This window comes from Phascolarctos cinereus, unplaced genomic scaffold, assembly GCF_003287225.1.
Source record: "Phascolarctos cinereus isolate Bilbo 61053 unplaced genomic scaffold, phaCin_HiC Scaffold_726;HRSCAF=1367, whole genome shotgun sequence".
NCBI classification, from domain to species: Eukaryota; Metazoa; Chordata; class Mammalia; order Diprotodontia; family Phascolarctidae; genus Phascolarctos; species Phascolarctos cinereus.
The window spans coordinates 388,369,563-388,513,741 of NW_027556098.1; the positions used below are offsets into that span (position 1 = coordinate 388,369,563).

A 144,179-nucleotide genomic window follows, 5' to 3' on the forward strand; every position below is an offset into this window, starting at 1 on the left:
GTCCCATTATCCCTATCACAGCCACAATTCTGGGTGTATTCCAAGGCTTTATCCTTGGCCTCCCTTCTCTGTGTACTCTCTTGGTGACCTTATCAGTTCCTATAGTTTTAATTATCATTTTTGTGTGATCGGGGTCTCATGCCTGACCATTTGCATAAAACTCTCCACACTGGTGGAGAGAATGATTACTCATTACTCATTACTGCCTTTGTGAGAGTCAGGGTTGGTGAGAGTTTGGGAAAAGCTCTGGTTTTTCCAGCTTCCTGAGAGTACACATGTGGTTCTCTTCAGAGAAATGACCCTCTTAGGAGAAAAAGACTTTGGGAACTCCACCATGTAAAGGAACTGTCACCTTGGGCATATACCTTTCCAACTTGCTTCACTGAGACTTCAGGGAGAGCTCATTTACTCTGTATATTTCTGGCATATTCTATGGTCATTTCTCTGAATTCTGTTTGCTTGGATAAATGGTATTCCTTTTTGTCATAGTCTCTGCATCACTGGCATTTGATGAGAAAGGTATCAAGCCTTTAGAGCCTGAGGTACTCCTTTCCCATTAAAGGACAGTGACCAGTAGCTTGAACCTGAAAATGATTTCCCCTAGACTAACTACATTGTCTCCCTTAGCATTTTCATTCATTCCTATGGTTTCAACCACTTCCTCCTTTATATAAATCCCAAACGTATCTCTAGTTCTGACTTCTCTTCTGAGGTTTAGAACCATATCCACAACTGCCGATAGGATATTTCCATTTAATGTATCCTATGCAATTCAATCCCAACCTGTCAAGTTTATTATCATTCCCTTTAAATCCCCTTCTCATTTCCCTATTTCTGCCTCTAAAGTGGCAGTCATTATTGGGGTTATCTTTAACTCCTGTCACATTCTCACCTCCCATACTTATCTAGTTGCCACATCTTTTCAACCCATCTGCACAACTTCTCTCAGGGTTGTTCCCACTTTTCTTTCCCCACTACAACAATACTAATACAGGCCCTCATTGGCACCTATATATTCCATTGTATTAGCCTCCTGAGAGGTCTTCTCACATTCCCTTTTTTCACCAATCCTCTTCCAATATACCCTTCATATTTCTGGCCAGATAGTTTCCTTGCAGACTCAACTCAATGGCCACCTTGTACAGAAGACTTTCTTGATCCTCAAATCCTAATCCTGATCTCCACTAGGATTCCTAGGTGCTAGTGCCTTCTCCTCAAAATCACCTTCCATCTATGGGGTGTGTGTGTGTGTGTGTGTGTGTGTGTGTGTGGTGTGGTGTGTATATACACCACTTCCTCTTCAGGGAAAAGTGGCCTGAGCCCATCGTGATCTGGTGAAACATCAACTCCTACTGAGAGAGAGAGAGAGAGAGAGAGAGAGAGAGGAGAGAGGGAGGGAGGGAGGGAGGGAGGGAGAGAGAGGGAGAGGGAGAGAGGAAGAGAGAGGGAGAGAGAGAGGAAAGAGAGAAGAGAGAGGGAGAGAGAGAGAGGGAGAGAGAGAAGAGAGAGGGAGAGAGAGAGAGAGAGAAAGAAGAGAGAGGGAGAGAGAGAGAGAGAGAGAGGAGAGAGAGAAGAGAGAGGGAGAGAGAGAGAGGGAGAGAGAGAAGAGAGAGGGAGAGAGAGAGAGAGAGAAAGAAGAGAGAGGGAGAGAGAGAGAGAGAGAGAGAGAGAGAGAGAGAGGGAGGGAGGGAGAGAGAGAGAGAGAGAGAGAGTGAGAGAGCTATAGATCAGAGAAGACATCTATCTACCTACCTCTCTATCTTCCCTGTTCCACTCATATCTTCTCAGTCTTTTCTTTCCACAGCCTTAAATGAGGTTGGCCTCTTCCATGTTCTCTTGAATCTGAAAACCAGAAGTGCCCTAAGCAACCCAGCGCTTAAAGAGTCCTAGAGGAAAGCTCAATGCTTGATGGGTGTCAAAGGGGAATTGGTGGAGAACTGAAGCTCTCTCAACTCTTACCAACTCCACCCCCTCCCTTGGAGGGTAGGCCTTTTATATTCCCCAATGCCAATGCCTTGAGACTAGCCTCACTCAGACTCACCTAAAATATCCCATTCCTCCTTGAGCTCATTGTCCCATGTTGTCCATGACCTTTCCCTCAGAGAGAGGGTACAGGGAGATCAGTCCTGGATTTGTAGTCATGGGACCTGAGTTCAATCTCAGTTCTTCTATTTATGACTTAGCACTTCACTTAGCGATTCTGGGCCTCAGCTTCCTCATCTGTGAGAAGAAACTTTTTGGATTCCAAGGGGAAAGGTACATGTGGAGATAAGCCACATGTCTATCCACTTCATTCCTTCACACCTTCCCGCATAGCTCTGGACAACTGTTCTACCATGGCTTAGTTATATCCTATATATAAAAGACCCTTACATCCTAAATGCTGAAGAACCTCCCACCAAATCATTAAAGAATTTGAATTTGGAATCAATGGGTTTAAGTTAGAATCCAAACTCTGCTACAGAAATATTTTCTATCTACTTATTTATGTACATGTTATTTACCCCAGTTAAAAGTGAGCTCCTCCAGAGCAAGGTGTTTCCTTGCCTTTGTTTCTCCAGTACCAGTACGAAGCCTAACACAAAATAGGTACTTTAATAAATGCTCGTTGCTTGCTTAGCTGGGCGAGCCAGCTGACCTTTCTAGACCTCAGTTCCCTTGCCTGTAAATTCCTCTTCACTTCCAGCTCATTCTCAGTTCTGCTCCATCTGCACATTGGCTACTCAACCCCTGCTTTCCAGACCCTCTCCGTGTTTTGTCTTCCCCTATCAGAATAAAAGCTCCTTCAGAGTAGGGAGGTCTTGTCTTCTTGATTTTGCCTCCCTAGAACTTAGTACACTATCTAGCGCGTAGTAAGTACTTAATACATGCTTTGCCTGTGTTGCTCTGCCTATCTGTCTGTACGTTTATGTATCTATCTAAGACTACAAGGTAGCTTCCAGCTCCAAAACCTATAGTCGTGACCATTGTACCTTGCCTGTCCCAGGACCTAAGTGTGGGCATCCAAGGGAAACAAAGATAGAAATGAGTAACTCATTTCCTTTAATAAGTTTTTATTTGTGCTGGAGTAGATTAGTGGCTAATGTTTGTACATTCAGGGAAGAGTTTTGAGTCATGTTCTTCTGTCTTGTACCCCCACCCCCCAACAGGCCTCAGTTAATCTGTTGAAGGTCAAGGCAGAGGGAGGAACAGTGTGCTGGCTTGCTCCCCTGTGACTTTGGCTCCTTCTGCTGCACAGCAAGATCTGAATGCTTCTCTGTAATTCCTCCACCCCTCTCCTGCAGGGCCCAATAGCTCTCTCCCTGGCCTGTAAATCAGTTCATCAGGGCCTTCTCTAGGATCCAAGAAAAAGACACACCCCATGGTGTTGCTTACTGTCTTTCCCTCCAACCAGGTATTCCAAGAATTCCACCCAAGGAGATCAGGGATGAGGTTTGCCTTTCTCAGTCCCTAGGGACCAACCCTTAAGAAAACAGACAGTGTTATTTGATATTGGTGCTGATATAGCACATTCAGAACTGGCATTCCGAGCCCTGATAAACATTCCAAAAGAAACAATGCCTAGCTCGGCTCTACTGGCAGGGAAACTGAAGCCCCCAAAGGAGCTGTACTGGTGAGAGTGTCTGCCTCCATCTCACAGCTTTGTAAGTATTTTTACCACATGGAAGGTCTGTCTTCCCAACTACAGCATGGGTTTCCTGATTACAGGGACCCTACAGTTTCCTGACTTTTGAAAATCTATACATGGTGGGATTTGTCTGAGTGACCCCACTGCCTATAAACCACCCTCAGATAATTATTCAGCCCATCTATAAACCATTTATTTTATGTAAGTACCATAGAGGCCCTGTGAGGAAGGAAGAAGGGGAGAGAAAATCATCCCTATCCTTCCTTTAAGGAAACTTGGGGAGAGAGGGAGAGGGAGAGACAGAGAAAGAGGGGGGGAGAGAGAGAGAGAGAGAGAGAGAGAGGAGAGAGAGAGAGAGAGAGAGAGAGAGAGAGAGAGAAGAGAAGAGAAGAAGAGAGAGTGTGTATGTGGTATGTGTTTTGGGGTATAATTTAAAAGAACACTAAAAGTTAGGAGACCTGGATTCTAATCTGGACCCTGCCACTAACTAAATGAGCTTATTCAAGGTACTTCTCTCTGGGTCTCATTTTCTTCAGCTGTAAAGTATAAAATGTAAAAAAACAAAAAGGGTGGGGGGCTATATATAGTTGATCTTTAAGGTCCCTTCAAGTAGTGACATTCTACCATCTGTGGGTCAGTTTGACTGGAAGTCATGATCAGAACTGTTCTGTTACAGTTCTGTCTCCATAGGTAATCAAAACACTTTCCTCCTGGTGGTCACGTGGGAGTGGCAGTTAGGGGTTTCCCAGGCCCGCCTATAGAATCACAGATGATCCTTCCCTTCATTTTACAGATGGAATAGGCTGCTTGGAAGGGTCCCCTTCTTCAGGTTTGAAGGTCTTCAAGGACAGGCTGGATCATCCCTCGTCAGGTCTCTTGTAGAGGCTGTTTTTGTAACGTGGTCTAATAGATAGGGCCTGGAATCAGGAAGACGTGGGTTCAGATTCTCTTCTCGAACCCTGGCTCACCACCTATGGGAGCACGACCCACAGTTTAAGAAGCCCTGGCCTGAATCAACTATTAGTTCTGTTCCTCTGTCTGAACCTCAGTGGTCTCTAGGGTCCCTTCTAGCTAGGAGTCTGTGATCTTGTGACTGCCAGGGAGGGACAGGACAAGAGCGCCACTCAGAATTCCTCCCTGAGTCTGTGATCTTATGATCTGAAATTCTGTATCTGATTTGCCCACAGTGACACAGCTCTTTAGTAGAAGAACTGAGAGTAGAATTCAGGACTCTTGAATCCCAGTCATCTAAGTGCCATTTCAATGTTTCCATCAGCATTATTATAGTTCCGGTGCAAGCTCTCATTACCTTTCACCTGGACTATTTGCCTCCTAACTGGTCTCCCCACCTCTCTCTACTCTCTAGTCCTCTACACTCCGTTCTTAAGTATCAGTGGCAATTTAACTTTCCTCCCACATAGATCTGATTGTTTCATTCAAAGAACTTGCCACCAGTAAATTCCAAACTCCTTAGTCTCTCAATTAAGGTCCATCAAAATCAGATCCCTACCTATTGTTCACCTTATCTCCTACAAACTCCCTACCCTTTAGCCAAACTAGGCTGCAGTTCTACAAATATATCCCATAGTTTCCTGTGTCTTAGCTTTTCCTCTTGCCATTCACTACACATTGAATGTCTTGTTCCACCAGTCTACCCACTGGAATCCTACCCTTTTTTCAAGGCCCAGGTAAAATGTAGCCCCCTCCATGCAGCCTTTCTTACTCTCCCCAGCTTTGAGTGAGCTCAAAGCCCTCTGAGCTCCCTTACTGTGTTACATGTACCTCCCTTGTGCGGATAAGCCACTAAGTGGTGCTGGCAGATTGAGCTGCCAGTCATTCCCTACACCAAAGTGAGCACACTGAGACATACCTGAGCACACGAGCCACACTGAGCACACCTCTGCATAGGTGGCACTTCCCTAGCTGCTCACTTCTCCTTCGGTGTCACGGCTTCCCTTTGCTAAGCAAGGCACTCCCCTTCATTTCTTGGGGGCATGACTTCCCTTTCAAATTTAACAGTGCTAAATGTCTCCCTGGTAGAGGGGAAAGAAAATGCCTGGGTTTTGCTCACTTGAAGATTGGAATTATTACCAGCTTACTTTTCCTTTCTTTCTCTCTTTCTTTTTTTTTTAAACATTGTAATTGCTAGGGGCATCTGGGCTTTTTTTTTTAATTCTTTCCCAAGCCTACAAAAGTCCAGTACCACTCACCCTGCTTTACCCTATTGGCTCCATCCCCAAGTAGAGCTGCCCACTCATATGGAACAAGTATTTCATCTCTCTAAAACTGAGTTGGCTCTCTTTCTCTTCCCTTCATTAAAATACATGAGCATTAAATAAAATATGACATGCAGCTTAGAAATGTCTCCTACCCAAAAGGGTTTTACAGTAAATAAATAAAATCTAAATTGAAAGTAACAGATAAAGGACTAAGTAGGGGGGAAAGAAAATGCCTGGGTTTTGTTCATTTGAAGACTTGAAGCTCACTTTTTTAACGTTTTAATTTCTAGGAGTATCTGGGTTGGTTTGTTTTTTTTTTATTCTTTCCCAAGCCTACAAAAGCCCAGTACCAGTCACCCTGCTTTACCCTAATGGCTTCATCCCCAAGTAGAATACACACTCATATAAAACAAGCATTTCATCTCTCTAAAACAGAGTTGGCTCTCTTTCTCTTCTCTTCATTAAAATACATGAGCATTGAATAAAATATGACATGCAGCTTAGAAATTTCTCCTAGTCAACAGGGTTTTATGGTAAAGAAAGTAACAGATAAAGTTTCCACACTTGGCTACAGATAGATGAATAGACAGATAGGTACGTAGATAGATAGCTAGATACATAGTTAAATACCTAAATGATAGTCACATAGATAGATGCATAAATAATAAGTAGATGTTCTATATAAATATTCATAGATGGATTCATCGATAAATACATAGGACATTTATTAATCACTTGATGTGTGCCAGGCCTTGTGCTAAATGCTGGTCAGGTCAAGTCAACAATCACGTATTAAGCACCTACTGTGTGCAATGCCAAGCACAGTACCAAGGATCAGGAATACAAAGAAAGGCAAAAAATTAAAATTTAAAAAAAAAACCTAGTCCCTGCTTTAAAGGAGCTCGATCTAAAGGGAAAAGAAGGAAACAAGCATTTATCAAAGACCAGGCATCATGTTAAGTGCTTCATAAATGTATCTCATTTTATCCTCATAATAACCCTGGAAGATAGATTTATTATTCTCTCTATTTTACAATTTGGGAAATGGAGGCAGACAGAGGTTAATTGACTTGCTCAGGATCATAGCTAAGTGTCTAAAACTGGATTTGAACTGAGGACTTCATCCACAATACTGCCCAACATGCAGATAACTCTCTCTCTCTGTGTGTATGTAGATATATATAGATATAGATATACAGATATATGTATATATACATACATGCATGCACACACATAGATAGATAGATAGATAGATAGATAGATAGATAGATAGATAGATAGATAGATAGATAGATAGATAGATAGATAGATAGTGTATGTGTGTGTGTATGTGAACAAGACATGTATGGGATAAGTTGGAAATAATCAACAAAGGGAAGCCAATAACATGAAGGGGAAATCAGGAAAGGCTTTGTATAGAAGGTGGGATTTTAGCTGGGACTTCATGGAAGTCAGAAGGCAGAGATGAGGAGGGAGGGGCATGGAGGACAACCAAGGAAAAGGCAGAGTAAAGAGAGAAGGTGTCTTGTTGGAATAATAGCAGAGAAGCCAACTGCTGCTGGAGTGCAGAATATGTGGGGATGAATAGGATATAAGAATGCTGGAAAGGTGGCAGGGGCCCAGGTTGTGAAGGGTTTTAAATGCCAAACAGAGGATTTAATTCTAGAGGTAATCAGGAGCCACTCAAGTTGACTGAATAGAACAATGACATGACCTGTGCTTTAGGAAGGTCAATTTGACAGCTGAATGGAGGGTAGACTGGAGTGAGAAGAGACTTGAGGCAGGCAGACCCACCAACAGGCTAATGCAGGGGTCCAGGCATGAAGTGATGAGGGCCAGCATCAGAGTGGCAACAGTGCCACAGCACAGCAGGGAGCACGTTGGAGAGATGTTTCAAAGGGGGAGTCAATAAGGTTTGGCATCAGATTGGATGGGATGGGGCAGAGACAAAGGAGTTGAAGATGACACCTATGTTCTGACTGGGAGGATAGTGGTGCCCTTGACAGAGATGGGAAAGGGGCAGGCAGTGTCACCTTGCTGAGAGGACACAGAGTATTTTGTTAGTTGATTCCCAGCGACTGGGACTGACAAATGTCAACTGAGAGTCAGTGGGACTGCATTTTTGTTGAGAGAGTCGTCCATCTATTGAGTCTATATAAATTAAGTTGGAGAGAGGTCTTGTGATCTCCGTCACACACTTTTTGCCTTTTCCCTTGTACCATCTTTCTGTGTGCAGCAGAAGTGGGGGTGGAGGGGATTTCTCTCTTCTCCTTTCTCCTCCACCAGGAGCAAATTAAAGGTGACTTGCAGCAGAAGCACATAGCAGAGATTAATGTGCTCGTCCAGTCAGCTCAAGAAAGTAGTTCATGAACAATATTCATGTCTGATTGTGTATCCTGGACTTCTTTTTGTAAAAGGGGGTTATTTTGGATTCCCTAGGCAGTGTGATCCTGGAAGCTGGTCTTAAAACCAGAGAAGGGAGATTTTCTGGGCAGCATCAGCTTTGAAAGTTGCCTCTGAGTTCAAGGATTCATTTACTAGCATCCTTGAAAGATGTCCGTGATAGAGTGCTTCTGAGAAGATGAAGAGTATCTCCAAGAGAGAACTGTGCTGTACCTAATTGACTAAAGCTAGATTGGGGATGGTGAGATATAGATCTTATCAGACCTGCCATTTCAGTGAATCTGGGGACTTTTCAGCTCCATAGAGAGGGGGATATTTTTCTAGGAGCAATCCTCATCCCTTAAAGTGTAATTACCTTCCAGGGGTACTCTAATAAGTTATTTGAGTAGATTATGTGTTTCTCTATCTATACATGGGCTCCTTTCAATTACATAAAGGATATCCCATACACGATTCCTGAGTGCCTGAGTAGAATTTGGAGATGGTATCACTTTCCATTCAGAAAAATCTAGACAGGAATGATCCCTAAGCTTTATTTTGGAGATTCTTCTGGTATAAAACTCTGGGGCATAATGAACCAAAGGTAGAAGACCCCCCAGAATTGGACCCCCTCCATGTAAGCTGTGAGTCTTTGAAGGGGAGAAATCATTGGTTATAGCATTATCTTCAGCATCATTAGCACACATGCTCTGAAAGATAGGAAAAAGGAGCTAGAAGGGTATCAGGTAGATATACAAGTCCCTTTTGCCTATCTCCATTTCTCAGCTATTCTTTGTTGAAAAGAAAGGGCCTGGTGGTAGTATTGTCTTGGTCATAGGAGATCCTGCACAAAGGACACTTTGTTTAGTCCATATTACAATTGATCTCTATAAAGAAAGAGATGACAATGTGTTCATTGTATTTTACTTTTTCTTTTTAAAAATTTATTTATTTTTCATTTTCAACATTCACTTTTATAAGATTTTGAGTTCTAAATTTTCCCCCTCCTTCCCCTCCCCCTTCCCCAAGATGGCATGCAATCTAATATAGGCTATACATGTACAATCATATTAAATATATTTCCACATTAGTCATGTTGTAAAGAAGAATCAGAACCAAAGGGGAAAACCACGAAAAAAAAAAGTAAAAGAGAGAAACTAGTATGTTTCAATCTGCATTCAGACTCCATTGTTCTTCCTCTGGATGTGGATAGCATTTTCCATAATGAGTCTTTTGATTTGTCTTAGATCATTGCATTGCTGAGAAAAGCTAAGTCTATCAAAATTGGTCATCGAGCAATGTTGCTGTTACTGTGTACAATGTTCTCCTGATTCTGCTCACTTCACTCAGGATCAATTCATGTAAGTCTTTCCAGGTTTTTCTGAAATCTGCCTGCTCATCATTTCTTATAGCACAATAGTATTCCATTATATTCATATACCACAACTTGTTCAGCCACTGTCCAATTGATGGGCATTCCCTCAATTTCCAATTCTTGGCCACCACAAAAAGAGCTGCTATAATTATCTTTGTATATGTGGGTCCTTCCTCATTTTTATGATCTCTTTGGGATACAGATACAGCAGTGGTATTACTAGATCAAATCTAATACCACTTCTGTGTCTGCATCAAAGAGTATGCAGTTTTATAAGCCCTTTGGGCATAGTTCCAAATTGCTCTCCAAAATAGTTGGATCATTTCACAACTCCACCAGCAATGCATTAGTGTCCAATTTTCCCACATCTTCTCTAACATTTATCATTTTCCTGTTTTGTCATGTTAGCCGATCTGATAGGTGTTATGTGGTACCTCAGAGTTGTTTTAATTTGCATTCCTCTAATCAATCGTGATTTAGAGTAGGAGGATGCCAAACAGGAGGCAACACAGAATGGCATTGCTGAAAAAGTGCTAGATTTGGAGTCAGGTGATCCAAATTTGAATTCTGCCTCAGTCACATGACCATGGACAAATCACTTAACCTTCCTCTTTGGCATCCTCCTACTTTGCCACTGTCCTCCTTCTGATGCATCTTCCCCTTTCTTCCTTATCCCTTGAGAAATCCTGGAACTTTAATGGTAACCTTTGGCTACTTAGAATTGCTCCTTTCCCCATAGCCATACCTGGATCTACTCTCCTTTTCCATGAACAGACATCAAATTATCCCTCTCCTATCAAAACTTTTATTCTGTTGGTGCCACCAAGATCCTTTCAAACTCTCAAACTCTCTGATTTCTGTGATGAGGCAAATCTCATCCTGTTACCCAAAATATTCTCAGGGGGAGCCAAGATAGTGGATTAGAGACAGCAACCCAGCTGAATATTCCTCTCCTCCAAACAACTTCAAAGTAATGCCTCAAATCAGATTTTGGAGCAGCAGAGCCAGCAAAAGTTCAGGCTAAAACATTTTTCTGGCCTAAGAAAGCTTAGAAGGTCAGCAGGAGAGGTCTTCAACACTCAGGTAGATGGCCTATCTGGAGTGCATGCAGCAGCAACAGTAGCTGCAACAGCAGCAGCTTTGGGAGCTCTCAGCCCAGAGACAGTAAGGGGATAAGACAGTTGGCCTGAAAGAGATGACAGGGCATTGCTGGCACTGGGCACAGCTGATGCTAATTGGCAACTCTATTGCTCATACACAGTTTGGGATCACAGTTCCAGGGTGGAGAGTCCTTCTGGTCAGTCACGAGGGAGCAGGGGCCCTAGTTGCAGTTCCAAGGCAGAGAGGAGTGCTACTGCTTGTGACTGCAAGGTAGCAGGGGCCCTTCCTGGGTAAAGACTAGAGCATGGATCAAGAGAGCAGTGACCACACTTCTCCCCAGATCACACCACCCTTAGAAGCACCAAAAACTTGTAGCCCTCCATAACCAGCTCTGAAAATAGCAGCATGAAAAAGCCTGAAGCTTGGGATGGTACCTCCTCACCCCTAGGTAAGCAGAGCCCAACTTTAACATAAAGTTCAAAGTCAAGAAATAGGCTGGGAAAATGAGCAAACAACAACAAAAAAAGAAGAACTTGACCATAAAAAGCTACTACTGTGGCAGGGAAGACCAAGACATAAATTTAGAAGACAATAATGAAAAAAAAAAAGCAGCTACAAGCAAAGCCTCAAAATAAAAATTGCTGATTAGACACAACTCCAACAAGAATTCTTGGAAGAGTCAAAGAAAGAAGTAAGAGTGGTAGAGGAAAAAATATGAAAAGAAATGAGAGTGATGCAAGAAAATTATGAAAAAAAAATTTAACAACTTGGTAAAAGAGGCACAAAAAAAACTGAAGAAAAGAACACCTTAAAAATAGAATTGGCCTAATGGAAAAAAAGGCACAAGAATTCACTGAAGAAAAGAACTCCTTAAAGGCAGGATTGTTCAAATGGAAAAAGAGATACAAAAGCGAACTGAAGAAAATAATTACTTAAAAATTAGAATTGAGCAGATGGATGCTAAAGACTCCATGAGACATCAAGAAACAATAAAACAAAGTCAATAGAATGAAAAACAGAAGAAAATGTGAAATATCTCATCAGAAGAACAACTGACCTGGAAAATAGATCTAGGCAAGATATTAAGAATGATCAGACTGTCAGAAAGCCATGATTTAAAAAAAACAACAACAGCTTAGACATCATGTTTCAAGAAATTGTAAAGAAAAACTGCTCTGTCTTAAATCCAGAAGATAAAACAGAAATTAAAAGGATCCACCAATTATCTCCTGAAAGAGATCCCTAAATGAAAACTCCCAGGAATATTACAGGCAAATTCCAGAGTTCCCAGATCAAAAAGAAAATACTGCAAGCAGCCAGAAAGAAGCCATTCAAATATCGTAGAGTCACAGTCAGGATCACACAAGATTTAGCAGTTTCCACATTAAAGCAGCAGAGGGCTTGGGCTATGGTATTCTTGAAGGCAAAGGAGTGAGGATTACAAGAAAGAATAATCTACCCAGCAAAACTGAGTATAATTCTTCAGGGGGAAATGAATATTTAATGACATAAAGGATGTTCAAACATTCCTGATGAAAAGACCAGAGCTGAGTAGAAAGTTTGCAGTTCAAACAGAAGATTCAAGAGAAGCATAAGAAGGTAAACATGAAAGAAACCATAAAGGAAAACTGTTTATATTCTTACATGGGAAGATAATACATGTAACTCCTAAGAAATTTATCATTATTAGGACAGCTAAAAGGAGTTTATGTAAACTGAGGGCATGGGTGTGAGTCAGTTATATTGGAATAATGTAAAAAAAAAAGGAAAGGCAAGAAAGAGGGATACTCTAGGAGAAGGGGGGGAAGGAGAGGTAGCATGGGGAAATTTTTCTCATATAAAGGCAAGCAAGGAAGAGCTTTTATAGTGGAGGAGGAGATGGGGAGGAGAAGGAAGGTAGCAGGCAATGCTTAAATCTCACTGTCATCAGAATTGGTTCAAAGAAGGAAGAATGTACATAAATACTTAGTTGTGTATAGAAATCTATCTTATCCAACAGGGAAATAGGAGAGGAAGGGGATAAGAGAAAGGAGGGAAGGTCATAAAAGGGAAGACAGATCAGGGAGGCAGTGGTTAGAAGCAAAATAGACTTTTGAGGAGGGACAGGATAAAAAGAGGAGGAGGAGAGAGGAGGAGGAAAGAGGAGGAGGAGGGGAAGAGGAGGAAGAGGAAGAGAAAAATGAGTTGGAGGGAAATGCACAGTGATCTTAGCTGAGAATGTGAATGGGATGAGCTTACCCATAAAATGGAAGTGGACAGCAGAATGAATTGGAAACCAGAATCCAGCAATATGTTGTTTACAAAACACACAGAGTTCAAATAAGGGGTTGGAGTGAATCTATTAAGCTTTGGCTGAAGTAAAAAAAAAAAAGGTAGGGGTAGTAATTATGATCTCAGACAAAGCAAGAGCAAAATAGATCTCATTAAAAGAGGTAATCAAGGAAATTACATTTTGCTAAAAGATATCACAGACAATGAGGTAATATCAAAAAATTTTTATAGCAAGTGCCTCTGATAAAGGCCTTATTTCTCAATTATTAGAGAACGGAGTCAAGTTTATAAAAAAAAAGTCATTCCCCAATTGACAGATGATCAAAGGATATGAACAGATAGTTTTCAGAAGAAGTGAAAGCTGTCTATAGTCATATGAAAAATGCTCTAAATCACTATTAATTAGAGAAAGGCAAATTAGAACAACTTTTTAGTACCACCTCACACCTATCAGAAATGACAAATACTCAAGGGGATGTGGGGGAAAAAGGTAATACTAGTGAACTATTAGTGGAGCAGTGAACTGGTCAAACTATTCTGGAGAACAATTTGGAACTATGCCCAAAGGACTATAAAACTGTGCATACCCTTTAACACAGTAATACCACTAGTAATTCTGCATCCCGGAGATCAAAGGAAAATAAAAAAGATCTATGTATGTACAAAAATATTTATAGCATCTCTTTTTCTGCTGGCAAGGAATTGGAAATTGAGGGAAGGCTCATCAGTTAGAGAATGGCTGGACAAGTGACATTATGATTGTGATGGAGTACTGTTGTTCTATAAGAAATGATGAGGGTGGGGGTGGTTTCAGATAAACATGGCCAGACTTATGAACTGAGGCCAAGTGAAGTGAAAAAAACCAGAAGATCACTGCGCACAGTGACAGTAATGTTGTAATGATGATCAGCTGTGAAAGACTTGGCTATTTTGATCAATACAGTGATCCAAGACAATTCCAAAAGACTCGTGATGAAAAAATGCTGTCCACCTTCAGAGAGAGAACTGATGACCTTTGAGTACAAATTGAAGTATAACGTTCTTACTTTAAAAAATATATATGACTAATAGGAAATATATTTTGCATGGTTTTACATATGTAAAATATCATATTGCTTGCCTTCTCAGTAGATGGGGGAGAAGTGGGATGGCCAACATGCTGGACGACAGAGTCAGGATCCAGAAAGATCTTGACAGACTGGGACACAGTACTAAATCTGTCTAGATAAAATTTAATAAAAATAAATGTAAAGTCTTACACTTGGATTCAAACTGTCAGCTTCATATATGCTTATAATAGATGAGGCACACATGATTAGAAAGAAGTTTGTCTTTAAAAAAAACTTGACATTTTAGTAGACTCAAAACTCAATATGTCAGGAATATTGATATATCGGCCAAAAAAAACTAATTTGATCTCAGATTGCACAAAGAGAGGCGGAGCTTCCAGGAGAAAGGAGGTGAAAGTCTAACTGTTCTCTGTCCTTAGCGGACCACATCTGGAGCACTGCGCTCAATTCTAGGTGCTGCAGTTTGAGAAAGACATTGATAAACTGGAAATTATGGATAGGAGAAGAGCGAAGATGGCGAAGGCCCTTGAGGCTGTGCCTTGTCAGAATCAGGTAAAAGAAGCAAGCATCTTCTACCTTAGTCCAGGCCCTCATCATCTCTCCCCTCCAACAGTCTCCTGACTGGTCTTTCCTTCAAGACATAACTTCAGCACCACCTTCTACATGGACACTTTTTTGATACTGTCACTCCTGGTACTCTCTCTCCTTCCCTCCCTCCCTCCCTCCCTCTCCCAAACTAGCAAAGCATTGCCACTCTGTTGTATCCTCTTTAAAGTCATGCTGTGTCAATCAATAAACATTAAACACCTACTGTGTTCTGGGCACCATGCTAAGCCTCTCCCTCTCTCTCTCTCTCTCTCTCTCTCTCTGTGTATATATATATATATGTATATATATATATATATGTATCTATATCACTGGAACTACGCTTTCACCATTTTGACCTTTTGACCCTTTCCTCAACCTTCATTTTAAGTAAAGTCTATCACACACACACACACACACACACACACACACACACACACACACACACACCTTGTTTGTGTGTAGTCATTCGCATGTTGTCTCTCCCATTAGATTGTAAGTTCCTTGAGGATAGGGGTTGTTTTTGCTTTTCTTGGCATCCCTGGTGCATAGCACAGTATCTGGCACATCATTTATTGTTTTATTTACTGCATTTGTATCCCTAATAATAAACTAGCAAAGTGCCTGACACATAGTAGGTGTTTAATAAATGCTTATTGACTGATGAATGAGTGCCCCCTCTTTGGAGGGCCTTAGGCTGAGGCTGGATGGCCTCTAGTTGCACATGGCATATCATAGTGAGAATTACTTTTTAGATATAGATTGGACCAGACAGCCACTTCCAAATCTAAATGTCTACGTTTCCATGAAATAGTTTGAAGGCTTCATCTTCTTCCCCTTTTTGAAAATTGGGACCCAAAAAATGCCTGACATTTTATGGCACCTCTCCCCAATTCTCCAAAATTTGTCAAGTCTCACCAATGGGACAGATCAGTGATCACATATGTAAGGAAGGAAGTTCCATCCTCACCTCACATGATGGGGTCAAGAAGGCCCAAAATGTAATCAGTAGTCTTTAAAGAGGTGCTGCAGGCACTGTTAATGGAGAATTCTTCTAACCCCACAACCACGTAAGAATGAGTTCTTAATCAGGAGGAGTAGAGGACCTGGGCCCTAGGAGGAAGGCCACTTTCACCACTCAGGATACATCTTGTGACTGACAGAGAGGATAGGGGCCTCTATGCAAAACCAGCCGGCCATTCAGCAATAGAAGATTTCAGGAGCACTTTGGCAGAAGAAACCTGCACTATCGCCCACATCATCAGAGCTACTGAACCAGGAGGAGATGATGCATCCAGCCAGTAGCAGAGACACACATTCTTTTTTTTTTTTTTGGTTAGGCAATGGGGTTAAGTGACTTGCCCAGGGTCACACAGCTAGTAAGTGTTATTATGTGTCTGAGGCCGGATTTGAACTCAGGTCCTCCTGAATCCAGGGCTGGTGCTCTCTCCACTGCGCCACCTAGCTGCCCCTGAGACACACATTCTTAAAGACAGACATAGATACAGAGATGGAGCACCCCAAGGAAGGAAACAGAGAAGAGAGCCATCAGCCACCGATCCTAGGAGCCTGGCTGAGCAGTCCACCCCAGAGAGAGGCTGCATCCAAGAGAAGCTGTATGAGAATTCTATAAAGAGAAAAAGGATCCCAAATCACGAAGTGCCAGGAGCTGTAAGTTACCTTTGCCCTATGTGTAGTGGTGTGCTGGAGCCAACTCCAACCAGCTCACAAGAGCTAAATGTTAAATTATCAGTAGAGAATAATACAAATCAGGGCTTAATTAATGTTGATTGTCTAGACTTAAGAAAGTAATGGTGGAGATGTTAGTAATGCAGATTAAACTTAAAAATGCGTCATGTGTAATTTTTTTTCAGAAATCTGATTGTTAAACATTTACCAGCATACCTGACCTGTGTGCCACACAACCATCATATTCTTTATTTGAGTCTATTCTCTCATGGACACCGTATGTACTTGTGGAAGAGTAAGCCCCAGGTTGGTTGAATGTTTTGTAGCAACTCTTCTTGTTACACCACCTTATTACTTTGCTAAAAGCTAATTATCTACTGGCTGACAGTTGGGTGCACATCCGGGGGGGGGGTTAGGAGCTACAGTAATAGGAATGGCTACCCACAGGGTTACCCCTGGAATCCCAAAAGGTGTCATTGGGCCTCTGAGGGCCCAGGCCTCAAATGAAAGGGCAAGTTGTGAGAGTATCCTGAAGGGGTGTTGCGCTACAACTTATCTAGGGTTGGTGACTTAAATTTATTTATTTTTTTAATTTAAATTTTTTAATTTTTTCCATATGCTTTTGAGTTGAAAATTTTTCTCCCTTTTCCTCCCCCCCACCCTCCCCAAGACAGCACACAATCTGATATAGGCTTTACATTTACATACCCATTAAACATATTTTCACATTAGTGAAGTTGTAAGTAAAAATTAAAACCAATACGAGGAACCATCAGAAAGATGAAACAAAACTCAACAGAAGGTAAAAATAAGTGAGAGCAATTCGACTTCCATAGTTCTTTCTTTGGATGTGAACAGCATTATCCATCCCGAGGCCTCTGGAAATGTCTTAGATCCTCATAATGCTGAGAAGGGTTCAGTTTAACAATCTTAGTCATTGCAAAACGTGGCTGTTATTGTGTACAATGGTGACTTAAATTTGTTGAGAATAGCCGGGTACTCTCTTGGAATCTCCTCCCCCTGGTATTCAGGAGGAAAGGTTTGAGAGCCAGGGAAGCATTTTTTCCCCAGTCTAACCTTCTCTCCCAGTTCAAAACACCCAGTGCCGCTGGGGACAGGGTGGTGAGGTGAGAGGGGGGAGGGGTGGAACCTACACAAGCTCATGACAGTCTCTGTCTTTCCCAGGGCAGGAAGAGAACACTATCTATCTGGAACCATTCTTCCAGGACTCACAGTTAGGTTTCAGACATTTTCACTGATCCTAAGGGGAAAGTCCAAACGTAGGCATTACACTGGCATGCACAAGGTGCTTAATAAATGTTTAATGATTGATTGATTCATCCTGGACAAATCACTTGAATTTTCATTATTCCCAGGTGAGTCTCTAAGCCTATGAACTGTATAGCAAGTCCTAATCTCTTTGGTTCCTCAGCAGGAGTTCCCTACACCATGGAAATTGCATGTCTAGTGTAGGGGTATATATATATTTACATACATGTAGCGTGTGTGTTTCATAGACATGTGCATCCATATGTAGATGTAAAGAACATCCCAAAAGTCTGAATGGGAATACTTTGCATATGCCTACATGTGTCTGTATATCTATCTGCATACTTATAAGCATATATGTATATTTATGCTTACGGTACCTACCTCACAGGGCTATTGTAAAGATAGAATGAAATAAGGTCTCTATAACCTTCTTCAAGCCTTAAAGAACGAGATAAACATCACCCATTATTGTTATTAAGCCAATGCTATGCAGTGTTTTCTTTTAAAATAATAGAAAGAAGAAGTTAAGTTGATTTTCTTTCCTCTGGAGCAGGGGTGCTTAACCTTTTGTGTGCTCTGGACCCCTTAGGCAATGTGTAGTGAAGCCTATGTCACCCTTCTCAGAAGAATGTTTTTAAATGTATAAAATAAAATACAGAGGGTTACAAAGAAAACCAATTATATTGAAATGACAGTTATCAAACATATATATATTATATATATATATATATATATAATATATATATATTGAAATTCATAGGTCCCAGGTTAAGAACTTCCTCAGCATTTCACCTCATTTATTATTTTAAAAACTACCTCTGGAATGTTGACTTATGCTCATTTGAATGAGAAGGGCACACACTGATCCAGAGCTATTTGAATATGGTTCAGCCTGAAGGTAGAAAGGTAGATGATCAGTTTAGTTTCCTCACCCCAGTTCCCACCCCTACCCAGGACCCAAGGTTCTTCCCTGTGTGTTAGCTCCTTGGCACGCCAACCCTCTGCCAATGTCTTTAACCACATTCCTCAGTCTTGGCTTCTTCTGCTTGTTTGCCTGACATTGGATATCCAGAATAAACATGACCCACACCTGCGTCCACTCACACCAAACTGGCCTCCTGTCTCACTCAGGTCTCAGTGTGAATTTATTTTTACTGAAAGAGAATTTAGAAATAGCGGGGAGGGGGGAGGGAAGAGAAGGAGAAAGAAAAGAAGAGAGAGACAGAGACTGCCTAGATGGACCGACCATGACAGAGATCAAGATAGACAATGAGGGATGAAGACATAGAGCAAGAGGTGAAAGAGAAGGAGGAAGGAAAGGAGGAGAGAGACTGAAATGTCCCAGCACTCAAATGAATCTCATCACTGTAACCCATAGGTAGACTGGGCTGGAACAAAGGTGCTGGGGAATAGGAGTAGAGAGACAGAACAGGCAAAGGAATTCAGATGGGAAGTGCTCATTCCATGGAGGGGAGAAAGAAACAAGAGTCACTTTCAGTGGATTTTATTTATTTTACCCTAATAGGTCTGATTTACCTAGGAGGAAAACAGTCCATTTGTCAAGAATTCAGTGTTGGAAAGGAGAAGTGGTGTTTTATGAGTGGTTCTTACAACTCTGCCTTCACAGATGGGCTGATCTGGGGCACCCTGCTACTATTTTGTTCCCCTCTGGCTGAAAGAATTTCCATCCTATTAGGAACACATTCCCCCCGACTCTCTTCCACCCCCAAACCTCACTGTGTTTCCTTTGGCTGGGCTCACCGTGTTATGCTTGCAAGTTCATATATTTCTTACTCTCCAGGGCACCTGCCCCCACGTGGACCCACTGAAGCGTCTGGTCCTCAACTTTCTTGAGCCTTTTTTTCCATTTGCTCAGGGTTTTTTAGTTCAAGCACACTCCTTTCTCCTCCTAACACTGCCTGCCTGTTTCTGTTGGGAGAGGAAATTAGCCAGTTGTCAAATAAAGCTTCAGCATACGTATGTTTGTGGGTAGTGGTTATTTTCAGTCTTGCTAGATGCCAGAATGCTGGCAAGAGAGGGGAGGGTTAGGATTAAGCTACAAGATCCTGAATTTGAGTTTTCATCCTATTCCCACTTATGACACTCTGGGAGTCAGACTCCTTGCATTCAATTCAATTCAACAAAAAATGATTAAGCACCTACTAGGTACACGCTGCTATACAAGTCTTGTAGGACACAGATGAAAATGAAACTGTCTTCAGGGAGAACAAAGGGAAATGGCTACCATCGAGAGCCTCCTTTTGGCCTTGTCTACCTGGCATCAAAACCACTTCAGTGTTTCAATAGATCTGTTCTCTGATCGGTGTGGACACTCCCTCCAGTGACACACTGATGTCCTCTTGTTCCATGCAAGGTGGTTGGGAGAAAGTTGAATCCTATGGACATAAAGGAGTTCTTAGACCTATTAGCATGAATTACATGCCACTGTTTCCTTCTGCTTTGGAGGTGAAATCTTCTTCCTCCTTTAGACTTAACTTCCAGGCTCCGTGGGTTTCACTGTAAGGATGACTAAACTTCTAAAATCAGTCTGTCTCTGTAACATGCACTAAACCCATTAATTATTGTGGCAAGAAGGCAAGAGAACTAAATTTGAAGTCACAAATGTATGTTTTAGCCCCAGCTTCACCACTAACTAGCTGTGTGACCTTGAGCAAGTCATATGATTTAGATCAGGAAGATGATCCAGTGCAATCCTTTCATTTTATAGATGAGGAAACTATGACCCAGATTATTTAAGCAGTTTGCCCAAGGTCATGGAGGGAGTGAATACAGAGGAAGGATTCAAATCTAATCTTCTCTGAATCCACCTGTAAGCATTTACTGGGTGCAAGCCACTACAAGGCTTGTGAGATATAAAAAGAAGTAAACGGTTCTTCTCTTCAAAGGGAACAAGGAGAAATGGGATACTGATTAATGTAAACACAGAAGACCTAGACTTCTTCATCGCGCTGATCAATCAGTTAATCTAGGGGGAAACAAGTCCATCACTTTGGGAGGACAGAAGTGCTTAGATCATTGGAGTAAAGACAGATGGTGCTACACAGGGAATATCTTGGTACTGGCGAAACGAATCGGACAACCCTCTGGATCTGTGTATGACACAGCAGGCCACTTTGGAAGCATCTAGTCCTCACTGAGCATCCTTCAGGAGCATCTCAAGGAGGCAGAACTTTAAAGCTGTAGCACAGAGTGGGAGGGAGAAGAGGAGAGTGAGCCCAGTGTCCTGCACATCCAGTAGGAGACAGTGTACCCTACAAGGAACTGAGAAGTGTGCCAGTGACAAACTAGACATGCCACATACTGGTGGTACTGCCCCTTGGAGCCCAGTAGAGAGCTTCACCGCAATGGACCTCCATAATGACTTCAAGAAGGGAGGACAAGGACTTCCAGCAGCAGGAGCTAGGAGTTTGCCCATTGGCCATATGTGCTGTCTTTTGTGGCTTTTTTGTTTTTTTTGAAGGTCAGGGCCTCAAGCCAGGAGCTAGAAGAAAAATGACTCCTGGGTGCCTCCAATTGCCCTCTGTGGTACCTTTTTTTAAAAAAAGTTCTTTGGAAACTGTAATGTTCTGTGACTCTCAGCCAGGCAACCAGTGTAGATGAGCTTCTCACAGAGTGTCAAGAAATAGGGATAAGGACTGGACCTCTGATTTCATTAGTATAGGGAACTTGATCAATGCAGGCTGGCACCTTTTCTACAGCTTAACCTGGAGCACTGAGGGGATGGATGGGCCACCAGAGATTAACTGCTAATAATTATCTAAGGCAGGACTTGAACCCAGGGCTTCCTGGTTTGGAGGCTGGCTCTCTATTCATGCAAAATATCAAATACTTTAAATAAAGACTTTAAAATACAGGGTTTTTTTTTTAATAATTCCATTCAATTGTAAGAACCTTAAGGGTAGGGTCCATCTTCTGTTCCTTATGTTCCTTCCTCATAGTGATTCAACACACAGTGGGTCCTCAGATACAATCAACTGACTGACAGATTGCAGCCTATTAGGTTTCATGGAATTGCATGATTCCAGAATTGATAAAGACCTCAAAGATGATTTGAGTCCAACCCTTACCCCGAGAGTAGAATCCTCTCTCCAGCAGTCCAGACAAGTGGGCATTAAAGATATGTAGAAATCACTTTGCAAACCACAAAGCATTATGTAAATGTCGATTATTATCTGACATTACATTATCATTAGGAAGGGACCTGCAAGATCATCTAGTCCAATCCACAAGAGTCCTCTCCTTGGTGCCCCCAAGGAGAGTCACGCTTGATGAGGCATAGGGCAGAGCGTTGGCCTCAGGACCAGGGCAGGAATCCCGGCTCTCCCTTCTACTACCTGTGTGACCTTGGGCAAGTCAGCTGCCCTTCTCGGGTCTCAGGGTTTGACTCGATGACCTCTAAGATCCCTTCCGGCTCTGAATCTATGCTTGTTTGCTCCTCTAAATGGGCAGCTAGATGGTGAAGTGGATGGAGGGCCGGCTTTATAGGCAGGAAGATGGGTTCAAATCCTGCCTCAGTCCCTTATCAGCTATGTGACCTGGGGCAATAGCTCTCAGTCTCAGTTTCCCCATCTGTAAATGGAGATAATACCAGTGCCTCCCTCCCCAGATTGCTGTGAATATCAAATGAGATAATGTATGAAGAGTATTCTGCAAATCTTCGCAGCCTATATAAATGCCAGTTATTATCATCTTGAATGCTAAATCATTATTGGGATCTCCCTAATTTTTTCCTTTGTATCCCGCTGAGATCTGCCTCTGTGATTATCCCCTGCTGCTCTGATTTTCCTGCTCAGCACTATATTGTCTCTACTCCTCTTCATCTTTGTCTTTCTCTCTTTATCATCCCCTCCCCTGCTGGGTTAGAGCAACAATCCCCAACCCCTTCCTGTGAGTCGTTGGGGTGTACTGGATAGAGCACTTGCTTCAGAATCAAGAAGACTTGGGTTTAAAATCTGCCTCAGACAGTTACTAGCTGTGTGACTCTGGGCAGTGACTTCACCTCTCTGGGACTCATCTATAAAAATAATACAGGGGATGGGGAGGACTCAGTTACCTTTGGGGTTCCTTCTAGCACTGAGGTTCTGAGAGTCCGTAATTACTTTGTCTTTCAAAATACAACAAGATGAGGTAGTATTTTCCCCTTCCCGCCTCTGCCAAATACAGTGAATCTTCTGTTTCTTTACCTTTAAAAATAACAGTAGGGCCGGGGGCAGAGAGACTCAATGACCTCTAAGGTCTCTTCCAACTCCCAAACTATCGTCCAATGGTGCATCTTACGGTCTCCAGTGTAAAAAGAAGGGAGTACTGAGAGGATGAGTTGGTCAGCTGGGGTAGAGGTAGGGAGGCACAGTCCCCCGTCTAGGTGATTTACTAGGCCTTCAAGACATTTGCTTCCAGTTCATAATCTGCTGGTTGAGGAGCCTTTTATTATGGCAACCCAGCCTGAGGGTGTTCTCAAACCTGCCCTGTGGCTTCTTTTTCAAAGAGAGACGCTACAGTGCTGGACCCAGAGTCAAGAGAGATCTGGGTTTGAATCCTACCTCTGCCACGAACTTGCCGTGTGACCTTGGAGGAAAAAAGCATTCAACCTGTCAGAGTCTCAATTTATCCACAAAATGGGTATGATAATGTTTATAGTACTCACCTCAAAAAGTTGTCATGGAGTTCAAGTGCAACGATGCACAGGGCTGCCACTTCCCAACCCCGCTTTGGTGAGGTTACACGTGTCAAGTGCTTTGTAAACTTTAAAGCATTATGTAAATGTAGCTATTATTATGATTCCCCCAAATATCTGCCCCCACCTGTGGAGTCTTCTAATGAAACTGTGCATTTTGTAGGACTTTGCCTGAGAGGATCTCTAAGCACCTTTAAAATCTTTGAGGGAGACTAAGTTGTGTCTAGGAAAGACTATGGCAAAGGTGTTAGGAGGCAGGGCTGGAAAGTCACCCTCAGGAGAGAGTTTTTAGCATTTTTATTTCTTGGCTTGTGGTGCACAGCCCTGAGAAGCTTGGTGTTTATAATCATTCCCCACTAAGCCAGCCCCTCACTGCTGCTTCTTTGTATCCCTCTAACCTTATGATAGGTAAGGTAGCCTGTGGAAAACACTGGCCTTGCTCTCCATGCCCCTCTGTGTGTCTTGTGCCCGGGCAACCCATGGACCAGAGAATTGTGAGGAGGCCATCATGTCCATGCTCCTGACCCCAGACTTTCAAAGATTAATCATAAGAACTTCTCCCCTTCCTAGAGAATGCTAGAGAAGAGGGCCATCCACACTTTCTTGATAAGCTGGGCCTATTATGACTGTCTCGATTTCTCTGGGCCTCTTACCATTCTTCTTCTTCTTTTTTTTTTTTAACTAAAGTGGTTCCAGCCTCCTCAGATGGCTGGCTTATGGCTGCCAGGTCCTCTCACACCTTTCAATCCAAGTTGCTGGGGAACCTGCTGGTGAAAATTCAGTCATGGAAAAAGATCTCCAGGCTTCAGCTCACCTCTTCCATCAAACCCACAAAGGCTCCTTTCACTTCTCCAGGGGGAAAAACACATATGCCTGTGAGGCCCACTGCCAAGGCCGGGAATGTGAAACTCTAGTGTTCACCCTGGAGTTACATTGCTGCCCCCCGAGGAAGGATCATAGCATCACAGACTTGGAGCTGGGAGGGACCTTGGGGAGTTACTAAGAGAGAGGAGGATGTATAGGATTTGGCTGAGGTGGGAAGGGAAAAATGCTGCCTTGTCTTGCTGTACTCAGAAAGACGGGGTTATTATGATCTTTCAGATTCTAGGACTAGAAGGAATCCTAGAGGTTAGCTAGTCCATCCCAAGTAGTTATCCAGCCTCTACTTGAAGAACTTCAGTGATGGGGAACTCATTACCTCATGAGGCAGGCCGTTCTATTACAATATACTATGATTGTTGCTAATATGAAATAGGCTTTCTTTTAAGCTTTTTTAAGCCTACTGTTAGACCTTTATCATTATTAATTTGTCCAGATCTGAATGGGGAAGTTCCTGTTATGGAACTGCCTCCACTGACACAGATCTGTGGCTCATCTGTAACTTAGAGTCCTAGAAAGTAGCCCAGGGCACTGAGAGGTTAAGTGACTTGCCTATGTCACACAGCTAATGTGTGCCCAAGGCAGGTCTTGTGCCCAGCTCCAAGGGTGCTTCTCCTCTATGTCAGTGGTTCTTATGCCTTTTGATCTCAGGATGCCAACTGGGGATTAAGTAACTTGCCCAGGGTCACACAGCTAGTAAGTGTCTGAGGTCAGATTTGAACTCAGGTTCTCCTGACTCCAGGACTGGTGCTTTATCCATTATGGCACCTACCTGCTCCTGATGCCTTTACATTCTTAAAAATTCCCCAGAAGAGCTTTTGCTTATGTGGGTTAGAGCTATCAATATTTGTTAAATTAAATTTACCATATTAAATTAAAATATCTCAGTATTATTAAGAATATAATTTTGACCTTGGGTACCCCCAGGTCACTGTATCACACTTTGAGAACCACTTCTATATACTATGCTGTCTTTCATGATGATGATGATTTAATAATTACTAGAAATACACAATTAAGGAGGTCAGAAGTGACACAGGACCCCAGTCAAAGCTAACATTTCCTAGCCAAGCACCATGATTCAAGTCTCAGAATCTCATAAACCTGTAGAAGGGCCCAAGGAGATCAGAGGGAGTATTAGAGTATAGTTTTGGTGTCATGGGTATATTTTAGCTCAGAGCTGTTCATTGTGTCTCAGGGTGAAGGAAATCATCCAGTCCTGGAGAGGAGATTAGGAGCTTTGGGTTCAAAAAGGAAAGAGTATGTCCTCAAGCTTATGATCCAAACATTCAGAAGACATTACTAGAGTTGGCATTAAGAGTTAGGGGGGTTCTTCCTGGCATCCACATATTTTTTAATATATTCAAGCTTTTTGACCAAGTTCAGAATTGTATAGTTCTGAGCCAGCTGCATCCCAGACACATTGCCAAGTGTGGTTGTAATTGTGCTCATCTTTTTCAATGGGGTTCAGACAGAAAAGGTCCTGGGACAAGTTGCTACCCTGCTATTATTCTCTTATATTTATGTCCTATTGACTACTGCACAGGTGGATAAAATAACATTGTTTTGCAATTGGTAAAAGTAAGCTCCACGAAAGCCCCCTTGCTACAACTCCAAAACCAGATGAGACAACAGGAAGCCTTGCAGTTCATCTTGTTCCCACATGATTCTGATCACCTCCATTCAGTCTGCATACCTAAAAGCTTTTTGTTCCATTTAGCTTAGAGATGTATTTGTTATGGCCACATCTATTGCTCTTCAGACACTTCCTAGCTGTGTGACCCTGGGCCCTTCACCCCATTTGCCTCAGTTTCCTCCTCTGTAAAATGAGCTGTAGAAGGAAATGACAAAATAGTCTAGCATCTTTGCCAAGAAAACCCCAAATGGGGTCACAAAGCGTCAGATACAACTGAAAAACAATTCAACAAAATTGCTCTTAAAATTTCTACAGATCACTATTAAGTCCAGGTGATTGTAGGCACTGGTTTGGTCTGTGATAATCCTCCAGGTTCAGTGCAATTTATTGATTGAGTCCTCTAGGATATTTGGAGATATGGGGATTTGTCATCAGGTAGCCCATGAAAGATAACAGTCCTCAGATGTGCAGTTCTAGCCACCAGGTTATGTCATGCTAAACATTCAGTAGCTGCTAAATTTTTACAGCCAGCAGTGATGTGGTGCACAATTTCTACCATTTCCATGCATAATCTACATTGATTACTATCTGGATTCCGTAAGGATAAGCCTTCAGTAATTTATGTTGGTGATGACCTGGTGCTGAATTGCCATCCTTAATACCCTCCATTTCCACAAACAAATCCATATGACTCAGTCATTTGCTCCATGCTTCTTTGTCAGTGTGTTGCTGAGTTCACGCAGACGTCACCCATGGAGGGCTCTTTGATTCCAGTCTTGGATCAAAGCCATTTTACAGTCTCCATCTGGAGGAAAACCACTTTCAGTCCCATTTGACAGATTCAGTGGTTTTATCAGCCTTTGCTGATACGCGGTGAAGTGATTTCTGCTTGTTTCAAAAGTGTTGCTGTGGGTTTTATACCTGTTTATCATGTTCTCTAAGAATGCCCGTCAGTCTTTCTCCTCCTTTTGGGTGAGCAAGTGTTCATCTTCACATGGCTGCCTTCAGCAAAGAGCCTTGTATTTCATTAATATCACATGGGTTTTTATTATAGCAGCTTCCACAGGGTCCATTTTATGGTCCTGAAGGTATACATTAGGCATAGTATTATGTAGTTGTCAAATATTTTAAACGTATTTTTCCCATTTGGCTTTGTTTTCAGAATTTCAGCATGTCTCAACATATCCAGCCATAGTTTACACTTTAATAAAAAGAAAAATACAGTAAAGAAGCATAGTCAAGCAAAATGAATCCATATAGTGACCATGTCAAAAAATTTACACATTGTATCCCTCACCTCCATCAAGAAGTGGGTAACATACTTCATCACTGGTCCTCTGGACAAATGGTTGGCAACTGCTCTGATCAAAATTCTGAAGTCTTTAAAAGTTGTTTTTCTTTACACTGTTGCTGTCCTATAACTTATTTTCCTGACTATGCTCACTTCACTCTGTATCTTCAGTTCATATCACAGAGGTTCTTTTCCATCTTCTCTTTTATAATTTCTTACAACACAGTAACACTCCACTTATATTTGTAAACTACAATTTGTTCAGCCCTTCTCTAGCTATTCAAGAGTCAATCTAAGGCACTCCTTTAGATGCTATAGTTCTTTTTTTTATTTTTCCACCATTTTAATTTCCCCTTAAAGATCAGAAAGGTTTTGTTTGTTTGTTTGTTTGTTTGTTTGTTTTTTGGTGCCTATTCCCTCTCCAGTACTATCCTTTCTCTTAACCTTTGTCACTTATTTTGCTGTAGAATTTAGTGTATTTCTACACCAAACTGTTTGCATATGTTTGCATCCAGTCATCCTTTATCTATTTCAGGTAAGAGTATGGTTTATATGATATCCAGTGGGCATCCCCCATACTTTCTTCCATGTATTTATACTCTTCTCATGAATACCAATTAGGAGAACTAGCAAGTTCCACCCCTTCTTCCCCTTTTCTGCCCTAAGGTATTTCTCTTTTTACTCTCCCTTTTCTTTTCACTATTCAGACCTTCAGAAAAGAACCTCTACCTCCTCGGACCTTTATTTCCTATTTAACTTCCTTAATATCCCTTGAAGATAATATGCTTCAGAAAGGGCACTTGTTTCCTCTCCCCCTATTAAAATGTTAGCATCACATCATAATAGCACCTTCCAATTGTTCAAATCAAGTTACCCTTATAGATTTCTCTTTTGTGTTGTTGGTATTTTAAAGTTCCTGCTCAGCTTTGGTCTTTTCATCAGAAATGCTTGAAAATCCTCTATTACATTAAAGGCTCATTTTCCCCCCCTAAAGTATTATATTCAGCTTTTCCAGGGTAAATTATTCTTGGTTGTAAGCCTTTATCTTCTGCCTTTTGAAATACTGTATTCCAAGATCTCTTAATTATAGCAGAAGCATCCAGGTCTTATGTGATTGTGATTGATACTTAAATTGCCACTTTCTGCATACTTGCAATCATGTTTCTCTGATATGGGAGTTCTCAATTTTGGCTATACCATGCCCAGGACTTTTCATCTTACAGTTTCTCTCAGAAGGTGATCAGAGTGTTTTGTTCTTTACTTTGCCCTATGGTTCTGATAGATCTGAACAGTTTTCAATTATGATTTCTTGAACTAGGTGTCCAGAGCAGGAGTGGGGAACCTGCGGCCTCGAGGCCATATGTGGCCCTCTAGGTCCCCAAGTGCAGCCCCTTGACTGAATCCAAACTTGTGAACTTGTGAAGTTGTGTGTGTGTGTGTGTATGCACAACTTCACATATATACACATATATGCATTATACATATATACATGATACATTTCCATTTCTTCTGTTTTTTCAATCTTTTGATTTTCTTCTAATATGTCTCAATGTCTCATGGAGTCATTGATTTTTGTGTGTGTGTGTTCTAGTTTTTAGGGAGCCAATTTCTTGAGCAAAGTTTGCTACTTTTTCTTCTAAGCTACCTATTCTAATTCTTTCTTCAAGAGCTTGGTCTCACTCTTTTCTCCTGAGTTCTTGCACTGAGATTGCCCAAGATTAGGCACCCCTAGCTCTTTGAAATTCTGAATTCTGGATTTTCAGTGCCCTCTATGGAGTCGCATTTCCGAGTGTTGGGGAGGGTCCAAGAGTGTCCAAGTCTGAATGCTGCCAGTTGGCACTCCCTGGGAATTCCAGGGTCCACAAACCTGGTGCTTTCTGAGCACCCTGAGGCTTTATCAGGGGAGTCCCCATTCTCCTTCCTTCTACACAAAGATCTTTTCAGGCTACATGTGTCCCATCTCTGGTGTCTCTATCACTTTAAGTGCTGGGAGACCACGACCGATGGGCTTCTGGCTGAGTTTTTGTGCAGTTCTAGGGTGGAAGAAATAACTGAAGCTCCTCATTGATTTCTTTGACCATTATATAGTCTATTGTGAACTATAGGGTTTTGCTAGGGTGGATATGTGGGAGCTGAGCAGCCTGACTTCAGATAGACATCTTGACAGAAAGTGATCATTTAATGTTTATTCTCAGTGTGTCTTACCTGGAGAAGACCAAGGTATCTGTAGGTATCTCCTTCATCCACTGGTTCAAGACCATTAGTCTCTCCCTTTCCTTGGTATATGTTAATAATTTTGTACTTATTGAACCCTATGACATTTTAGTGTCATTAGAGATTCAATGAGATGAAGATGTTGAGTGTGTTTTCCATTGGAGCTATATAGCTTGATGTTATCCATATACATGAAGTGATTGATAAAATGTTTTATTTTGGCTCCATCTTTAATTTGGAATCCATGCTTAGTTCTAGTTAGGAGAAATGATCATAAATTATTCAAGTCTAGGCAAAATTAGAATGAGCTTTAAGCATATCCCTGAAGAAAGCCACATTTCATATAAATTTCTTGACAACATTGCATCGGTGGCCTAAAGTTTATAGAGAGTTTTGCCTCTGAATCCAGTATTTGTTCTTTGAAAGCTGCATTTGTCCATCATTCTCCCATTACTATTAGACAAGCCTGGTTCCCCTTCCACGTGAAAGCCCTGTGTCCCAAATCTTCTCTTCTGTAGTTACTCCAACTGATCCTCTTACAAGATGGACTCAAGGCCCTTCCCATCCTGGTCAATCCTTCTCTGGATATCCTCCAGTTGGTCAGTGTCCTTCCAAGAACATTGTGCCCAGAAATGAGCTGAGTCTTCTAGATGTGGTCGCCTAGGGGGGCTGCAGTAACTCACATTTAGAGTCAGAGGACCGAGCTTCCTGACCAAGCCCTGCTGCTTCCCACCTGTACAACTGTGGGCAAATCACCCTCTCTGGGTCTCAATTTTCTGTAAAATTTGTAACTCACTCTCTACATGTATGGGGGGAGGGGAGTGGGGGAGGGGAACCTGCTTGAACCCAAAGGTAAAGTGCTCATCTATCTTGATTATCCTCTCTGTGGAGAGGGAGACTTTTAGCAGCAAAGGAAGATCATGGGTAGAAGGTCTCACTGGGGAGTCAGGGATCATGGGACCTTGGGCAACCCAAGATGGGTGAGGAAATAGGAGAATGAGTGTCCCTTCATGAGTTCAGATCATCCAGCCCAGACGAGCTACATCAAAGGGAGCCAGAAGTTACTTCTTCCCTTTCCCAGGGATGTCGTGGCAGCCTCAGACATAAACAGGAGCAAAGAGAGAAAATAAAAGCAGGACAGAGCATATTGACATGGGAATTTCTGTTCAGGTATGGGCAGGACTGGACGACCTAGGAGGGCCCTTCCAACTCGGGGATTCTGCCTGAGAGCTTAGCTCTGTCCTAGTGTGCTGTGTGGCTTTGGGCAAATCTCAGCTTCTTTTTTAGCTTCTCTGAACCACAATTTTGACTTCCGTGAAATGACATGAGGTCAGTCATGTACTACAGTCGAAAGCACTGGCTCTGAGATCACAAGACCTGGGTTCTAATCCTCCCTACTGGTGTTTACCACCTCTGTAACCCGGAGCGTGTCATTGAACTCCCTGAATTGCCTGAAGTTAGACTGGACGCCTCCTGAGGTTCCTTCTAGCTCTGGGGCTGATTTTCCCATGATCTTTCTAGCCTCAGTTTCCTCATGTGCAAAAAGAGAGAGCTGAACTAGATGCTGGGACCTAGCTACCAGGACTGAGGTCCCTTCTAGCTCTGTGATCCTGTGATACCCTAGAACCCTTGTTTATAGGATTACAAATAGCTAGCACATATATGTGTGCATGTGTACATACATATATGTATATATGCACTTGGAACATCATCTCATTTGGTCCTTCCTACAGCCCAAGTAGGTAGATGCTATTATTATGCTGATTGCACAGATGAGGATATTAAGTGACTTGCCCAGGGCCACATAACTAGTACGTATATGAGGCAGGATTTGAACTCAGGTCTTGCTGACTCCGAGTCTAACATGCTATCCACTGTAGCACCTAGCTGTCCCAGAAGCTCTGAAGCCATCTGACACAACCCTCTCATTTTACAGATGAGAAAAATGAGGCCAAAATAATGAACTATCCAAAGTCATACAAGTAATCATTGGCAGAGTCAGGACTTGAACCCAGGTTTTCCTACTCCTGCACCATTAGCAGTGTTCTAGCTGAAGGGGCTTGTTACTATGTAACAATTCTATGTTGCTTCTCCCACTGGACTGAGTTCCTTGGGAGAAAGTGACCTTTTTTTGTTGGCTGTTGCACAGCTCTTGGCACAATGCCGGGCATACAATAGGCACTTAATAAATGCTTATTGACTTGCCTTTGGAGCTGCAGCCTTGTAGTAACCTGCGGTCTCCTCCACACTGGTTTTGCCGGAGCTTTTTTGCTTAGTAATATTGAAGCTTAGCCAGATGGTCACGTTAATAAGTGAGCCATATCTGCAGGCAAGCAGGGTGAAAAGCAGAGTCAGAGCACCTGGACTTTGGAATCAAGCTTCTGCCCTACTTATTATCTGTGAGACCATGGCCAGTCACTTCCTCCTCTGGGTCTCGGTTGCTCTCCTCATTTGTCAAACTATTTGGGCGCAAAGGTCCCATAAAGCCCTGAATCTTAGGGTGCTATGATTCTTCCAGTACTTGGGGAAGTCTGAGCAAGACGGGACCTGACAAGGCACCAGAGGATGTGCAGGGAGGGCAGGAGGGACCCACCTAGTATCAGAAGGCTTCACCCCTAAAGAGCAGTTTCCTGTCCTAACCACTAGGCGGCTTCCTAATATAATGTAATACGGAGGGGCTTGGTATCGTATCTGAAACTGTCTAACCCAAACGTGGCCAGCCCAGCTAGCCCAAGGAGCTCATAGGTGGGAGGGCCCAGCCCTGCAACTTCCATAGGGTTTGCCAAGCAAAGGGGCCTGCTTTCCTCAGGGATCTAGTGGGGCTGAATGCCCAGTGCTGCATCCTCACTGGTAACTATGAAATCTAGTTCTTCTAGACCAAGGATCTGAGTAGCTCTCTATCATCACCACCCCTCAAAGCACATACCCCACTCTCCTTCCCCTCTATTCTTCTCTTTTCCCTTTACCCCTGCCTATACCATAAGCCTATCCAATACCCTTGAAAAGCAGGAGACAGACACCTTTCCAAGTCCCAGCTTCCTTTTGGAATAGAACCATGGGGGTGTTTGCTCCTCATAAGGTTTAAAGCTGGAAGAGACCTTAGACTCTTCCATTCAGAATCAGTACTGGAAGAGATCGCAGAATTCATACCTGCCATAGAATTGGCTATGCAACATACCTACCTTGTAGACTTTTCTTGGAGACTTGAAGTGGGAGGAAGGGGGACCCAGGACCCCTCCACCAGCAGCTCATTCCACTTCAGGATAGCTCTCATTATTAGACATTTTTCCTTACCTTAAACCTCAAGTCCAGCCAACCTACTCATTTTACCTACCAGGAATGTGAGACCTAAAGAATGTAAGTGACTTGCCCAAGGCCATCCAGGCTGCTAAGAAGCAATGCTGAGATTCCACTGGAAGGGCAGAGAAGTGGAAAGAGTGCTGGATTTGGAGCCAAAAGAGCAGAGTTCAGATTGCAGACACTTGCTGCTGCTATGACCTTGGCCAGTCAGCTAACCTCTCTGGGCCTTGGGTTCTTCATCTGTAAAATGAGCAGGGTTGGGCTAGATGACATGTAAGGTCCCTCTTAGCCCTATGCCTCAGATCTCTGATTTGAGGTCCAGGATTCTTTCTATTATGCTAGACTGCCACCTACCTCTAACACAGGGGTTCAAAACCTGGATTTTAAAAAAAAGTAATAAGTTCTTGAACTTATGTATTTTTAAAAAGAATTTTGGATAATTATTTCAACATAATTGGTTTCCTTTGTAATCTTATGTTTTATTTAATGCATTTAAAAAAAAATGTCTGAGAAAAGCTCCATGACCCAAAAAAGATTGAAAACCCCTTTTGGGTGTAAAGCCCCTTAAAGAATCGTGGGATCTTTGCAGAGAATACAGGGGGTCTTGAGTTGGGAGACCTTGATTCGAATCCTGGAACTGATAGAGGATGTGTGATCAGAGGCAAGTCATTGAGCTTTTCTGGAGACTGGGGCTTCCCCACGTGCTGATTCAGATGCTGATACTCCACCACACTGCATTTTGGAAAAGACCACGCTATGGAACTAAGTTATGACACTATTATTATAATACTGTAAATGACGTTAGAGTGATCACACCATTCTCTCCCCAGCGCCAATCCCCGTTGCTTACAGAAGACCCTTCAAAGAGTGGCCCATGGAAGCAGTCTCATTGACAGCTTTTACTAAGGCTCTTTAAGTGAGTCACCTCCCTAGACTTCCTCCTGGAGGAAACGCTAACTAGAGCCCTCCCCCAGGCAAGAAGAAACTTTATTTGGGGGTGGTGAGAGAGCATAGGGAGTGTGCATCACGCTGGTTCCGGCCGCAGAAAGAGATCTGAACAGAGGAAACCAGACTAGTGTAGAACAAGGGACATTTTTTTAAATGTACTAGCATTTGTTATTAAGGTTCTATTGCAGTGATTAAAGGAGCCCATTGGGGGTACAGATAAGGAATATGTGCCCCAATAAACTCGATGGGGGGGTGAGAGAACTGGGATCTGGAGCCCTGGGGCAGGGTCCCAGGGTCCCAGGATTTTGAGCTGAAACGGACCTTAGAGGTCCAACCCCTTCTGTAAAACAGAAAGGGGTATTGAGGTTCAGAGAGAAGTAACTTGCCCAAGTAGCAGAGCTGGGCTTAGTTCTTACTCCAAATTCAGCTCTTTCCACCACTTGATACCGTTCTTGAAACTGCCGCAAGAGACTATATAGTTCAGTTGAGGAGGAAAGTCGGCAGCACGAAAGAGCTGGGTCAGACCTATGGAAGAACATGCCCAAGGTGAATTGCAGACGTGGCGAAATTCTACGGTTTTCTGGAGGGTTTTGAGGTTGTGCAAGCTAGTCCCAGGTCTGAAGGAGGCGGCTCCCCGACCTCTGTGGACCTCCAAGTTTCCCTCCCAGCCCTAAATCTATAAGTCCTCTGGCTAGACGACCTGGGATAAACACTGTGGGCAGATGGTTAGAACGAAGTGCCTCCAAGTAACCCCAGTCTCCTGCTCCACACTTGAGGTGGAGTATCTTTCTGGGTGCGTAACCTTTCGCCCCAGCTTGGGTAATGCCTCCCCAGGACTGGAAGAAGGTCTTAGGGAGGGAGAGAGAGGAGTTGGCCCCAGCTCTCGGTTAACAGCGTGCTCGAGTTACAGAGGCGAGTCCAAATGGGCATGCACATACTGCAAGTCCCAGCTTGCAAACGCAACGCCCCGGAGAGTGAGAGTGAGTGTGTGCGTGTACGTGTGAGTGTAGGTGCGCGCGCGCGCGGGTGCACAGGGGCGCGCGCCCCGAGATAGCGCGGGCCAAGCTGGTGGGGGGGAGGGGGAGGGGAGACCACAGTCAGCCACTCACAGAAACAGTAGTGAAATCTCCCGAACACTTTAACTGTCAATCAGACTTAATGGGGTATAAAAAAAAAAACCCTCCATCTGTGCTGCCGGGGAAGGAGGCAATGGAGAGACTGCCTACGAGGCAAGGCTGACAGGGGGTGCATCTTGTTCGCCCTCGGAACCCGAGGACTTCAAGTTGGGGGCGGAAAAAAGAGAGACAGCAATAAATGCTCCAGGAAGAGAGAGAGAGCGGGGCGAGGGAGGGAGGCTGAATCGAGCGGCAACTGCCCCTTTGCTAGGCTAGCCCCCGGGAGCCAGAGAGAGAGCGAGGGGGAGTGAGCAACGCACGTAGAGAAACTGACACCGGGACCCCCCCCACTTCTCCTGCAAAGTGCTGGCAGTCAGATCTCATTTAAGCAATTTCCTGCGCGTAAGAATAGCAATGATTCGGAAGGCGTTCGCCGGCTGAAATTGGCTGAAACCTCAGCCACTTCCCCCCCCCACCTTCCCTTTGGGGGGGGCTGGATTTTGCTTTTTGTTTGTTTGGGTTGTTTTTTTTTAAGTCCTGTACTTTGAGACTTGCGAGGCTGTGGCTGCGTGCGCGTTTGTGGTTGGTGCTCCCCCCCTTTCCTTCCTAAACTCCCCATATCTGTCAGCCAGTAAACATTACCTGAGAAATCCCCAACGGAAACGACAGCTGAGGCAAGAAGCTTCTTGCCTTCAACGTTTCCACCTCCCGCTCCCCTCCCCCCACCCCCCTCCTGCTGTCCCAACTTTCTGAAGTGCCTTTTCCCTACCTAAGCAGGAGTCATCTCTTTGCCCCCCACACCCGCTACTTTGCATTTTTAGAGGGGACCAGGTGATCTCTTTCTCACCCTCCCCACACACACACGTCGCCCCCACCCGACTTATTTACTATTTGCTTCTCTTTTTGGTTCTGGGTTGCGAGTGTGTAGTTTTGCACAGGGGGTATCTTCCCCCTCCCCCCCCATCAACGCCTCCCCCCTCCTCGGAGGATGGTTTGGAAATGGCTGGGCGCGCTGCTGGTGTTCCCGCTGCAGCTGATCTATTTGGTGGTGAAAGCGGCCGTGTGTCTGGTGCTGCCCGCCAAGCTACGGGACCTGTCCCGGGAGAGCGTCCTCATCACCGGCGGGGGAAGAGGCATCGGGCGCCACCTCGCTCGGGAGTTTGCTGAACGCGGAGCGAGAAAGGTGAGCGCGGGCCGGCGGGGCCGCCGAGACGGGTTAGGGGCTGGGCTGTGGAGGCGGGGGTGAGGATCGAGAGTACTGGAGAATTTTAGGGTAGAGGATGGGGAACTGAAGGGGGAGAGAGAGGATATCGCACCTGCTACTAGAGCTAGTCTCCCTCTCTGTCCTGTGTTTTGGGGGAGTAATCAGCTCTCCGCGCTCCCCCGAAAATAAGAATGCTGACCTAGTCAATTTCACCTTGTAAATTTCCCCTGGGATTGGAACTGTCTGGCAGGTCCTGAGCTGTCTGTTCACTTCTGTGGCCTTGAGTGAGTAGCTCCCCCACCTCGAAACCTCCTAGGATTCAATCCTCTCCCACATTCCCCCCCACACACCCAGGTATTCTTTCCCTGGTCCCTCTCCCCCACCCCACCCCCTTCTTTTTTCCCCTTTGCTGCAGCTGGGGTGATTATTGTAGGGCGTGTGCGTGGTTAAGCGTCTAAGAAGCTTCTCACAAGTTGGCACTTTTCAATTTTCCTTGGCGGCTCCATTCCAAGCCCCAACCTGAGAGCCAGGAGATGTGAAATCTCCGATGAAGGCGGGGGAGGCTGTGTGGCAACTGTGGGCGCCTTCTGCTCTGTTCTCCTGGATGGTCTGGGCACCCAGCCATGTCCAGGGAGGTCAGGGCAACTGGGAATCCAGCAATAGGGGTGGGGGGTGGGGGAGATTTCAGTCAGCCTTTGTTCTGTCTTTTAAAATATATATATACACACACACACACACACACACACACACACACACACACACACACAAAATTAGAATTCAGTTCTCCTGCCCAAATAAGTGGGGAGGTAACTATGTGGAAAGAAGGGCCAAGAAGTAGGAATCTTCATTCTCTGTCTCCCTGCTGTTGGTGGGATCCCTGTTGTTGGTGGGCTGTGCCCTCTTCCTGGGTTTGTTGGGGGTTTTTTGGGGGGGGGAGTGACTCACCCAGTGAGAAGAGCAGTCTGAAGAATCCTATTTGAACCATGTGAACTGGAGGAACAAAAACATGGATTTAGTTTGGAACTTAAAGTGTTGGGGGGGGCCAACAAAGTCAACTGACATGACATGGTGCTGCATACCTTGGGGATTAAGTAAATATGTACTGTATAAAACCAAACCTGCATGTAATTTCAGGTTGCTTTTGTTTTGTTAAACACTGCAGTGAGATTTACAATTCCTTAGAGGTTGCTTGGGACCAGGAACTGAACTTTGGAGCCCAAATGATCAGGGAAAGAGCAGATCATTTGTTCATTAACTCTTCACTGGCCTGCCCCATTGGTCACAGTGTCTGGCCCCTGGTGGGCTTTCCATGACTCCTGCTCTCCTTGCTTCCCGCCTCTGCTTGGGTGGTTTGGGCAGCTGCTTTGCCTTACCCTTGGATGTGGGATAAAGGGGGGGGGTGGAAAGAAGTGATGGCCTGGAGTGTTTTTAACCCCTGGTTGAACAACATTGAACATCCAGAAGCATAGGCTGTTCTCAGCAGCTTGATATCCTTGGAAAGATACCTTCATTTTAAAGATCCCCAAATGCTTTGCACACAGGAGTCCCTGGCCTGGGTAGAGCTAAGCGGAGGAGAGGCAGGCTTAGGGATGGAAGTGTGCAGCCTACCTACACTATAGATCCAGAGAATTGTCCATAGCTGTCATTTTCTTACTTGTCAGCATCCCTGGAGAGACTTTCTTCTGAATCATCCAGCTGGCACAAGGGCTGGATCTCTTTAACAATCTCCTGCCTAATTGGTTGCAGTGGGCACAGGGAGAACCCTTTGAGTCAGCCTGGAAAAACTCGACTGATGGTAAACCAATCCCATGTAACATTGAATTGAGGGGACCAGAAAGATAAGACAAGGAAGCTCGCTCAATCTCTGTGATTCTTTCAGCAACTCCCCACCCACCCCCCATTCCTGAGCCCCCACCAAGACTAGGATGGATCCCATCTCAGAGTCATTAAAAATGGACCTTGCACAGATCTTTTTGAGTTCAGGGGAGCTGTGGGAATCAGTAACAATAATAGCAACTAAAGCCACAATAATAATATAACAGCACCCCATATTTGTAAAGCACTTTTCATAAATTACTTCAACAGACTGCCTCTGGATCACATTGCCTTATTGGCTACTGTTGTTTAGTCCTATAAAAGAAGAAACAAGGGTCCTCTCCCATTACTTGTTAGAGAGAGCTGGGTCTAAACTAAGGCTAATTGTGGTGGCTTTCCTCCTACTCCCATAACAGAAAAATTTTGAAGAGTTACCAACTTTCCCCAAGTCAATCTCCAGGCCATTCCACTTCTGGCCGGTATCATAGGTTACCTCCTGACCACATCTCCCATTAGTATTTTAGGGCCCTGTGAGTTCAAGAGGAAGAAGTGTGCTCTAGGAGTTCAGAAGGACTGTGAGAATAGTTAACTGTGCAGGGTGGGGATGCCTATTTGAAAGAGAGGCATCTTCTCATTCAGGGCTGAAGCAAGTATGTGGTTTGGGATAATCTTACAAAAGAGCTCTTCTGCAGCCCCTAAGTAGCCCTGCAGTTTACTTTAGGTAGGAGGCGATGTTTAACCACAGATTACAAATGAGAATCCTCTTTTGATTGGGCACATTGAGATTTGGGGGGAGTAGATACTATGTCAGCAGAAGAGAGCCCACCTAGTCCAGATCCAGGAAGTAATAGGAATGATGCCAACTGTATGCATGAAGCAAAGTTGGGAGTGGCTGATGGTGGCTGACATCTGGGAGATGTCTCCTCCCCTCCCTTATCTAAGAACGGTAATGATTATGGTCATAATGTTATGAATGTATATAGGGCTTTAAGGCTTGCAAAGGGCTTATATCCATTATCTCATTAGAGGTTCCTTTTTAAAAGAACCCAATTGGCTATCAAGGCCATTTGGATGCCTCCTGCCAGTGGGATTGATGTGCCAGAAGCCACAGGGTCCTGATTCCAAAGGCTGTGGACAGGTGTTATTCCAAAATATGTATCTGAGTATTAAGAAAATGAGGAAAAGAGGGGGGGCAGCTAGGTGGTGCAGTGGATAGAGCACCGGCCCGGAAGTCAGGAGGACTTGAGTTCAAAATCCGGCCTCAGACCAAACACTTGACACCTACTTAGTTGAGCAAGTCAACCCCAATTGCCTAAAAAAAAAAAATGAGGAAATGAATTTAAATGTTTTTTAACCAGGAAGAGATTGCTTCTTTCCTGTCAAGTATAATGGAATGAGATCTCTCCCTCCTGAAATGGCTCGAGGGTCTTGCCTGTATCTCTCCTTATACTTCTTACACTCTCCCTTGTATTCGTTGCTTGTATGCTTGCCTCTCTCCTCGTTTGATTATAAACTCCTTGAGGGCAGAGTCTATGCTTCTCCTGCCTCCCTCCCCCATCTTGTTTTTTTCTTTTCAGTGCTTTTCCCAGAGTAAAAGTTAGCTGTTACATCAAACTGGATGACGAAGGCAGGGGTGAAGAGTGGTTAGGTCATCCAAATTAAATCTAGTTGGCTTTCCCTCCTTGGGACAAGCACTTAATAAGCACTCCCATTCTGGACCAAGGAATCGAGCTTTCCAAATGACCTTTCCATCCATCAGTGTTCTTTGGGGTTGACATGACCTTAGCACGAGTCACTCAGAAAAGAGGAAGATGTACTGTTTGTTTGGGAAATCCAGGAGACCGGATGGAAGTATTTGCCATAACCAGTCAAACCTTGGGGCCAGCATTGGGTAAGCAGTTTGAGCAATCCAAGGTGACAACATTTGATACTTGGTCATCATTTCAAACCCTGGGAGAAGGTAGGGGACACATTGAATTCTGGTCCCAATACTTTTGATCACTGGGGCTAGCTATCAATTAGTGGGCATACATCCAGGGTCAGAAATGCATTCCATGAGGGTGATATGATAACTGCGGTCGAGTCACGTTTGTGCAATTGATAACATTTTATTTATAGAGTGAGATGTTACAGTACTGTTTTCTGGTCATTCTCTACAGAACTGGCCCTTTAAAGAGATTTATCAATTCCATTCCCTCTTCATTCAACAAACATCTGTTAGGTTGATACAGGGTATAGGGCATGGCATTGAGGAAGCCTTGGTGCCTCTTTAAATTATTTTGAATTACTTTGTACATACTTTGTATTTATTTGTCTGAGCACAGTTCCCCAGCTGGATGAATGGTTGAATATAAACTCTTTGATGGGAAGGATGTATCACTTTTCTTAGTGTTCCTAGTACCCAGCACAGGGCCTTCCATGTGGATATTTGTTAAAGCCAATCAGGATAGAGAGGAAGAAAAGGATACAAAGATACACTATATTAAGATGGAGTCCTTGATGAAACACGTGCATGAATAAATAATAACAGACATAAATTTGAGAGTTACAAAACAAAGTTAAGGGTCTGTGTTTGCCATCTTCATTATCCTGTCATCTGGTCATCCACAGCAGTGAGTTTTCCTGGACACACTGAATTGCCATTGAGTGGATCAGCACAAAAACTTGACATCTCAGGTGTGAATTTTAGGATGAGATCATCTAATCCAACCGTAAAACTGAGACTGACAACTCAAATGACTTGCCCAAGGCCACAGCTAGTATCAGAGATGAGATTTGAATCCCGGTACTCTGAAACCAGAGTCAATGTGCCCTTTCCACTATACTGTGCCGGTGCTAGTGACCTACATTCCTTTATTGATCCTCAAATGGCCTGTCCTCCTCTCCATCCCCTGTCTAATTTGGGGGTGGTTGTACCACCATGAATAGTGTCTTTGGTCAACAACGGGGAAGTTTTTTATTTGTTGTGATGTCCTGGCAGGACATATAGATGTTGGAAATATAAAACTAGAACTCGAGAGTAAAATAAATTGGCAAGATACGTGCTGTAGAGGTGATGATGGAAGCCGTGGAAACAGATAAGCTCACCAAGGGAGAGACTGTCAAAACAGAAGGCTAGATGAGAGAACCTTGGGGTACATACATGTTGCAGGAACAGGAAGTGGAGCCAGCCAAGGAGTCAGAGAAGACGCACCCAGAAAGATTCAAATAAGTGAACTGTCACAGAAGGAAGCCACAGGGGACGAGAGGACCGGGGAGGAAGACTCGGCCCGTGTCATCTAGTCAGGTGGCCCGGAGAGGTCAAAAAGAATGAGGACAGGAAAAAAATTAGCATTGCTAAATACTGGATTTAGAGCTTTTTAGTGACTTTGGGGGCCTTGTTTGCCTTGATAAATATTGGATTTGCTTGCTAAATATTGCTAAAATAAAGAGGCCATTTGAGACTAGGGAAAGAGCTGTTTGAATAGAGGCATGGAGGGAGGGGTAGAAGACAGATTATAAGGGTCTGACTAGTCAGTGGTAGTGATGGAGCAGAGCAGATGTAGACTAGACTGCCTTTCTGGCAGTCAGGTAGTGAAAAAGGAGGTTAGAAATCTGTCAGTGTTCAAAATGAAAGAAATTACTTTGACAGGGGCAGTTTCTTTACGCTCCTGTATAAATAAGGAACAGAAGGGGCAGCTAGGTGGCGCAGTGGGTAAAGCACCAGCCCTGAAGTTAGGAGGACCTGAGTTCAAATCTGATCTTAGACCAAACACTTGACACTTATTAGCTGTGTGACCCTCGGCAAGTCACTTAACCCCTATTGCCTAAAAAAATAAGCAAATAAATAAATAAGGAACAGAGTCCAGTACTCAGGTCTGTAGCTTAGAACCTTTAACAGTGCCACATTTGAGCAAAGCTGATAAAAAATGGAGATTAGCTAAGTATTTTTGTTTTTGACAGAGGCACCAAGAGAGATTTTCCAGGAAAGCATGAATGTCCCTATGATATTCCATGCCCAAGTCTTGGTACATATGTCCTCTACCCCTGCCTCTTAGAATCCTTAACTTCCTGCAAAGCATAGCTCATTTGGATACCTCCTCTATGAAGCCTTTCCTGATCCTCCCTGTTGTTAGCAGTCTACACACACACACACACACACACACACACACACACACACACACACTTTTTTTTTTACTTGGTATGTATTTTAAATTTTTTGTTTGCTTCCAACAGAATAAAATCTCCTTGGGGGCAGAGATGACTTCATTTTTGCCCTTGTATCCCTGGCACCTACCCTAACACAGTGCCCTGCACACATCAGTTGCTTAAATAATGTTTGCTGAATGAGTGAAAGAATGTAACATCAAAATGTTAAGACTGGCCCCAGTTAATTTCTAAAAATTCTCTAATGATACATTATAAATCTGACCACCTAGAGTTACTTAAGACTAGTTTTGAATCTATTCCTATTGTCAATCTAAAATCTTCACTGAAGACTTGTATTTTACTTAAATTTGCTTATTGTGTAAAGAATTTCTTAAAAAATTATTTCTTTTGAAACTGTCCAACTTCCTTATCTGAGCTTCAGTTTGGTGACTAAGCTCATTCTAGCCAGGCCTTTTGTGTTTGGCTTTTATCTTTCTAGTCTTTATAGATATAACCCTCATTCAGAAGCCCTCCTATCCTGTGGGATCAATATCCTGTGGGATCAATTTAACTGTCCTTCCCTAAGTCTCCCCTACCATTTTTTTAGCTCATTATATCTTGAAGTGATTAACATAGAGTGATTAACTTAGAGAAACAGAATCCAAAATATATATGTATGTATATGTATATATGTATGTGTGTGTGTGTGTGTGTGTGTGTGTGTGTGTGTATGTATCAGTGACTAGTCTATGTGGGAACTCCCCCTACCCATCTGTAATTTTGTATTTAAAGTATTACCCAAGGCTTAGAAAGATTGGGTGACTTGCCCAAGGTGCCAAGCTAATAAGTATAAGTGATTAGATTTGATGCCAAATCTTCCTGAGGCCAAGTCCAAGACTCAAGCCACCATGTTCCACTCTGAATTTTAGCTACATGAACACAGATGGGGGCTATCCAACAAAGGGGTGCTGTTGCCACTCTTGATTCAGAATCTTGTAGCCTTTTTCAGCTACAAAGGGTAAGGGACCTTGGACATCATATCATATAACCCAGTAAAGTCTGGAAAGTGTGGTAGACTCAGAGACTCTATTGAAATAGGGTTTACCAAAATGCCAGCTGACATGGACTGGAAAGTGTAGCAAAACACTTTCATTGAAGTTGTGAAGTGCTGTCACCAGGATTCTTCAAGCAGAGGCTGAACGATGACCATGATAGAGGGAGAGGTGCTCCTGATGTTATTATCCCCATGTTATAAATGAGGAACCTGAGGCTCAGACAGATTACGTAATCTAGTCCCAGTCACAAAGCAAGTTAAGCATCAGCATGAAATTTGAACACAACTCCCAGGACTGTGTCAATTACCCCATGTTGCCTCAGGCAGATATAAGCATTTGTTAGGGGATTCTTTTCAGTTCAGAAACAGATTGGACTAAAACTCCAAAGTCCTTCATAACTCTGAGATCCTCTCATTCCTAAAGATCTATAGTGGATATAGGCAAACAGGCACCAACGTATCCGGTGCAGCCTAGTGGATGGAATACTGGATCTAAAGTTGAAAAATCTAGGTTTAAGTGCCAGCTCTGAGAGTTCCCTTGCTGAATAACCTTGGGTAAGTCCTTCCTAAGCCTCAATTCCCCTCTCTGTAAAATGGGAATCAGAGTACTAACTCTAATGCCTATTGAATTGAATTGACTTAAGCTGGCAAGTAGTTGATGACTGTGACTTTCCCAATTCCCAGGACCAGGCAGGAACAAGGAGAGGAGTCTGAGAGACTTGGTATATCTCTATGTTTTTAAAAAAAAATAAAACAAAACAACTTTTTCCTCCCCCAGCCTGACATCACTGGCTTGTACTTGCATCTAGACAATTATGTCACCCCTTTTTGTCTGTGTTATTCAAGGGGAAGACGTGTGCGTGCGTGTGTGTGTGTGTGTGTGTGTGTGTGTGTGTGTGTGTGTGTATATCACATCTCCACTTCTCTGCTCTGCTTCAGCTCTAACCAGTGAATTCAGGGCCAGAGAAGGAAGAGGGGCCCAGAAAATATGAATACAAGAGTATGACAAGGACCAGGAGGGACAGGGGAGCAAGGATGGTCCGCCAATGGTGTGAAAATCCATCCCCAGTAAAATGAAGTAACCTCAAGTCACTGGGACTGGCTATTTTTACTTCTTCCCTGGCAGAGATACAAAGCAGACTTCCACCCCTGGGTCCTGGGACTTCCATTTTGTAGAACCTCAGCTCTGGAAGGGACCTCAGAGAGCCCTTTTGTCTTGATGACGTAGCTAATGAGAAACCCCTTTCCACCATCCCCAGCGAGTGTTTGCCTTCAGGTGAAACGCTCCTGTGGTGAGGGGCTCACCCCTCCTGAGACAGCCAGGTCACTGCCTTGAGACATCAGTGGTTCCATGATCTCAGGGATAGGGCTCACAATGCAACCTCTACCTACCCATCATATGTGACTTTTGTCCATGTCCATGAGGCCTCCACAGAGGCCTTCCTCTGTGTTTGGCATAGGTGCCCATGGAGAGCACATAGGCTGTCCCACACATATTCCTTGTATCACTGTGTGTTGAGGCAGCCCTCTTTTCTGCATAGACATCTTTCTAATGGCTCCCCTCCCACTCAGTAGCATACCCTCCCCATATATCAGCTCTGGAGACACTTGCCAGAATTACTGGATATTAAAAACAGCATGGGAGGGAGGATGAGGCTTTGGAGTTGGAGTCAAGAAGACCTGTGTTCAAAACCTACCTTGGACACATTCCAACTGTGCCTCCTTGGGCAATTCACTGAAGTTCTCTGAGCCTCAGTTCCTCATTTGTGAAATGAGGGGACTCTGTGTCCTCTAAAGTCCTGTCTGGCTCCAAATCTATGATCCTCTGGCCTTGAAAACCTGATCATCTGACTGCCCCATTTTATAGAAGGGGACACTGAGACTCAGCAAGGATACGCAATTTTCCCATAGTAACCCAGCTAATTAAATCTTCTGGCTCCCAATCCTGCTGTCTTTCCAGAGTGCAGTGTCCCAGCAGCAGACAGTCCCCAGATGGATTCTGTAGGCCAAAAGCACATGGAACACAAAGCACATAGAATGAACTGGCAGAGACTAACAACTATTGGTCTGAGTCCCAGGAGACTTCTCCTTGCCCAACATCCCCAGAAAAGCTATTTGCAACTCTAGAAGCCCAGAGCCCAGAATGGCTGCTAGTCTAAAGCGTATTGGCCAGTGTACTTTGGGACTCCCTGAAGGAAGAAAAATTCCATCCATTTCCCAGAGCCCCATGGGGGAATTTTAGCTCTTGACCCTTTTCTAGAAACCAGTAGGAGGGGATTGTTTTCAGAACAGCACGCTTTATGAGGCTTGCCATTTCCATCTCCCACTCTAGCCCCAGAACACAATGGAAATGAATGGGCATAGGGGGGCCCTTTCTTCTGTAGGAACTAGCCCTGAAGAGGAGCTTCTTGAGGGAGAGAGCTTGAGAAGCTGAGGGATAGTTATGTCCTGGGAAGAAACTGGGCTTCAGTTTCTAGCAGGAGCTAATCAGTCTCCTACTTATACCAATGACTAGGCAGCCCATTAGCTCACTTGGCCAGATGGAGCCAGCCACAGTTTCATCAGAGCTGAAAAAGATCTTAAGAGATCATCAGGTCCAAACTTTGAATTTAGCCTGTGAGGAAACCGAGCATCGGAAAGGGGAAGAGACTTGTCCAAGGTCACACCAGTAGTAAGTGACAGTCAGGATTCAAACGCAGTTCCTCTGACTCCAAATCCACTCTCTTTCCATTATTCTATGGACAGATTCAAACCCCATAAGAACCAATTAACCAATTACTACAGAATCCTAGAATTTCTGAGTTGGAAGGAGCTTCAGTAGAAGTTCCTTCTAATCTAATTCATATCTGAAAAATGAATATGCTCTCTGATATGTCTGATGAATAGTCATCTGGAGTCTGTGTGAAGATCTCCAGGTATGGAGAATTCACTTGGCTGGGAACCTGTTTTACTTCTTGTCAACATTGTTCAAAAGTTTTTCCTGACATCAAATTGCAGTCGGCCACCTCTTTGCATCTTCTACCCAATAGCTCCACATTCTGCCATTTGGAATCAAACAATATCTAATACCTCTTCCAAGACATGGCCCCGTTCAGGTACTTGATGATAGCTTTCACAAGCCCTGTGAAGTTGTTCTTCTTCCACCTGAACGTCCCTAGTTCCTTCCACTCATGATCCTATGGCCTGGACTCATGATAGTGGTTCCTTTGCCCAGATGCTGTCCAAGTCAGGTCAGTCAGCAAGCATCTATTAAGCACCTACTATGTGCTAGGCACTGTACTAATAAGTTCTGGTGATACAGAGAACCCCACTTCTCAGGAAAAGTCCCTGCGTTTAAGGCATTCAGAGCCTGATGGGGTAGACAACACCCAAACAACCAAGTATAAACAAGATGTATGCAATATACTTTGGAGATAAAACTCAGAGAGAAGGCACTAAGACTGTGGAGGACTGGGAAAGGCTTCATGCATAAGGTGTGATTTGAAGAAAGTCAGGGAAGCCTAGAGGTGGAGACGAGGAAGGAGAGCATTCCAGGCCTGAGAGACATTCCCTGTTGGGAGATGGAACAGCAAGGAGGCCGGTGACCCTGGATCACAGAATACACAGAAGGAGACAAAGATACACAAAGCCTGGAAAGGTAGGAAGAGGCCAGGTTGTGAAGGACATGAAAAGCCAAACAGAGGATTTTATATTCAGTCCTGGAGGCAACAGGTAGCCAGTGGAGAGATGGATGACCTCACCAGACTTGCACTTTAAGACGATCAGCTTTGTAGGTGAATGTGGAGGAGGCCAGATTGCTTATCAATGGCTTTGCTAGACTCACCTCAGTATTGCCGGTACTAGGCAGGCTTCTTACAAATGTTTCCCCTTTGGTCATAAGATAATGTGGATAGATTCAGTACAATAGCAGAAAAGGACCTTAAATACCTCTCTGATCAGTAGTGGATCCACAGACTCCTCGTTTTTAAAAAGGTGGCAGATGTTCAGCACAAGGAGTCAGGCCATAAGGACCATGGGGATATTCTCCCAGATCTTCTTTCCTTGAAGGTACCACAGTGTGAAGATACATTAAAAGGGTGTGAAAATCTTTCAGGGACAGAATCCTAGATTTGGAGCTGGAAGGGACCATAGAGGTCATCCAATTCCAACCACCTGTGTTTTACAAGTGAGGAGACTGAGGCCCAGGACAAGAAGGGACTTGCTGGGCCTGACACAGCTGCTCAGTGGCTGAGGCAAGATTCAAACTCAGTCCTTCCTGACTCCAAGGCCAGTGCTCTATCCACTACACCACGCTGCTTCTCAAGGCCGGAAAGGGACCACCTCTTGTTTGAAGCTGGGTAAAAGGAGGAAGAGTGTGTGGAGAGATGTCAAAGAGTTTTGACATGAAGAGAATGGAAGAAGAGAGAGCTCACCTTGCAGAATGGCCACAGTTTTCATCCTATTATTGACACAGATCAAGCAGGCTATTTAAACTTATTGAGACTGAATTTTAACAAAAGGGTAAACCAAGGCAGATCTCTGAGCAAGATGACATTACTGTCATTTATTGATTGACAACCTTATTCTCATCTGGAACACAGTTAGCTTGGGATCACAGCTCTGGAGCTAAAGGGGCCTGAGAGATCATCTAGACCAACCCTTTCATTTTATATCTGAGGAAACTGAGGCCCAGAGAGGTGAAGGGCCTTAGGATCACAGGATCATAGATGCTGATCCTGGAGATCATTCAGCCCAATCCCCTTATTTTACAGATGAGGAAACTGGGACCCAGGGCATAGAAGTGACTGCCTTGGGAAACACTCCCGAGACAGAGTTTGAACCCAAGTCTTCCTGACTGCAAATCCAGCATTTTGTCCACTGTCTCCTTGGATGGAAGAACAGTGGTCAGGAAGCATCTTGGTCCCAAACCTGCCTGAAGGTAAAATTTAGTTATGAGATGGCCCTGTTCACTGGTTGTGGATTTGCCCTCTGTACAAGCTTCCTTCCAGGTTGACATCCACGCCTTTGGAGGAGCTTTCCAAGAGGGAGAGGTGGGGATTGGACAAGATGGCCTTAGAAGGGCCTATTTAGCTCTAAATAATTATTGTTATTATTATAGCTGGTTTTTATATAACACTTTAGGGATTACAAAGCACTTTACCATTGTCTAATTTGATACAACAGCTAGAGGGGAGGGGAGGTAGTCATTCTTATTATCCCCATTTTACATATGTGGAAATTGTGGCAGGCCAGGCCAGGATCACATAGCGAGCAAGTGTCTGACGCCAGATTTTAATTAACCCCTTTGGACTTTTTGAGGTGACTATGTGCACCTGCCATTTGGTTCATGTGGATCTTCTTTCCTTTTGTTAGACCAACCTCTTCTGTAATCTTTACTCCAGGTCCTGCCATAGAAAGGAGACCCCATCCAGGATGAGAATGAAGTGTTAAGATAGAAAAGGTTTGCACATGGCATATGACTGGAAGACTGTATGTGTTAAACATGATGGGAAAAGTATTAATTAAGAGATTTTGATCACTGTTTGCAGCTAATTTAGTCAGTGTGGAGTAGTAGAAAGAGCCTGGCATTTGGAATTGGGAAATCTGGGTTTAAATTCCACCTGTGCTATTTACTAGCTACGTGATCAGGCACTTTACTTCACCCTAGAGCAAAGGTCCCTCCAACCTTTTTTGGTGTGCCTCTAACCTTTGGCAGGCTGGGGAAGTCTATGGGTCTCTTCTCAGAATAATGTTTTTAAATGCAGAAGATTACAAAGGAAACCAGAGCTTAGTAAAAATAAAGGTGTAACTTTTTTTCTCATCCAAGTTTATAGATCTCCTGAAGCCTATCCACTGATGCTTTAGAGGACGTCTGTGGACCCAAGTTATGCATTTCTGACTTCTAAAGCAGGCTGCATGGTATAGTGGAAAGAGTTCTAGACTTGGAGACAGGATATATTAACCAGCTGTGTGATCCCAGGCAAATCACCTAAACCTTCTGAGCCTCAGATTCCTCAGCTGTAAAATGATAGAGTTGAGTTAAAGGCCCTTTTCAGCTCTAAGCCTGTGATCCTGTGCAGAATCGAAAGAGGTTGAAATTATGTTGAGGGATATACTCACTTTTGGAGTTGGAAGGGACCTCAGTAGACATTGAGTCCAGCCTGTACCTATAAAGAAGGTTGGAGAAGAACTTTGATTCGCCTGGATTTTAGAAATGGGCTCCACTTAAATCCTTATTACTCCTTGACTTACCAGTGGAGGGATGGTAGGAAGTAAAATGTTCTTCCATTCTTTTGGTGTGAAATGAACATGGGAGTATCTTTCCAATGTGACATGTATTATAAAAGGAGCCTTAGATATCTTGGCATCCAGCATACAGAATCCTTTTCTAGTTCAGTCATTTCAGTTGTGTCCAACTCTTTGTGACCCCATTTGGGGTTTTCTTGGCAAAGATACTGGAGTGGTTTGCCATTCCCTCTTCCTCTCTGAAGCAAACAGGGTAGGCAAACTGAGCAGACTTAAGTGCTCAGGATAACACAGCTAGTAAATATCAGGCCAAATTTGAACTTGTGTCTTCCTGATTCCAGGCCTGGCACTCTATGCACTATGGCACCATCGAGCTGCCTACTGCACCCCAAGTTAAAAGGACTCTTTGTTGTTTCCCAACAAAAGGGCCCTTACAGATCATAGCATCCAACCCATAACTTTTGTGGGAATCCCCTCCACAGCATGCCTGTCTAGTGGTCAGTCCTAAAGGTTTTTCTTAAAGACCTCTAATCATTGCTTCCTAAGGCAGCCCACTCCACTTTGGGACACTTAACTGTTAAGAACTGCTCCCTTATGATGAGCCTCACTCTGCTTCTCCTGCTGCTGCCCCTGCTCCTGGTTCCATCCAAGAGCTAAGGAGAATAAGTAAATCTACTCTCATGTGATAGCTCTTCAGATACCGGAAGACAGCTTTCTTGTCCCAAGGGGGTTGGGGATAGGAAAGAAGGCTGATCCAATGGGGAATGAAAGCCCAAAGACTCACCACAGTGGATGATGGACCTCCAAGATTTACTCTTTACTCTCCAGTTCTTGTGGCTGGCTCCTGGAGCTTTGATATTGTATATTTCCAATTAGTCTCCCTGTGAGATGTCACAAAATGGGTCAAAAGTAGGGGAAAAGAGGGTGTTGAGAGAAGCCTAGTAGGCTGAGAGAACAGAAAGAGTCAGCCAGCCAAGACATTTATTGAGTATTTACTCTGTGTAAAGCAGAATGTGAGCTTCTGGAAGGAGAGACTTTGACTTATTTTTTAATTTTTGTATCTCTAGCCCTTACCCATATTAAGAACTTAATAATGCTCAATGAATGGATTTATGAATGAATGAATGAGAACTTTGTTCTTAATCCTTCAGGAAGATACAAAAGAAAGAGACATCACAATTTCTGGGAGCTTATGGTGTACTTGAGGAGATAATATATATGTATGTGAAAAAGTGACACAAAGAAGTCAGACAAATTAATTGAAACTCAGCTGCATGGATAAGTGATTAGGGAAACAAAGTGACAGAATGGTGAGTGCAGTGATTGGAGGAGGCTTCCTAGAGAAAGTGAGCTTTAAAGGAGGGAAGGGTCACGAAAGAGATGATGGTAAGGTCACCCCAAGATTGCACATGTGCTCCCCACCCTCCAATAGAATATTAGTTCTTTGAGGGCAGGAATGGTTTTTCATTCTGTCTTAGTATCCCCCTGCATCTTGTACAGTGTTTGACACATAATAGGTGCTTGCATGCATGTTGAATGAATGAATGAATGAATGAATGAAAAAATCACAGAGAGGGAAGCACAATGGATTCTGTGGGTGCTAGAAGCAGAGAGGACTCTAGAGGCCATTCAGTCTTACTTTCTCATTTTGTGCATTAGGAAACTGAAGCCCAGAGAGGTTCAATGACTTGTCCAAAGACACAGCTAATAAGTAACGTAACTGAGATTCCAACCCAAAGATGGAGGTATGAATGGAAGAGCACAGCTGAAAATCAGAACCGATGTTAGAGGGAAACCTTGAAACCCCGAGACCACTGCAAAGCAAAATCTGTTGAGGATTTGTCGCCAGATTCCTGGAACCCACATACAGATCCAGATAGCTGAGCTGACCATGCAATGATATGCTGAACTCTGGTCTTTCTCCACTCAAAGCCTCTTGTTGACATTCTGAAGTCCCCAGCTCTGCTAGGCCAGATCCATCGCCTGATAACACTGACGCCAGCAGGGAAAGGCCAGGTCCAAGCCATGGTGTTTGACCTCTGTCCCAGAGGAGATTAAAACGATTCCTAATTAATAGCTTGTGGAATAGATAGTACCTTGGCTGGCAAGTAATTGAAAGCCTGTGGCCACTGGAGGCTGACCCATAAATTGTGCCTAATTAGCCCAGGGTCAGGCCACCAGCCACTGGGTGCTTCTAACCTAATTAGGTCTTCCTGGAGACATTGCATCACTGGTATCCTACTTCTCTTCACAATGGTTGGCTTTTATGTCAACCTGGCTGAGTGACCTCCAAATGATACTTCTGGTAGGAAGAAAGCTGGCAAAGAGAGTCCTGAGCATACTGTTTGTTTTTTATCCTTTGAAATATATCTCTCATTTCACCTTCTCTATGAGCCCATTTCCTGCAGGGTCAAACTTGATTTCCAAAACACCACTGACCCTGCGTGTTGGGTATCTGGTTAGATTATAGGAAAGAATTTACAGATTCTGGTGCAACGATTTTTAAAATGTTTTAATCTTTTTTATTGATACCTTCTGTTTTTATGTCACATTCATTTCCAAATATATTACTTTCCCCTCCCCTATTCAGTGTGTCTCCTTTTTAACAAAGTTTTTTTTTAAAAAGAGAAATGAAAAGGCAGTCCAGCAAAACAATCCATCTCCACCCCATCTAAGAGTATATTCAGTACTCCACAATCACAGTTCTCCACTTCTGGGGGGGGAAAAAAAAGAGCTATCTATTTTCCCATCTTTTCTCTGGGACCAATCCTGGTCATTATAGTTACACAGCATTCAGTTTACATTGGTGTAACCCTGGTGTATGTTGTTTTCCTCCTTTTACTCACTTCCCTCTGCATCAGTTCATGTAAATCTTCCCGTGCTTCTCCAGATTCTTCAGAGTCGTCTTTTGTTAGAGGCAGCCATGGCAGAGTGGGCAGAGAGCCTGCTCCAAAGCCAAGAAGACTTGGGTCAATTCCTGTCTCTTAGACCCTAGGAAAGTGCCCTGGTCACTTCTCTAAAAGTATGAGTCTCGAAGAAGACGTAGCCCACCTTGGCAGAGTAAACTCTTCAACCAGCAGTTTCCTTCACCAATGAAATCACAGGCCCAGAGAGCCTTATGCAGGCTCTTCTTACAACTTAGTAGTATTCTATTATGTTCCCAGGCCATAGTTTGTTTAGCCATTATTATGGGGCACAGAAGCCACCCTAGGGCAGCTTCTCTTTCCTCTACAACATCATTTATTTCCCCCTTCCCTCGACATTCAGAGGTCCCCTGGTAAATTGGAAAGGGCAGTCAATCACTTAACCACTCTGAGCCTCAGTTTCCACATCTACAGAATGGGAGTTAATAGTACTTGCCCAGGACCTCTTCTTCAAAGGATTGTTGTGAACAAAAGAAATCTGAGCTAATATTACCCAGCTCCTGTGTGCTCAGGAAAGGCTAAGTAAGTTTAGTCATAGGATCCAGAAGGGAGAGGGACCTTAGAGATCATCTATCCTATCTCTTGTTGGACAGATGAAGAACTGAGGAGGATCCAGAAATATGAAACGACTTGTCCAAGGTCACATAGGTATCCACTGGCAGAGCCAGGGCCTCTGGTCTTAAATTTAATCAAATAGGAAGGTGGCTGCCTGCAGGCCCCCCACCACCACCACTGCCACCACTCCAATCTCCCCTTTCCCCCATCTAGCAAAGTTCATTTTGTTAAATGAATTCTGAGGCCACGTATAAATGGTTGAGGATTGTCCTTTTTTAACAAATTGTCATCCATCCCACTACAATTGGTATGGGGGGTTGGGGTGATTTGCTAGTGTATAATTAGTCCTCCGTGAGTGCATTTACACTCATGTATTTATGGCCCTTCAGATGTATTCATCTTTACCGTCTGGTGGTGAACACCTTGAATTCAAAGACCACCCCTCTTTACATCCTGAAGGTCTCCATAGTGAATAATGCAAGCTCCAGACACTCCAGGGAGATACTGAGGACGCGTGACTGGATGGGGATGGTGTGAGTGGTAGTTTGGTAGGAAGTGAGGGACCCGCTGGAGGCCTCCTTCTAGCAGTCATGTGCTTTGTTATTAACAGCTTTTCCTCCTCTGTATTGCCAGTCTTTCCCTCTCTGGGCCCGTTCATCCATCTCTTAGCTTCCATAGTGAAGAGGGTTATTCCCCTCTATTTCCATAGTGAAGAAGCTAAGGCTCAGAAAGACGGAGAGACTCTTCCAGCATCACACATCAGGCCAACCTTAGAGCCGATGCCCCAGAGTTTCTGAGTCAGGTTGCTTTTTGGAAGGGGTGGTGAGTAGCAGAACAGGCTTCCACACCCCTGGGCTCAAACTGAGAGGAATGGGTGGGACTAGCAGGGAGGCAGGTTTAGGTTCAGGATGGGGGGTGGGGGAAGAGAAACTTCTAACAATGAGAATTATTCTGCCCTCTCCCCCCAGAAAAGGTGAAATGGACTGATTTACTGATCTGATAAGTAGTGAGTTCTCTTTTACCGGGTATTCATATTGAGACTGGACAGAGCCTGGCGCATGGTACATATTTGATTTTGGAGAACGGATGGCCATTTATTGGACATGGTGTGGAAGAGATCCCTGTTCAAGTACAGGTTCTGAGGTCCCCTCCATCTCTAAGATTCTGTAGTTCACAGAAACACTGCATGAGTTAGAATGGACCTCAGAAGCCATCTGGTCCAGCCCCTACCAGGACAATAATTGTCTTTGCAATATTGCAGACAAGTGGTTGTAAGCCTTTGCTGCAGGCCTCCCCTGGCCGCCTAGTAATTCCACAGGAGGAAGTTTTTTCCTCACATCAAATCTCCATCTGTCACTTCTGCACCCCTTGCTCCTAATTATGTCATCTGGAAGTGAGTTTAATCCTTTTTCCACCATGCAGTCCCTGAGATGCTCAAATGAGTCAATCACCAAGCATTTATTAAATGTTTACTATTTACCAGGCACACTTGCTCAGCTGTCACAACTCCTCCCCAAACCTCCTCCTCTCCAGACCAAACATCCTCAGTGCCTTCCACTGCCTGTCACTGGTCATGAACGTGGGCCCTTCCCCATCTAGCCCCAGCCTCTCCCCTCAGCTCCAGTCTTCAATCAACAACTGCCTGTGGGGCAGAGCTGAGGTTCTGTAAGCACCTCACGTTCAGCAGTCCAACACAGAGGTCATTGTCTTCTCCCCTACACCCACCCTTCTTCCAGACTAACCTGTTACTGTCAAAGGCACCACCATCCTTCTGGTTAACCCTGTTGGCAACCAGAGTGTCATTCTTACCTCTTCACTCTGAATTACTCCACATATCTGGTCAGTTGCCAATCTGACCATTCCTACCTTCAGAATAGCTCTTTCCTCTGTCCCTTTCTCTCCACTCATCACCTCTCACCTCACCTCTTCCATTAGCCTACTTATTGACCTCCCTGCCTCAGGCCTCGCCTCACTCCAATCATCCTCCACACAGGGGCCAAAGCTGTTTTCGTTAGACTTGGGTATGACTATGTCAACCCAAGTTCTTCTAGCCTCAATAAACTCTGGTGGTTCCCTCTTACCTTCAGAGTCAAATGTAAACTACTCTGTTTGGCTTTTAAAGGACTTCACAACCTTTCCTTCTTACGCTTTATTCTCCTCTGTACCCTCTGTGATCCAGCCACATTGGCCAGTCTGCTGTTCTTCACACATAACACTCCATCTACAACTTTTTTCATGCCTTTTACTTGGCTGTCCTTCGTGCTCTAGCTCCTCGTCTCTGCCTCCTACAGGGAGGCTTGAGCTCAGCTCAAATCCCACCCTTCTGTAGAAGGCCTTTCTCAGTCTCTTCCCTACCCCTCTTCCCTCTGAGATTTTGTCGTTCATTTGTTTCAGTTGTGTCTATCTCATGGGTCAGACCCAAGAAACCCCATTGGGGTTTTCTTGGCTAAGATACTGGAGTGGTTTGCCATTTCCTTCTCCAACTCATTTTGTAGATGAGAAAACTGAGGTAAACAGGGTGAAGTGACTTACCCAGGATCACACAGCTAGTAAGTATCTGAGCCTGAATTTGAACCCATGTCTTCCCAACCCCAGGCCTGGTGCCACCTAGCAGCCCTCTAAGGTTACCTTCTATCTATTCTGTTTATCTTGTATACATCTATATAAGTACAAATTATCTCCTCCATTAGATGGTGAACTCCTTGAGGTCAGGCCTGGCATACATAGCAAGACCTACTCATTGTCTATTGATTGTCCCTGGTTGCCCTCACCTGAATGCATTTCTGCTGTAGATTCCAAGCAGTTAGAGGGATGGTCACCCTTCGGAGAAGAGCTGAGGCCTACAGCAGGGCTCCCATCATTGGCTAGGCTTCCCAGGGCAGGGCTTCTGGGCATCTGCACCCAGGGACCCAAAACCTGGAGGGGACCCAGCCCCTGGCAGGTGCCCCTCCCTCACAGCTGTTTGAGCTGAAGGGCAGATCCTCAGGCTGCTAGAGGGGATTAGCCTTGATGCTTTTCTTGGAGCAGCCACTGTTTAAAATCCCTTCTTAATAGTAAACAGAGCCTGCTGTCCCTTCGGACTGGCCTGGAGGGAGATTTGGCAGCTCTCAGCAGGAGGGAAATCGGGAAGGGGAGGGCAGGGGAAGTGTCCAGCTCTGGTTTTAGCAATTTGGGACCCTGGCCAGTGTGGGCTCTGCATCAGTGCTGGCTTTGCTGAAGAAGCCTCATTATTGGCAGGCCCAGACCCAGCATCCCAAGTTATTGCTTGCAGGGGGAGCTGTCCTGCTTCCCACAGAGCCTGGTGCCAGTGGGGGGTGGCGAGGTCGTAAGGGATTCCCGAGCTGCTCCTGAGAGTGGGGTGGACTGCTTCAGGCTGGCATATTCCCAGGGCCCCATGGGTGACCCGGGAGAGAATCAGCCTGGCTGCCCCTTCCCCATGGAAGATGTTGGGTCTAGAGATGGATAGACCCTCAGATCCAACCTCTCCATCCAACATGAGGAAACTGAGGCCCAGGGAGGTATAAACAATGTGCCTAAGTTCCCACCCTCATCATCAGAAGGCATGTATGAACTCGTGCTGTGTGCCAGGCAACTTCCTAAGGGCTGGGGAGTCAAAGAAAAGCAAAAACCAGGCATCTGCCCTCAAGGAGCTCACATTCTAATAAGGGGAGCCACAGACAAGTCAGAGACAGAGCAAATGGGGGGGGTCACACAGGAGGTATCAGAGGATAACAGGAGGAGGAGGACGAGACAGAGAGAGAGAGAGAGAGAGAGAGAGAGAGAGAGAGAGAGAGAGAGAGAGAGAGAGAGAGAGAGAGAATGAGACAGAGAGAGAGACCGAGGCAAAGAGAAAGAGCAAATGGGAGGTGGGGCTCATACAGGACGTATCAGAGGATGAGAGAGAGACTGAGAGGAAACAGAGAGACAGAGACCATCAGAGAGACAGGCAGAGGCTCTGCTTGCCCCCGTGGCTGGAGCCAATGCCCTGGCCAGCCCAGCCCAGCCCGGCCCGGTAGGTCGGTTGGTGCAGCCGGGCCGGGGAGGGGACACGTTGCTGCCACGCCGGGGGCTGCTCGCCGGTTCAGACGGCGGCCAGCAGACTGTGGGTGCGTGTGTTGCAACGTCTGGTGGAGCTTAGAGCATCCTGTCCATATGTGCAGCTGGGGTAACCTCCAGGCCGGAGCCGAGCCGAATGTGTGCGTGGGGCTTGGGATGGATGGGAAGGAGGCTGCTGGCACCTTGCATCTCATTTACAGCCCCGGGTTCACCGGGGTCAGCGGCTCTTCATGACATCATCACATTTGTTTACCGTCTTCTGGGGAGGAAGTGCCGCCCCTGCTCGGAGTGGGCTTTCCCTCCCCCAGCCCCACCCCCTGGCCCTTTCAGCAGCCCTCGTCCCCTCCCCCTCCCCAACGCCCCCTCCCCTTCCTCCTGCCGACAGTTGCTAGAAAACTCTGAAAACCTCCAGGGAGTCTCAACTTTAGATGGATTGGGAACGGACTGGCTTTCACTCTGACTTTTCCACACTCCCAGCTCCCTCCCCCCCATCCCAGGCCCCCATCCCGGGGAAGATTTTGTTTGACTCCAGGCAGGGCAGGATGGCTGCGGCTTAGCTGGAAGGAAACGCTTTGTAATGGGAGACGGCTTGGTTCGACAACCTGTTGGCCTTTATCGACTCGCTCAGTCAGTCGACAAACATTTATTAAGTGCCTACTATGTGCCAGGCCCAATATTGGGTCCTGGGGATACAAAAATGAAACAGCCCCTGCCCTCAGGGAGCTTCTATTCTATGGCAGAGACAATTAAATATGTAAATATGTAGAGAATGAATGAATGAATAAATGAATGAGCAAGCTTCCTGTGGCGGGGCTACCAGTGCATGCATAAGTGAAGACATTGTCGGCCTTGAAGGGGGAAAAGACAACAGATAAAAGCAAGAGTTTCTAACCCGGGATCTATGAACTTTATCCATCCATCCATCCGTCCATCCATCCACCTTCCTCTATCTATCTACAGCTACATATCTAGTTGTGGGTATAGGTAAATATACACAGTGTTAGTTAATTAATGCTCAATATTTGGGGCATTTAAAAATATGATTCAGAAGCCTTCACTAGCCTAACAAAGGGGTCCGGGACTTAACAAAGGTAAGAATCCCTGATATAAAGCAGCTAGTTGTCCACAGAGGGTTAAAATAGCAGTTGCCAGGCCACTCTTTAGATCACTGTGGAAGGGAAAGTGTTCATCTGCTTGGCTGGAGGGGATTCCACACACGTGAAATCCCAGGTCCACTCAAAAGAAAAATACAGAATCAGGACAAGAGAAATCTGAGGTTGTTGGGGAGATCAGGAGAGCCTTCCTGTGCAAGATAACACTTGAGCCAACCAAGGTGGGTGGGTGAGGAGGGAGGGTGTTCATTGTGTGTTTCAGTCCTGGGAAACTGCCAGGACAAAGGTGTGGAGGTGAGAGTGGGAGGGCTGTGTCAGAGGCAACATGAAGGCCAGTTTGTTTAGAAAGTGCTGGAAGGAGAATAATGTGTAATGAGGATGGAAAGATAAGTGGGGGCAGGTTGTAAACAACTTTAAACAGTCTTCAACCTGCATTTGTCGAACACAAGGCACTGTGCTAGGCCAGGGAGACAGAGCTAGAGGCAAGCTCAGGAAGTGGGATTTCATCAATAAAGGGAACTCATTTCCAGCAATGTAGGTCAGCACCTTTTCTGTCCTTAGAGTCTTAGCGAATTGCTGTGGGTGTCCCTTAGGGCACTATTTTGGTCCCCCTCTTCATCTCTCTCTATGCCAGGGCATCTAGATTTCAGAGGCTTCTGTGACCTTGGATAGGGAAAAAGTAACATCTTTCTTTTCACTAACTTTTAGCTGAAATTTAGCATTTCCTTCAGTTATTTGGGAGGTGGGTAGACCATGGTTCTGAGAAAGGGTCCATTGGCTTTGATAAACTACCAAAGAGGTTAAGGCCTGCTTTATAAACCTTGAGGACAGGAGGTGGACCTTTCTCCCCACCTCCCCCTTCCTTCCCTCTTCTTCTTCTCTTTTGTAAAGACAGTGCCTGGGACTTTCAGTAGTGTCTTCTCAATAGATACTTGTCAAATTGAATTTAACTCTTGTCTGGGCCATTTACCTCTTTGGCTGGGCTCTGCTCTCAGTTTCAGCCACTCTCAAAGCATGGCTCCCTGGATAATTCTCCAAATGGCCCACAGACAATTTCTTGTAGCATTAATGCTGATTCTGTGACTCCAGTATCCTCCATGGACACTGTTTCTGCCTGCTTTATCTGGAGAGGCTTTTTTGGGCAGTAAATGGGGAAAGGGGCCCATAGCCCTTTCCAAAATGATTCCAGCATTTAAAAAAAAAATTTTTTTTTTGAGAATCCTTAGTTTAGACAGCCACATTGGCTAGAGTGGAGGGCCCTTATCCTGATCCTCGAGTGTAGATTACCTACGGAAAATCAAATATCACCTCCTATAGAAGATCTTTCCTTATTCCTCTAGCTGCTACTCCATTCCCACCCCCCCACCCCCAAATAAAAGAGTTTATTTGCTTAGGGGGGGTAGAAACTACTAAAGGTTTTTTCCCCCAATCCCTCTCTGTGATCATGGGTCTAGAATTGGGAGGGATCTCCAAAGCTATTTAGGACAGCCCTTTGTCTTCCAGTTTAGTTGGGGAATAAGACATACACACACAGATAAACTATCTGAAGTGGGGATAGGGAAAAGAAATAAAGGAAGCCTCCCTGGAAAAGGTAGAAAATAACCTCTGCAGAATGAAGAACAGTAGAGATGGGGTGACGGGCTATTTCTGTCACGCAAACAAGACATTCTAAAAATATAATCAAACAGTAGAATTTGTTGATTTAACATAGTGGGTAGGTGTCTCTGCGGAGGGAAGAGTTGACCACCTCATCCTTTTTGCCTCCTACACTCTCTGGCAATGTCTGGAGATGAAAACTTCCCAGGTCTTACCTATCTCCTTCCTGGAGGAGGGCTAATGGTTTAGGGTTCTATTCTCCCTGCCCCTCTCCTAATTACTAGAGATTTAATCAGTCGTATATTTTTATGACAACTTGTTTTTACTGTAGGAGCAATGTAAAGGCCCATAGGGTCACGTGGTTCTTTCTCTGCTATTTTATGAAGTTTATATCATAGATGAAAAGTTAGTACAATCACAGTAACTCAGAGCTCCCCAGTGAGGAAAATTCTTAACATTTGGAGAGAGGTTTGTCTTTCTGCCTTAATTTAAATTTTATGTATGTCCAGCTAGCCCCTGGCTTCCTCCGGTCCTTTTCTCAGCACAGTCTAAGTAGAAGATTAAGGTTTCCTGACTGACCCCCTGTCTTTATATTTAAAGCAATCAGGATACAGAAAGTGCTTAGGTAAAGAAGTAAAAAGAGTTGATGATTGTGTTTGTTACTGGACAGGTATGAGGATGAGAAGCTGGGGAAAGAGTAGACCTTCAGGAACTTTCCTCAGTCCTCGAAGAGGTGATTACAGCTAACAACTTCAATCTGTTTTGTTTCGAGATACCTGCAAAGACCCAAAGATGCACCTCTAGTGCTCCCTCTGTCTCTCTGGTCTCTGTATCTTTTTCATTCTCCCTCCCTCCCCCTCTCTATCCCTCTCTCAATTTCTCTCTCTCTTAAATCTTTATCTCTCTCTGTCTCTTTCTTCTTCTCTCTGTCTCTCCTTTTTCTGTCTCTGTTCCTGTCTCACTCTCATTTTCTGTCTCTGTCTTACTCGTTCTGTCTCTCTCCTCTTTCTGTCTCCATTTCTGTCTCTGTCTTTCTGTCACTACTCCCATTGCCCCCTGTACTTCTACTCCTCTCCAGCAGCACAAGTCCAGGCTAGGGCCAAGAATGCCATTTCCCCCACTATGGCTGATGTTTGGCTCATCAAGCCCCAGGTCCTTCTTCCCAGCTTGTCCTCTTAGGGGCCGTGTGCATCTTTTTCAAACTTCCTAAGTATGACTCAAATTTGCCTGCTGGCTTAAAGATCACAAAAGTTCAAATTAGTCCAGACTCTCTGAACTCCAAATCCCAAAATGTTAGTCTAACGTTGTTGCATTGACATCCTTCCTCTTCAGAATTATTTTGAATTTTCTCATTTGTATACACGTATGTCCCAATAGAATGTAGGCACCTTGAGGTCAAGGGCTATAAGTTGACATATTTCTTTATGTGACCCAGCATATGGTACCATGTCTGATACATCATGGATGCTTACTTAGTAAATGTCTCTTAGATTGCATTGAATTGGAAGAATACCTGATCTTTTGAGCCATTCCGTATCCTCAGTTATGGAGTACCTCCAGAGTATAAAAGTCTGCCGTGGGTATGTATGGCAGATCTGTATTCATAAATTGATCTTCGGTAGCCTGAAAAAGTTAGCGCGTCAGTTGGGAAAGGCACAGGTATCTTGAACAAAGAATGGCCAATGGAACATTCAAAGAGGGAAGCCCAGTGCTTCACATAAATTTATTTCAGAGCAGAAGGCATGGTGGAGATCATCTAGTCCAACCCTCTCCCTGCCCCTAACCCCATTCACTGAGGCCTAGAACAAATGAGGGGCTTCACCCAGGTCCCACAGGTAGCAAAGTGATGACTTGAACTTGGACCCTCTGATTCCAAATGCAGAAGTCTTTCCACCAGAGAGAGACTTCTGGGTAGCCATCGTGTGACCAGGAAAATCTGGACTAAATAATAGGTTGGGATGTCTTGGGGGAATGTCCTGGCATCACTGTCCTTTTTAAAGTTTTAAGCAATACCCATATCATTTTTGTCCCTCTGACACAATCTCTTAACTTGGCACAGGGCCTGACAGATAACTGTTGTTATTGTTTGTCCTTTGCTCTCAAAGAGGACCGTGACATCAGGAAGGTGGTGCCATAACTTGCGAGTGAATTGGATTTAAGTGAGGGAGGGCTGTGCAAGGTCACCAGCCTCACTTTCTCCTCCTGAGTCATCCCGGCCCAGTGACAAGATACAGATCAGAACGGCTAGAAATGGCCCTGCCTGGCACATAGTAGGTACTTAATAAATGACGGATTGATTGATTATAGTAGGGAAACTGAGGCCCAAAGAGGTTCTGTACTTAGACGGATCTATAGCTTCATCAGTGTGAATGTGCACTCCTTCTAATGACTTGAATCATAGCCGAACCACGTTCTCTCCCCTATGAGACTTTTCTCACTTCCCCTTTCCCATAAATCCCCCTCGGGGGTCCACTTTCCTCTTATTCTCTTGACCTTGATACCAAATCAATTGACAATAAGCACACATTTATTAACGTCCTGCTATGTGACAGGCACATGCCTTGCATACAGATACGTGAAGTATTTGTCCCTACCCCTCTCAAGGACCTTGCAGGCGGACTCTGAGACACCAGATGTCCACATGTAGCCGTATACAGAACAGATCCAGGCCACCTTCTCTTCCAGTCATCAGAGTATTCTCTAAGTGCTGCTTCTTTATGCCGCTCCTGGCCGCTGCATTCCTGCCTCCCATCAACCTCAGTCACTTGCCCTTAATCGTAGAACAAGTCAGGAAGAAGGCCGGGTCTGGAATCCAAGTCTCCTAATGCCTCCCTTTTCTTGTAGCTAGATTATGTGATTTTTGTTTCTCTGACCACAGGCTTGAAAAGTGAAGACTGGTTGGTTAGCTATGGAGTGGAGGGCTTGATCATCTGTTTCCTCATCTGTGAAATGGGGTAGAGGGAAATGTAGATGATCCTTAAGGCCCCTTCCAGAGCTCTGTCCAGGATCCTGTGGTCCCCTGGGACCATGACACTTCTTCTTTATAAACCTGAGCCAAGAACCCTTTTCCCATGTTCTCTTTGGGTTTCTCTCTTTGTTCGGGGAGGTGTCCATATTTTGGAAGTCTTCCCTTCCTATCTGCCAGCTCCCAGGATAGGACTGCTTTCTCCCACAAGAGTTTCAATGTCCTCATCACTTCCTGAGTCCTGCCATGTCCTTTTTTGTTTGAAGCCAAGTTGTGTGTGGGGAGACAAGCCAAGAGGCCAGAGTGACAAGACCGAGGGGTGTTGAGGGAGCCAGGCAGGCCAGCTGCACCTTTAAGGAGATGGGACTTTCCTGGGAACATCAAACATCAAAGCAAACAGAAGGGGGGACTTTTGAAAAGCTCAGCCAGATGGGTTTATAATGCTTTCTGCTTTTCTTCCTCCCTTCCTTCCCTCCTCTCTCTGTAGGGCCCTCCCTCATCATCCCTCTCCCCCCCCCACCATCCTTGGAAGAGCCCTACTGGTCTGGTCTGCCGGGACAAAGCCCGTTCCTGGCATTGTTTGTCCCCAGGGCCTCTCTTTTGTTCCTTCCCCATTCAAGCCTCAAAGACTGGACAGTTCCATGGCCCACTTGGGGACTGGTTAATAGCAAACAACACCCCCTCCACTCCCCTGGCCTGCCCTGGCTTCTTCTGTGTTAAGCTGAGGCCACAGGCGGCCAGCAGACATTCATTCTGTGCTGGAGAGGAGCAGGGCTCCCTGACCTGTGCTCCGAAACAAGCTACTTCTTCGCCATGCCCTCCCCACCCCCTATCCAAGAAGTAACCTGAGTCCTAGAACACTGGGCCCCTTGGCCACTCCATCATGCCCTTCTTGTACCTGAGGCTCAATCCTGCCTCAGACATTTATTACCTAGGTGACCTTGGACAAGTCACTTGCTTCCTCATCTGTAATGATCCTTGAATTATCTGCTTCACAGGGTATTGGACCATAGAGGTAGATCTGGAAGGGACCTACCCCATTTTACAAGTGAGGAAACTGAGGTCCAGTGAGGTCTAGTGATTTTATAAGATTATAGATTTAAGACTAGAAGCTACATTTGGATTGTGCTACCTACTTATGTGTGTGTGTATGTGTATACATAATAGAGAGAGAGAGATGAGTAGTTACACATTTATGTACATGTATGTAATTCCCTGAACATATTGACGTGATTGACTTAGAAAATTCAAAGGGCAAGGGAAAACCAGCATAGGATTGTCTAAATTACTGAAAATTCAGTTCATTTCAGCAAAATGTATGAAGTAACTACTGTATCTGAAGCACTTTGATGAGCACACACAGAGTAGTTAGTCCCTGCCTTGAAAGAGCTGCCCTTCTACTGAAGAGAAACAAGCTATCACAGATAAGTAAGTCCAAGGTAATTGGAGGCAGGAGAGAAGACAAATGACTAGAGAGAGCAATGAAATAGTGAGTGTGGAAGCGCTTTGGAGAGTATAAAGCGCTGTCCAGGCAATCATTAGAAGCCATCACCCGGATGCTAGGCTTTGAGTTTACATGGACCAAGTCTGAGCTTGGGACACTCACTGGCTTCGGACCCTTCCCAGGTCCTCCCCCTACAAACACCCATAATGACTCACATCATCCAGATTTGCTTCTCGACCTCAGAGTTTTGACTCTTGCTCCCCATCTGCTCCAGCTCCTACTTGGTTCAGGCACCCAGGCTAGTCCAGGAAGTCCTCTATCTCTCCCCAGGGGAAGCTCAGTCTAGGCCTGATCCGTACACAGACTCTGCTGTTCCAAAATGTCCCTGTCCTCTGGTAAGCCAAGCTTCAAGTGTCCCCCCCCCCCACCTCATTAGCCCCTGTTGTCATCCCGTGACCTAGTCTGGAGCCTACCATGCCCCTGGACCATACTTGTTTTCTCCATCTTACCTACAAGACTGGGCTTTGTTAACCTTCTCCTGCTGGAGAGGGCAAAGGGGGTGAGATTCCCATCAAAAACAAAGCCTAAAATTGTGGCCCCTCGTGACTTTGGGATGCCTAGGTTAGACCTTTTCTTTTAAAGCATCCTCCTGTCTTTCAGAAGCCCAGGGCACAAGGTGGCCCCACCAAAGGGCTGCCAAGGGGCTTGATTCCAACAGTCACAAAACGTTCCTCCTGGGACAGACCTGTCCTGAGACAACCTAGCTCATGTCCTAGTGGGACCTGGTTCTTCTGACCCCAAGTCCTCTCCACAAATGAAAGGACCTGAGACTTTGGACTGTTAGCAGTGAGATAGTAGCTAAGAAAATGGCCTGGAACTAGGAAAGGGCCGAGGAGGGATAGGCTTGGATAATTCCCCTGAAGAAGGACTGCTATTGGTATGCTTGTCCATAAGCAGTTACTGAGTACCAGCTGTGTGCAAGAGGATTGTGGTAGGGTGGGGCTATAAAGAATATGTATAAGATATGGTTCTTGCCATTAAAGGACTCACAGTCTAGAGTGGGGAGAAAGACAGATGGGATACACACACACACACACACACACACACACACACACACATATATTCACATGTACATACATACATACATATACACACACAATAATTCAGAATAACCACAAGTCCAAGAGATCTTAGGCAAAGGACCTCATCTCTCTGGGCCTCAGTTTCCCCATCTGTATAATGAGGCAGTTGGACTCCAACCTCTGAGGTCCCTCCTAGTTCTAAGTCTCTCATTATAACAACAATCCTATGGCCCTTGACCTTGGACTGTGCTATGTTATCGCTATGCTCTGACTATAGCATATGAAACTATGCCCACCAGATGAGTGCCTTAGAGGACCATGGTAAAACAGTAGGGGAAGCCCAGGTGCTGGGGCTCAAGGACATGGGTTTCAGGCTTGGCACCTCCACACACTTTCTGCAGGACCCTGAGCAGGACATCCGGTGCTCCGGGCCTCAGTTCCCATAGGTGATAACACTTGTGTATAAACTAAACCCGAGTAAATCTTACTGCCAATGACTGCCACCTCTCGCCACAAAACCTCAGCCTATCCCTGTCCTGAAAGTTAATCAGGGAGCAGACAGAGTTAAGTTTCAAGGGGTCATAAATCTCTCTTCCTGTCCTCTCTCCCCCATCCACCCACTGCAAATCCCGGATTTTCTCAGGGGTGGAAGAGGCTGAGGAAAGCCTGTTCTCTTAGCCTCATTCCCTGACAGTGGTCAACCTTGGGGTGAGGTCATTCTGAGGTCACATGGGGCAAAGAGGTCCCCCCACCCCCCAGGGCTGTCCTCCCTTGAGAGGGGATTACTGGCCCTGCTGGGAAGCTGCCCTCCCCAATTTTCTGGTCAGTAACTTTCTGAAAGAAGAGCGGGGCTCCCATGGGAGGGGATCTGGGACAGGGGGGAGGTGCAGAATCCCTGCATGTGGGAAGGGGTGGGGTACAGAGGGGGAGCTGCCCATCTGCCCAGGATGGTGGCTGAAGGGACCAGGGGGAAGCAAAGAGACAGTGGCTGGATGGGATCCAGGCCTGGCAGCTACCTGTCCAAGAAGAGCGATCACATTTTCTCTCTTCCTCTCTACCCCCCACTCTCTGCCCCTCTCTAAATAACCTGAATGAATGGGAATTCAAAGAAACAAGGTCCCTGTGTCTGGGTCTATTATGAGGATTCTCGCTGGGATCTCTCTGGCTGCCAGCAACGCCCCAACTTCAAGCCCAGTTGCCAGTGAGACCCTGTCTGTAAGCCAGAGAGGAGCAAAGTTGGACAGATCTTTTCTTTTTCTCATCCCGCTCCCATGCTCCCCTTTTCAGATTCAGGAGAGGACACTCACCACCCCGCCCCCCCATCCCTGTCCCTCCATCAGTCCCTCCATCACCCACCCCAATCCCTAACAAAGCCTTCCGCTTGAGGACTGGATAGCAAGATGGGCCTAAAGAAAGAAGGCTGAGCTAAAGCCCTCACAAGCTGGGGTCCTGTTAATCCTCAGTAACCCCCCATCACCCACGAACCCTGTGTTATAGAATTATAGATTGAAAACTGGAAGCGACTTGAGAAGTCAGTGAGTCTAACCTGTATTTTACAGATGAGGCACAGGGAGGTCAAGTCACTTACCCAGGGTCACACAGCCAGCAATTGTCAGAGGTAGGATTTGAACTCAGAATTCTTGACTCCAAGTCCAGCACCCCATCCACTTCCCTGAAGATCTAGCTGCCTGGTCCTTCATGTGTGACCTGTGTATTCCCCAGAACAGTACAGGCAAGGCAGGAGGGGGAAATCTTTGCCCCCCAGTTTAAAAAGATTTGAAACTGATTCTGAAAAGGCAATTCCCAGGCTCACCTACTTAGATGTTTTGTTGTGGTCTCTTCTTCCTCACAGCTAGACTTCAATCCAACTCAACAAGCATTTATTAAGCACCTGCTATGAGCCAAAGAGCAGTATGGTAGCGAGAAAGCCCACCCCAGAGTCAGGTTCAAGTCCTGCCTCAGACACATTTTGGCTATGGGACCCTGGGCAAGATGTTTACCCTTCCAGGGCCCTGGGCAACTTCTGCAGAGAAGGTGCTGACCTATGTGGGTAGGAGGTGCTTTTTCTTCCATCAATGAAATGACTTCTCCAATCCCTTTCCTTAGCCTTATGTAACCAAAATGAGACTGTCCCTGCCCTCGGGGAGCTTATAGTCTGGGGTGGGGGGAACCCCGCATGTACACACACGTCAATACAAAATCCAATCTGGCTAAGTCCAAAGTGATTGGGGCACATGGGGCCTTCTGGATTTCTGTGTAAGCATCCCTGTCCCTCAAAAGGGACCCTTAGCTGTGAGGGCAAGCAGGAAAGGATAGAGGCGTCTTGGGTTTAGGGAGACCAAACACTCGCCTCTCTTCATTCAAAGGAAATCATTCTTCTTGTTACCAGATGGGTAAATCAAGGCATGGTTTAAAACATTAGGACCTCTGGCCTCACTCATACTTTCAGAAATATCTGAATCACAGCGTCCCTGGCTTCCTGCTACTCACCATCTCTTCCCTGTTGAATGCTTTTCTTCTGCTGGCTCATGGTGATGCACCATCTCCATGACGGCTGAGTTGTCCAAAGCTCCTGTTTGATTTCTTACACTGTCTATGGAGGAAATGCCAGAGAAGGGCCATCACAGGCTGCAGGCCTTTGAATTTCTTCCCATAGCTCTTTCTGTGCCTTTCATTTCCTCTCCCAGACATTCTTTCAGTTAATTAGACGGTCCCTTGGCCGGATGACTTTTCTGCAGATTTCAGAGTCAAATTGTAGGTAAAAGGTTTCGGTTCTGGTACAAGAGAACCACAGAGGTGAGAAAGTGTTTGTGAGGAGCTGGCACCCAGTCTAAGGGGAGATGAGCTCTCCAGATGCAGGGGAGTGGCTTCTCAACCTAGCCACCACTTAATCTTTGTTTAAAAAAAAAAAAAGACATTTCATGGATGTCTTTTGTCTTTGTATCGCAGTCATTTCAGCTCTTCCCCTTCCACTAAGTCCTCCCTCATGAAAATCGAGCCACACTATCTGATTCAGTGACTGATAATATAACAAATTCTGTCTTCCTGGTCCCCTACCTTCCGCCATGATGGGGAGGGGAAATTATATTTCATTATTCCATCTGGTACCCTCTCTGGTTTTTCAATTACTCAGAATTTAAGGAAGTCACTTAGTCTTATCCCTGCAAAGAAATGTCCACATAGCCTTCCCATGGTTACACTTTTCTCTGTGGATCTCTGCTGATATGCCCCCAAAGTTATTCTCATTCCCACCCCCAAAACTTCAATGGGGGATTTTCCAAAATGCTAGACTTGGAATTCAGAGACCTGAGCTCAGATGTCACTACACAAATTTATTGTGATCATGGGCAAAAGCACTTAAGTCTCTCAGAGCCTCAGTCTTATCATCTGCAAAGTGGGGATAGCAGAATTTATATGGCCTACCTCACAAGGTGGTTGGGATGAAAGCATTTTGCAAATTATAAGGTATTATAGAAGTGTGAATTATTATCATTGTTGTTGTTGTTATTTAATGTGTACAATTCTAGAAAAACTCCAGGTGACTTGAAGCTCCCAGCGGTGTTTCAGGCAGGGCAGGTGCCTGGGAAGGGGATGGCCTCTCCAGCAGCATCAGCGTCTAAACCACGGGGGTGCCCTATGGGTCTTGGAGGGACTGGCTAGGGCCTTAGGAGAGAGTTAGGGTTTCAGCAGCTCCAAATGTTAGCCCAATGGCAATATCAATTTCAGTTCCTTCCAAAGGAAAGTGCTTTAGGGGTGATAATTACTGTAGCCCCTGGGTCTTTGTGTCCCCCCTACTATGTGCAGGCTTAACTCCGAGGTGCCATCCCAAGCCCATTCTATCTTGGTGACCTTATCAGCTTCCATGAGTTCAACTATAATCAATAATTAATAATAATAATAACAAGAAAAACGTTAATTTCTATGGCACTCTAAGGTTTGCAATACACTTTACAAAGATTTCATTTTATCCTTACAACAATCCTGGGAGGCAGGTGCTATTATTATACCTACTTTACAGATGAAGAAACTGAGGCAGAACGTAGTTAAGGGACTTTCCCAAATGACTAGGTAGTGTGGGGAATTTGAACTCCAGTCTTCCTGAATCTAGGTCCAGAGCTCTATCCAATAACATACCACCCAGCTGCCTCTATGCAGATTCAGCACAAATCTACCTATCTACCTCTCTGTCTCCACCTGTCTGCTGGACATCACCATCAGAATGACCCAGAGGCATCTCAAACTCAGCCTGGTCCTCTGTCTGAGACAGAGCTCGCCATTTCTTCCTCTAAACCCTCCCCCCCGCCTGTCTCCTCACATCCGTGTTTCTGTCAAAAGCGCTGCCACTCTGCCATTCACAAGGATGTGTCACCTTGGAGTCACCAGCTTCCAGATCCAGCCTGTCTCTGGGTCTCATCCAGTCCGTCTCCTCAGGCTCTCTTAAAACCATCCCCTTCCCTCGTCATTCACATCACAACCAGCCCAGTCCCAGCCTCCATCACCTGTCCCGTGGACCGCTGCAGTAGACTCCTCATTGGTCTGCCTGCCTTATGTCCCTCCCTCCTTCAGTCCGCCCTCTGCAGAGCTGCACAGTGTGCCATCCCACAGCACAAGTGCTATAGTGGCAGCTTCAGCGCATCCTCACTGCCTTCAGCATAAAAGAGAGTCCTTTATTTGGCATTTAAAAGCCACAGTCTGATTCCTGCTTGTCTTTCTAGAATGACCTCAGTTCTCTTCCCCCTCATGCACTCTATGTTCCAGCCGAACTGGCCTACTCACTGTTCTCAAAACGCAAGATTCCGTCTCCCATCTCCGCATCTTTGCACGGGCTGTTGCCTGTGCTTGGGATGCCATCCCTCCTTGCTTCTGCCTTTTGGAACTCCTAGCTCCCTTGAAGCCTCAGCTCAACTGCCACCTTGGTTTGGTTTTTTTTTTTTCAGGCAACTGGGGCTAAGTGACTTGCCCAGGGTCACACAGCTAGTAAGTGTCATGTGTTTGGTCTGAGGCCGGATTTGAACTCAGGTCCTTCTGACTTCAGGGCCACTGCTCTATCCACTGCACCACCTAGCTGCCCCAGCTGCCACCTGTTTCAAAGCCTTTCCTGATTTCTTCCCCCAAATCATTACTAGCCTCCCAATTACTGTGTGCTGATTTTGTAACTATCTCAAGTTTACTTGTTTGTGACTGTGCCCTATCCCTCTCCCTCCCTTCTCCCCCAACAGCAGAGTGAAAGTTTCTCTGGGGCAGAACTGGATTCTTTTGTCTTGCCTTTTGGGGTTTTGTCTCCAGCACCTAGAACAGTGCCTGGTGCACAGCTGGGTCCAGTGCTTATGAAATTGAAATTAATTGAATTGAATTGAATTTTGATGGGAAGCTCTGTGTGGCATTTGTCTCCAAATGGTCTCTGTTTAGATATACAAAAACTCAGCGAGAGCTCTTGCCCTCCCGGCACCAGTCTGTGCCTGTCGGTCAACAGACATTTATTAAGCACCTGCTGTGTGCCGGGCACTGTGCAAAATGCTGATCCACCAGGGTTCTGAAACAATTAGAAGCGCCTGGTACTTCTTTTTCTCTCTGCCTCCAAGGACCAAAGGAAGGATTGTTAGTGACTCTGGCCACGTGCAGCCACGTTGGAAGGGACCTCAAGGCACCTCGAGGTCAGATCTCGGTTCCGTTCACAGAGGTCCTGAGGAACCCTCCATAGGAAGGTGTGGTGGCCAAGATCAGGCAGAGCCCAGCTCGTCTTATGAACCACTTAGTGCTGCGTCCTTCATAAATTTATCCAAAGCCTTTTTGGAGCCCTTTGCATTTTCTGCCAGTGATGAGGTGATGAGCAACCAGGGCTTATTACCAGTTGTGTGGAACAGGACATCGCTCATAGAAGGGATGGGACGGTTTTTTCTTCGGGACCTTCTTGGGCTCTTCCACACCTTTTTAAATGTACAGCGGCCACAACTAGGCATGCTAGCCTAAGAAAAGTCAGGCTCGTGGAGGACCAGAAAAAGTACTGCTTTCCTGCTTGTTAATTCTCTCCTCACCCTGCTCACCACTCAATACAGCCTCATTTAGTTAAAGCTCTTTGATTCAGATTAATTAGCAGAAATAAATCTGATCTAGTGACTTGGGGACTGGAGGAGAATCCCAGGATTTAATATGTTTTTTTGAAAAATATTTATATTAGATTCCATTTTCAAATAAAGACCTCTGAATCAACTAGGCTCTAAGAAAGTTGCATAGTAGAGACCAGTAAGGGGATTGGATGACTAGATAAGGAGAGGCTAATTCTGGGCATCAGGCATTGGGTTTACAAATGAGTTCTTGGAGATCTTAATCTATCTCAAATAAGTTGAATATTTCCCAAAAATGATGGTACTGGTCTGCTGAGCAGATGCAGAGGTAAACTAATCTGTCCCTGAGTTATCATAAATTCAGAATTAGATGCAGTGTGAGGCCATAAAGAGTGAGCTTGGTGTCAGAAAACCCTGGGTTCCATAGTCCCCTTTCCCCACCCCAAGCTCATGCTCAAGAGGCTACTTATGGTGGGAGAGGTGATCAGCTACAGTGCATGAAAGGTACATTGTCTGGGGTGGGGGGAGCCGCTATTTAAAGGAAGTAACTTCATTAAACAATTCATTCAGACTCTCTGAGCCCCAGTAAAATGGGGAAGCAATCACATTTTGTTCCCAGCATTGTGAGGATCTAAGGAGAAGATGTGTGTAAATCACAAAGTGCTATGTAAATGGCACCAGGGTTATCTGAAGTGCTATACAGTCTAGCTGAATCGTGTGAGCCTTTTTCATGATAAACTTGGTTTTGATTTTCTGTGTGATCTTTCTTTCCACTTTCAGATCATCCTTTGGGGTCGAACTGAGAAATGCCTAAAGGAGACCACAGAAGAGATCAGGCTGATGGGCACCGAATGCCACTATTTCATCTGTGATGTGGGCAACCGAGAAGAAGTTTACCAGACAGCAAAAGCTGTTCGAGAGAAGGTAGGGAACCTGTGAGGGAGGAGAAAGTCGCTGGTCTCTTGAGGCTGTCTTCAGAAAAGACTAAGAGGCTGAGAATCCCCATGGGAGGAGACATGATTGCATGAGCGATTTTCAGGCATGTTTGAAAGGAGATGCTTTTGGGGGCAGCTAGGTGGCTCAGTGGATAGAGCACCAGCCCTGGAGTCAGGAGGGCCTGAGTTCAAATCTGGCCTCAGATACTTGATACTTACTAGCTGTGTGACCCTGGGCAAGTCACTTAACCCCAGTTGCCTCACCGAAAAGAAACAAGAAAAGTAAAGAAAAGTAAAGTAAAGAAAAGAAAAGAAAAGAAAAGAAAAGGAGATGCTTACACTGTGATCTGGCCTCAGAGAGAGCCTTGCTCAGAGTGGGCAGCTGGGGTCACCTCATGATGGACTCAAGAGGACAAGGATGTAGGCCACTGCTGCTCCCCCTGTCCCCCTGGGAAAGAGCTGGTGGGTGGGGGAAGGGTTCCTCCCTAGGGTAGATGATGGTAAAGGTAGTTCTGCCAATATCCATTAACAGAAAGAATCCAAAGAAATCTGAATCACTCTCCACATCCCTTTTTGATTATTTCCTTTCCCAAACCCTTTCTCCACTGGCTGATTTCTTATAGATGCGTTCGTTCAAAGACCATTTATTAAGCATTTATTATTTATTGGATAGAGAGCTGGATTTAGAGTCAGGATGATGCAGGGGTTTAGATTCAAATACACATCTTTGACACATACTGTCTGTGTGACCCTGATCAAGTCATTTAAATCTCAGTTAGATCTGGGGCATCTCTCAAACAGTATTAACTTATACTCCCTAGAGATGAAATAGCAGACGTCTGGTGCCTCTCCACTCACTACCCCCCCACCTCCCAAAAAAAACACCTCCACGTTGTCAGGATTCCAATTACAAACAACTTATTAGATGATCATTATGAGAAATATAGGATGTATTTCTCATGTGTGTGTAAATGTATGTATATACATATGTGTGTAGTGTGTCTGTATAATTATATATATATATATATGTATGTATAGGATAAATACAGGCATGATAAATGTAGGAATGAAGATATAAAAACAAAAGCAAAGCAGCCCCTCCCCCAAGGAATTGACATTCTAGTAGTACAATTAAGTGATATTTTGTACTTGCTTATCAACATACACTCTGCCTCCCCCCAAGAGCTCTTTGAAGGCAGGGACTGTCTCATTTCTGTCCTTGTCTCTCTCCCCCAGCCCTCACCCCCCCCCCCATTTCCCAGCACTGGGCCTTGCACACAGTGCACAATTGAGGGCTTGTTGCATTGAGTTGAATGATATAATTCCTGTCCTCAAGGAACTTGCAATCTGTTAAGAGGAAACCCCTCGTACGCAAATAAGCTTATCTGTGCAATGGGGCAAAAAAAGAGAACCAAATGAAATATTCTAGGGAAATTTGAGGAGGATCAGATATCACTTTCAACTGGGGCAATCAGGGTGGGAATCCAGAAGGAGGTAAGCTGAGTCTTAGAGGAAGAGAAGGATTTTTTTTAAACAACTAGAAACAAAGAAGGAATTCTTTCTATGCATGAGAAGTGATCTGCTCAATCAGTTCTTTCTGTGCTTAAGAGGTAGCTTTTGCAATACCTGGAGGTGGGAGGTGATGTGTCCATTTGAGGGATGAGTGTTGGGCCCAGCTTGGCTGGAACAGAGGGAATTCAGGTCACAATGTTTTAACTGGGCTCTGTTCTCCTGTTCTTGTTCTTAGGTGGGGGATATCACAATCCTGGTCAACAATGCTGCCGTGGTCCACGGGAAGAGCCTGATGGACAGTGACGATGACGCCCTCTTGAAGTCACAGCACATCAACACACTGGGACAGTTCTGGGTAGGAGAAGCTGCTGGAGCCCATCTGGGATAGGACTGTGACAGTTTCTTGCTAGGACAGATTCAGCTGCCTTGAGAATGACTCCAGGAGGGGAGGGGGAGATCATCCAGGCCAGTGGGCAAGTCAGAGAACAAGGTGGTGCTGGACCTAGCCAGTGGTGCCAGAAGGTCTGGGGTCTTTATGATCTGTTGGATTTGGCCCCAACTAGGCAGCTGGGTCTAGTTACCTTTTCTGCTCCTTCTTAAGTGTAAGGGTTGGTTCCTAGAGACATTATCCATATCCCTGCCCCTTAGGGGAGGAAAAAAAAGGATGAGTGCCAGGGGGTTGAAAGCGTGGGGTATCTTCAAGCTGACTTCCTGTTTCTGCCTTAGACCACCAAGGCCTTCCTGCCCCGGATGCTAGAGCTCCAGAATGGCCACATTGTATGTCTAAATTCAGTTCTGGCTTTGTCAGCCATTCCTGGAGCCATTGACTACTGCACCTCCAAAGCATCTTCCTTCGCCTTCATGGAAAGTCTGACTCTGGGTCTGCTGGACTGTCCAGGGGTCAATGCCACCACCGTCCTGCCCTTCCACACTAGCACAGAGATGTTTCAGGGAATGAGGGTCAGGTGAGTAAAGAGGAAGCCAGTCTTTTCAACTACTTCCTTAGGCCTTACAAAATAAAATGAAAATGAAAAAGCATTTATTAAACATTAGGTGCCAGAAACTCTGCTAAGCTCTAGGGGTACGAAGACAAAAGATAAAACAGTTCCTGCCTTCAAGGAACTTACATTCTAATGAGCTGGGGTTCTTCTTAAGCAGCTAGGCAGGGCAGTAGCTAGAGCCTTGGGCCTGAAGTCAGGAAGACCTGAGTTCAAATCCAGCCTCAGGCATTTACTTCACTTGTGTGACTCTGGGCAGGTCACTTCATCTCTACCTGACTCATTTTCCTCATCTCTAAAATGGGGATAGTAATAGCACCTACTTCCCAGGATTGTTGTGAGAATCAAATGAAATACCATCTATAAAACATTTAGCATAGTGCCTGACACATAGTAGGTGCCTAATAAGTGCTTATTCTCTTCCCCCTTCTCTTCTTCACCTTTTTGTGAAATGGAAAGAAAGAAACAAACAAACAAGCATCTATTAAGTACTTACTGTTCAGTCTGGCAAAGCCTATGGACTCCCCAGAATAATGTTTTTGAATGCATAAAATACGTGAGGTTACAAAGAAAACTCATTGTTTTGAACTACAGTTAGCAGATTGTTGTTTTTTTTTCAAAGGTTCATGATCAAAAGGTGGTTGAGAATCTCTGTGATGGAGGAAGATAATATATCGAGGACAGTGCTAGCCCCATCTATTTTAGACAGAGCTTCTTACAGTGCATTGCTATTACAGTTTTCCTAAAATGCATTTATGCTCCATGGAGTGTGACATTTATTTCTAAGCTGGACGTGAGAATGGAGCCTAGGCTACCGTCTCATCCTTCTCAGGAAGGGCAGAGTCGATGTGACTGCTGTTGTAGGGTTAGAGAGGAGTGTGAACAGGCCAGATCAGCTCACCAGTGATACGCAGAGAAGGTGGGCTGGTCAGGTCAAGGACAAGGGAACGGCCAGTGGACAGCCAGGGTGCTCCACTGTTACCATCTCAGTGTCAGGAGAAATCAAGGAAGACTTCCAGTAGGACCCTGTGGTGGACTTTGGGGAGGAAATAGACAAGGGTTGAGACAGGACAGGCTTCGATCTCCACCTGGAGAAAATTCCCAAATCGATGAGCTCATGGTCCTTTTGATGTTGGAGGCTCAGAGCAGCCACCTGCCGATCCGAGGCTTGACAGCAGGTGGCCCGAGTTCTACAGACAACCAGCTACCTCCTGAGGGCGGAGGTTAGGAACTGGTTAACCCTTTGGGTTAACTGGTGAAGTCTTATCTGCAAATGTGTCTCAATCCTCCAAAGTACTTTCAAAGAACAGGGAATGGGTGGTTCTCCCAAGCAAGTTGAACATTCCTCTGAGCTGACAAGGCACGGTGATAGACTGGAGCTGGAAATCAGATTTATTACCCAGTTTTCCCTTCTTGGGTAGAACTCCACCTCCTTACCCTCTTACCCATTTGAAACAGAAATATAAGACTTTCGCCCTTGGTGGCCAGCAGCTGCCTACTGACTTAGAGGCCTGAATCCTTGCAGTCTTGGGATGAGCAAATGAAGAGGACTGGACGAACTGCATTTAATGAAAACCTCCTTCCTAAAAGTAACTAGAAGAGGGAGCCACTGTTCATTGTTCAGCTGTTCTAGCCAGGACTTCTGAAGAGCCTGCTAAGGGCTGATAAATGTCTAACTATCCGAGTACTCCAGGGGCCTTGTGGTCTCCTGCTTATGAATATTCTCTCCAATGATACAGGTTTAAGCCTGTCCCCACCTACCCTTCCTCTGGGGACCCTTCTCCATGGCCTCCCATCTGTTGGTCCCAGGGGATCCTTCCCACATGCTGGTGGCCTTCCCCTCTTTCCTTGACATCACAGATAGACCAGCTATGTACTAAATACCCCTCCCTTCTCCACAGGACCAGCCCATCTTCTTTTTCAATCATCCAATCTTTTTTTTATAATCGCCTTTCCACCTGTCTTCTGTAATTCTTCATCGCAGCCTGCTGTATGCTGCCTTCCACCCCTCCATCGCCGTTTCAGTGATTTTCAGTTCCTTTGGGGATTTTAGAATGGGGGGGGGTTACCCTCCCCACCTCCCACCCAAGAAAGAGAATTCTAGGCTGAATACGATGGGAACTCAAGCTGCTTACACACTTTCTGTTTCAGCAACAAACGTATGAACAGCAGCTAGGCCAGGTAACAGAGAGGGAGTTGCACATGGAGTCAGGAAGACTTGAGTTCAGATCTTGCTTCTGACATCTCCTGGCTGGGTTGATTTCTGTATGTTTGTTTTGCCTGTTTTTGTATCCCCACCTGCTTAGCACAGTGTGTCATACATAGTAGGTGCTTAATAAATGCTTATTGACAGACGACCCTGAGCAAGTCACTTAAACCCTCTAAGCTCCAGTTTCCTGGAGCTTAACAATAGCATGACTTCCCAGGGCAATTGGGAGACTCATGTGAGATAATCAGTGTCAAGCTTTCCAGTGTTTTATGTGTTATCCACAGTTTTTGTTAGTATTATCATTATTATTATTATCATTATTATTACTGTTATTATAAGTCATTTAAAGAACTTTGGGGCTTCAGTTTGCTCATCTCTAAAACGAGAGGCCTGTATTTGATGACCAGCCCTGAATCTCTGACCCTATGACCTGTGAGCAGGGAGGGGGAGCCCTCAAGCAAAGAACCTCGAAGTGTGAGTGACTGCTGTTCCTAGCACTTTTCTGCGGCAGCACCAGTAATGTTAACTGTGAGAGTTTATGCAAGAAGTTACGGCTCACCAAGCATTGGGTGTGATACCTCCCTTGAGCCTCATAGCAAGACGATCAAGTGGCTTTCCCACCCTGAGCCTGCGAGTTTTGATCTGAAGCTTTTAATGATGAGGAAACTAAGGGACAGACAGCTTAGGGGAGAGGTCAGCGTCTTACAGAAGCGGACGTTTAGAACATGATTGAACTTTGGAGTCCATCAGATTCAAAACTACTGCCCTTGCCTATTTCACAGAGGGAAAAAAATGGAGGCAGTCTAAGAAGGAAGGAATTTGCCTACAGTCACACAACTATTAAGTGTTTAAAGCCAGACTTACATTCAAGTCGTCCCGATTCCAAGGCCAGTCCTCTACCCACCGCGCCATCTGGCTGCCTTCTGTCTCTACATTCAGTGCTCTTTCCACTGTATCACACTGCCTCAAATCAAAGAAGGTCCCACTCAGAAGGGCCCTTTGTTGCTGTTTGGACATTTTCAATCATGTCTGCCTCTTCAGGGGTTTTCTTGGCCAAGATACTAGGCAGTTTGCTATTTCCTTCAAATTTTACAGAATAGGAAACTGAGGCAAACAGGGTTAAATGACTTGCCCAGGGTCACACAGCTAGAAGGTGTCTCAGGCCTGATTTGAACTCAGGAAGATGAGTCTTCCTGACTCCAAGCCCGGCCCTCTATCCACTGTGCCACCCAGCTGCCCAAGAATGAAGAAACTCTGAAGAAACCCAAAGATGGGGAGATATTCTTACTCCAAAACAAGTGCTCCTTCCCCTCCCCCACATGAAGGGTTATCGATCGATTGTCCAAGGCCACACAAGGGGCACGAATGAGTGGCAGTGGGACTTGACTGTAGCTCCTCTGTGTCCTTGGGTCAGTGTTCTTCCCACCACATCATGGTACCTCCCCAAGGGAGCAGCTCTTCCAAATGCTTCCATCCCTCCTCAGATTTCCCATGGCGACCCCTCCCCGACCCTCTCAGATGAGAACCTCACCTCACACCTCCCAAAAGACAAATTGAGGCTTTGACTAAGACCGACCTCTTCCACCTCCTCCACATTTCACTCCCCTTCTTCACTCACTTTCTTCTAAACCCTCTGCACTCTACATACAGTTTGCTTTCCAGCCTCAGCCTTCAGCCAAAACTGCTCTCTTCAAAGTGACCTGGGATCTTTCAGTTTCTGCATCAGATGACCTTTTCTCAGTCCTCATCCTGCTTGATTTCTTGCCTTTTCGTCCTGGATACTCTCTCCTGCCTGAGTTTTCAGGACACTCATCCCTTCTGGATCTCCCCCTGCCTGTCTAGCTACTTCTCAGTTTCCTTTTCTAGATTTTCATCCAGATCATGCCAATTAACCATGACTCTCCCCGCAAAGGCTCTGTCCTGGACATTCTCCCTCTACATTCTCTCCTCTGGTGATTTAATCAGTTCTCTTGGAATCAATTATCATTTCCATGAAGATGGCCCTCAGATCTGTTTTTCTAGCCCTTACTTCTCTCCTGAGCTCCAGTCTAATGCATCACTATCTGCCTATTGGACATCTCAAACTGGACACTGCACAAATATCTTAAACTCAGCATGACTAAAACAGAATTCATTAGCTTTATTTATTAGCTAAATAAATTAATTTACTAATTAATTAGCTTTACTAGCCCCACTAACCCCCTTCTCGACTTCCCTATTACTGCCCTGGGAGTCGTTCTTGAACGCTTAGATGAAGTCACTCCCCAGATCCAGTCTGGGGTCAGTTCTCATCACCTCCACCTTCACTACATTTCTTATAGCTGTTCCCTTCTCTCCTCTGACCCAGCCGCCCCCCTGGTGCAGGCCCTCATCACCTCACACCTAGACTACTTTCATAGCCTTCCAGTCGGTCTCCATGTTTCAAGCCTCTCCCCATTCCAGTCCATCCTCCACTTGGCTGTCAAATTCATCTTCCTAAAATGAAGATTCGGCCTTGTCATTTCCCTTTCCAATAAACCGCGGTGATTCCCCGTTACCTACAGGGTCAGATAGAAGATCCTCTGTTTGGCTTTTTTAAAGCCCTTTCTCATCTGGCCTCTCCCAACCTTACATTTTACTCCCCTCCATCTTCTTTCTGATCCAGCCCCCCAGACCTCCTGCCTGTTCCTCCCCTAAGAGCCTCCATCTTCTGACTCCGGGCATTTCCCCTTCCTGGAATGGTCTCCCTTCCTCATCTCTGCCTCCTGGCTTCCCTCAAGCCTCACCTTCTACAGGAAGCCTCCCCAGCCCTCCTTAATCTGAGTGCCTTTCTTCTGAGATTACGCTCCATTTATCCCATCTATAGCTCGTTTGTACATAGCCGTTTACATGCTGTTTCCTCCGTTAGACTGGGAGCTCCTTGAGGGCAGGGACCTTGGGCTTTCTTTGCATCCCTAGCATTTAGCACATGCTTGGCACACTGCAGATGCTTCATAAATGCTTGCTGATGATGGTGATAATGATGCTCTTGTGTTCTAGACTCCATGATCCCAAGCGGCTCTTCGGCTGCCACACACAGCCTTTCTCTTTCCCTCCTCCAGGTAACTTCCTTGTGAAGTCAGGCCCTTCACTCCTGGCCCTGCTGCAAAGCTGTGCCTCATTTTCCCAAGTGGTCTGTATGTGCTTTCTCCGTGATGATGCTCATTTGGGTGCTGAGGCTCCTCAGAGAGGGCCCTGCTTCTTGCTTGCGAGCCCTCATCCTGTGGTCAGCCCTCTGGTGATCCAAACGTTGAATGTGGTGGGTCCCTGGGGTACGACATCTAGCGTGATATGGCCTCTGTGTTCATCCTTGCAGGTTTCCCAACCTCTTTCCCCCCCTGAAGCCAGAAACAGTGGCCCGGAGGACAGTGGAAGCCGTCCAGCTCAACCAGGCCCTTCTCTTGCTCCCCTGGACTATGAACATCCTTGTCATCTTGAAAAGGTACGGGGTGGGTTTGGGGTGGGGAGAGGGGTTGGTGCTCTGTCTAGCCCAGTCAGTCACTGCAGGGGAAAGCAGAGTCAGGCAGGCAGTGGGGCACACTGCCATTCAGTGTGGGCAGAGCCCAGTGTTAGGCTCTTGATGAAGTTCCTGCCCTCAGGAAGCTTCATCTACCATCTCTGCATCCCTAGCACATAGCAGGCATTTGGTAAGTGTTTGTTGAAATCGACTGAATTGAATTGAATTTAGTGATAAAAAAAAATTTGCTTGTGATAAAAAAAAAATATCTAGCATTTATATAGTACTTTAATGTGCTCCCAACAACCCTAGGAAGTAGGTGCTATTATTATTCCCATTTTACAGATGAGGAAACTGAGGCAGACAGAGGTTAAGTGACTTACCCAGGGTTATACAGCTAGCTAATCTCAAGCAAGATTTCTACTCACGTCTTCCTGACTCCAGGCTTAGCATTCTGTCCACTGCACCCCCTAACATGTGCAGAAAAAAAAATCTTCATGCTTTATGGGCCTCTGGGCTTACTCAGGCTGGTTCTAATGCAAAGGCCTGATGCCAAAAGGATGGTTTCTCTCTGTGAAATCATTATGCCCTCGCCTGGAGATAACTCCAAGAATCTCCCAGTTTAATGTAGACACGGTTATTGTCTAGTTTTCCCTGAGTCCTGCACAAGCATGCCAGGTAACAAATGCCCACAGGGTTTCAGAGAACCTTTTTGCTGTAATCTGCAGAAGATGCGGAGGACTCAAGAAACACAGACACCAGAAATAAAGCGTTCTTAGTAATGCGTGAGCTCCACTTACAGGCCAGCCTTCTCTGGGACAGCTTCAAGAAGCCATCTCCCCTTCCCATTGGACCTGCACCATTCACCTCACCAACTGAAACATCAGACAGAGTGAAACAAAACAGCAGAGCAGATGGTGGCCAGGGAGGAAATCCTGCTTCGGACTGTCCTGGTGCTCCAGGCAGCTCTCTCAGACCTAAGTTACAGAGAAGGTGCGACCTATATCAGTGGAGGGAGTTGAAATCACTACTCCTCTCCCCAGCCCTAAAAGCAGAGACTGGCAAAGTCCAGAGGCCTTGCTTACCCCCATCAAGGGCTCCTACACCATTCCTCTGGCCTGGAGGCCACAAGTCTGACTTCCTTTCTTCTCTAAAGAGGATGCTACTCAGGAAATCTCTGTGCTTTAGAATACCACTTCACTTTCCAAATACGGGTTTACCTGCAGGGAAAACCCTGAGGTCAGGCCAACCCCACTGGGAAAGGTTCTTCTCTAGCTGGAAGGCCAGAATGTGATCATATTCTGCATAAGCACTTGGAAATCATCCCTCCTTTACACACGTATTACGTGAGCATTGCCCATGAAGTCTCTTCTCAGGCCTAGGAGACAATCCGACTAGAATCCTGCTTCTTCTGTGTGCTTCTGAAGCGCTCCCCCAGTGCCCTGGCCGCTGGCATCTCTGAGATTGGCAAGGCTCACCATTGGCTCTCCTGTCTCTGCCCTGTGCCCAGCAAACCATGGGCAGGCCCTGGGGGAAAAGACTGGGCAGGCACTCTCCACCTCCCCCAGGAAGACAGGTCCTCTCAGTAGGGAAAGGCAGAACATGATGAGAACTGCCGTTGTCCTCCATGATCCGGGATGTGGGGCCCGTAACAGGACTCTGTCCTCTGGGCTCCCAGGCAGTCAGTCATCTTGGAGGCAGCCCAACTCACCAGAGCCCAGTCAAGACTTGTCAGCCATCTTCTTCCAATCTAGGAGCATCTCTCTTACACATATTGTAGCAGCCTAGATCTGGGGCTGAAAGGGACCTCAATCCCTTCATTTTACAAATAAAGAAACTGAGGCACAGAGTTAAGTAACTTACCCATGGTCAGACAGCTATTAAGTGCCTGAGACAGAATTTGAACCCAGGTCTTCCTGACTCCAAGTCCAGTGCTCTATCCACTGAGCCACCCAGGTGGACCACATCAATTCAATGTTAAGTCCAGATTTACCGTGTGAAAAACACTATACCCAGCACTGGGGAATCAAAGACAAATAGGAAACAACCCCTGCCCTCTCTGAGCTTAGAGTCTACCAAGTACAAGATGTGTTCAAATGAATCTATGGTCTCAATTCAATTTCCCTTCAACACATTTTCCGTGACAATTCCATGTGACATTTGTCCATGTCCTATGATAAGTTTGTCATAGGGGTCCACCCGACAGGATGGAGGCCTTTCTTCCTTTGTCCTGAGGTCCGGTGGGTGCTGGTGGATCACTCTCAGCACCTCTCATCTTCAATCTCACTGAATGACCAGCCCATCTTCTCTTCTTATACAAAATATATACAAGGGCATAACCCATGGCCTAGGCACATTCCTCTACCCCAAGATGCAAGGTTCACCCCAATGGGGTCTGATCCCCCAAAATGGGTTGTTGGGGACAAGAAGGGGTAGTCCTGATCAGGAATTAACCTTGAAATTTTATGAGACTTAGGATCTGGTCCCAGCTCCTCCCAGCTCCAAGGACGTCCTTGGAGTTGACCTGAGGCCATTTGGCTGTCACATAACTGGCTCTTTCAGCAGAAGCTCGCTCCAGGATGGCAGTTCCTGGTTTCTGGCTCCAGCAGGTTTTTTCTGAGTCTCCTCTTGGAGGCTGGGAAAGGGCTTTGGGGATCCAGGGAACATAACTGCCCCAGGAATCGGATCACCACAACCCCCTTGAAAACCTAGCTCTGACTGTTTCACTAAACCCGCTTGACGCAGAAGGCTTTTTCAGGGAAGGGAAGGACGTGCTTCAGGGAACTCAGAGGATCAGGTCAGCTTTATCCAGTGCCCCCATTTCCTGTGCCAGTACTTCCCAGGAGGAATCTGCTTCCCATCCATTGCCACGGACCTAGCTAGAAGCCAGAGGAAAAGGCAGCTGAATGAGCCTTCACAGGAAACCCCCAGCCGAGAGAGTAAGGCGAGGGTTTTGTGAGACAAAAGGTGGAGAGCAGAGGCCAAACCTGTGATTTCCCTGCTCTGGAGATCCCCTCCACTGATGCACATCAGCAACTCTTCTACAAATTGTTGTCTTAGGGAATTGCCCCGAGCACTGAGAGGTTCAGTGATTTGTCCAGGGTCACTCAGCCAGGAGGTGTCAGGTGAGATTGGAACCCAGGTCTTCCTGACATCAAGGCCAGTTCTCTGACCATCGTGCCGCACTGCCTCTTCTGCCAGGCTCTTCTCTGGGCCTCAGTTTCTTTATCTGCATGAGGAGGTTGGACATGGTGGCCCCCAAAGTCCCTTCCAGCTCTCAAACAGTGGCCCTCTGACTGCTTTCAGGAATTTCTTGGCAGGGCTATAATACGGCGTGTACCCTCCACAAAGACTGTTCATTTGCAGTTACTCATGGCCACGCCTCCTCCCCTTCCTGGACCATAAGCTCCTTAAGAACAGGGGCCATGTCTCCTACAAACTCGCATCCCGTGCCTGCCTTGGGGCATCACATGGAGGGAGAGGGAGAGAGACTAGGCCAGGAACTTCACTGGGATGGGAGGCTCCCCCTGCCAGTGAAGAGCAGCACCTCCTCTTCACATTCTAATCTTCAGGGGTTTATCCAGTGTGCTGAGAGGCTCTGCAATCAGAGGCAAGACTTGAATCCAGGTCTTCCTGGCTTCTCTATTAGTCCATGCTTCCTCTCTGCACTATACATATTAGGTGCTTAATGCATTGTCATGGGCAGCCAGGTGCCACAGTGGATAGAGCTCCAGGCCTGAAAACCTAAGTTCAAATCTGGCCTCAGACCTGGACAAGTCTCTTTACCCTGTTTGCCTCAGTTTCCTCTTCTGTAAAATGAGCTGGAGAAGCACAAACCACTCCAGTGTCTTTACCAAGAAAACCCCACATGGGGTCGTGGAGAGTCAGACACACAACTGAAAATGACTCAACAGTGACAGCCACTCTGTTGTTGAACTGAATCAGTAGCACATGTTGCAGTCCTTGCCAAGTACTGCATGATCACAGAACTGGATCTCAGGGGATGCCTTCTCCACATGAGAGAATCAAAGCATTTCAGGGTAGGAAGGGTCCATCTATTCCAGTCTATATCCAGAAAAGAATCCTCGTTCCGGCCCAGGGGACAGGTGGCCAGCCCGCCTCCAGAGAAGGGGAAGCCGCCCCCTGTGCAGGCGGCCCAGCTCTCACAGTCGGGGGGGGTGGGTTCTGACATCCAGCCAAAACTGGTCTTTGTCATTCCCCCCCCCATGGCTCCCAGTCCTGCCTTTGGGGCCAAACTTGGTGAGTCTATGTTTTCTCACATATAGCTGCATTTGAGACATTAGAAGACAAGTCTTCTCTTCTCCAGGCTAAACATCCTCACCTCCTTCAATCAGTCATCTTTTGGCTTACTCAACACCCTACTCTTGTGGCCCTTCATTGGAAGTGCTCCAGTCCCAGCAGTGACCAGACTAGGGCCAGCTAAGTCCCCAGCATGGCAGCTCTCTCAGTGCAGCCTAAGGGACAAGCTCTCCTAGACAACAGACCTCACTGCAAATGAGGTTCTAAGGAGGGGAGAGCCAAGGTTGGCTAGAGAGAAGTCAGTCCAGTCCACTTCCAGATTCATCCTGAAGCTGTATAAAACTTGGGACCCAGCACCATGTCCTCAAAGGAGGCTCTCTGAGGGGATTTGCCTTCATTCCCCAACTTGCTCTTTTAATACCAGTCCCATTCTAGGCTGGGAGCTCACCCATTGGCTTGGAAGCTCTGACTTGGGGATGGTGTTTTCTTTTGTACCATGGACAGTGCCCAACCCAGGGTCCTTCCCAGAAGAAGTGTACCACAGGTGTGTTGAACTATATTACCAGGTGTCTTAAGAGGGCATTCAAAGCACAAATTCCACAGCTCATCCCCTGCCCACCCAGGTTGGGCGGCTAGGTGCCGCAATGGATCAAGTCCTCAAGACCTGAGTTCGTATTCTACCTGGACACTTACTAGCTGTTTGGCCCTAGGCAAGTTGCTTATCCTCACTCCCATTTCCTCATCACCCTGGCATAAAATCTGATGATAATAGCACCTGGCTTCCAGAGTTGTTGTGAGGATGAATATAAATAGAAATGCTGGCTCTCAACATCATCATATCAGGTTGGAGAAAAGATTCTAAAGGATTCACCCTTGTATTTCTGTAGATTGGTTTAGAAGACATTACTAAAGTGTACTTCACATGTGCCTCCTAACCACCAACTCCACAGTAACCATTGAATCCAGCAGAATTGGGCTGAGGGGAAAAAATCCCCAGAGGCCATGCTTTCATTCATTGCTCCATGCCCCAGTGGGTTGGTGATGTCATTGGTTTGGAAGCCTCCTCTCGCAATGCAGATCTGAGCCTATCTTGTGCCTCTCTGTCTTACTTAGACAAGTTATATGGATAGCCATCCATTCACTATGATCAGAAAATGACAAAGATAGGGGCAGCTAGGTGGTGCAGTGGATAGAGCTCCAGCCTTGAATTCAGGAGAACCTGAGTTCAAATCCAGTCTCAGATACGTGATGCATCCTATCCATGTGACCTTAGGCAAGTCACTTAACCCCAATTGCCAATCCAAAAAAAAAATGGCAAAGATGACTGAGGGGGGAGCTCAGAGACCAAGTCCAACCCTCTTGTTTTACATTTGGTCAAATATGTATTGAATGCACACTATCCTGAGGCTAATAGGTCATTCCCAATATAGAAGCTTCCTCCTCAAAATGAGAACTCTTTGAAGGAAAATATTTATTGGTACAAATTGAAAAACATCCCTGATTACAAATCACACTTAGCTTTTATACAAACAAAATCGGAGGGGGAGGGGAATGGTGTGTGGATTGTGGCCAATATTTAGATCAACAGGGGAAGAGAGGAGGGAAGGGGACCAGGCATTTGTTAAGCACTTTACAAACATGGTCAAAAAATCAGTGGTAGTGCGGTTAGATGGATTTAGGGGCTGGTTAAAGGGCCAGACCCAAAGAGTAGTCATTGATGGTTGGATGTCAGCTTGGGAGCAGAACTTCTGTAGAGTGCATCAGATATATATGCATGACCCTGTTGCTGTTTAATATTTTTGTTTTATCAGTGATTTGGATAAAGGCATATATGGTTATATGTTTATCATGTTTAGAGAAGTCACCAAGCTGGGAGAGTGAAAAAAGCACCATAGGCTAGAGTAAGGACCCTAAAAGGTCTTGAATATTGGCCCACATTGAATAAGACTGAGCAATGGCAAATGTAAAGTCTTACAATTGGGTTCAAGAAATCAATGTCTCAAGTATAAGATAGGAGTAGAAGGGTCATGGTCAGAGGGCAGCTCATTTGGGAAAAGGTCCTAGGCTGGGGGAGGGGAGGGGGAGGAACCTGAAGCTAAGAGACGTCATTGTTAAGTGTCCAGACCTCATGTTCTCCTTTCCCCCTTGCAGCATACTCCCACAAGCAGCACTTGAAGAAATCCACAAGTTTTCTGGCAGCTACACCTGCATGAACACTTTCAAAGGTCGGACATAAAGCCAGAAACACGAAGACATCCTCCAGGCCAAGGGAAGCCAGCAGAGCCTCCAGAGGCCTGTCCTTTAGCACTGCCCTCCCGCCGCAGGGCACCCATGGGCACTGCTCCTGTCCCCGGGAGGGAGGGAACATGACTGCTGAGCCAGCACCATGACCTTTTGCACAAGACTGACGGACAGGACCCTTACCCACCAGGAGGCAAAACGCAAAAAACAAACAAAAAAATCAGCAGCCTTGACATTTTTGTATATTTCTAATTCTTTAGAGTTTTATCATTAAATCTGCTTATATAGTCAAACCATTCCTCCAGTGTCTAGAGGCTCTGTTCTTGAGGTTCTGTTCCCTGTTGGCCCCTGACGACATAACAGGAACAGAAAATAAAGAAATGATTTTTGAGAGGTTTTTTCTCCTTGCAGTCCCTGCCACTAGGCTCCAGACACACAACCAGTAGATCCAGTGCAGACTCTGTAACTGATTTCCCTACTTACTGTCCCCGCGTGGATTGGGGCTGGAGGGTGGGGAGTGGGGAGAGGATTTGGAATGGAGATTGCCAAACTGGAACCTCAGAGACTGGCTCTCTCTAGCTTTCTATTCACCTCTTAGGAATACTCAAATGTGCCCTCCCTAATCTGCAGAAAGGACACCGTGCATGGGCCCGCAGTGACAGGCATGCTCTTTTGAGTTGTTTCCCACTAATGAAAAGCAATGAAAAGCAAAATCTACATTTTCTCACCTTGTCCCCCTGCCCATTGCTGGCACCTGTAAGATGCCTAGCCAAGGTTGAGAGCTGTCCAGGCCCTCGAGTGAAACTCACAGGCCCATAAAGGAGTAAGCTCATGACCATGGCCATGTACCATGCTTCTTAAAAAATGTTTTGTTTTTACATCACTTTCATTTCCAAATATGTCCCCCTCCCCATAGTGAGCCATCCATTGTAACAAAGGAAGGAAGGAAGAAAGGAAGAAAGAGAAAGAGAAAGAAAGCGAAAGAAAAAAGAGAAGGGGAAAGTTAACCAACCCATCTACTAAGTATGGCAGTATGCGTGATGTTCCACATCCATAGTCCCCGCTTGTGCAGGGAAGAGAGGAAGGTGGGGCCGTGCTTTAACCAGTCCAGCCTCTAACTCCGAGGAGAACCACAGACTGAGGGGGCGGCTCAGAAGTCACTTCTTCCAACCTTTAACTGAGCAGGAATCCACCACAAGTGGTTATCCTTCCTCTGAGTAGAAATTTCAAATGAGGAGAAGCTCCCAAGGCAGCCCATTTTGCTTTTAGACAGTGCTGACAAGGACATTTTCCTTTATGTGAAAGTAACAGAGACCAAAAAAATCAAACATTTCTGGAACTCTTATGCTGGGTCAAGCGTCAGTGCCAAGGATAAAAAGGCAGAAATGAAGCCATCCCTGCCCTCAAGCAGCTTACATTCTATTGGAAAGGGACATGACATATGAATGTGTGCATGTACATGTTCATAATATATATAATATATAATATACATATATACTACACAATAATACATAATACAAAGTAGTTTAGGGAGGGAGGCCACTAGCAGCTGGTGGGGGAGGGGGAGGAGGTGGGGAAGGAAGATCAGGAAAAAAGAGAGCTGATCTTCGAAGGAAACCAGGAATTCTGAGAGGCAGAGGTGAGAAGGCAATGAACTCCACGAGTCAATGGATATAAGGAAAGTTGATACAAGGGAAGCAGTGTGTGTGCTGAGGATTAAGGCCTATTTGGACCATAGAGTACCTGGAGTATATCTGGGCTTTTCCCTTCCCTTCCCCTCTCCTTTTCTCCTCTTCTTTTCCTTCTACTTCCCCTTCCATTTCCCTTCCCTTGCCTCACTTGAAGACGATTCATACATCCCTTCTTCCTTCAAATCCCCTGGCTAACCCTCTTGTTCTTGCAAATGCTCCTATGTGGCATGCTTTCAACTTCTCCCTTATCCTGGCTGCTTTCCTCTAGACTTTCATCAGCCCTTGTCCGTGTTCTCCCCAATGAGCACCCAGAACTGACCACAACACTCCAGGTGTTGTCCAACAAGGACAGAGAGCAACATTGCTAGTAGAATAACTACTGTGTCCAGCACTGTGCTAGGCATCATGGTGATACAATTAAAATGTGATATGTTCCCTCATGCTTAAGAAGTTGGCCCATCTAGTCGGGAAGAGAAGATGAACCCATGAGCAAATGTGGCGAACACCTCCACGACAATTCTGATTATACAGTGACAATGAGTAACCTTTGCATAGTGCTTTAAGGTTTGCCAAGAATTTTACATGTATAATTTCAGTTGATCCCTTATGTGGCCTTGGGAGGTAAGTGCAATCTTTTCCATTTTACAGGTGAGGAAACTGAGGCTGATAGAGATGAAGCCAAGAGGTCAATGAGTATTTATTAAATGACTGTTATGCACTAGGCACCATGCTAAGTGCTGAGAATACAAGGACAAAAGATGATCTTTGCCCTCAGGGAGCTCGAAGTCTAATGGGGGAGACAATGGGAACAACTATGTATAAATAAGATATAGACAGGATAAAATGGAAATAATCAATAGAGGGAAGGCACTAGCATTAAGGAGGACTTCATGTAGAAAATGAGATTTTAGCTGAGAAGGAAGCCAGGGAAACCAGGAAGCAAGCTGAAAGAGGAAGAGGATTCTAGATGTGGAGGACAGCCAATGAGAACTCTGGAAATCAAGAGACGGAGGTCATGTGCTGTAAAGACAAGACTGGAGAACAGCTAGGAGGCCAGTGTCCCTGGACTGCAGAGGGTATGGAGTAAGTGGCAATAAGGCTAGAAATGACTTGCCCAAGGTCACACAGCAAGTGTCTGAGCCAAGATTTGAACTCAGAAAAACAACTTAGTTCAGAGTACAGAGAAAGGGAAGAGTAATAATGGCATGAAGAAATAGGACTAAAAGGTAAGTAGGAAAAAAGCCCGGCAGCCCAGTTACATAGAACAGTAATAGCATAAACATGGAATGGTTATGACCTGGAGAGAAGACCAGCCTGACTGCAGTGCAGGCTCCATTTGGGGGATATCAGACATTCACACTCTTGAAACTTTTAAAGTGTGCCAAGTACCTCCATCAGCTCCTTTTATCCTTGCAGAATATCTTACTGGTCTTTAGAAAGTCACATCCAACTCCCCATGACCCCATTTGGGGTTTTCTTGGCAGAGATCCCAGAGTGGTTTGCCATTTCCTTCTCCAGATCATTTTACAGATGAGGAAACTGAGGCAAACAGGGTGAAGTGACTTGCCCAGGGTCACACAGCTAGTGTCTGAGGCCAGATTTGAACTCAGGTCTTCCTGACTCCAAGCCTGGCACTCTCTCCACTGCACCACCTAACTGTGCATCCTTATGACATCCCTGTGACATACATATCAATTGGATTATTATCCCTAATGTGCAGATAAGGAAACTGAAGATGACGTGATTTGCCTATCACATAGTTAATAAGTGCTTGAGGCAAGATTGGAACTCATGTCTTTCTTGGATTCAAATTCAAGCACTCTTTCCACTCTGCCATACTTCCCCCTCAGTAGTGAGAAAGAAGGCTGAAGCATCCTGCTCTTCAGTAGAGAGGTGGGGGACTACGTGTGGGGAATATTGCATATGCTGTCAGATATGATTGCTTTGTAGATCAGTTTTGCTCAACTGTTTTGTTTTTTGTTTGTTTTTAAGTTACAAAGAAGGGCTTAGGGAAAGTAGCCCGAAATGACTATTGTTTTTTAAAAAGATCAATGCCACTTTCTAAAAAAATAAAAAAAGATTAAAATAAGCATGGTAATATCCTTTTCTTCTACTTCTCCCAAATGTGTGGGACAGCGACCCTAACTCAAATTAAACTCAGAGACTTCTCAAGGTGGAAAGCAAAGGTTACCTTTATTACAGTCTCGGGAGATGGCTGTCTGCTCCTTCAATACACGTGGAGAGAGAGAGAGACCTCGAAACAGGGGCTGCCTTATAAAAGCAAATCTCTGCCCACCAGGCAAACAAGTCTCCACCCACCACTATCCCTTACCCCCTTAACTGGGGGTGGGCTTACATTCTAACTGGGAGGTGGGGCTTACATTCCAGGCTCGAAATTCAAAGACAAGGAAAGAGGCCGGAAGCCAAGGGCAAATGGCTCAGGTTGGGGGTGGGGCAGGGCTTATTCTTTCTATTAAGGCTTAAAAACAGAGTCTGAGTGGGGGAGGATTTTGAAAGTAATAATCAAGAATTATTTGACCCTTTGAGGAGCCTTCACTTCTGAGAGTTCATTTCTCACACTACCTTCTGAACTCATTACCTTAATTACACTGAGAAGTCTTCACTGGGACATCCCATTCACAAACAAATATTAGGAAATGGAGTATAGTTGTAACCCCAGTCCCAGAGCTCATTGGTGTGGAACTCTCTCCTCATTGGTAGATATCAATATCCTGCACCTGCATGAGGGGGACAGAGTCAACAAGAGTGAGAAGTGGGAGGTGATCCAGAGTTCTTCTAGCTTTCAGCTTCAAGAGAGGAGATGTGTGATGCTAACCTCTCTTCAGGTTACTTACTGAAGGGAGAAAAAGACTCTGGGAAGAAGCCAACATGAGAGGAACCGGCAGTCTCTATCGTGTCCCTATCCTCAGCTTGTTATAGTAGAGTCTTCAGGGAATTGTCCCTTTGGGGGAAATCTGAGACTCTCTCTTGGTTGATGTAGGATAGCTTGCTCTCAGTGAGTGAGCTCCTTCTACCTATATTGTCTGACATGAATATTCATACGTGTACTTTCTCTGATTTCTGTTTTGCTAACAACTTGGATGAACGGGTTTCTTTGCTATCTGATATTTGTGCTCATTTTGGAGCTGGTATTTAATGGGACGGGAAGCAAGGCTCAGATGCAGAGCTTCCCCCTCTCACCTACCTTACCTGTTAAGAAATAGAGATCACCAGTTTAGCTTGAATCTAAAAGTTTCTTCCCCTAGACTAACAAACAGTGTTTATATGAGCCAATAGATTTAATTCTAGCCCTATATATCTCCTTTTTCAAGGGAAAGCAAAGTAGCTAGCCTCTCGGCCCCAACCTCCTGCTTTCCCTCTTGGCAGGAATCACAGTCTTCCTTAGAGAAGAGTGGGAGGAAGAGATGCTCGAGACATCTGTTCTTGCCTCCTTCCTGTGAGCCATGTCAAGGCAGCCACACTACATAACTGAAATTAACTGAAGGGATACAGAGCCCATCTGATCCAAGCATCTCATTTTATAGGTAAAGAAACCGAGGTCCAGGGAGCTGTGACTTGATCAAAGTCATACAAACAGTGACTGTAAGAGATGAGATTTGAATGCAGTTCCTCTTACCCCAAAGCCAAGGCTCTCTGCCCTGTGTCCATTTCAAACACATGAGGGTACAATTCTCAAACCTCACCCACGGCTCGCACATGCTTTGGCTTATCTCTGACTTTGCTCTTTCCCTTATGTCCACATGCCAGGAAAAACAAACAAAAAACCAAACAAATCCTTCTGGACTTTAGCTTATTACTCCACGGCTTAGAATTGCCCATAATAACAGCCACGGTTTTACCTAGCCCATCGGAAGACTCCATAGCTTGGTCTGTTTTACTTAAGAATGATTACCCGGGCAGCTAGGTGGCTCAGTGGGTAGAGCACCAGCCCTCAGACACTTGACACTTACTGGCTGTATGACTCTGGGCAAGCCATGTAAACCCCATTACCTCACCAAAAAAAAAAAAATGACCTACCATAAATTAAATTTCATGCTAACCTGCTGGAGCCTTAATTCTCCTACTGGTTGGAGGGAGATCAAATGACTCCTATTAAAATCCTCAAGCACTAATTGCAGTCTTGGGGAGAAAGAAAGTATTTTGGGCTCCATTAGAATCCAGGAGGCAAGATTTTGGAGGGCCAGTTAAGAGCACCTCCTTCTCAATCATCTCCTCACCAATGTTCGCTCAATTTTGGCACTGTGAGTTACCAGCTAGCCCCGTATAAAATGCTACCATGTATATGAGATTCAGCCCCCACTTCACAGAATCAAGAGTCCTTTGAGAGGTGACAGGCTTAGTCTGGCCCTCGGACTGATGAATTTAACTGTGGAGAGGAGGAGAAAGAAGGGAGATGAAATCAGAATGTTTTTCTACTTGCCTAACCTCTGACATTCCTTCCTCCTGGCGGATCACCAAGGGACAACTTTCAAGGTGACAATCCTGAGCTCCAGAGCCATGGAGAATTGAGGGCAGGGATCACAGGGTCTGATTACCCCATCTGTCTGTTCACTGATGCAGAGAGCCCATTCTACTGGAATTGTTTGAAGGGTAGATCCAAGATCTGTTACTCTTAATGGGCACAGTGCCCAGATCCCCCAATCAGATTCTCTCCTGCCTGGTTCTCTTCCAGGTCGGCTATGCAGACAGAGGTAGCTCCTTGATGTTTGCCCAGGGTAACCGTGTATAGTCCTAGCATTCCACGCTTGCTCTGGTTCAAGGTGGTTTGATTTGCAGCTCTTGGCCCACTCTATTCTTTGTAGCCAGAGGCCCAGGCTTTGACTCTTCACTTAGATTTCAAAATGGAAGACTAGTGTTACCAATGGCAGGCAGTTAGGAACCATACCTCCTGAGATTTTACCCAGAATTTATCCTATGGTTTCAACAACAAAATAATCATTCAGAGCTAAGGAGCACCTTGATTCCCAAAGACTACTTCAACAGTTCCCAACCTTGTCAAGTATGATGACCCCTTTCTAACATTTGAACCCAGGTCTTTCTGCTTCCAAGATTGGCTCTCTGCCCACCACCCCACACTGCCTTTCTTGATTCAAGTAAGTTCAAAGGGCAGCATCACCGTTGGCCAAAAAGGACCCTTCCTCCTATAAGGAGCCCCCGTACCAGTCTCAAGGACACCTGGATTCAATCCTTGAAGAACCTGATCCCTAAAAATGGGGAGTCAGACTTTTTCTTGAACTAGATCTTCAGCTCATTATGCCTCACCCCAGAGTTCCAGGGGAAACCCTCTCAAGGGAAGCTTAGGCATAGTTTATGTAGAAGGTCTCCTCACCAAAAATGAGTCAATCAATCAATAATGAGGGCCCTTCGAGAAAAGCATTTGCTATACAAAGTAGCAGACATCAAGGTATGAGATAGCCATTTATTTCCTCCACCACTCAGAACAAGTGTTTAAAACGTGAAAGGCTTTAGAGTCAGCATAGTCTGGCAGATAGATCTGGAGGCAGACCTAGGTTCAAATCTTTTCCTTCCTTCCTTCCTTCCTTCCTTCCTTCCTTCCTTCCTTCCTTCCTTCCTTCCTTCCTTCCTTCCTTCCTTCCTTCTTCTCTTCTTCTTCTTCTTCTTCTTCTTCTTCTTCTTCTTCTTCTTCTTCTTCTTCTTCTTCTTCTTCTTCTTCTTCTTCTTCTTCTTCTTCTTCTTCTTCTTCTTCTTCTTCTTCTTCTTCTTCTTCTTCTTCTTTTCTCTCTCTCTTTCCTTCTCCTTGGCATTTCTCTCACCTTCTCCTCCAATCACAACTGTTTCTGTGCACATCTTTCCCTCCTGTTAGATCGTATTATATTGGTGGGGCAGGGAAGGGTGAGTGTGGTACAGTGGAAAGAACACAGAATTGGGGTTAGATCTGCCTTTAAATCCTGCCTACACTACAGCCTACCAGTGTGACTGTGGGGAAGCCACCTAACTTTTCTGGACCTCAGTTTCCTCTTCTATAAAAAGGAGGTTGGATTCCTAGATGGCTTCAAAAGTCCCTTCCAGCTCTGATTCTATGGTCCTAAGGACCTTGAAAACAAAGTAGCTATCTTTATATTGCCAGTGCTGAGAACAGGAAGGAACTGACTCAGAGTAGATGGAAGGGAGGGAGGAAGGAAAGAAAGAAAAGGGAGAGAAGGAGGAAGGGGAGGAGGGAGAAGGGAGAGAAACAAGGAAAGAAGAATATTGGGGCTCATGATACTGAGTCAGGGCTCATGAGAAACCGTATTAGAAACCTCAACCTCTCTGAGTTGTCCCTAGAATCCTGAAGTGGGGAGTATTCTCCACCCTGAGAATCAAACCTGCTAGTCCTGTGGGAGTTTGGAGAATGAGGCCATAGGGGGTGGTATGCAGGGCTGGGGAGCCCAGCCACAGGTGAGTGGGCTGACATGCCCTTCTCAAGAGCATGAGAGTTCATTTACTTATGACTCTAGACTTCCAGGTGTGTGTGCGTGTGTGTGGAGGGGTATCCCACGTGGCCATGGGGGAGGCTGACGAGATGGCCAAGAAGTGTGAGTAATGCCAGTCCTTGTAAGTGGCAGAGCCAGGATTTAAAGCCATTTCTCCAGACTCCAAATTCTCTACTCTTTCCAATATAACTTGCTACATCTTTAAAGAGGAGATTCCTCTAGTATTTAAAATATTTTCTCAACAGAAGCCCAATTTACACAACTGTTTAAGTGAGTCAAGTGAGGTCCGCTTGCACCCTCTTGGGAAGCAGCGCATCTCAGTCTGGCATGGTTCAGTCTTGGCTTTCGAAGGGCTCCACGATGTCCCCCTTCCTCCAGAGTCTCTGCTGCTGCCTGTGATCCCCACCTAAAGCAGGCAGCTCTTGCAGCATCCCAGGACAACAGGAAGGGCCTGGTTCTGAAGCACCTGTCTGGAGCAGACTAAGCACGCACTTGCATTCCACAGCAGGACAGGATGCCTCCTTCCCTCTGTTCCCAAGGAGCCACGTTATTCCACGTCAGAGAAGCTAGGTGGTATAATAGCTTCAGCCCTGGGGCTGGAGTCCAGAAGACCTGAGTTCAAATATAGCCTCTGACATTTATTAGCTGTGTGACCCTGGGCAAGTCGCTTAATCTCTTTTTGCCTCAGTTTCCTCAGCTGTAAAATGGGGATCAGAATCCTACCTACCTGCAGGGTTATTGTGGGAACCAAACAAGATAGCTTGTAAAGCTCTCAGCCCAGTGCCTGGCACTAGTGGTAGATGCGGTAGACAAAGAGTTGTTACAGAAATGCTTATGGCCTTCCCTGCCTCCGCAGCTGTTGTATCATCAGGCCAGTTAGCAGAGCCAGCTCCCTAAGAGTTCAGCAGCCTGTCTCCTTACTCTCCTAGAAGCATCACTCTAGATCAGGAAGGGATTTCTGGGGCTACCTAATGTAGTCTCATGACCTCACTTTACAGATGAGGAAACTGAGGCCCAGGTGACTTGCCCAAGGTCACAGAGGTAATAAGCATCAGAGACAGCATTCGAACACAGGTCTTCTGTCTCTAAAGCTAGTGCTCTTTCCACTGTACTTTGCTGCCAAACTTCTCCAATTTGGGGGTGGTCCCCGAGATCAGCAAGTGCTCTAGGGCCTTTTATCAAGGGGGTTTGTTCTGTGAATTCTGGATTCAGTCAAAAGGCCACACCTGAGGACCTAGAGCGCCAGATGTGGCCTCGCGGCCTCAGATTCCCCACCCCTGTATCTAGCCTAATCCCCTTATTTCACCAATGAGGAAATCAAGGCCTGGGTGTGCCTGCCCAGTCCCTAGACTAGGAAGTCTAGACTCTGGAGGACAGGGGTGTTGTGAGTCCGGGGGTATTTTCTCAGTATCTAAAAGAAAAGAAGGAAATCTAGAATAGGAAATCCCACTGGCTCCCATGGGGCTGGCCAGGGCCCCTAACCACCAAGGCGCCTTGGAGTGTTTCACTCTCCCAAACATTTCTTCCTATTCTTGTCTGGAAGTAGTTTAAATTTGAATGAATGCTAATCCCTAGTAGCATTAATAGATGACTGTAAAATTTCAAAGGATTTTCATTTACATGAATTCATTTGATCCTTCCCCTGGGGGGTAGGTAGGGCAGCCATTATCCTCTTCTTAGAGAGGAGGGCCTGAATAAAGTGACTGGTCAGTCCAGGCTGCAGAGCCTGAGAGAGAGCCGAGCCCAGATTAAAATCTCTTAAAACCTCGAATAACAGGGTGACCTTTGCAAAGCTCCCTACACCCCAGTCTCATTGGAACCTCCCACGAATATGGTAAGGTAGGTAAAACAGGCATTATTATCATTATTTTACATTTAGAGGGTGGATCAGGGAAGGTTCCCTGATCTATTTAATGAGGTTATTGGGAGGTGAGCCTTTGTTTGGGATTTTCATCCAGGTCACTGATAAAGGTGGGTGTCCCAGAGGGCTGGGCCCCCTTACCTTCTCCCACTGAACTGTTCACCCTCACCTGTGGCTCCAAGAAGCTGTAGCATGCACAGTGGGGGTGGGGGAGAGGCCACACCTCTAAAACCCTCTGGGCAGATGGGCTACACCAGGCTGAGAGTAACAGACTGGCCTCAAACCCGTCAGTGAGTTTGAGGGATATCTACTCCAATCATGTGAAGACTTCCCCCAGCAGAATGGGTGGATGAGAACAATTTGTTCCAGTGCTTATGAAGGCTGCTGAAGCAGGCACCGTGGAGCACTTAGAACTTGGTCCAGGGGTGAGGAGCCTGCGGCCTTGAGGACACATGTGGCCTTCTAGATCCTTAAGTGCGGCCCTTTGACTGAATAACATTTCTAAAATTTGGTTCTCCCCAGGCTCTCCACCCCTGTCAGACATCAAAGATGCCATGGTCATCCACTGCATCCCATGCCATTCCCAGTCGACTTTCCTCTTGCCACGGGACTTTGATGATTCTGGAAGAGACCAGACTTCAATCCAATTCACACACAAGTCAAGACATCACCCATGATGTCATTGGTCCTTTTCAAAAATGAAAGATGAACAACAATTTCACTGGATGATCCCCTCAGCTAGATTCAAGTATCCTTTCTCTTTTGGTGATTCTCACATCCAGTGATCCAGCCCTAACCTCTCTCCTAACCTCCAAACTCAATCTCCAAATTGTATTAAACCATCTCGAAATTAGAGCTATCTTTAACTCCACATGTCTAAAACTGGATTCATTATCTCCCCTAAACCACCACTATCCCCCTAGTCACCCAGGCTCACAAAGTAGATGTTGTCCTTGACTCCCCACTATCTCTCACGCCCCATTTCCAGTCTGCTGCCAAGTCCCACAGATTTTACCTTCATAACGTCTCTCAAATATGCTCCCTTCTCTCCACTTATACTGCCACCACCTTGGTGCAGACCCTCTTCACCTAACTAACCCTTAGATGTTGAATCTGCCTACCACTGGCCTCTCCTCACTCTAGTCTGACCTCCATTCAGCTGTCAAATTAATCTTCCTCAAGTGCAGATCCAACCACGTCATCCCCTTCCCTCATTCTCTAAACTCCAGTGGTTCCTCATCACCTCCAGAATCAAATGCAAAATGTTCAGTTTGGCATTCAACACTTTTCACAACCTAGACCCTTTCTACCTTTCCGGTCTTCTTACATGTTGCATTCACCCACATTCTCTTTGATCCATTAAAAAGGGCCTCCTTTGAAGATGTGGGAAAATTGGAACACTCATGCCTTGTTGGTGGAGTTGTGAAATGATCCAACCATTTTGGAGAACAATTTGGAACTATGCCCAAAGGGCTACAAAAATGTGCATACCCTTTGATCCAGCAATAGCACTTCTAGGGCTATATCCCAAAGAGATCAAACAAAGGGGAAAAGGACCCACATGTACAAAAATATTCATAGCAGCTCTTTTTGTGGTGGCAAAGAATTGGAAATTGAGAGGATGCCCATCCATTGGGGAATGGCTGAGCAAGTTATGGTATACGAATGTAATGGAATACTATTGTGCTATAAGAAATGATGAACAGGCTGACTTCAGAAAAACCTGGAAAGACTTATATGGTCTGATGCTGAGTGAAGTGAGCAGAACCAAGAGGACTTTGTACACAATAGCTGCCACGTTATGCAATGACTAAGATTGTTAAACTGAACCCTGTCAGCATTACGAGGATCTAAGACATTTCCAGAGGCCTCGGGATGGAAAATGCTGTCCACATCCAAAGAAAGAACTATGGAAGTCAAATCACTATCACTTATTTTTACCTTCTGTTGAGTTTTGTTTCATCTTTCTGATGGTTCCTCCTATTGGTTTTAATTTTTACTTACAACTTCACTAATGTGAAAATTTGTTTAATAGGAATATAAATACAAAGCCTATATCAGATTATGCACCCTCTTGGGGAGGGTGGGGGGGAGGAAGAGGGAGAAAATTTTCAACTCAAAAGCATATGGAAGTGATTGTTGATTAAATCAAAAAAAAAAAAGAATGACCTCTTTTCCATTCCTCACACACAAACTCTGTTTCCACACTCCAGACACTGGCTCTTCCTCCATGTGTGGAATGTTCTCTCTCCATCTCCACCTCCCAGCTTCCTTCAAATTCCAGCTAAAATCTAACTTCTATGAGAATCCTTTCCTGATCCCTCTTAATACTAGTGCCTTTCCTCTGTTGCTTATTTCCAATTTATCCTGTCTATACCTTGTTTGTACATTGCCATTTACATACTGTCTCCGCAGAGCAAGGACTGTATTTTAACTTTCTCTGTATCCCCAGAACTTAACACAGGGCCTGGCACATAGTAGGTGCTTAATAAATGCTTATTGACTGACTGACTTTGACTCTTTCATTGGAGGGAGTTGAAGGTAGGGTTCATCCAAATGGAAGAGAATGAGACCTATTATTTATGGGCTAAAGCAAGTCATTGGCATTTTCCCCTTCTCTGGGTTGAAATAAAAGACGTCCTGTACCTAATATGCATCATTGCCTTGAATGCTTTTACCTGCATCAGTGAAGCTCTCAACATGAACTCTATTCTGAGGTTTCCAGAGGAAATTCTGCATGTGGGCAAAACCAGCTAAAGAATCTTGATTCGGCAACTGCTCCCAAGACTCAACCTAGCCCCTGTAAGCCTAGAGCTTGTGCCATTTGGCTCACAAGTTCCATGCAGATGAGAACACTGAGGTTAACTGCCTTTCTCCTGGTCATGCATCAGTCGGATTTTGAACACCTGTCTGCACTGACTTACCACTACACAGCATTGCCATGCTCTTTACAATATAGCATATGGTCAATTCTAGAAACCCAGGACAAAGTTTCTGAAGGGTTCATTCCCCCAGTCTTCTCACATAGAACCCCATGTATGGGGCTCTGAGTCCGATGATCCCTCTGTAAGGGCTAGATGACTCCATCTCCCTAATTTGGAGAAAATGGTTACCCAAAGGTCATCTTTCAGGCTAATACACAGAGGAACTGGGATTCAGCCTAGGATTTCCTAAACTAGCTCTAAAATTAAGTCCCTACTTATTATTTTGCTTGTCTTAGAGGAGGTGGAATAGATGAATAAATGAATTAAAAAGCATTTATTAAACACTTCCTTGTGCTAAGCACCGTGCCAAAAATTGAAACAGTCACCGAGCTCAAGTAATTCATTGGTTGATTGTCATCCTTTGTTCTTGAGGAGGACCGAAATGACGTCAAGGCACAGTGCGCCCGACCGTGGGTGATCAGACCCAAACGAGCTCAGGAGGTTCTACCCCAAGCCAGGCACCAACAGTCCACATAAATATATGACCATCCGGCCATAAGTCAGACAGAAGGGTCCAACGGTCCTTAGGGTGCGATGGCCACACACATCCTGGGAATCTTTTCTGTTCTTAGAATGATAGCTGTTCCTGATGCCAAGCCATCTGACAGTGCCAACCAAGGAAGTGGGTGCTGAGAATCGGCCCTTCCAGTCCTTCAGTAGCTGAGGTGATCAGTACATACAGAATCTGTGGAGGCAGTTTCCAGGTTTCACTTCCATACTAGTTGCTCCCTGAAGTCAGGAGGACCTGAGGTCAAACCCGGCCTCAGACACATAATACTCACTAGCTGTGTGACCCTGGGCAAGTCACTTAACCCTGCTGCCTAGCCAACAAACCAAAAAAAAACCCATACAAGTTGCTCCCTTTTGTGACAGTCATGTAACCATGATCTGGGGGACACTTCTATTCCCAGAGCACCCCAACCAAATGCAAAAATCTCCCCTTTTTTTGTTTTTTAATTACAATTTTAAAAACACCTCCTTATACTCATAAGGCATCATTTTAGAAGCGAATAGCGTTAGTCCTCGCTAAGTGGCCTCCTTTGACAAGCCAGTAATGGGGGGAGGCGGCAGAGGAATGTCTCTCCTCTCCCCCACCACAGAGCTGGAAGGGCTAAGCTGGAAGGTGTGCAATCCCCCATTTCCAGGTAAGTACCTCAGTACCCTGCCCTCAAGTCCTCCCTTTTCCAGCAGCCCAGTCTCTGGAAGTGGCCTTCCTGAGGTACTGTCCCCTTTAATAAACCAGGCACAATCTAGAACAGGGGTGGGGAACCTGTGGTCTTGAGGCCACATGTGGCTGCAGCCCTTTGACCGAATCCAAACTTCACAGAACAAATCCCTTTAATAAAAAGATCAGTTCTGTAAAACTTGGACTCAGTCAAAAGGCCACAGCCACGGACCTAGAACACTACAAGTGGCCTCGAGGCTGCAGGTTCCCCACCCCTAATCTAGAAGCATGTGAATGGGGAGCTGGAGAGAATGTTGGTAGGCAGAAGCAGGATTACCGTTAGAACCTTAGTAGATCTTATAGTCATTCAACTGCAGCAATAGGCATTTATTAAGTACCAACTGTGTGCCAGGAACTGTGCAAAGCACTGAGGAGGCAGAAAAAGGCAAAATCATTCCTTGTGCTCCCAGAGCTCACACCCCTCTTTTCACAAATGAAGGAAGAGGAAACAGGCCCAGAGAAGTGATTTGCTCAAGTTATAAGATCTAGCTATAATTTAGAAAGCCTAGTATTTTTGTTATAGGTTCCTAGGAATTAGAGCTGGAAGACCACCATCTTGTCCAATCCCCTCATCCAAAGAGTTTGAGAAACTTGTTCAAGGTTACATAGGCATTAGCATCAGAGGCAGGATTTGAACCCAGATCCTTCACCTCCAAATATAGGGCTTTCTCTAACTCACCAGACTGCCTGTAATAGCTCCTGCAGACCTTGCCCTGCAGACCCCCAAAGTCTTCAGTATTTGATGCTACAGCGTCTGGTCAGCGCCCAAATATTTCAAAGAACTCAGGGAAAAAAAGTGCAAATCATCCCTTCAAAGGCTGTGTTGAAAGGTGCAGCATCAGTATTTGCATAGCTGAGGAGGTAACTTTCTGCCCTGGAGTTCTCCTTGATTGACAGGAGTGCCCCCTGGGAGCAGAGAGCCAGGCCCTCTGGCAGCCACAATGGACAGTGAGTAGATTTGACTGGCAGTGAAGCCCAGTGGAAAGCCAACTTGGCCGGGGTCAAAGGACTGGCATTCAAGCTATGGATCCACAGCTGGGTGACCTGGGGTAGAGTTATTTTCCATCACTTCCTGGGGTGTTGTGAGGATAAAGATGACCTAAGAGATGGGAAAGGGCTTGGGAAAGAAGCTGACTCTATAAATACGAGCTAGGGTATTACATGCATCTACTGCAATTCATCTTTATGGAAGGCCTACAGGGGTATGACAGCATGCAAGGCCCTATAAAAAACAACTGATCTATAGAGAGAACAAACCTTTGTTGGGAGAGATTAGCTCTGCAATGGAACCAGCTGGACTGGCTGGGCTACCCAAGCTAGTCTAATCACTAGGCCATAGCAGGTCCCTCCAGGAGCCTTCTCCTCCACATTAATTCAGTTATCCATCAATCCAATAATGACTTTTAAGTACCTACTGTGTGTAAAACCCATGTGCTTTACTGTTATCCTCATGTACACAGCTATCCATTCAATTATGACTATTAAGTACCTATTATGTATATATACATATATAGATACATACATACATACATATACATACATACATACATACATACATACATACATACATACATACATACACACACACACATATAGCTTGGGTACTCCACTGTTATCTTCATGCATGAATTCAACAATTTTAAGACCCTACTATGGGAACAACCCATGTGCTCCATTGTGCCTCCGGTCTACCAGTGGTTGCCACCCTCCTCCATCCATCCATCTCTTCATCTAGTCACCATTACCATTAAGTACCTACCATATGAACAGACGATATGAGCCATGGGTATCTTCATGAATTCATCCATCCATTCAACTATGACTATACAGCATTTACCATGTATACGCCCTGAGCTCTCCATTTCTATCCTCTATTGGAATGGTAGTTCCAGAACCAGAAGAGTCCCTAGAGGTCATGGAGTCCAACCTTCTCATTTTACAGATGAGGAAATTGAGGCCCAGAGAGATAAAGTGCCCAAGGTCACACAGGTAGTAAGTGGCAGGATCTAGATTTGAATTCAGGTCCTGTGACTCTTGGTTTAGCACTCCAAATCTGCTGCTCTTTCTACCACACCACACCACCTCCTGGATGTTGAGAAAACTTGAGGGTAGATGCCAATATGTTGGGTGGATCTCTTGGGGTAAATTTATGAGAGAACATGGATGAGAATCACACATGAGGATGGACTGGACTGCAGGAGTTGTAATTTGCCTCCTTGCAGGGAATGCGCGTTGATCCACTGGAGATTTGGAGTATTGTACTTCGAGTGAAGGGAGAGACAAAGATAATTAAGGCACTTTGCTTGCCCTTGTGGAGCTAATAGTCTACACCGGGGTCAATAAACTACCCCCAGCCCCACAGGCCAAATCTGACTCTCTGCCTGGGTTTGTATACTCAGAAGGCTAAGAATGGTTTTTATATACCTGGTATACAAAAATAGACAGCAAGCTGGATGTGGCCTGGGGGCCAAGCCGTACTTTGCCGATCTATGGTCTAGAAGATGGGGGAGCCTACAGAATAGAAGTAAAGTGGAAAGATTACTGCAACTGGTGTCAAAGGATCTGGGTTCCAATTCTGACCCTGCTGCTTACTACCTTATGACTTTGGGCAAGTCACTTAACATTCTAGGCCTCATTTTTCTTATCTGCAAAATGAGTGGATTGGACTGGATGGTGACTAAGGTCCCATCTATCCCTTGACCCTATCTCTATACATTCCCAGAATGGAAACTCTTTCCAACCAGTAATGACTCTAATGTATCAATGAGAGTATAAATGAATGAATTAATAAAGTATTTATTAAGCACTTACTGTGTGCAAAAAAAATGTTCTAAGTGCTAGGGATACAGATGTAAAAGTAGGAGAGTCCCTGCTCTCGAGGAGCTCGCGCTGTAATGGAGGAAACAACAGCTAGGGAAGCTGGATAAGTTTGGGGAATTGCCCAAGGCATATGGAATGGAAGGGATTGCCCAGGATTCCCCAGTTTGTAAGGATGTGGGGAGATATGACCCAAGTGTAATATCCAATCAATCAACCCATCAATAAATATCAAGCACCTACTACGTGCCAGGCACTGTGCTAAGCACTGGTGAAAGAGAATGTCATAAAGAGCTTGATCTCTTCTCTCCAACACTCTTTGCAACAGCTCTTCACTTTGAAAAATCAAGACCTGTTCTGCCTTGTCCAGATGTTCCCAGATGTGGCCTAGAATCAAGGGAACAGTGGTACCACATGGCTGGCTAATTCTATCCAACTTCTTCCTCTCCTTGGCATTTGTTTAGAAACGCACTGGTGCCATCCTCTTGATGGGCACTTATGTTAGAACATCAGAATTTCCCTTCCCCTGCTTTCCCCTAACTTGCCCTCAAATCCCCTCAAAGTCTTCAGTATTCCTTTCATTACTCGCTATTAATAGGACAAAAGAAATGACTTGACAGAAGACACAAGCTGTGTTTGGGCTATTCCTCCCTGGGGTAGCCCCTGTAACTGGATCCTGGCTTGGGATGGTCAAGGGCAGATTTTAGCCAAAGTCCCCAGCTTACTGTCGCCCCTCCAAGTAGTGACTGCAGGCTGGGCTGTGTTGCACTAGCAGTGGGGTGACTTGAGAAACCTCTGGAGGCTTCAGAGAACAGTCACACTGTGGGCTCATTAACTTTTATCACCATAGTATTTCAAGTGTGACAATGCAAGCCAGTTTGTTCCAAATAGAACAGATTCCACATGGCTTCCAGTTTGCCTTGGTTGATATGGTGGGAATGACACAGCTCACAGTGGGTAGCTGTGCTCATGCCCCTTTGATTTGTTGAGCTGGCAGACATGAATGATTTCCAGGGGCAGAGCTGAGGATCTCTGGGAGCTGTGGAAGGAAGACTATATTCTACAACTAAGTTGGGCTCTAAGCCGGAAAAATCCAATCCCAGAATCCCAGAATCCCAGGGTTAGAACAAAGCTCCGAGACCAATTAGACCAACTTATCACTGGGCAGGAATCTCCTCTACAACCTACCGCATCAGTGGTCATCCAGGGTCCGCTTAGATACCTCCAGTAATGAAGAACCCACCTGCCTCCCAAGATCATCCATTCCCCTTTGGGATAGCTCTGACTCTTTGGAAGGTCTTACTGGACCATCCCTCCGCAAATTCCACTCATGGCCCTCATGGCTACCCACTGGGGTCAAGCAAAGCAGGTCTAATTCTAAGGCTGCCCCTGTCAGAAAATTCACCAAATCGAGCCAGGAGCTGAGCATTGGTTATTTCCATCCATCGTTAGACTCGGCATATACCAAACCATTATCTTTGTTCTATGACATTTCATCTCTTTCTCCTTCCAATCCATTCTGTAGATGACTGACAGATGACGCAAATGTTCTGGTGAGTTATGGTCTCACAGGGCAGCCAAGTGGTGTAGTGGATAGAATGCTGGGCCTGGAGTCAGGAAGACTCCTCTTCCCAAGTTCAAATCTGGCCTCAGACACTTAATAGCTGTATGACCCTGGACAAGTCACTTAACCCTGTTTACCTCACTTTCCTCATCTGTAAAGTAAGCCGGAGATGGCAAACTACTCCAGCATCTTTGCCAAGAAAAAACCAAATGGGGACATGAAGAACTGGACACAATTGAAAATGACCAAATAAGAAAAGCAATATGGTCTTATCAATGTTATTTCCCCCTCCAACCACGCAGATCAAGACCATCCATATGTGCCCATCCTGTGTGACTCTCATCTATATCTTCCAATAAATTCAGCAAAAGGGTCCACCAAATATCCTGGAGGCCTTTGTCAAGTTATCTTGACATTCCATGCTTCTACATATACAGATGCTCTCCATCAATTTCTATATACATTGTACCATTAAACTGATTTTTCTTAGAATCAAGGTTTGCATTTTTATTTTATATCTTGATGTGGGTTTCATCTTGGAAAATGAGACAATAAAGGTACTAATTTGGTGCATTTCCTAACAAACATTAACTCTACAATAAAACCAAGTTGTGTTCATTTCAGTTACAAGATTTTCAAAGTAACTCAAATTATATTCTTCACATCAAATGAGATATTAGAAAGTATCTTTCAAACCTTAAAGCTCTACATAAATTTTGGCTGTTATTATTATTATTACAGAAGCTAAAAGTAAATATTTGAAAAGCTTAGGCATCATGATCAGGATTATGAGATGAATGTGAAACTGATCAAGGGTGTGTCAATGTTATAAAACATATAATATGGAAATGGAAAAATGGCCTGTGTTGCCAGGTATGGTAGTACACACTTGGAATCCTTGCTATACTGACAGAGGGGGAGGCTGGTGGACTGCTCATGCTTGAGACTTCTGAGCTGCAGGAGGACTAAACCACAGTAAGTCCAGCACCAATATGGCGGAGCCCCAAGAGTGTATGTATGTGAGGGGGGAGGGGAGGTGCTGCCAGACTGCCTGATGAGAAACGAACAAGCCCAGATCTGAAATGAAGAAGGTCAAAACTTCCATGCAAATGAGCTGTCGGATCAAGCTGTGAATGGCTGCTGTACCTAAAGCCTAGGTGAGATAGGGAGAGAGACAACAAGGAAGAAAGGAAGGGAGGGAGGGAGGAAGGAAGGGAGGGAAGGAGGGAGGGAGGGAGGAAAGGAGGGAGGGAGGAAGGAAGGAAGGAAGGAAGGAAAGAAGGAAGGGAGGAGGGAGGGAGGAGGAAGGAAGGAAGGAAGAAGGAAGGAAGGAAGGAAGGAAGGAAGGAAGGAAGGAAGGAAGGAAGGAAGGAGGAAGGAAGGAAGGAAGGAAGGAAGGAAGGAAGGAGGAGGGAGGGAGGAAGGGAGGGAGGGAGGAAGGAAGGGAGGGAGGAAGGAAGAAGGAAGGAAGGAAGGAAGGAAGGAGGAAGGAAGGAAGGAAGGAAGGAAGGAAGGGAGGGAGGGAGGAGGAGGAAGGAGGAGGGAGGAAGGAAGGAGGGAGGAAGGAAGGAAGAAGGAAGAGAGGGAGGAAGGGAGGAAGGAAGGAAGAAGGAGGGATAGAGGAAGGAAGAGAAGAAGGAAGAAGGAGGGATAGTGGGAGGAAGGAAGGAAAGAAGGAAGGGAGGAGGAAAGAAGGAAGGGAAGAAAGGAGAGGAGGAAGAGGAAGAAGGAAGAAGGAAGGGAGGAGGAGGGAGGAAGGGAAGGGAAGAAGGAAAGAAGGAAGGAGGGAGGGAGGAAGGGAGGAAGAAAGGGAGGAAGGAAGGGAGGGAGGGAGGAAGGAAGGAAGGAGGGATGGAGGGAGGAAGGAAGGAGGGATGGAGGGAGGAAGGAAGGAAAGAAGGGAGGAAGGAAGGAAGGGAGGGAGGAAGGAAGGAAGGAAGGAAGGAAGGAAGGGAGGAAGGGAGGGAGGAAGGAAGGAGGAAGGAAGGAAGGAAGGAAGGAAGGAAAAAGGAAGGGAGGAGGGGAGGGAGGCGAGGAAGGAGAGAAGGAAGGAAAGGAAGGAAGGGAGGAAGGAAGGAAGGAAGGAAGGAAGGAAGGAAGGAAGGAAGGAAGGGAGAGGAGGAGGGAGGGAGGGAGGGAGGAAGGGAGGGAGGGGAAGGAAGGAGGGAGGAAGGAAGGAAGGAAGGAAGAGAGGGAGGAAGGGAGGAAGGAAGGAAGGAAGGAGGGATAGAGGGAGGAAGGAAGGAAAGAAGGAAGGGAGGGAGGAAAAAGGAAGGGAAGAAAGGAGGGAGGAAGGAAGGGAAGAAGGAAAGAAGGAAGGGAGGGAGGGAGGGAGGAAGGGAGAAGAAGGAAAGAAGGGAAGGAGGGAGGAGGAAGGGAGGAAGAAAGGGAGGAAGGAAGGGAGGGGGGAGGAAGGAAGGAAGGAGGGGATGGAGGAGGAAGGAAGGAGGATGGAGGAGGAAGAGAAGGAAGAAGGGAGGAAGAAGAAGGAAGGGAGGAAGGAAGGGAAGGAAGGAAGGAAGGAAGGAAGGAAGGGAGGGAGGGAGGAGGGAGGGAAGGAGGAAGGGAGGGAAGGATGAAGGGAGGAAGAAAGGAAGGAAAGGAAGAAGGGAGGGAGGAAGGAAGGAAGGGAAGAAGGAAGGAAGGAAAAGAATGAATAAAAGAGAATGAAATGAGAAAAAAGAGAATGAAAAGCAAGAGAGAAAGAAAGAAAGGAGGGAAGGGAGGAAGAAAGAGAAAGAATGAATATAAGAGAATGGAATAAAAGAGAGAAAGGAAAATGAAAAGAGAGAGAAAAAAAGGAAGAAGGGAAGGGAGAAAGAATGAATAAAAAAGAATGAAAGAAAAAGAGAATGAAGAAAGGAGAGAAAGGTGAATAAAAAGAGTGAGAGAAAGAGGAAAAAGAAAGAAAAACAAGGAAAGGAGGAGAGAGAACAAAAAAAAAGAATGAAAGAGAGGAAGGAAAAGAGAATAAACCGAGAAAGAAAGATGAGAGGGAGGTAAGGAAGGAAGACAGAGAGAGAAAGATAATGAAAGAAAGGAGAAAAAGGAGGAAAGAAAAAAGGAAAGAAGAAGGGAGGGAGGAAGAGAAACAAAAAAGAGAATGAAAGGAGAGAAAAGAGAATAAAAAGAGAAAGATAGGAGGGAAGTAAGGAAGAGAAAAAAGGAAAAGAGAGAAAGAGAACGAAAGAGAGAAAAGAGGAAAGAAAAAAAAAGGGAGGGAGGAAGGAAGGAAGAAAGGAAGGAAAGAAGGAAAGAAAATTTAACAGTGATATCCTGACATGTCCTTCCATACATCCCAGTGGAGCACATGGTCTGTCTACCATTTTGTTCTTCATTCTCACTAAAGAACTAGGCCACCTTTTTTTTTTCTGATGGTATGATTCCCTGGTGACGTCCTTCATGACCATTATCTTATGATACATGGTCACCTACTCAGACCTATCATTGACTGCTCCCATTGCTCTTTGCAGGAATCTTCCACTTCAATCCTCTGAAGTCTGAATCAATTTACTAAAAAATATTTATTAAGCATCTGCTTTGTACCAAGCACTATGCTAAAAGTCCCTGCCCTCGAGGACCAGACAGCTTAATGGAAAAGAAAAAAATGCAAGCTCCTATGTACAAACAAGGCGTACAAGAATAATTTGGAGATTACAGAGGGAAAGCACTAAGATGAAAGAGAACTTTAAAGAAGATAAAATATTTACTAAGTGCTTACTGTGTGCCAGGCACTGTGCTTTCATCACATCCTGCCCTGGCCAAGAGCCTACAGAGCCCTTCCAAAGGCAATATTCAAGGTCAAGTGCATTGAAGGTCCTCCAACAATTGGCCCCTGCTCCAGGTCCATTCCCTTTAAGATTCCTTCCCCACTCTCAAATGCCCTCTATCTAGGATAGTAGAGCCAGGATCCCAGCATTCAGTACAGCTATTTCCTGGCTTTATTTGTTACTCCTGCCAGCCCTCCCCCCTCCTCCTCCCACACTTGTAGCCCAAGGCCGGGTCCAGAGTCCAGACCCTGTCTAGGGATGTGATTGCGGATGGGTCCATCTCAGCACCAGGGGGTGCCCCCCACCTGTGCCACGTTATCATCAGAAAACAGTAGCTACTGTCCCATGGCAGAAGGGCAATAGCAACTTCATGTGGGGGCAGACGGAGGGGGCACAGAGAAGGGATATTTGCTCTGGCTTTCTGGAAGTCTGTTACAAAAGGGATCAGTGGGGAACTGTTTAGGTAAAGCAGATCAAGCTGCCTGGGCTTGTTAAAAGACAAGACCACTCACTGGGCCATGTCCAGGGATTCAGGTCACCCAGGGTTGCTTCCCTTCACTCTTGAAGAAGGAGTTCTAAGATCAAAGATTTAGTTAGGTGAGGAGGGACTTCTAGCCCAACCTCCTAATTTTACATATGGGGAAACGGAGGCCCAGGGACATATAGGTAAGAAGAATCAGAGCAGGATTCAAACCCACATCCTCTGAATCCAAATCTAGCCCCCTTTTCTGTGTACCACACATCAAACTCCAGGTTATTCCAGGAGGACCTGTTGCTTTTGTGGGAGGTTCAGAGAGTGAGGGGGAGAGGTCAGATCTACTTGTAAGTCATTGATACTAAGAACTTTCACCCAGAAGACTTTTACGAACTGATGCAGAGAGAATTGGGCAGAACCAAGAGAACAATTTATACAATCTATAGATAGATAGATAGATAGATAGATAGATAGATAGATAGATAGATTATACAATCTCTCTCTATATATAGAAACAATTGTTGTGATATAAAGGCAAAGAACTATGAAAAATTTCAGAACTCTTATCAATGAAATGACCAACCTCAACCTCAGATGAAGGATATTGAAGTCTGATACCCACCTTCAGACAGGGGTGATGGGTTCTGGGAGGAGGATGAGATGTATGTTTTGGAGACCTGGGAGATGTGGGAATTTGTTTGCTTGACTATGAATATTTGTTTCAAGGGGTTTCTTTTTATTTCCTAATTGGGGCGGGGAGTAGGAAGGAGAAAATATATATATTTGTTAATTGAAAAAATAAAGTTAATTTTAAAAAAGGAACTTTCCCCCAGTCTTCAAGAAAGACTTGCCCAACAGCCTCCAGGAAGAAAGGAAGTTGGGGGAAAATAAGGAGATGGTATGAAATCAATGGTTCCCAACATAATGTGCAGGGAGAGGTGAGGATCCCTGTCCACCAACAATTAAGAGATGGAACAAACCTAAGAGACCATTTAGTCCTGCCTCTTCATTTTACAGAGGAGGAAACTGAGACCTAAACAACTTAAGTGACCTGTCCAAGGTCACATAGGTAGTAACAGAGGCAGGATTTGAACCCAGACCCTCTGATTCCAAAGTTTATGCCCTTTATGCTGCCTACTAAAAGAGGGTTTGCTGGGGATTTGAACCCAGGATCTCTCCTGCCTTATGCAAAACTCCTACCCTTGGATCAACTAACTTTTTTCCAGACAATTTTTTTTTTAGTTCTAATAATGGTATGCAATATGTCTGACAACAATCAATCAGTAAACTTCGGTTAATAATAGGTTGGGATCATCTAGTGCTTTAAGGTTCACAACAAACTTTATGGATGTTACTTCATTTGCTCCTCAACACCCTATGAAGTATTAAGCTCATTTTACACATCAAGAAATCAAGGTTCAAAGAAGGTAAATGTCTCATCCAGGGTCTAAGTCTAGTGCCCTCTGAGGTTCAGCAAATAAAAGTATTAGACCTGGAGTCAGGAAAACCTTCATTCAAATCTTGTCTCAAGCACTTATGAGCCATGTGACCCTGGGCAAGTAACTTAATTTCTCTGTGCCTCAGTTTCCTTGTTTGTAAAATGGAAACAATAATACCTACCTCACAGGGTTGTTGAGAAGATCAAATGAGATCATATATAAAGTGGTTTTTTTGTGTTTTTTTTCTCTTGGCTAGGCAATGGGGTTAAGTGACTTGCCCAGGGTCACACAGCTAGTATGTGTTATGTGTCTGAGGCCAGATTTGAACTCAGGTCCTCCTGAATCCAGGGCTGGTGCTCTATCCACTGCGCCATCTAGCTGCCCCTATATAAAGCGTTTTGCAGACCCTTAAATTGCTATATTAATGTTGTTGTCGTCATCATCATCTCACACTGCTTCTCCCTGGCATTCAAGGCCCTCCACAGTCTGGCTCCAATCTCATTTTCCAGCTTTCTCTCTTTCTACTCCTTGCCCTAATATCAGCATCAGGAAGTCTTGGCTTCAGCCTCTCCTTCTGATTCATCCTGGCTATCGTGAGCACCAGGGGATTCTGGAAGGCTCCATTCTCACTACAACTTCCCTCACTACTACTACTACTACTACTACTACTTCTTCTTCTTCTTCTTCTTCTTCTTCTCTTCTTCTTCTTCTTCTTCTTCTTCTTCTTCATAATTTTAATTGATGTTTTCTATTTCTTATGTCACCCTAGTATCCTATGTATACCTTCCCCCTTCCCAAGAGCCATTCCATATGACAAACAGTATTTTTTTTTAGAGAGGAGGAAAAAAAAGTGAACACAACTGATTGATACATTTCCAAAACTTGGAAACATGTGCAACATATAACCACCTGTGGACCTCCCACCTCAGGTTAGAGAGAGGCAGGGTATATCTTCTTACATCTCTTCATTCAAGTCTCACTTGATCTTTACAATTTTGTTACATTTACTTTTGATTTTTTTGGTGTCGTTGCTCTTTTCATTTACATTGTTGCAGTTATATATGTATAGTTTTTTTGACTCTGCTTACTTCCTTCTGCATCAGTTCATATAGATCTTTCCAGGCTTCTCTGTATTCATCACCCACATAATTTCTTACAACACAGTTATATTCCATTACATCCATGAGCCACAATTTGTTTAACCATTACCCACCTGATGGGCATATACTTTGTTTCTAAGCCTTAGCTATCACCAAAAGTGCTGCTATACAATGTTTTAGAGTATATGGGGACTTTTTTTTAAAATTAGTGATTCCTTCTGGTATAAGCTCAGTAATGGAGTCTCTGTGTCAAAGGGTATGGATATTTTAGTCACTTTATTTGCATAATCCCAAATTACTTTCCAAAAGGGTTATACCATTTCACATCTCCACCATACTGCCTTCATTTCTCCAAACAGAACTAGTCTTTACCTCTCCTACACATAGCCCTTAGTTTCCTGCTTCCTTGCCTTTTTTCAGGATGCTCCCTATGCTGGGAATGCCTGCCTCTTTCTCCTCCCCTTTCCTTTCTCCTCTTTTCTTCCTTCTTTCCTCTTCCCTCTTTTTTCCTCTTCCCTTTCTTTTCTTCCTCCTTTTCCTCTTTTTTATTCTTCTCTTTCTCCTCCTCTTTTCTTCCTTCCTTCTGCTTCCCTCTTTTCTCTTCCTCTTCCCTTATTCCCTTCTTTCTTTACTTGCTCCTTTTCCTTCTTTCCTGTCTTTCCCTCCCTCTCACCTTACGTTGCCTTTCTACTTAACTTTCAATGCCCAAACCAAATAGATTCTATATAGAAGCAAACTCCTTTGAGGGCAGGGACTGTGTTTGGTTTTGTGCTGACATCTCCAGGACCTAGCCCAGCTGTGCTATGTACGTAGTAGGCATTTTATAAATGCTTGTTGTATTTGTGGCTGGATTCCACCTCTCCCCAAAGAGCTTCCCTGATCCCCTTCACTTAGCACTTTGTTTTGTCATATCATGTTATTATTTTAATTAATGTCAGTGGTGTCATATTGTCTCTTATTGTTTGACCCTCAACAAATCCAATGGGCATGATGAACAAAGGAGCAGGGCTAGGGTGTAAGGTGACTGTGATATCACAGACAGGCATTCTGAGCTAGCACCGCCCTGAGATTCAACCAGAGGAGGGCTGCCCACACAGGCCTGGGACTGAGGAAGAGACACCAGAGTCAGACCAAAGTGAGGCACCAGATGCTGACCCTTCTGCTGTTACCTCTCCCTGGATGTTCTTATCTGTCCAGCTCTGCTCCAACCCCCACTTTAACTTTCTCAGTCCTCCCTTTCCACGGAGCTGGGGAGTAGCCATGCTCTTTTGTTCTCGAACTTCCTGTCATCCTTGACCTCTTCCTCTCATACTCTATCTTTTGGCTCACAAAAACCTGGTTTTCTCCACATGACATTGTAGCACTGGTCATGTTCTCCAGGGCAGACTGCTCCTATTTTTTTCTTCTCCTCTTCTTTCTTCTCCGTTTACTCCTCCTTTTCCATTTTCTCCTTCCTTTCCCTTCTTTTCTCCTCCTTTCTCTTCCCTCCTTTTTTCTTTTTTCCTCCCTCTCTTTCCCTCTTCCTTTCCCCTCCCACCTTTGTCTTCCTTCCCTCCTCCTCCTTCTCTTTTCCTTCTTTTTTTTTCTTCTTCCATTCTCCTTCTACATTTCTACTGCCTTCCCCATTTCCTCCTTCCTTCTTCCAGTTGCTAAGCACCTTCTATGTGGCAGGCACTATGCTAGGTGCTGGGTCAGGCAGAACAGCCCCTGCCTTGATCCCCACTGCCACTTCCAGACACATCCTCTGCAATGTCATTGCTGCAATCTCTGCCTCCTGTGAGGTTTATTCCATCGTTCTACATTTCTCACACCCCGTATCCAATCAATCACTTCCATGACGTGTAGCATATCCACACCCTTCTCTTCACTCTCGCTGTCACACGCCCTCATCACCTCTTGCCTGGACTAATTGCCTATGGTCTCCCTGGCTCCAGCCTCTCTCCACTCCATTCCATCTGGCAAACTGATCTTCCTCTAACATACATCGATGCTTGTGTCACTCCTCTTCTAAAAAGTCTTCAGTGCTTCCCTAAAGATCTAGGATAAAATGCAAAATCCTTGGCCTGGCATGGCAGTTAAAGCTTTATGCAATCTGACTCTCACCTACCTATCCTGTCTCATTTCATGTTACCCCTCTTCACATACTCTTCATTCCAGCCCAACTGGTCTACTAGCTATTTTATGTATCTGACATTCCATCTCCTGTTTCTATACCTTTGGACAGGTACCTCCCCTGGAATGAAAAAGAATGAAGAGCAGAAGATGAGAGTCTTTTTTTACCTACCCCATTTAGGATCCACATTTGGTCCTATATAAACACAAAGATCCTTATTTCAACTTCTACTCTCATAGATAAGTCGCAGGTCCTAGAGTCAGGATTGTAGGGGTGCCCCTAATGAATTGGGGGTTATTCTGTAACGACATCAGCTTGAGCCCCCACTGGTGTGCTTCCCTTCAAGATGATCAGTTAAGAATCAGTTCACTCAAGCAACCTTAATTGGCTTTTAGAAAGAAAGAGGGTGGTCTTAATAAGGAGGTATAACAACAGTTCATAAACATTTATTAAGCACTTACTATGTACTTCTTGCTTGGCTAAACACTGGGGATACAAATATTTTTTAATAAGCTGCTGCTTTCAAGGAGTTTATAATCTAATGGGGAAGACAAAATACAAAAAGAAGCTGAACAGCTGGGCAAGGATTGAGGGGCAGAGAGAGAAAATACCCAATGTGAAGGCATAGTGACAAGTCAGAGAAGTAAGTTTCAGAGTAAGTAGAATAACTAGGTAAAATGAGATGTCTGAGCTGAACTCTTTAAATGGAGTTTTTGGAATTCATGGCTCCATCCTCCAATCAGAGAATCAGGGGGTGGTGAGATTTTACCCAATAAGGAAGTTATCCCAACAATGAACTTCCTGAGAAATAGTTGAAAAGTCAGTCAGAGAATCCCAAAATTGGGCAGCCAGGTAAGAAATGAGGCAGAGTATCTCCAGTGGAGATACCGCTGACAACAGATCTGGGGATGTGGCCAGGACACCAGTGGAAAGATGGGAGGTTCAACATCTTTTAGACGCTTCAAAATTCACAGGGTTCTCTTCTGGCCAAAGGGGGAGTAGGGAAAGGAGACCTAATTAAGGTTTTTTCTTCCAAGGCTTTTTCTTCCCTCTCTCACCTCCTCCCCACCCCACCCCCTTGCCCCATGATCTCAGGGATTCATCTATTATCTATGATTATTTTTAATTTCTAGAATAAATCCCTTCTCAACTCACTTGATACTTCATAGATGACCCCTGAGTCATGGTTAAGTTTCCTTGGCCTGTCCAGATTATCTGAACTTGATGCTTGTGCAACATCACTAGATTTCAAAGGACTTGTCACACTTATTCTTAGGGGTTCTGTTTGAATTGATTGATTGGACATCTTATCATTTAAGTGAGCATCTTATCACATACTTTAACTTAGATTCCTTTAGTAAGAGTGGAAGTCCATTACCATCCTCAATTAATGTAAGCCCTTCATGCGAGCAGATTTTAGAGTTTTGTGATTGGCTGAAAGAATCAGACACAGTTCTGGGCTTGTTCATAAAAATAAAAATCAATCAAGTGAGTGGAGCAGTCTAATGTCAGAAGAGTTTCAATCTGGAAAATTTCAATTCTAGGGTTGGAGCCAAACTCCTGAGACGGAATTGTTCTTGGGATGAGGAGAGCAGAAGAAGAGAGTCTCTCTCTCTCTCCTCCTCTGCACCACTGACTATATCAGCAGAGAAACTGGATTTATAGTCATCCATAGGTTAGAGGCCAGTTCTGTCTGGTTGATACCATAAAGCATCATAAAGCACCACTTTTTGCCAGACGTGTATTCTACACATATGCTTCACCACCATTATACTCAATGCTTGATTCCATTCTCTCCATAGATCTGTGTTTGTGGTAGAATGTGGGGGTTTTTTGGGGGGGAATGTTTGTACAAATTGTTCCTACTGTACCATTTGAATGAATACCTTTGCTAAAAAGCTAATTTAGGCCACTTGCTGATTGTTAATGGGAAACACACCTATGGGGGCTTGTAAGCAACAGTATTTGAAAATGAGTCTTATGTTGGGACTTGTGAATGACAAGGCTAGAAATCAAATCCTTCATGTTCATGTGAATATGCTTGTGGAAAACGCTTATATTACTGAAAGCTAGAAGGAACTTTAGACATCATTGAGGCCAAACCCCTAATTTTGCAGAGAAGAAAACTAAATACAAAGACAGGAAGGGGCTTGCCCAAGGTGACAGAGCTCATAAGTAGCAGGGCCAGCCTGCAAGGTCCTCTGCCTTCAGTGCTGTTTTCTGTTATACCACAAGACATTATCCCCATAAACAACAAGGTAGAGAAAGTAATATTATCCCCATTTTACAGATGATAACTAAGGCCCACAAATGGGAAGTGACTTGCCCATGAGTATATATCTAGGAACCATCATATTTAGAGGTTTCCCAACTTAGAACCCTGAAAGTGAGTAGCAGCTACCCACTGAGGCCCCTGCCTACCAGTGTGTGGTGGGAACTACAAATTACACCTTGGTGTCACTTTCTACATTAGAACTTTCCTGATTAACCACACACACACACACACACACACACACACACACACACACACACACATTGTTAATGACCTTTCTAAGGTAATTATAAGAGGATTTTCTTACCAGGATCCAAGGACGTGCTAGTTTATGTTTAACAACCTGCTCTCTGGAGATAAAAAGAGTACATATGACACTTTTAATTTAATATGAACTATCAATATTTTCTCCAACACTTTCCTAAGTCTAGAAAATCAACAAAGCAATAAATCAAGCCCTGATGTGCAGCATTTACCAATTTCTAAGGTATAAGTACTCACGCTGAAAATTTAACAATCGGCTTTGGAGAGCCAGTTTGAGCTAGCTCCAACATATTCCAGCCAGCATCCCTCCACTGATGAAATCATAGGATAACTGAAGTCCAGACATCTGTTGGATATTATCCAGCTGTCTGCAGTAATCAAAGTTGCCAAGATTTGTCTATTGTAACTTCCATTTTTTCACCACCCCACCCATTCATTTCTCAGCCCCTTACAGCCAGGCTTATAATCCCACTCCACTATTGAATCTATGATCTCCAACATTATCAATTATCTCTTGATGGCTAAATCCACTGTCCCCTTTTCAGTCTTTTCTGCAGCTTTTGACACTGTTAATAACCCTTTCTTCCCATATACTTTTTCTTTACGTTTCTAGTGCCATCTCTAATCCAAACCCTATAGTTTCCAAAATAATGTGTATATGCATTAATATGTGTGTGAAAAGACCTTGAAATCTAAGAAGGACCTTAGAGATTTTCTAGTCCAAACCTTTCATTTCACAGAAGAAGAAATTGGGGCCAGAGAGATGTTTGTAATCGTAAATCATTTGGGAGCATTGGTCAGATGAGAAGGCCTTTGAAATCCCACTGAGAAATTCTGTAATTATCTTAGTGACTCTTCCCCTCCCATATAGATTGTTTTTGTATTTCATAGAATCTCAAAGTTGGAAGGGTATACTAAAACCCCCAGATCTTTTTCAGGTGAATTGTTATCTAGCCATGCCTCCTCCATCTTGTACTCACGAAGTTGATTTTGTGAACCCATGTAGGATTTAACATTTATCCCTATTAAATTCCATCTTATGAAATTCACTCCAGCACCCTAGCCCATTATGCTCTTTCTGAATCCTGTCATCACTGTATTAGATCCTAGCTTTGTGTCTCTCATAAGCAATTTTGATAAGCATGCCTTCTGTACCTTTATCCAAGTCATTTATAAAAATATTAAATGGCAAAAGACCAAGGTCTACTACATTAGAGATGACTTTCCAATTTGGCATTGGTCCATTAGTAATTATTCTTTGGGTACAGCCAGTAAACCAATTCCAAACCTATCTATCACCTAGCCCAGTGGTTCCCAAAGATTTTTGTTTCATGAACCCCTTTCATCCAAAAAAAAAAAACCCAACGTATTGTAAACTTCTAGAGTAATTGAATATACTACTGTGTAATGAGTTACTGCTTAAGGAGCCATGAAATAATTTCTAGTATAAACCCCTTGGACCATTTCATGCCCCTACTAGGTTTACGAACCATTAAGAAGGAACCACTGAATTCTAACATCTCTCTCCATCTTTTCCACAAGAATAGCATGATAGATGTCACTAAAAATCGACATGAACTTTCTCTACTATATCTCCCTGTAAGGATGGGGTGAAAATCACACAGATTCCCCTTTAGCCCTGATACATTTGTCAGGTATGAACACATCTCAATCAATCAATCAAAGACTTTATACCAAGTGTGGAAAAGTGCTTAAAGCTACTGTGATGTTGTACAGGGGAGTCTGTTCTAATTGGGTGAGGGACTCATTCCCTGTGGGAACAAACAGAGAGATAGTTCAGAATCTGAAAGAGAGAAGAGGAGAGGAGAGGAGAGGAGAGGAGAGGAGAGGAGAGGAGAGGAGAGGAGAGGAGAGGAGAGGAGAGGAGAGGAGAGGAGAGGAGAGGAGAGGAGAGGAGAGATGAGGACAGGAGAGGAGAGATGAGGACAGGAGAGGAGAGGAGGAGAGGAGGGGAGGAGGGGAGGGGAGGGGAGGGAGGGGAGGGGAGAGGAGGGGAGGGAGAGGGAGGGGAGGGGAGGGAGAGGGAGGAGGGAGGGGAGAGGAGAGAAGGGTTTCATCACAATACCCCAAAAAAACTTGACTGGGGGTGGAGTGGGGGGTCAGAGCCTTTGTCCTTGACCTCAAGGTCCATATCTTTCCCCCCTCTGCAAGAGGATCCTTTAAGTTGTGTGTGTGTGTGTGTGTGTGTGTGTGTGTGTGTGTGTGTGTTGTTGGATTTTTTGTACCAACAATTCTTACCATACCACTAAAAACTAATTTAGTCTGGCTGACTGACATCAGCTGACAATCATGGCAGGAAGCACACTGATGGAGGTTTTTGAGCATTAGAAAGGCAGCCCCAGCCCCTAGCATTAACCCTAGAAACATGAGGGGAGATGTAGTAGCCACATTCTGAGGATCCAACTCATTTGGGTGAGTGTGAGTTAGGATGGTGGTGTTCTGCAGCCAGCTCAAACTGGCTCTCAAAAGCCAGTTGTTAAATTTTCAGTCTAAGCATTTACACTTCAGAAATCAGTTTATGCTACAAATTAGGCGTTGACATATTGTTTTGTTAAATTTCTAGACTTGAGCAAGTAATGGAGAAGTTACAAATGCAGATTAAACTAAAATGACCATCCTATGTGCATTTTTTGGGTTCCCCATGGAGAGCCGGTTGTTAAACATTTACCAGTACTCTCTGCCTACATGCCAATCTAGTCACTCTGTCAAAAAGGAGAGGGTGGGAATTTAGCTCCAAACTCAATGTGGGAAAGAATAAAAAAAAGGGCAGGAACTCAGTGATAAATTTTAGATTCAGACCAAATTTCCCTGTCTCTAGAACCCTTAGCAACACTTAGAGATCTCAATTTATTTTCAAGGATTTCTAGCATCATATGCCTTCTGGGCAATGGTTTCCAGTCATTTTCCTTGTCTCAATGCATACTATATCCCTGCAAGAGGACCTTTTTCAAGGGTTCAGAGGATTTTGGATTTCCCTTCTTTTCTTTGGGTTTTCCCTTTCTTCCTTAAGATTGCTAGCTGATTGAAGGCAGGAACTGTCTTATTACTAATTGTATCCTTAGCACTTAGCAGAGTGCCTGACACATTGTAAATATGTAGTAAATGTTTATTGAATTGGGTCACTTATTGCATGGACCTCTGAGGAGACTGGAAACTCCCAGAGGGAGGGTAAGGACTGCCTGATTTTAACTTCATGCCTGCAGCCTGCAGCCTTTAGCTTTGTACATACTTCGTCCAAGTTCATCCTTGTATTATACAGGTGCTCCAACTCCTTCCTTTTAAACACGAGCAAACTAAAAAGGAAGTGAAATGATTTGTGCAGTGTTGTGTAACAGATCTCCAAATCTACTGGAAGAGGGAGAGCTAGGCTGAGAGTCAGGAAGACCCGGGTCCAGGTTCCACTCTACGGGTAAGTCTTGTGGCCTCTGTGCCCTTAGTTTCCCCATCTGTAAAAATAAAGGGCTTGTCTTGGGATGGCCTTTAAGAATTTCTTCCAGCTCAAAATTGATGGTCACATGTATGAACCAGGCTGCCCACTAGAAAGTCAGTCTACATCGGTTTCCCTCTTCCGTCTTCCTTCCCCACTTCCGCCTCTTCCTTCCCCTTCTCGTTGCCCCAATGTCCCTCCAAAGCAAAGCATGGGAAAACGAGGAAGACAGTGGGGAGTGAACTCAGAAAGCCCAGGGAGCGTACAGCCCCAGGCTAGGCGAAGGCAGACAGACTGTCTTCCCTCCTGCGTCCTGCCCATGTGTCGGGCTTTTGCAGGAGGAGCAGATGATGGATGGGACCCAAAGGAGGGGTCACTGGCTCCTGGAGCAGTTGTGTATTTGGGGAAGGAGGGCCAGGTGGAGCGTCCTTTGAGCATTTCTCCGGTGTCTGATGCTGGTGCTCTGGGGCTCAGCCTTGCAGACAGTGGATACTATTTGGGTTACTAAGGACGTATGGTTTAGGACATAAGTGTCCTTTGAGAGAAGCCAAGCCTGCTGCCTTCAGGGACAGAGTGAGGTGCTCCCTCAGCTCTCCCCCCTCCCATCTCTCAACCTGCTGGGTCTCTGGGATAGGAAGAGAGGAGGTTTGGTGGTCCTGCACAAGAGCCCAGTGGGGGGCTGGGGGGAAGAGGAAAGGGGTCTTGGGGTCTGGGTTCAGAGCAAGGTTAGCCAAATAGCAGATAAATTAAGCGAGGGAAACAGACAGCTCCCCTCTCCGTGAACTTTTCACCCAGCTAACCTGATTCTCACCCTGCTCTCAGGTGGAGTCTGTTCCCACCCATTCAGTGACTGTCACCTCTCTTAGCTGTCACCGTGCCTCTGCCTCTTCTCACACCCCAGCACCTAAAGGAGGAAGGTGCAGAGAGCATGGGGGCAGGGGCCGGGAAAATCAGAGTCAGGCCAGGAAGAGAGGGCTGAGTGCCTCAGGGAGATATACTGCAAATTGCAAGTGTCCCCAGACTTAATTTCAATCCAACAAGCATTATTAAGCGCCTAAGTATACAAAGACAAAAATGAAACAATTCTTTTCCTTGAAGAGTTTCCATTCTCTAGGCAAGACACAACCTGGGTATACATGGGTCAACATATAACATACATAAAGCTAACACAAAGTTATTTCGAAGAGGGGAAAAGCTCTACCAGTGTGGAATCAGGGAAGGCTTCCTGTAGGAGGTGATGCTGGCTGCCTCAAACCCTAAAGGGAATGGAAAAGGAAACAGTAGAAAAAACTCTGACTCCGGGGTCAGAGGTTGTGTTTCAGTTCCCCTCTCTGAGCCATACGATCTGTATGAACTTGGGACAGTCACTTCCAGTCCCTCGTCCTCAGTTTCCTCATTACTGGGGAGGCTGGACTCTCTATTGGCTGGGGTTGGTCCCTGGAATTCCTTCTCTCTCTAGATCTATGTTTTAGCCCACGAAACAAAGCCTGTTTTTTATTTCTTTTTATTCACTAGCAGAGGCATCATGGGATAGTGGAAAGAACACTGGATTTGGATTTAGGGAAGATCCAAGTTCGAATACCACCTGTGACCATTCCTAACTGTGTGACCTTGGGCAAGTCACTTGAACTCTCTGAATTTCTGTTTCCTCATCTGTAAAACAAGATCACTAATACGCACCCTTCCTATCTTATTAAGCTTTGGTGAAGATCAAAGGAAATGATGTATACAAAGCAGTGGCATTCAAAGGGTGGTGAGTGGTGAGTGGGCCTCTAGTGACACTGGGCATGCAGGGAATTGTGAGGAATCTAGACATGCCCTTGCTTACGTCTCCTGCTAATTGTGTGAAACTTACAGTGATTCCTCCTGAATGAGCGAGAGTCTGCCTCTGCTGGGAGCAAAAGAAAAAAAGTTGAGAACCCCTGATAAAAATAGCAAGCCTGAAATGCCACATTCATGGGAGGTGATGATATTATTATTATTTACTGCACTCTATACCTTTCCTTCACATTCACATAACACCTACTTTGTCCCTAGACTAGACAGCCATGATTTTTCCTAGAGAAAGTTCTGGGCTAACAACTCCAAAATACGGAGCTGGACTCTTCCAGCCGAGGAACAGTACAATCCAGGGATTGTACTCGCTCTCTCTCTCTCCCTCTTTCTCTCTCTCTCTCTCTCTCTCTCTCTCTCTCTCTCTCTCTCTCTCTCTCTCTCTCTCCACCTCTCTCCTCCTTGCCCTTCTCCCCTCTCTCTTTTCCTCCTCTCTCTCTCTCCCTTCTTCTCTCTTTTCCTCCTCTTCCTCTTTCTCCTTTCTTCTCTCTTTTGCCCTCTCTCTCTGTCTCTATCTCTATTCCTCTCATTCTCTCCCTCTCTCAGCATGTCTCACTGCTTTCCCTCTCAGTGGCTTCCTATTCTCAGTAACGAAGCACACAAAATCAGAAGCTGCTGTGATCGATCAAATTTTGTGGAGCCGAGCTATGAGAGAGGGGAGGGGTGTCAATGACCAGCCTAACCTGTAGGTCACAGTAGAGCTGACTCATACTTAATATTATCATCTTGGAGGCAGGGACCCAGGAGTATGTGTGGACATCCCCTCATTCATCCCTAAAGTTTCAATATCTTTTAAATAGCTAAGCTCAGAGCCCCCAGCTTGGTTCATCAACTTTTATTTACTTAACAAACCGGAGAAACCCTTTTCCCATATGAAGTTGCTCATATCTATATGCCAAATCCCCCAATCTCCAAGGTTTCAATAAATACTATTGAATATGCAATTCATGAAAATGGTCATCTCATGGTGGGGAGGTGATACCCAGACTCAGCTACAGTCTTGTTTAATTCCCCCTTATGGCCAATGACAGGTATTGATCAGAGAAGTGGTGTCATCTCTTTCCAGGGCACAGTTTTCCCCTTACTTGGACAGCAACTTTAGGTGATAAGGTTCTTTGTTCACTCAGATTTTAGGGAACCATATGTGGTCCATAAGCAGACTCAGTTCTGAGAATCAGAACAAGGCAATCTGGGGCACAAAAAAAAAAGATAAAAATGAAATCCTCCCTTGGGCCTTGTGAATATAGGTTTGACATCTTGAACTCAATAGATCATAGTCGGCATCTACCATGGCTTTTGCAAAGCAGCTGCTACGAAAAATAAGACACCTATAAGAAGACACTAATACGTTGTGTGTGGAACTGTGAATGTCCTGGAAAATAATTTGGAATTATATAAGAAAACCACTAGATTCTTCTTACCCTTTGACTCAGCAGTTTTACTACTGGGCTTGTACCCTAGGGTGATCAATAACAGATGGAAAGGCCCCACATTCTGTGTATTGGCATAGCCCTTTTTGGGTATCAAATTAACCTGGAAACAAAGCAGATGCTCATCAGTTGGGGGTCAGCTGAACAAATCATGGGGATGGAATGAGATATTATTGTGCAGCATAAGAAATGACAACTCAAAGAAACACAAGAAGATATTTCAACTGATTCAGCAAGCAGAATAAGGAAAAATGTAGACATAATGATCTTTGTTAGACTGTAAATGATAGCTCACATTTCTATAACACATTATGTCAAGTCAGGTCAATGTCAACAAGAGTTTATTAAGTGGCTACTATGTGCCCGGGTCCTGGTACTTTCCTTACAATAGCCCTGGGAGGTAGATGGTATATCATTGCTCCCATTTTAAAGATGAGAAAAGTAAAGCTTGGAGAGGACCAGAACCCAGGTCCTGACTCCTATCTAGCATGTCTTTCATTAACACCACATCAACTCCGCAGCTGTCCAAGCTCCTCACTCAGAATCTTCATAATCTAAGGGGCTTTTGTCCCAAACTAGATTGTCTACCATCTGCTATATGTTCCATTCACCAAACTAAAGCTCTAGGTTAAAGGATTAAAGGAGCTTAGAACTGGAAGAGACCTCAGTGCCTTCATTTTATAGATGAGGAAACCAAAACACATAGTAGGTACTTTTAAAATGTTGATTGATTGATTTCTCCCCCCCCCATAATAACAGCATTTCTTTTGCACTTTACAGGTTCTAAACACTTTACATAGCCTATCTCATTTGAGCCTCACACTAACTCTGTGAGTTTAGGGGTTCTTATTATTCCCATTTTACAGATGAGGAAATTGAGGATAAGAGAGGTAAAAAGACCAGCCCACAATCATACAATGAGTAAGTGTTGGGGGGAGAATTTGAACTCCTTCTCAACCACATCAAGCACCTGGTCCTCCATGCCTCCTAGCTGGCTCGCAGTGGAATGGAAACTCCTCTTTGAGGGGTGGGTTGCTGCATTTCTGCTTTGTACCACTAGTGTCCCGCCTAGTGCCTGGCTTGTGGAAGGTACTTAGGACATGCTTACTGATCAGTACTGTGCCCAGGGGCACACAGCCGACCATTGATCTCATGGGATCTTCAGTGGTAGGGCGGGGATTGGAAGGACCCCAGGTCTTCTCATCCCAAGGTCAGTGGTATGCCCCAATTCCCCTGTTATTGGAAAGACCTGGTACCTGGCCCCAGATTGCATCCTTTAATGGGAACCTGCAAAGAGAAGGCAAGAGGGATCAGTAAGAGAACAGGATTTGGAGCTGAAAGGGGCCTTTTGAATCCCCTTACAACCAAACCCCAACCTACCTCTCCATCCTCACTGGATATCACTCACCCTCCTACACTTAGCAATCCAGCCCAACTATCCTTCTCTCTCTTCCTCACAAATGACACTCTATCTCCCCTCTCCGAGACTTTGCATTGGCCTTCCCTGATGCCTACAATGCCATCCCTACTTACCTCTGCCTCATAGGGTCCCTCTCTTCCTTTAAGATGCCCTAAAGCACCATCTTCTACAGTAAACTTTCACTGATTCCCCTAACTGCTAGTGACCTCTTTCACCAACTGTCTCATATGTAACTATATTTATTCGGGTTTATTAACTTTATATTTACACCATATGTATCTTAAACATCTTTGTTGTCCCTCCCATTAGGATGTAAGCTCCTTAGGATTAGGAATTGTTTCATTCTTTGTCCTTGCCAAAAGAGTGCCTGGCATACAGTAGTTGCTTAATAAATACTTAGGGCAGCAGAGTCAGGAAGACCTGAATTCAAATCTGGCCCCAAATACTTACTAGCTATGTCACTTCACCCTGTTTGCCTCAGTTTCCTCATCCGTCAAATGAGCTGGAGAAGGAAATGGCAAAGCACTCCAGGATGGTTGCCAAGAAAACCCCAAGTGGAATCATAAAGAGTTAAACACAAGTGAAAGGACTGAACAACAATAAATACTTATCGACTGATCGGCTTTATAAGGGATCTAGTTCAACCCCCTCCATTTATGGAAGAAGAAATGAAGCGACTTGTCTAAAGTTACACAGGTAGTGTCTATTTGAACCAAGCTCCCTCAATGCCAAATCTACAGCTCTTTCCTTCATATCACACTGCCCCAAGAGGATTCAGTGGCTTGGTGTAACCTATTCCCCCATCCTGCAAAAACATTTCAAAGGGCATGTCAGGTTCTGAAGGCCAGCTGGACTCTTGGGGCTCTGTTCCTAGCCCTAATACTTTCTCTGACCTTCCTAGGCCTCTCCCTTCCCCCCCCCCACTCCATGAACGGAGTTCATTAAGAGGTTAAATCACCTTGGAGCCTGGATTCATTCCTTCCCTTCCTTGGAGTCCTTTGCCCTCCAGACACAGCTTAGGGAGGCCAGTTCCTTCCTGCACCTCCTGGAGCAGAATGATTGATTTTACACGCAGCTTTCTCAGCCCTCTCCCTTTCCTTGCTCCCGCTCCTGGTGAATCCTTCCATCCTTGGGGGAAGGTGATTCAGTCCCAGGAAATCCTCTCCCCCCCAGCCCCCTTCAGACAGATACCCTGAATCATTCTCAGGGAACCGGTGCCAGGGAGCAGAAAGCACTGGTTATGGGGCTTCTGGGCTTTGAAGCCTGAACTTCTTTCACATTGGAGCCAATCAGAGGACTCTCTGGATCCTGGTCTCCTTCTTAGAATCATCAGCCTAAATCATAGATTTAAGATTAGATTAGAGACCTTTGAAATGATCTAGTTCTGCTCATTTTGCACAGATTATATATGTATTTATGTAAGGGGGAGGTTTGGTTAATTAATGAGTTGGTTTGATAAACAACCAGGTCACTCCCTCTCTCCTCAAAGATGCTCTGAGAGGTGCCTTGTAGAGTAAATGTTGATCAACCCACCCTGACACACAAATTCTTGCTGTTACTTCCATTAGAATGTAGGCTCCTTGAGGGCAGGAATTATTTCATTGTCTCATATTTGTATTCCTATGTCCCAATAGGTACAGGTTCATTTATTGACTGTTCCTCAATTTAGCCATAACTAAGGCCCAGAGAAGGACAGACGCTTGGCCAGAGTCACATAGCTAGTGAGCAGCCAAGGTCAGAGATCAGACTGGACATCCAGTCCCCTTTCCACTCCCATGGTGCTTTGCTCCGAGCGCTAGTGTCCCCAGGTGCAGGAGACTGTCCCTGGAAATTAAGCAGCATATGGGCTTTGGGGGAAATCCTAGTAACAAGTCCAGACCTAAAATGTCTTTGAAGACAATTTGAAGCGGACATTTAATGAGCTGAAGAGCATGAGAAAAGGGAGTCTGGCCTTTTCTATTAGAAGCCAGAGTCCACCAGGACCAAACCTTTCCCAGACTTACAACATCGGGGTTCCTGCTTCCATCTGCAAGTGAAAGACAAAGTCAGGTGAGGACCCTTGACTCCTTGCTGAAGAAACCGAGACCTTCACAATGCAGCAAACTATAAGCCCTACTGTGTGCAGAGTCCTATTAATTAAGACCAAACATCTACTGTTTGTAGAGGTCTATTGTGTAAGCTGCAAAATTTAGATCCTTCAATTCAACAAGCATTTATTAAATGCCTACTGTTTGCAGAAGTCTCCCGCGTTTGTGTCAAAGTTTAGATCATCCAATCCAGCAAGCATTTATTAAGTGCCTACTATGCACCAGGTGCTGTGCATAAATGTGGAGATGGAAGGGTCATAAGAGATCATTGAGCTCTCTGCCCTTCTCCTGCTCATTTTACAGGAGAGGAAATTGAAGCCCATTGAGGTTAGATGGCATTCCCCAGTCATACAGGTAGCAAGTAGCAGCATTGGGAGTTAAAACCCAGTCCTCAGACTCTAAATCCAGCACTTTTTGTAGCACTATCTGCATGCAGGGGCTGTGCCTTGCTGGGCCTTGCTATTCTAATAAGTTACGGGTGTGGCAGAGAGAGGGGGTGTTGGCGTTGGAGTCAGGAAGAGCTGGATTCAAATTCTTCCTCCAAGACTACCTCCCTTGTAGTCCTGGGCAAGTCACTTTCACCCCTCTGAGCCTGTTTGCCTCATCTGTTAAATGGGATTAATTACCGTAGCATCTCCCCCTCCAGGGCGGCCCACATGAAGTGATGTATTTAGACTGCTTTGCCAATTTTAAAGAGCTATAAAAAATGTCAGTGCCCATTCTTGATTATCATTCGATCATAGGTTTTGGAGCTAGAAGAGACGTTAGAGGTCATTTGGTCAATGCTTTCATTTTACAGATGAGGAAACTGAGGCCCGGGAGGTTAACCAATTTGCACAAGGTTACATAGGTGGTGAAGTGGTCAAGCTGAGGGATTTGAGCCCCAGGCTGCAGACTCCAAATCCAGGTCTCTTTCATCTTCACGAACACTGTTCAAAGTCAACCAAGGAATAGGTGCGAAGGAATCAAAGCGGGTGGATCACGAGTTTTCGAACTGTGGCCATCTGCCTCTCTGAGCATCTGGCCTTTACCAGAGTCGGGATGGGGAGTCCCCCCTCTCATCCCCGCTGCCCAATCCTTTGGCCTCACCTCCTCGTGCCCCATCCGTCACCCCCAGCCCCCGCCCCCACGGTTGCTGTTCGTCATGCCTCCCTGGAGGCCGGAGCTTTGGCGAGTGGTGGCGGGCTGGTAGCAGCCGAGGGCGGCCAGCGAGGCCGGCGAAGCCTTTGTCTCGTGCTGACAGACCGATCCTGTTACAACACACTTTAGCTGCCAACCTGCGGCAGCCCCTCAATCCATCACGGTGGGTGGAGGCTCCTCGGCCCTGCCGCGCGGGCTGGGCTGTTGTTTTAGTCTTCCCCGGACTGTGAGATAAACGGGGCATGAACTGGCCCCCTGGCAGGGGGTCAGCCCCTCGTGCCCTCATTAAAATGCCAATCAAAAAGAGTTATGAAGCCCCACTCCTCCTCTGGCTGTTGGCTCCTGCAGCCCCGGGGGGCTTCCTGGGGCCCTAGCGTGGGAGGGGGCCAGAAAGGGACCTTCCTGCCCACCCCCCTCAAGCACGAGCGCCTCCCTAAGTCTCGCCCCAACTGAACACCGGCCTTCTTTGTCCTTCGGGATTCTGGATGAGGCTCTTCCTCCAGACGGTCCTAGGTTTGAGCTGGAAAGTTCTTTGAGGTCACCTAGCCCTTTCCTTCCTTCCCTCCTTTATTCAAGGAGCATTTATTAAGTACCTACAGTGTTCCAGGGCCCAGAGTTACAAATAGAAAAATGAGAACTATTCTTGCCTTGGAGGAGTTTCCATTGCAAAGATATACACACAGAAGCAAATCAAACTTCAAATACACACACACACACACACACACACACACACACACACACAGAGATAATTGCATCTCCTTGGCTCACTGTTCCTCTGCACCTCTCCAAGCCTGTTCCTGACTTGGTATTTCCCAAGGTATGCCAAGGGGCATCCTCCTTCCCATCCTCCTTCCCCAGGCTATGGTCTTGTCAGAGAGAAGGTGATGAGGATGCTGATGATAGCTAGCATTTCTATAACACAATGTGCCAGGCATTGTGCTAAGCATTTTAAAATTGTTATCTCATTGGAACTTTGCAGCAAACCCTGGCATGTAGATGCTATTGTTATCTTCATCTGACAGATGAGGAAACTGAGGTAAACAGAGGTGGTATGACTTGCCCAGGGTTACACAGCTGGTAAGTGTCTGAGGCCGGGTTTCAACTCAGGCCTTCCAGACTCCAGGCTCGGGGCTCTGTCCACTGGTACTACATTCAATGTCCCCCCAAGCATAGACCTTGCTCTACAGCAGTGTCCTTTGAAAGACTGCAGTACTCAACTACCTCTCCATGTATAGCAGGAGCGCTAAGGAGTTGACAACCTCAGCACCCACCACTCACACCACATGGCTTCTGCTCCTCAGCCCCCAAACACACTAAGTCCCAGACTTGGAGGCTTGGAAGGGACTTTGGTGACCATTGAGTCCAAGATGTTGATGTTGAGTCCGAGAAGACACTGATGTCAAAAAAGAATCCACACTATTACATCCCCAACAAGTGGTCATTCAGCCTCTCCTTGAAGACCTTTAGGGATGGGGAGCTCACTACCTTCCCACACAGACCATCTCACTTATGGATGGCTCTAATCATTAGGCTTTTTTCCCCCTGACATCTAATCTAAATGTACCTCTATGTAGCATTCCCTTATTACTCCTAGTTTTGCCCTCTGAACCCAAGCAGAACAAGGCTAGTCCCTCTGTCCTAATGGCCCTTCAGATAATAGATCATAGATCTAAGGGTGGAAGGCTCCTCAGAAACCACCTCCCCCAATTCCTTTATTTTACAGATGAGGAAACTGAGGCCCAGGGAAACTAAGTCATTTGCTTGCAATCACACAGGTAAAATGTATCAGAAGTGGTATTTGAACCCAGTTGCTCTCAAGCTTTGGAAAGTGAGTCAACCAAGAAGTATTTATTAAGTACCTACTATGTGCCAAGTATTGTGCTAAGGGGCTAGGAATGCAAAGAGAGGCAAAAATAAGCTCACAGTCTAATGATGGAAACAACATGCAGTTATTTAACTGCACATACAAGATATATGGAGTGTGACTTGAGGGGAACAGGGAACTGGGAAAGGCTTCTTGCAGAAGATGGGATTTGGGCTGAGTAGTGAAGGAAGCCAGGAGGCAGAGGTGAGGAGGGAGAGACTTCCAGGCATGAGGGGCAGCCAGGGAAAAGGCATTAAGTGAGGAGATGGAGGGTTTTGTGAGAGGAACAGCATAGAGGCCAATATCACCAGATCTTTGGGTAGCACATAGAGTGGAGTAATGTATAAGAAGACTAAAAAGGTAGGAAGGGGGCAGGTTGTGAAAATTTTTAGATGTCAAACAGAAGATTTTACACTGAATCTGGAAGTGACAGGGAGAATTGATTTGGCAGCTGGTGTGGGCAGAGACTTGCACCGTGGAAACCAATGAGGAGGCTATTGAAATAGAGGTAATGAAAGCTGGTACTAGGGTAGTGACTGTATAAGTGAGGCGCCAAGGATGACTCAGCATGAGCTGGAGTGAGTGAGAAGATGTTGATGTCCTCAGAAAGAACAGAGGAGTTTGGAAGACAGGAGAGTTTGTGGAAAAAGAGGAGTTCTGGCCATTTTGAGCTTGAGATGTTTATGGGACATTCAGTTTGACATATCCAGTAGTTGGACTAGATAAGTCAGGCGACTTAGGGCCAGATATATAGATCTGGGAATAATTAGCATATAAATGATAATTGAATGAATTCATGAGATCACCAAGCAAGAGAGTGGAGGGAATAGAAAAGAGGGCCCAGGGCAGAATCTTAGGAGAAACCCACAGTGAGTGGGCATGATCTGGATCCAGCAAAGGAGACTGAGGAATGGTCAGATAGGTAGGAGGAGAACCAGGGGAGAGAGAAGTAAGAAGGTGCTTTACAACACCAAAGACTGCAGAGAGGTCAAGATGACTGAGGATTGAGAACAGGCCACTGGATTTGGCAATGATTTTGGAGAAAACAGGGTCAGTGGGATGATAAGATCAGAAGACAGATTGTAAGGGGTTAAAAAGAGAGTGAGAGGGGAGAAAGTGAAGTCACCTTTTGTAGGTGACCTTTCTGAATTAAGTTATGAAAGGCAGAAAAGATGGAGGATGATAGCAGGGATGGAAGGACCGAGTAAGGGTTTTTTTTTTTTCAGGATGGGAGAGACATGGGCATGTTTGTAGGTAGTAAGGAAGGAACCAGTAGAAAGGGAGAGATTGAAAATAAGTGAAAGAGTGGGGGATGACAGAGGAAGCGATCTGTTGGATGAGACAAGATGAAATGCAATCCCTTAAACAGGTAGAGGGGTTAGCCTTGGTAAGGGGTAACCTACTTCATCATGGCAGACAGGAAAGGAATGGGATTACTCATGCACATAGAGGAGATTGCTTTGGCAAGAAGGGCCACCTCTACATGCTAGACATGGGTGAAGGAGGAGGTAACAGGTAAGAATCTGAGTGCTATGAGATGAGGAGAATTGGAGAAGACAAGATGGAGCTCCTGTTGGGAGCCCTTGGAAGACCAGTCCTTGTCAAGGGACTTCTCTAGTTGGATCACGATGATACGTTGTCTTGGGGTTGTTTGTACATTTGTACAAATGCATGCTGTCATTTCTTTTAGAAGTCCCTGTTCTTATCTTGTCTCCAAGTTGCTAGTACCTTTCCCTCTAAAGATATCTTTCATCTACTCTGTCTTTGTCTCTGTCTCTCTTTGTCTCTGCCTTTTTCTGTCTCTGTCTCTCTCTGTCTCTCTCTCTCTCTCTCTCTCTCTCTCTCTCTGTCTCTCTCCATAGCCACACACATACAAGTTGTTTCACCCATTAGAATGTAAGCTCCTTAAGGGCAGGGACTATTTTTTTCTTTTGTATGCCTGGCATTTAGAACAGTGCCTGACGCATAATAAGAGCTTAATAAATGCTCACTGATTGATGACTGAATGAAAGCATTGTGGGAGATAAAAAAGACAAAGAAGACTAGTCCTTGCCCTTGAGATGGGACAGTCTGGTAGGGGAATGAGACAGGTACACTCACCACTCTAGTACAAAATCTGGCCGTGTAATTCCCCTGCTTAAAAAAGTGCCAGTGACTCCCTATGCCTCTAGGAGTCAGTCTGTGCTCTTTGGGATTTAAAGCCCAACACAATCCTACTCCCTGCTACCTTCTCAGACCCATTTCCCATCACTCCCCTTCATTTACTCTGTGATGGAGTCTAACTGATCTACACTAGCTGTTCTCCAAACTGGGCATGAGTATTTCTATCAGGCAGAGATCAAGGAAGACTTTGGGAAGTGGGGAGGCTGGCATCTACGTATGTATGAAAAATAATGGGTAAGATTTCACCTGGCACAGACTGGGGAGGAAAAGACATTCTAGGCAACTGGCCATTGTGCAGAGGCAATGGAGTATAACGGGTTCAGATCCTGCCTTAGCCACGGATTAGCAGTGTGACCGTGGGCAAGTCATTTACCTTCTCTTGAGCCTCAGTTTCACCATCTGTAAAAGGGGGATAATAATAAACCTACTTTACAGGCATGTTACTACGATCCAGTGGGATGATAAACAAGCATTATAAAGCACTGTACAAATGCTAGGCATACAAAAGAAAATGTTGCCTCATTGGTAAAAAGAAAAAGGAGGCCCAGAGGGATGATTTAAAGACTGCACCAGATGTTTTGACAGGGTCACTGGGAGAATGATGTTACAAGAGGGAAGTCTGGAGGAACTGGCCAAAGATGGTTCAGGTTTCAGCAGCTAGGTGGTGCAGCGGTTAGAGAACCAGGCCAGGAGGCAGGAAGCCTCAGACACTTGCTAGCTGTGTGACCCTGGGCAAGTCACTTAATCTTTTCTTGTCTCAGTTTCCTAAAATTAGCTGGAGAAGGAAATGGCAAAACACTCTAGTATCTGCTCCCCCAAACCTCCAAAAATGGGGTTACAGAGTGTTGGATACAACTGAAAATGACTGAAAAACAAAACAATGCATTGGAGATGGCAACGCGGTGTAGTGGTTAGCTTACTATACTAAAAGTCAGGAAAACCTGGACGAGAATCGCCCCTTTGACATATACGAGCTGTATGACTGTAAGCTATTAAACCGCTGGGCCTCGGTTTCCTCGTCTGTAAAATGGGAGGGTTAGACTAGATGGCATCGGGGATCCCTTCTGGCTCTGGCTCTTTGATCCAAGGTTTCTGTTCTCAGACACTGTGTACAAAATGCTTTGCAGACCCTAAAGCCTGCCTGGATGTCTGCTATTTAACGGTCCTGGGCCTTCTGAGAGCCCTGTGCTGCTCGGGTATGGGCAGGCACCAAGCCAGGCCGTTTGCTATCTTGGGGGAATGCAGGGTCCCAGCCGGCCGGCCTAGGGCACTGATGCCCTTTGCTCCGCCGCCCTCCTTCTCTGTGCTTCTTCTGGGGAAGGACGGGTAGTGACATTTCCGTGAGTCGGTTGAGGCTCAGGCTGCTCCATGGTGCTCCTTGATGGTGGCAGGGAGTGGAGACATGGAGCTTCCCCAAATACGCTGGGCCTTGGCTTTGGAATGTCACGTGTGCACACACGAGTGAAGCTGACCCGACAAGACCCAGGCGTGCTGAGGGTCATCTTCTCTCACCTGGGCTCAGACCAGGCTGGGGGTTGGGGGAGGGGTGAGAAGTAAAAAAAGGAGGCAGCTCCCTGTAGTGGCCTATGGGGTGACTTTGGAGAGGACTTGGGTTCAAATCCCGACTATCATTTGAACACTTTGTTAATCTTGGGCAAGTTACTGTATACCTCTCTTGGCTGGAATTTCTCATGGTAAAATGAGGGGCTGAAACAATTCCAAAGGACTTATGATCAAACATGCGACCCACCTCCAGGGAGAGAGCTTCTTTTCCTTTCCTTCCTTTTTTCTTTTTCTCTTCTTTTTGTCTTTCCTTTTTCCTTCCTGCCTCCCTTCCTTTCTTTTGTCTTTACTTCTTTCCTCATCTGTCCCCCTTCATCTTTCTCTCCCTCCCTTCCTTGTCTTTCTTCCTTCCTGCTTTCCTTCCTTTTTGTCTTTCCTTCTTTCTTCATCTTTTCTTCCCTTCTTTCCCTCTTCATCCTTCCTTTTTCTTTTTTCTTTTTCTTTCCTTCCTTTCTTTCTCTTTTGTCTTTCCTTCTTTCTTCAACTTTTCCTCCCTCCTTTCCATCTTTCCTTCCTCTCTTTCTCCTTCCATCCCTCCCTTCTTTCCCATGGCTAATGTGGGAATTTGCTTTGCAACACTATATATATATAAATATAAATATAAATAATATATATATATATAAAATCTATCTATCTATCTATATAAATTTTTTTTTTTGCCTTCTCAATGGGTGGAGAAGGGGGAAGAGGGAAGGAGAGAAACAATTCAAAACTGAAAATAAAATTGAATTTTAAAAAAGAGAAAAGAAGATGAAGGGGTTGGTTCAGATGATCCTTAAGGTCAAATCTTCCAGTTCCAAATCCAGGATCCTATAATCCTGTGACCAGGTCTCAGTGGATAATCTGCTCATATACAACTAAGAGCTGACTGCAGGATTTTGCACTCATAAGTCAAGATGGTGCTTAGAGACACTAATAGTTAAGATTGAGATTTGACCTTTTCCTTCAGACGTGGTCCTGGGAGCTGTTTCTGAACCTCCCCTTTTCTTCTTTTTCTTTCTTTTCTTTGTCTTTCTTCCTTTCTCCCTCTGAGAGCTGACTGCAAGATTTGGTGCTCAGAAGTCGAGATGGCACTTAGAGAGGCCAACACCAAGACTGAGATTTGTCCTTTTCCTCCAGACGTGCCCCTGGGAGCTGCTTCTGAACCTCCTGTCTTCCTCTGGGGGATGGGAAGACATCTGCCTGTGACTGCCATTGTTCCAGCTGGTCTCTGTCCTTGGGGTGACCTATACATTCCTCCCTAATTCAAAAAGAGCATCTAGACTGTTTACTTCTCCCATGACCTCTTCTTGCTTTCAAGTCTGATGAGAATGAGCATTAGGAGGTGTGAGGTTATTATTGCCCCTGGGAATTATTTACACTGGGTCTGCACTTTGGCAACCAATCACCTGTGCCTCTGGCCTGGCCCATCTGAAGAGCGGCAAATTGGACGGCTCAGCCTGGCCCCCACTCAGAGAAGGAGCTCTGCTGCCTGTCATTCCATTCTAAATCCTCTTCCCTCTCAACTCCTTGATTCAATTTGATGATTCCAGGCCTGGTTATCCAGGCTGCAGGTGCCCAAGATCCCAGTCTTCTCTCTTCCTGGTATAAAGGAAAGGATAGCCTATTTGAAGCTCAGAGGATTATAGATTTAGAATGAGAAGAGACCTCAAGGGTTATTGTGGTTCAACTCCTTCATTTTACAGATGAGGAAACAGAGGCCCATGCAGATTAAGATTAAGTGACTTGCCCAATGTTACGTGGCAGCTAGGTGGCACAGTGGATAGAGTGCCCTGTCTGGAGTCAGGAAGACCTGAGTTCAAATCTGGCCTCAGATACTTACTAGCTGTGTGACCATGGCAAGTCATTTAACCCTGTTTACCTCAGTTTCCTCATCTATAAATGAGCCGGAGAAGGAAATGGCAAACCACTCCAATATCTCTGCCAAGAAAAGTCCAAATGGGGTCACTAAGAGCTGGACAAGACTGAAATGGCTCATCACCATCATCGTCATCAACAGCAGTAACAGCTAAAATCACACAGGCAAGATCACAGCATCAAAGGCAGGATTTGAACCCAGCTTCTCTGACCCTAGAGCTGTGCCATAAGATGACTGGACCTCCGACTTTAGCTCAGCTCCTTAATTCTCTTGAGCAACTCACATAATTCTCTCCGGGCCTCAGGGTCCTCTTTTGTCAACCTAAGGGCTAGGACTCAGTCTTCTGCGCTTTTTGACCTGTTATAGAGCTCCTAATTTTAGTGGCCAAAGAGGTGGAAAGTGGAAGGGAACCAGCAAGGGTACAGAAAAGAATGTTGGATACAGACATGAGGATTTGGGTCTGGATTCTGGCTCTGCCCCTTATTACCTTTGAGAAATATTAACATAAAATCTTGCATCTGGGTACAAAAAAACCTCACCAGTATAAAATTGGAGAGTTGTGGGTAGACAGATGTTCTGAAAAAGATCTGGGAGTCTGAGTGGACTGCAAGTTCAACAGTAGCAATGTGATGTGGTAGCCAGAACAGCTAATGTGATCATGACCTGCATTAAGAGGGAAGAACAGCTTCCTCGGTGTCTTCAAGCACAGGCCCAATGACTATTTGTTGGCATATTATAATGAAGATTCCTTTCACTTATTGGTTGGGACTAGATGGCTGATGGAGCCCTTTCCAACTCTCCAATTGTGTGGTTTTCTGACACACTGTGTATAAATACGTGGCAGTGTGGGCCATGTGTCTGACACACTGTGTATAAATACGTGGCAGTGTGGGCCATGTGTCTGACACACTGATGATACCCAACCTTGGCCAAGCCACATTACTTCTCTAAGACCTCAGTTTCCTCAGCTGTAAAAGGAGAGAATTGCACAAATAACCCTTAGGTTCCTGTCTGGCCCTAAATCCAGGACACAGATTAAGTGCTTAGTAGGAAGTTACTGCTTAAGGTTAAAAATGGTCCTTCCTTCCCCTTGAGGACACAGGTCAGAGGTCCTTATGCTATGTAACTATAGAAACTGCGTTAACATGACTGACACTGAATGTTACCGAATCTTTCCTTACTGCTCCTCATGGCATTGAGTACTAGGGAAATAGCCTGCTAGGCGATCGTTAACTAGCTCCTGGCTTTCATTCTCTTTTTAAAGACTGTAAGCTCCCTGAGGGCAGAGACCTCCTTGCTTTTGTACTAGGATTCCAGTGTTCAGCTGTACCTGGAACCTAACTGTTGCTGCCCAGTCATTTCAGTGATACCCCATTTGGGGTTTTCTTGGCCAAGATACTAGAGTGGTTTGCCATTTTCTTCTCCTTGACCTCCTTTGACAGATGAGGAAACTGAGACACAAAGGGTTAAGTGACTTGCCCACGGTCACACAGCTAGTAAGTATTTGAGGCTGGATTTGAACTCGGGTCTTTCTGACTCCTGGCCAGGTGTTCTATCCATTGCACCACCTAGTTGCCCAGAACCTAGTAGGCACTTAATAAATGCTCATTGACTCACTGAGAGCTGCCTGGGACTAAGAAGTTAGGTCACTAGCCTATGATCACACAGCTGGGACAGTTCAAAGGCAGGATTTGAACCCAAGTCTTCCTGACTTTGAGGTTGACTCTCTATACACTCTATTACTCTATGACTGGTTGAATGAACGAAGCAGCTACAGTGTGTTCTAACAGCCCTATGCAAAGCATAACTTACACATTGGTGATTCTAGGTCTGGTCACCAGAAGGAAAGGGGGCTTGAGCACTCTTAAGACAAGTCTCCGATCAAGTACGTTCAGGGAAGCATGTCGGAGGGCTGCCCAGTCAGAGCGATCCTGACGTGGTTCTTGGAGCCACTGGAGAGAATGGAGACAATTTTAGGCTTCCTCTTCCTTCTTGTGTCCTGAATGCTATGTACCCTCTGGTGACATTTCCTCCAAAACAGGTTTTTAAATGCCTCTTTGCAATAGCTGATTTGAACACAAAGAGGTTACTGAGGTGTGGTTGAAGGGGACAGTGACACAACCCAAGCTCTGAAGGGCTCTCCAGGAGAGAAGCCAGTCTGGACAGCCTCTGGCCCATGGTCAATACCCGTGTCTGCCAGGTGTAGGAAGCAGGGGATTGATTTTCATCCGGCTTCCTTTGGGCCTTGGTGGGGTGGAGGTGGTGTGAGAGCACCACAAGACAGAGGTAGGCTAGACATTTGTTGTTACAAGTAGAGAGGGGTCTGGGGGAAGCACCACAAAGTGGGTCTGAGGGAAGGGGAGGAGGGGGAGGGGAGCAGAGGGTCCAGGAAATGAGCACATCCTTTTCTACTTTTTCATTCCTAACTGGGTGACTAAGCTTTGTTGTAGCTACTACCCAGAATTAGTTACAGCCTGGTTCTTAGGGAAAGGATGGGGAACCTATGGCCTTCTAGATCCTTAAGTGCTGTCTTTAGACTGAATCCAAATTTTTGTACTGAAGGCTGCAGGTTCCCCACTTCTGACCTAGAACATAAGAAAAGGAAGAAAAAAGGGTCATGAATCTTTGAAGTCAACAACTATTTTATTCCACAGGAAGAAGACTCCAGTGTGAGAAACACAACAGTGAGGGGGCCTTAACAGGTTCGTGAGGGTAGTGTTTACACAGTAACAAAACAGATATTAGGATTACTTTCAAGATCACTTTCTTACACATCTGTTATCGTAATGGGTCGACTCAGCTGCTGCAGTATCTGAGGCACAAACAATAATAGGAAATGGAGCTCCCCCCAGGGCCCCTCTTGTCCCCACAAAAGCTCTGCACATTCATGCCAGAAAGCACAGCACTCTGGGAACTCGGACTCTGCTCTTCTTAATCTCTTGATGGACAGGCAGGGCTAACATTTCCACTGAGAAAAGAAAGGCAACTGGTGTTAAGTAGCCACAACACTGGATGGCTGAAGCTGGGATCTGAGGTGCTTCTGGCTTCCTGGATGCTGCTGGAAAAGGGCCAGGGTCCTCTCTGCTTCATTTGCTGTAGGTGGGAATTGTTTTCTAATTGTTTTAAGGTTAAAAAAAACCCAAACCAACAAAAAGAAAACTGGTTCTAGAAACAGAACCCACGTCTTAGATGGAGGCAGCATGAATCACAGCCAAATCTTGGATATGACAGTCCAAATACAAAATGGCAGTATTTTCTTAGGGCTTAAAAAAAGGTCCTTTACTGCAACCCAGGGAAAGCTAATAGCGAAATACGGAAATTGTGAAAATGAATCAAGTCCTCATCTATCAGCTTTCACAGTTTTGGGCAGAGTTCTCTCTGGGCCTTGAAGAATCACCACCAGGCAGATTCTAACCAAACACAAGGTGGGCTTCAACCCTGCTTTGACAAGGGCTTCTATCCCCAACCACTCCCCCCATGTAGCCTTGAGATCGATACTGAACATGACTCTTCCATAGCTCAGATTTCAAAGATGACTGTTGTGCAATGCTGAGGAGATTTTCAACTATTTAAAGAGTTGCCTAAAATTAGAAAGGCGCTCAGGGTGGGGAGGTCATTTCGAACAGCAGCTTTCCAGAGGTCCTTTGGGCCCACCGTTTGGCAGTGCAGAGACTTCTGTGGTCAAATGTGAGTGTATTTTGGCAGCAGCCTGTGGCCCAGGGTGGCTTTCTCTGGGAACCATGTGTTTCTTCTACCCACAGACGAGTCACATGACTCCATTTTGGGAAGTCATGGAGCACTGGTGTAGAAGGCAACCCACTCTGGGTGTGGTGGGGGCCTCCCCTCACTTTAAAAGGGTCTGGTTTAAGGAAGTGTTCAGTGATCACAAAGGGGCCTTTTCAAAGCAGAACCACAGAAACAGTTGATGATTTGACACTCAGAGCCCTTCTTAGCTGGCTGTGAGATCATGTATGAAGATGGGTCCCCAGTAACAAGGAAAGACTTCTACCTAGCCTCTTCAAAAGCTTTGGGCCTTGTTTCAATCCCCTAATGTAGTGGGAAGGGACAAAGTTGGGGAGTCCAACACGCCTGACCCCAGGAAAAGACTTTCAGTCCATGTATTTGTGCTGAAGAAAACAGCATGAGAAACGTGTATGGGAGAGACCAGCTTCATTTGTGTCTTGGATGGGTTTGAGTTGGGACTCAAACATCAAAATCATCCACACATCCACTGGGGGTGGGGTCTTCTTCACATTACAAATGTTTAAAAATCAAAAAGCCTCATTTAAAATACAATGAGCAAGTCAGTTCTAGGGAGAGGCTGGTCCTGAAGAGGTGTGTGTGGGGGAGGACCAATCTGTTATTGTGGGGGACAAGAAGAGGAGAATCCTCACCTTGGGGTGGGACTGTCTACAGGGACTCAGCCTGAAAGGACAGGACCACTTTTCAAATGACCCCACTGACATTTCACTGAACAGGACTGACAAACAACTCCAACAGAACAGTATGTTCAGCCCAAGCTGCTTCCTTTTCTTTTGTTTATAAGGTGCCTCCTCTCCCTTTCTGCAGGGCTGGGGGGGGGGCACTCCCGTGCATGGATCTGTCCCAATGTGCCTCACTACTGTTCTTCCCCGAGGGTGGGGCATGTGCGTAGGGGGAACGCTGGAATTAGGTTCGTTCTTAGTGTAGTTTTCTGATGAAAGAAATGCTTTCGTGAGGCTTCTTCTCCCCAGTCAACACTGTCTTAGCAATGCTACAAAGTGACCACTAATAGCAAGCAGAGGAATGCTCACAAAGTAAATTTGACTTACAAGGGACACAATTGAGTGGTGGTGGTGGTGGTGGTGGTGGTGGTGTTTTAAGATTTGGCTGACTTAGAAGGACAAAGCAGTTCAAAATTAGCTTGTGAAAACTGAATCACCTTTCAATTGGGGGCAAGAAATGCATGAAGAAATTAGCCCTAGAAAGCCCTGCCCCTTGATAAAGGGGGGCTTTCAGACAGACTGCCTGAGGCAGGACCTCAGAGGGAAACCTAGCATCCTGCCTTGTTTCCCTTTCCGAGAAGGGGCAGGGACTCACTTTCTGGTTTGGAATGCCGAGCAGAACGCAAAGATTGGACTGGGACTCCAGCCTGGGCAATCAGACTTCCAAGGCCTGTTTAGAGCTCTTTAATATATACTGGACCTCAGCTTGATCCACTTCTAGCAATACTTCAATTTTCTTTTAAAAATAATACATAACATTCCTCAACTCTCAAGTATATCTTCTATACAGAGTGCCCTGTAGTAGATGCATAGAATTAGTGCAATAGAAGATTCGATATAATTTTTAATTTCTTTACAGTAAACAAACCTTTACACACACTACAGGTCCTGCTCTGAAATTTTCTTGTCTATTTACAAGCGCACAGTTGTACATATATACATGTTAACAAAATACAGGGCCATCTAAAAGCTAAGTTCATTTCAGATGCATATTTTTTAAAAGTTCTTTCCCCATAATCTTAAAGTGCCCCCAAATATTGAATGTGGTTTTCCATTTCTATTTTTCCCCTCAACAGTGCTCACTTTTGCTTGTTCCTCAAGACTAGTTTCCCCCCACGTTCTCTACTGATTTATTTGGCCAGCAGAGTGGGCCTCTTCAGCCCGACGGCTCCGCTGGTGTCTGGGGGCCACGCGCTCGCGCTCTCTCTCTCTCTCTCTCTCTCTCTCTCTCTCTCTCTCTCTCTCTCTCTCTCTCTCTCTCTCTCTCTCTTTCTCAGGTGGAAGGGTTTCTTCAGGAGTCCAGCTCCAACTGCTCTTGATTCTCACTGAGTCTCAACATGAGTTGTTGCTCATAGTAAAGACTTTTTGCATAGTTTATTTCTTGGGATAATTTGACTGCAAGGACTTCTGATTTCACGTGGACCTGGAGGTCAGAGAAAAGGAATAAAGCATGAGGTTTAGAATGTGAAGTGGCATTAATTCCAAAGGAACGAAGGGAGGGTGGCAGGGGGTGGCAAGCAGATGGCGCCAGATCTGGAAGACACCACAGTCTCCTCAGGGTGCCACAGATGGCCCAGACAGAACTGTACCTAGAGAACTCAAGCCCAAACTGGTCCTGTCCAGTGAATGAAGAACAATTAGCAACAGAATGTAAGGTCTTAGAAGGGGGTGAGTTTCTGCAATGCCTCCAACAGTCTCCTGTACACACAAGGCACTTAATAAGTACCTGCTGAATACATTTCGCCTATTCTTCCTAATGCCTGAGGCCACTGGCATAGCCACACCGCCTTTGCTAAGCTGGGCTCGTTGGCACAGAATGCAAGATTTATAGAAATGAAAATGTACTTGCTCCTTCTTCCCATTTACTTTGTGCTTTTTTAAAAAAACATCAGAACAATTTTCTAATCTATGTCCTCCCCCCCAGTTAGTGTGAATAATGAGTCCCCTGAAATGGGAGCATTATTCCCATGTTCTACCATAGAGTTACGGGGGCTGGAACCAATGACCATCCTTTACATAATTACCCCTTCCCACAGTATAGATTTGGACACGTGGGGCTTATTTGCACTAACTCGCTATATTCACCAAGGGAAATGGAAGGTAAACCTAAGCAGTAAGTCAGCCCTCTCTGACAGTGCACGTACCATCTGTGTCCCGCTCCCCCCCCCAAGCCCTGAACCCCAAAGTAGGGAGGCCCCTTTCCTCCTCTTTTCTCTGACCCATACAGCCAGTGTGTAAGGGACCTGAGTGCACTAGCAGCAAACATACTTTCAGGGCTAACTGCTCCACTCACTCAGGCTATTTTTAAACAAACTGTCTTTAGAACAGGCCTCAAGGCACAGGACAACAGGACACACACCATCTAGGTGACAACTTAACAAAGCTGGATCACACCAGTGCTGAGTGGGTGGGAGAGAAGGTACAGTGATCAACTGCACAGCGAGCCTGGGCTAAGACAAGCAGTCATTGCAGAGAGATATGGAAGTCTGAAGCTCTGGCATCATGACATGCCTCTGAGCCCTGGGAATGAGGCCCCTACCCATTACATGGCATCACTTCAACATTACAAGAAATCTTTGTGGAGGACCCGGGGCTACACACTGCCTTTCTATGAGGTCCAGAAACCTCGAGTTTGGGCAGTCATAGAAACAAGGGACCTCAGAGGCCATCAAACCTAACCCTCAAGGAAACTGAGGCAGGCAGAGGTGAAGTGATTTACCCAGGGCCACACAGCTAGGAAGTGTCTGAGGCAGAACTGGAACTCAGCTCTCCCTGATTCCAGGCCCAGCACTCTGTGTTGGGAGCCCTCAGCTTTCTTTTATCTCGTGTGAAGCCACAGTGTTGTCCACCACCTGCCTCTGTTGGAGGGCAAGTCTACACTGTTTTCTGGCTTTTCCAGAACAGTCCCTCAGGCTCACAAAGTCCCACCCTCCTGGCAGCATGGTGCCGGTCCTCCCTGCTCCCCTATGACGTGAGTAGAGGAGACTGCAGTCCCATTTTACAGGTGATGAGCCCACGGCTTGGTGCAGGGCACTCAGCCGGCTGCTGGCAGGACTCATCATCAGGGAACATTCATAAAGACCAAGGCTTCATGACGCCGCATGGCCTGAGCTTTATTCTCTTTGATCAATGGCTTGAACTGAGGGGACATCTAGGTCACCTAGATTTCAGGGCAGGACTTCCTGGGACATTTTTCCTGATCACACTCTTGTCCTGCTGCAAGGAGGAAATGAGGTCATGGCTAGAAAGGGCCAGCAGGCCTCAGAGGAGCTCCCTAAGCCTGAGTTTGTCCCCTGCTGTGTACACAGCAGTGCCAGGTGCAGCTCCCGGGGGAGGCCGAGGAGCCAGCTCAGTCTCACCATTGGTTTCTGATGGGAAGGTCCAGGAATCACAACTCCACTACTTGTATTCACTGCTTTCTTGGTCAGCTGCACATACACCTTCCCGTGGTCTTTGGAGACGAGGCAGTGGTAGAGGTCGTCATATCGGACTTCCAGGACGATGGCCTCTCGATCGACATAGTCCCCACTTTTTAGGAAGTAGACTGCTCTGGAGGAGATGAGGACGCAGTAGCTATCAATGTTCTCTACGGCTATGAAGCTGCAGGAAGAAACCAAAGGGGAAATGAGGCACTGCGGGGTGGGTGGGTGGGCAGGCTGGTTCCCTAACTGGTCCGTATCAGGAAAGCTATCAAACTGGCAAGGTGACAATGGAGTTTTTGCCCAACTCCCCTCCCCTTTTACAGTTTAAAGCTTCCTCGATTTAAGGCTGGGTTAGTTGTTGGGTGGCCAAAAGTTGTTTGGAGTCAGACTGAAATGGTAACCTATCTTTTGGGACAAATACTTAATCCTGAATTGAGAGCTGGGAAAACTAACTGCTTAACAATAAGGTCTTTACAATAAGTAAAGACACAAAGAGAACATATACCCCCAAGAAATGACTGAGGCAAGAGAATGCTGATGACCAGATGGGACAGGCAAAGAAAAACCACACAGAAGACAGAGCTTGCAGATGTAAGAATGACCAGCCCCAAGCAGCAAGCTGGCCCTTGCAAAGGTCTCTAGCCAGGGAAAGAGTGCGCAAAGTATCTTCACCTCTAGCACTTTCCATTTTCCCAAGTCAAGACTGACAGTCAGTCAATAAACATTTATTAAAGACGTGCTCTGTGCCAGGCATCATGCTTAGCCACGGGATACAAAGAGAAGGGAAAACATGGTCACTACCATCAAGGAGCCCATATTGTAATGGAGAAAACGGCAAATTAAAAAAAAAAACGCAACTAGCATATACCATATGAACGAGAAGGCACTAACTAAAGGGAAGAACACAGCAGG

General features: G+C 45.3%; 2 protein-coding genes across 3 annotated transcripts in view; one reads left to right on the forward strand and one right to left on the reverse strand.

Annotated features, from left to right (window-relative positions):
• The first annotated feature begins 34,728 nt into the window (after positions 1–34,728).
• On the forward strand, positions 34,729–86,821 carry DHRS3 (dehydrogenase/reductase 3). 2 transcript variants are annotated; one of them, XM_020973551.2, is made up of 6 exons: positions 34,729–35,853; positions 71,676–71,819; positions 73,578–73,697; positions 74,069–74,307; positions 79,884–80,009; positions 86,436–86,821. In XM_020973551.2, the coding sequence occupies exons 1-6, from the start codon at positions 35,659–35,661 to the stop codon at positions 86,518–86,520; spliced, it is 909 nt and encodes a 302-aa protein (XP_020829210.1). In that variant the 5' UTR covers positions 34,729–35,658; the 3' UTR covers positions 86,521–86,821. The 2 variants fall into 2 exon arrangements, with proteins under 2 accessions (XP_020829210.1, XP_020829219.1); XM_020973560.2 differs by lacking the exon at positions 34,729–35,853 and adding an exon at positions 36,017–36,158.
• A 51,164-nt stretch (positions 86,822–137,985) lies between these two features.
• The window catches only part of VPS13D (vacuolar protein sorting 13 homolog D), a 328,743-nt gene continuing 322,549 nt past the window's right edge, over positions 137,986–144,179 (reverse strand). The window contains exons 69-70 of the mRNA XM_020973579.2: positions 143,205–143,445; positions 137,986–141,268 (exon numbers count right to left, since the gene is read on the reverse strand). Coding sequence (XP_020829238.1) covers positions 141,137–141,268; positions 143,205–143,445 — 373 coding nt within the window. The 3' untranslated portion in view covers positions 137,986–141,136. The remainder of the gene's footprint in view (positions 141,269–143,204; positions 143,446–144,179) is intronic.

Excerpts from the sequence above, each read along its gene's own strand:
- DHRS3 (XM_020973551.2), top strand. The coding sequence starts at position 35,659 with ATGGTTTGGAAATGGCTGGGCGCGCTGCTGGTGTTCCCGCTGCAGCTG. Across the intron at positions 35,854-71,675 it reads CTGAACGCGGAGCGAGAAAG|ATCATCCTTTGGGGTCGAAC; the intron begins GTGAGCGCGGGC and ends TTCCACTTTCAG. Across the intron at positions 71,820-73,577 it reads CAAAAGCTGTTCGAGAGAAG|GTGGGGGATATCACAATCCT; the intron begins GTAGGGAACCTG and ends TCTTGTTCTTAG.